At 38.8% G+C, this 144179-nt stretch overlaps 3 protein-coding genes across 3 annotated transcripts in view; 1 reads left to right on the top strand and 2 right to left on the bottom strand.

Annotated features, from left to right (window-relative positions):
- Window positions 1–8744, bottom strand: part of LOC140241648 (charged multivesicular body protein 3-like) — an 11554-nt gene extending 2810 nt beyond the window's left edge. Inside the window, exons 1-4 of the mRNA XM_072321389.1 lie at window positions 8622–8744; window positions 3177–3237; window positions 2234–2413; window positions 670–791 (exon numbers count right to left, since the gene is read on the bottom strand). Coding sequence (XP_072177490.1) covers window positions 670–791; window positions 2234–2413; window positions 3177–3237; window positions 8622–8666 — 408 coding nt within the window. The 5' untranslated portion in view covers window positions 8667–8744. The remainder of the gene's footprint in view (window positions 1–669; window positions 792–2233; window positions 2414–3176; window positions 3238–8621) is intronic.
- Window positions 8745–12956: 4212 nt separating this feature from the next.
- Window positions 12957–118626, bottom strand: LOC140241720 (uncharacterized). Its single transcript, XM_072321468.1, has 19 exons — window positions 118494–118626; window positions 92214–92305; window positions 82907–82978; window positions 81029–81074; window positions 79134–79250; window positions 78433–78464; window positions 76409–76651; window positions 41455–41726; window positions 40132–40285; window positions 39182–39227; window positions 37304–37394; window positions 31533–31583; window positions 30496–30586; window positions 28933–29037; window positions 26040–26218; window positions 23251–23340; window positions 22596–22698; window positions 20134–20318; window positions 12957–17658 (listed from the first exon to the last, which is right to left on the bottom strand). The coding sequence occupies exons 1-19, from the start codon at window positions 118540–118542 to the stop codon at window positions 17535–17537; spliced, it is 2142 nt and encodes a 713-aa protein (XP_072177569.1). The 5' UTR covers window positions 118543–118626; the 3' UTR covers window positions 12957–17534.
- A 10413-nt stretch (window positions 118627–129039) lies between these two features.
- LOC140241410 (regulator of G-protein signaling 12-like) overlaps window positions 129040–144179 on the top strand; it is a 24014-nt gene continuing 8874 nt past the window's right edge. The window contains exon 1 of the mRNA XM_072321140.1: window positions 129040–132289. Within this exon, the coding sequence (XP_072177241.1) occupies window positions 130031–132289 (2259 nt within the window). The 5' untranslated portion in view covers window positions 129040–130030. The remainder of the gene's footprint in view (window positions 132290–144179) is intronic.

Below are 144179 nucleotides of genomic sequence, written 5' to 3' on the forward strand. Positions count from 1 at the left end.
TTTATGAGCACTATCAAATAATCCAGTGTAAGAGGAATTTTTCACTTTATATTCCTTTTATTTGCATGTCATGCATGATGATAACTTTACAATTTCTCATAAGGATGTACATATATTCTTTATGACTCGTACTTAAAGGCATAATTTACCATTTGCAGATGAAAGCATTAGTGCTATAAAATAGTTCTAAAATGTGAGTTAGGGATAGAAACAACCACTGTCAAAATTTGAATCCGTATAATCGATGTTAGTGTTGTTAAATACACAAAATGTGAACAATAGTTATAATAAAAAATTTTCCAGACTAAACCGTATACAGTTACGGTTTATTGAGAAAAACCCTGATATCTCCTTATATTTTAGGTTTTATTGCAAATATTTCATATGGTAGGATGTTTTATGATACAACAGACCTACACATATGCATCAAATATGATATCTTGAAAATTTTTGAAATCACTGCTCCCAAAGGTAAACTGGACCTTTAAAACATAGACGGGACACCATATCATACATAACCTTAAACACAATGTTGGGTTCTTTGGTCAAATTTTCTGTCCAATACATCCATGTATTATGTATTTGCAATTAGCCAAATATAATGATTTAATATAATTCTGTGACAGATTTGGTTTCAATTAACAATGTGAGTTACTGTCCACATCTCACCTTTGTCATTTCTTTCGATAACTCCATCATTGTGGACTGAATCTCTGGAACCTTGACTAGTGCCTGCATTGCCTTCATTACCACCGTACTCCGCTCAAGCGCCCCACTCACTCTCAATAAGGCTGAAACAAGAAACCACCACAAAATTCACCACTTTCAAGAAGAAAATCAAGACACAACCATTTGAAGAACAGTTTATATTTGTTTTTCTTGTTGATCTTTAATGTTCATCGGTTTTTAATTCATCAATACATCTTGACCTGCTAAGTGCATCAAAACAGTACTGTCCTGGATAAGCACTATATTTATTTTTCATATTATTATTATTATCATCAAAATTTCACCAACTTTTTCTTCCTGTGTAGGGCCTGCCCACGAACCCATGAACACATATCATCTGCTATGCATTCTTGAAAGAAAGAATTGAATTTGAGAGTTTGATTTATGTACTTCAACAGTGGTACATTGTAGGCAGAAATTATACATCTGTCCATGTTCCTTGATTTAAAGTTGAATAAAAGCGACACTGGAACCAGAGCAATCATCACAGTTTAGCAAATCCTATTGCCGACACAATGCACTGATACACAAGAGGCGAAGTCACGCTACGCAAAACCACACACAGTTTCACTACTCTGTATTGTGCTTCAAAGAGTTTGGGCAGTGTGACTGCAAATTTCTGGAGAAGTTACCAGTGAAACTCCATGCCAATCTGCCTGCATGCACTTGCAAAGTTTCTCACTTCTTGTAATACTATGCATAGTTTTGCGCCTTGTGACCACGTGCAGCTGAAACTTCAAGTTTATGACATCGCAATGGCTTCATTCATGTTGTTTATGCACGTTGTGCATTCTTTGGTACACTGTTGCACATTTGCATTTTTTTTCCCTGCATCAGACCGAAAGTACAGGAAGTTTTCTATCACTGAAACTGCACATAGTTTTGTCTTCAAACTTTTGAAGTTATCTGGAAGCAAACTATGCTCAGTTTCATACAGTGTGACTAAGGCTAATGTGATTGCGGAATGATCAGTATATCAAATATCATATGACACATTTTGATAGTGAGTAATTGAGAGTGAGCATATTTCCAGGCAGAGCATGGGTACAATTTTGTGTCAAAATCTACTCAATCAAAAAAAGAAGAAAAATTACCACACAAAGTGACATACAAATAGAAAAAAAATTAACAAAAGAAATCAGAAAACTGATTTGATTGTCTGGAACATAACAGAATACTGTCACACGAGACTTGGATTGCTCGTTTGGGAGACAATATTTATCAACTTTCAATCAACTTTAGTTGGAAATTAGTTGGAAGCTAAATGCAGTTTGATACTCAGAGCACTGCTAGTCAGCATTTGTGCAATGTTTCATGTACATAGACATTGCAACAGCTGTGGGAGCGGCCACAAACATCTCCTTAGATAGTCCACCTCTGCAGCCAGTGACAGTTCAAACCCTGACACACTGCTGTAGCTGTTTAAAGTATGGCCTTTGAGGTGGAAGGTGGTTGATAAAAAATATGTTCTCATTAGCTTTCTACAACTGTATGAATGACTTACACAACTGGTTCTTCATCTGCATGCCGACTGAGTTCAGGTGAGCTTTGGAGCTGTAAATACGGTTCTTGGCCTTCTTGGACTGAATGAGCTCCTTTGCCAGGATTTTGCAAACATCCATTTGATTCTTTTTAGCTGCATCTTTGATCGACCTCTTGACTTTCATTTCAGCCGTCTCAATAGCTGCAGGACGAAAAGCACAATATTTGTCACACACAGCAGGAGAGAAACATGTCTTTTACAACTGTTAACATGCATTTTCTGACCATAGACTGACAGGCCACGAATATCGAAGGAGACAATGAACAACGCATTACGCACACATTTTGGTAGATTCACACTATCAGGGGCGGATCCAGGAATTCCATAAAGGGGGGCGCAAAACAAGCAAGGGAGTGACTTCCGGGTTTCATCAGCTGACAAGCAAAAAAAAAAAGGGGGGCCTTAATAGGAATTTTCTTGTCCTACTTCCAGGATTAATCAGCTGACAAAAAAATAAAAAATAAATAAATAATGGGCTTAAGTGCAAATTTTTCACATTCTCTCATGCCACTTCTGGGTTTCATCACCTGACAAGCAAAAAAAGGAAAAAAACAAAAAAACAAACACATTAAGCACAATGTCCCCTGTTGTCATGCAAATTTCATGCTTTTATGAAAAAAAGCAAAAAACAAAATTAACTGGGTGCATGCCTGGTGCGGTTTATTTTTACATTTTTTTTTCTCTTTTACACACACACACACACACACACACACACCACACACACACACAAAAAAACCCCCCAAAAAACCATCAATGCTTATGATAACTGACTAAAAAGTATATCATATGCCTGTACTCTTTCATATTTGGCATGTGGTATTTTCTTTAATGAATACATGTAATGGTACATATTTGCAAATGCAATATTTGCATATTGATGATTATTTGTAGTTTCCATACTTACAACGAATTTGCCTGTCTAATTGTCGACCCTCTTTCCGAAGAGCTGTGGTCCATTCTCTTACCTGGATGAATTAAACAGGAAGCACTTTATGTACATGATCACTCTAGACCCATTTCCTTGAGAAGCAAATTTTCTCTACACTCACGTTTTTTTTTTTTTTTTGTGTTTTTTTTTTTTTTGATAATGAATGGCAGATTCATGTAATATCTTGTACCTGTAATGTGTAAATAAAAAACTACCAATACTCCTACAACAGTATAACTGGCATGTTAATAATATGTAATACTACAGGCCAGCTGATGCAAACACTACAACTATAAAATGTACAGTGGGTAATTTCCAGTTTGAAGCTAGTGCTAGTGCTATCTCAGCACTAGCACTGGCATAAAACCGAACATCAGTTGGTGTTGGGAGGTTGACCTCAAAATTATGACATATTTCTGGTTGCCAGTGCGAGGCTCGGTGTTGAATGTCATCTGCTGAACCAAGCTCCGTCGTTTGTGTTAGCGATTTACATGCTTTTTTCCCCATTGGCTAACACTAACCCCTAGGCAAGGCTGCACACTAACCCATTTTTTTTTTACTGGTCTGACCCATCTGTCGGACTAGTAGGTACCCAGTTGTTCCATGTTTTACTGGTCCATTCTCGAAAAAGTCCAACAGTGATTTTTACTGGTCAAGGAGCGTCGGACCAGTGCAGCGTTGCCCTAGGGATTATCATCTTCAGCATCCTCAGCACTGCTGTGCAAGACCCACATTCACTTCCATAATAAATGCACATTTTACGCAGGTTTTACATGCAAAAAATAGATGCTAATGCAATAGTTGCCCACGTAATATACACAAACACTCTCTACATGGCTACAATTATTTGAGCCTAGCAGCAAAAGTAGGATTGTTGTATATTGGACAAGAGATGAAATTTGTGGCATTTTAATCCATCTTCCTTAATTATGTTACTAAGACTAAGCAATCATGACTACATCTTTTGATATTTGACTCTATTACAGCTGTACGCGCCATCACCTTTCTTTTGCTGTGCAATTCCCCCAGACTAGGTGGTGGTTTGATGACAACACCTAGTGTTGGGATCAATAATTGTGATCGGGATCTCTTTGTTAATCTGACTATTGGTGTTGGAGCTCGATTCAACCCTAATCAGAGTCTACTTTTTTTTGTTCATATATCTTTTTTAACATACTCAATAATAATTCATTGTAAAGTAATTCTAATTCTTATGCATTTTATTGTTTTTGGAATTTCTTATGTATTTCCTCGCTTTTTGACTTTTGTTTTTTCTTTGTTTTTTATTGTAGATTGTCACTGACTACTTTTCTACCATGATAATTACCACAAAATTAATCAATCAAAGTGATTAATATTAAAAACAATCAGGGTTCTAAGAGTTTCATGACAGAACACTGTTTTCCATTAGAAATGTACACAAAATCACAGAATTATGGTGATATGCAATTATGTAATAGGTATAGCTTCGTAAAGGTATGCACAGACAATGCAAATTTGATCTCGAAAGTTGTGCAAGACTTGAAGAAAGAAAGTCAAGAAGCCTTGTGATGAAGTCTTCTTGAGTTACAGAATTAAAGCGCGAAACGTCAAGGGGGGGGGTCCCCCCCCCCCCTTTCAGGGATAAGGCAATGGCTTCACTCAACTACATATACCTAGTCTACTTCATTCATCAATCACAACATCAGGGCTGCCAACTCTCACTCACTGAGAGTGAGACTCGCTCATTTTGGTCCTTTCTCACTCTAAAACTTTATTTCATTTGCATGCACTTCTATTGATCTCACTCATTTTGACTCCTAAATTATAGCATTGGCCTATGGGAGTCTCACTCTCAACTAGTTTCCAATGTTGGCAGCCCTGCAACATCCAGATGCAAAACTGTATTGTCATCATCATCATCATCATCGTCATGATCACCATCATGATCTACGTTGTACTGGCCTGACTCTTCGTGTTCCCAATACCCGCCTAAAAATGTATGGGGATAGAGCCTTCTCTTCTGTTGCACCACGTTTGTGGAACTCTCTACCAGTCCATCTTCGGAATTGCAACAGCCTCAATACCTTGAAGTCTGAACTGAAGACTTATCTTTTCCAGCAACTTTGTGGATGATGTGTGACACTTTGTGGGAGCTGGGCGCCTTTGAATGTTTCAACAGATAAATGGCGCTATATAAATGCTGTTTCATCATCATCATCATCTTGATATCTGTAGATCAGACTGTGTATGGGAGGAAATATTGATACATGTAGTCCCGTGTTATGCAGGTACAGTAGATTTTCTAAGCCTCTTTTTGAGGTCTAGTCTAAATCTACTGCTATCAGTGTTTAGAACACCCTTTCTTACATTAGGTGGAGAGAAAAATTAATCAAAGTATTGCAAAAGCATATACTGTAGTGTAAAATGAGGAATGTTCACATGCATTTTAATTTCGCAAATTTCGTGAGCCAAAATTCATGAAAATAAAATGCATGTCAAAGTTCTTGTCTACACTATATGCATTGGATGTTAAGAGGCAACTCACAAAAATTTAATGCCGCAAAAAAAGGTCGTCGGCTCTAATTCACAAAAATGTCATGCCGCGAAAATATTGTGTTTTACAGTAAAAACGATTGTTTTACATTTTTTTAAGTGCTGGTCTGGTGCTTGTAAATGTTCTTTTGTATCCATGTCAATATCTCGCATATTCTGCGAACCCAAACTCCATCAAAATTACAAGAAATAAATTCACTCAAATCCAAATAAATTCAATTCTAGCTTATTCATTTCCAACCACTCACGAAAATTTCAATCAAATTGGATGACGGGAAGTGTTGATATCCACGTAGCCCGACCAGTAACTATACACAGCCCAGTCGCCGCTGTACATACGTAGCGCGACAGGGCTGTACCAGCGAAGCCCCAAACACGAAGAGGGTCCAACGATCGCATGCGATCGGATTGAATTTTGATACTTTAGATTATTTTTTTGTCACTTCAAACTCATCTGACGAACAAAATGATGAGACTTCATTTCTATGCTATGAATATTGAAATTTAGATTTAATAACTTACCTAAAATGATGGCTATATGCAGCATGTGTGAACGGTTCACGAACGGTACATTGTCTTTCACGCCAGGCCATTTCCACATGATCTGAATGCCCTTTCAAAAGGTCGCGCTGTCGACCGTGCTGCTACACCAACACTCAAGCAGCGCATCGCACGCACGCAAAAGATTTCCGCAGAGATCAAGGCGCCATTTTGAATTCTGCAACGATAAACCCCGACGGTGTTAGGGAATCCGCCAGAAAGTATCATTTTTTTGGTTCCACGGACTTATCACGAGGGCTCTCAATGGACTTACGAACCTTCTGTAATACAAGCATGCACTTAAGGTGAGTAACGTTTGGTAACGTGTACATTGTTTATAAAGAACGTATAAATTTTCATAAGTTTTGTAGTTGTGTTGTGGTTCCCCACTTTGAAGGTGCCCGCTCGCTGGTCAGACGCTGTATTCGCGTAGCGTATTAACAGCGTCTGGTCGGGCTACCCGACCAGATGCTGTTATTACGCTGTGCGAATACAGCGTCTGACAGGCGAGGCATGCAGCTTCAAAGTGGGGAACCTCAACACAACTACAAAACTTATGAAAATGTATACTTTTCTTCTAAAAACAGAATACGTTACTCATGTTAAATGCATGTTTGTATTACAGAAGCATTGTTCTCCACACTGATTCCATAGAGAGCCCTTGCAATAAGTCCGTGGAACAAAAAAATGACAATTTCAGGCGCAATTCTTGACCGTCTGGGTTCATCGTTGCAGAATTCAAAATGGCGCCTTCAGCGAGCACGGCGTGGGCTTTGAGAACGTATTACAGAATCTATATCGTATGGCGTAGTGCCCAACGTCGTCTGCTGCGGAGAGATCTTCTGCATGCATGCGCTGCTTGAGTGTAGCAGCACGGTTGACACGCGACCTTTTGAAAGGGCATTCAGCACACTGATTCACATCACGTGACCTCCCGATATAAAAATTGGCCTGGCGTGAAAGATGATGTACCGTTTGGACTAACTGCGACCAGCCCCAACGTGCAGCGTTGGGGCTGCGCCGTTTTCGCATTCAGATCTTAATGTTGTACAAAACGGGTGCCGTTGCGGCGCTATATTTCCTTAATTTTTCAACAAAAACTACTAGGAATACTTACATGGGTCGATTAAACCTAAATGATTCAAATCGGCGACTTTTTGATGCATTTCGTTGCTTATGATGCAGAAAATGTTGTCTTATAAGGCGAATTGTCTTCAGCTCGCCGATGCTCACTAACGTTGCATGCTAGCCTTTGGCAAGGCCCTCTCGCTGTATTACGGACGAGCGAACGGACGAGCGAAGCGAGTCGCGCTACCTTACTCGGCTGGGCTCTCTACACTACGCAGCGAGAGGGCCTTGACAAAAGGCTACGTATTACTCGCTACATGCGCAGATGCTTACTAATGGATATACACGTTCAAAATGGTAGCACGGCTCTCCCACTAGGGCAGGCCGCTTACTCCTAAAAAATGTGGAAAATTTTGCAGTTTCCAGATAAATTGGTGAAAAGAACCAAGGCAATGGGGTAATGTGTATTTCATTTTTTATTGTCACTGTGTTTATGATAGAAATTTACCCATGATTTACTCGTGAAGTCGCCGTATGTGGCAATAGGGAGTTGTTCGTGGTTCTCACTTTAGCGAAACTGCGAGGTAGCCGCCAGGACCCCGCCGCATAGCGGCGCGGTCTCCGGGGCTACGTTTGGACATGCTGGATATAATCATCAATTTTGGTAAGTTTCATATATTAAACGTAAATTTCAATACTGATAGTATAGATATAGAGTCTCATTATTGAATGAAGGGATGAGTTTGAGGTGACAAAAATGATCTAAGTATCAAAATTCAAAGCGATCGGAATCCGATCGCTGAGCTCTCTTCGTGGTTGGTGGTCCCGCCTGTACAGCCCTGTCGCTACGTATCTACGTACAGCGACTGGGCTGTGTATAGTTAATATCCACGTTGATTAGTTTAGCTGTGTCGCCCCTCGACCCTCACTCATCTCACCACTTGGCACAGCACAGCTCACTCTTTCGCGGATGTAATTTACTTTAGAATCTATCTACATGATCTGGAGTTTCTAGATTGTCTAGACTAGAAATCTAGATTCTAGAACCCTACATGCGTGTAGTAAAATCTATGACGTGTTGCTGATGCTGAGCCTGGAATTTAGAATAGATTCTAACGTCAGTAGATCTATTTTAAATTAATTAGGCAAGTGTGCGTCAGTGTAACCAGTTACATCATATTCAGCACATGGGACTACAGTATAATTAGTATTTCGTCGCGCCCTACAATGCACACAATATCATCTTTCACTATGGAAAAAATGGCGTATAAACATTACCTGTTCTTTTGGGTCTTTTTTCGGTTCTTTACCAAATAACCCCATGATCTGTTCCTACAACAGGAGTCTCGGATACGAGCGATGAGCGAAGCTTGTTATTGATAGCTGGTTGCTCTTCTTTGGAATATTGAACTTAGCCAACAAGTAATCATTCGCACTCCCGCTCGCGTCATGTCAAACCATTTGAAACTTCACTCCACAACAACGAACGCTAACTTCAGCATCCTGATTCATTAGATGGTGCAGATTACGTTTATCAGTAATATACATGAAAAGGGATGATGTCATTGGTGGACTGACTACACATGCAAGGGTGCGGCACTGCTATGGTACACGGCATTTTCACGAAACTCCTTTCTTGTTCAAAATTCAGTGTCACAACCATCTATCCTGAGCGTCTAATTGTTTTTTTTTTTAACTAATGGCTTCATAATTATGTGAAGCAAAGGTCAAGACCAAGTTTCAGGCAAGTTTATTCATCTTTCTTCCTCCGTTACAATATAATATACATTGAATGTGTCAATTAACAAGAGAATGACAAGCATATACATGTAATAGAATACACTGGTTAAAGCAGAAAAAAAGAAGAAAGACGAGGAGACCCTATAGAAAAGCAGAGCTTGAGAAATTAGGGATCCTCATTATTAAAAAGAGTATTAAACAACTAATTAGATACAGCAGTTTCTAAAAAACAAAACAAAACTATATAACTATAACAAGCAAGGGGGTATTGATAGAGAGAAAAACTATTTACAAAAGGGACATAACATAAAGCAAACACAAAGATAGAGAAAAAAGAAAGAAGGAACAAAAGGAAGTAAATGAATGATGTAATTCACAAAACAACAAGGGGGGGGGGGGAATAAATAAGTTGGCTACAACTGAGAAGACAAAAGTCTGCAGTTCTATAAACAAAGGTTATGCAGCAACAAAATAATGAACTGTTTAGAATACCATAATTAAAAAAGGCAACACAGCAATTTAGAGTGTAAGTTTACGAGTCAACCGAGTAATTACTTAATAAGTATAACTTTAGTTTACACTTTAAGACAGATTCACTGACAGCACAGGTAATGCTCGAATCTAAAGAATTCCAGAATCTGGGTCCAGTACAAACTAAAGTATTGGAAGTAAATGTTGTCCTTGCATGAGGTAAGTGGTATGCAGATCGAAGCCGGTCTCGTGGCATAATTATGAATTTGATTATATCTCGTAAATAATTTGGCCAAAGCCATAGGCAGAACACCTGAATTAAGAGTATACATTAATAAACCTAATTGCACATAATAGACGTCTTCTAATTTTAAGATTTGATTATCATAAAAAAGAGGATTGTTATGAGCGCGAAAATTTGTATTATATATTCTCCTTATGACTCTTTTTTGAACCACAAACAATTTGCCTAATTGAGTTTTATGAGATTTGCCCCATGCCGCAAGCACTCCATAATTGATATAAGGCAAAATTAAAGTTGAGTATAACATAAATAATATGCTTTGGGGTAAAACCGATTTTAACTTACGGATAACACCAGTATTCTTTGATAACAATTTACATATATGATTAATATCAATTTTCCAATTCAATTGCTCAATCATCAATATAAACACCAAGAAATTTAGTTGATGTGACCCTTTCTATTAACACACCATTAAAAGAAATGTCACCAGGCAATGTCGTAATTGTATCACTTAATATCATAATTTTTTTTTTTTTTTTTAAAGTTTAAAGATAATTTGTTAGTGCAAATCCACGAAGTAATATTACACAATTCTAAATTGACTGTCTGCAAAAGAACTTCTGGATTTTTGTGAGAAAAAAATACAGTAGAGTCATCTGCAAACAAAATAAAGGAAAGTACATCAGAAAAATATTGAAAATCATTTATATATAAAATAAATAAAAAGAGGACCTAAAAGGGATCCTTGTGGGACTCCACATGTGACATTTTGCAGTTCTGAAACAAAACCATCCAAAAATACAAATTGCCTCCTGTCCGCTAGATAGCTCCTGAACCAATTGAGGGCTGTACCACGGACTCCGTAATGGAATAATTCATGCAACAAAATTTCATGATCTACCGTATCAAAAGCCTTGGAATAGTCCAAGAATGTTCCAACTGTGTGCATACGATTATCCAGGGCACTAGCAATTTTATCAACAAGTGCAATACAGCGTGAGTGGTAGTATGCCTTTCCCGAAATCCAAATTTGAAATTTGAAAAGACTTTACTATAATTAAGGAACTTTACTGGCCTAATATAAATGAGTTTTTCAAGGATTTTGGAGAACAATGTTAGTAATGAAATAGGACGATACTTTTTTAGATCTACCAAAGGTACTGAAAATGTGCTTGACATTCAAAATACTACTACTACTATTACTACCACTTGGTACTATTACTACTACTACTACTACTACTACTACTACTACTACTACTACTACTACTACTACTACTACTACTACTACTACTACTACTACTACTACTACTACTACCTACTACTAATAGAATATTAGTGATAAGTATAATCACATGGTCATATATCATTACCATATCATTATCATCATTTGAATCATTCATTACTATCATGACAATGATGTACAAGGTAGTAATAATAATTGATGACATACGTGCAGTGATAATAAAAAAGTGGGTTTAAACATTTCCCTTTGTACCATACGAGGCTTTTTGTTTTTATTTGTTGTTATTGCTTAATTGTTTACCCTGGATATTTGCAACTTGTGTTCACATTGATTGTGTGAAATGTGAATAAAAAAAAACCATATCACATTGACTTGTCATAGCTCAACTTAAAACTCTACAACTAAGACATCGGTCTGCCTTTTCAGTTGAAGAAAATGTTCTTAATTGCCTTTATGAATTATAACTTATTTCCTCTTTTCTCATATAATTAATTTACTTACAACCATTGCAGAGTGATGTTAATCAGGTATGGTGTTTATTTTGGACAATGTTCATCTTTTTTTCTTCTTTAGACTTGAAAGAGAATTTGATTTTTGGGTTATATTATATGGACTGTGTTCAAAACCATCCCAGTACTTTGCTATAATTATCAAAAAAACAACATAAAAAACACAAAACCCCCTGAATTTCAGCAATACTAAAGAAACATGAATTTTTGTATGTATTAAACTTCATCCCCACTTCATAAAATCATGCAAACGGTGCTATCACTCAGTGGCACACAAGTATAGTGCCTTTGGAAATGTTCATTGCAAGTTTTATGTTTGTGTCTCCTTTTCATTGCTCCACATTTCAATTCCATATCTTCATACAATTACTGTACTACAAAGTGTACAATATGTACATGTATGTCGTTATCTCTACTTTGGCCCCTACCTTTTCTTGCCGGCATTCTGTTTTAAGAAGCGCAATCCCAGAGTATTGCATTTGTCAGACATCCACTGATCAGACAGTGTATGGCGAACCCTGCATGCTCGGACACCATCAGATCATAACCCTTGATTGCCAGCGATGCTAAATAAATCCCTACAGTTGATTCAGAGCCGCACATCACTTTTGCTGGTGTAAAAAATTTGCCAAAGTACTGTAATCACTGGATATAGGCCTACCCTACCCATCCTATGACTGGAGTACTGTGTGGGGCTTTTGATATATAGCAGTGTATCGGGCTCAAGGTGCAACAACATATTGTTGAATAGATGCCATCTGCCACCTGAGGGCTGGAGAAAAGCCTCTGAAAAGCACCCTCTGATCTAGCCCTCCTCTGTATTCTTTGTACGAAGTGACAAGACACTATTCATGCAGTACCAAAATTTGATTTCAATATTTTCATCTCCATCTTTTTTTTCACAATATATGAGAATTAAGAGCAGAACTTAATACAAATTAGGTGAATTATGTCTCAAAATGCCCTAAACAAGACATCTTACATAAACTATGTCCACCTGCCTAAACTCGATCAAACCAAACATCAAAATCAATCATGATCAAGATCAAAAGCTAAGCAAACACATACACACATTCACTAACAACATGCACACACACTCACAATATGCACACACACAAACACGCAGACACAACAGAAACTGCCATTTTGTATTCACAATATAGTACCAGCCTTTTCACTGGTTGCGACAAAAAACAACAACAAACCTTTTTCTACAAACCCTTTGTTCACCTTAATAGATGTTGATAAAAAGGTTTTTCCTGTTTCCATTAAAACAGGTACCCTATACCAACTACATTAGATCAAAATACAAATGCATGTGTGTAATATTTAAATTCAATATAACTAAATACGCATGTATTTCGATCAGCAATGAAACAAATGAACGCCACAGTAAGACAATGTCCGGTTCCAGAGTCCAATGAGTCTCCTTGCTTCTTTTATTTCTGTCACTTGCATTTTAGACAAGTTTTACATGTGGCCCCTGGAGCATGCTTTGCTTTACAGGCACATACATGTAGTCTGAACATGAGACATTTTTCACATGAGAAGAGTTCTGACCCATCTTTGTCATACCATAGATGCAGGAAGATTTTATCATAAATGCAAGAAAGACTGGTCCTTTAGTGATCCCTCTTTCCTAAGCATCTCGAGCAATGCAAGATGCAAATGCAAACGGGATTTAGTTGTGTGCCAATGCATGGCTCATATTTGACCGTCATGTAGAAACAGTATCACATACATGTACAAAGAAACATGACAGGCAACTGCTCTGCCCAAGTTTTGTCAAGGGATACATAACTTACAATGCCATTAACATATAACTGTGGTCAACCAAGTTTTCAGTAACTGATAACCACTTATAGTCAGCCCTTTGTGACAGCCCTTTCAGCATGGATGAGTACAAGACAGAAAATTGGAATTCATTGGGGATCACTTAATCTCACTATTTCCAAAGTTTGCAGATTATTTCTTGCGATATTTTGAGCTAAAAAAAAAAAAAGAGAAAAAAAAGAAGGAACTTCTGCTTACATGAATTTACCCTGATACAATGTTATGTCGTGCTAGAGAGCAGTGTTACAGGAATAAGAGCTGAATAGATATTGTATTCAATCATCGAGAATCGTACAAAAAAGAAACAGAGTAGAGTGGTCTATGGAATCATACAAAATTCCCAATGCTCTCCACTGTGGCGTATTTCCTTATCCTTGCAAACACGACCACTCTTTCCAGTGTACACTGTACCATCAAAAATTTGAACCATGATAAGTATTCATTGTTGTAATGTGTTTTGATCTTTCATTCTTTTTTTTTTTTTTTGAAAGTCATAGAGAAGCCTTGTCTGCTTAGTTTTGAGTAGGTCGCATTTGCCATCTTTATTCTGTCAATTATTGTTGTGTTTTTATTCCTCATACCACTCTGTCTACATGGAATAAATTTCAACTAGAAACATGCAGGTACAAACAAGCATGTACCTCCATGCTAGAAACAACTACTAATGATATATCAAGGCTGTAGCAAACATTTCACTTTCAGAATCACAGGCCAAGAGAAACATATAATGATGGAATACAACACTACAGAATAACATTTTTTATACTTATGGCAATGCCAGCCCATTTATTCACTTCTGACAGGGGAGAAAAATGCTTTGTGGCCCATGCATCAAACATTGATTTGTAGATCGGGACTGTGACATACAATGTGGTTAACATCATCAAGAACATCTTTGCGACACACAGAACTTTATATAACATCTTTTGAGATGCTGATTGAAGCTAATGGCTTCGGGTTGCACAAACAGCTACAGTGCGAGAAGAGCAGGGCAGGTGCACAAAATTTATTGCCACATTACAGAAGGCTTGTTCCTCCATTGTGTACTGTACCTGGAGAATGTCACTTGGAAGAACATGAAGCCTAACTCCACTCCTCAACCCAATGTTTTAAACAGGTTGTTTTCCACGTTAGTTTTGTGTCAAAGGTTTTTTTTTTGGGGGGGGGGGAGGGGGGGGGGGGAGTGGGCATCTTTCTGAGAAAATGGTTCACCAGAACATGCACACAAAAAAAAAGCTTACTGATGACCTACATGTGATTCCTTATGTCCATGGGAACAAAACAACCTTCTGTCATCTTTTAAATCAGCCACAACTGTTCAACATGACAACATACAGTCAACCTTGCCCACATTGAATCTATTTGGACTGAAGAAACAGCTTTGACTTCAGAGAAAATTTGATTTATGAGGGGTTAAAAGCAATAGAATATGAAGAGAAAAGGACTTGAAAAGACCTTTGGCTTTGGCGATTATTTGACTTACATGAGGTCGATTTAAGCAAGGTTGACTGTATGACGTTAGTGGTCACACATCTCTGTGTACATGTTGTAATTCGCCAAAGCATTCTAAACAGCACTTTATTACTGTTGAGGCTTGCTACTAGTTTGATTGAAATTCCCACAACCTTAGCCTCAGAATTTTTGGCTAATGATGCCGAATTACATCAAATCGTTTTCAGTCCACACAAGGGGGCATCAAACTTTATCCAGATTCACAAAGACAAGTTTACATACTATATACTGGTAACAAGGCATTAAACTGACGAGTAAATCTGAAGAGAAGATTGAGCACAAACTTTTTGCATTTGTTAGCATGCTGTCATGGAATCATTAACACCCAAACATATCATTTATTTTTTAAGGATTCAGAATGGGAGAAAAACCTTACATAAAAATTGAAACAACATTTATCAGTCAACCATCTGGTCATGATGATGACGTAAATAAGACGGATCACAACAGGTTGCTACTATTGTTCTTGCGTTAGCTGTAAGGTCTGTACCTAACCACAGGAATTGGGCAAGTGTTACGTTTCTTTAAAAAAAAAACAAAAAAAAAAAAAACCAAACATAGCCTTGTTCAGGGTGCACACAATTTCACCAAAATTTATCCATTATTATCTAGAGGGAAATTTGTGCATTTTTTCTTTTATTTTGAGCAAAGAGGAAAGTTTTTCAAGTTGGATCAACCAAGTAAGTCTTTTGACCCAAATATTCATGGGGTTCCACAAGCGATCCTCACTACATGTATCAATAGAATATAATCAAAGTAATGACTGTTTAACACACACACTTACACAACTTTATGGCACTTATTTATATGGAGTTCACAATCCTCAATAACTGAAGATGGTAAAAAAGATGTATAAAAATATCCAAAGATTGCGCTTTTAAAGAAAAAAAGAAAGAAAAAAGTTTCGTAACTATGCCATCATTTATCATAAGAAAACATGATATCACAGAATGCATTTAGCTCGCAGGTACGATTTGCAAAAGACGATTCCCCTGGAAGTACCTTGGACTCATTCCCTCTCCACCATTTAACAAATTCTACACCTTCATTTCCTGAATTACTAACCTATCACTCAGTGTATGACTGCAACACTGGACTGTGTCACATCAGCAATGAAATAACATATCTACACATTGAATAATCGTGAGACAGAAGCGCAAATCTTTGTCTTTAGTCAGTTCTTTAAACAACTGAACTTGTCATATCAAATCATAACAATTTTGCAAAAGCATTTTCTGTGTGTGTGCATGTGTGTGCAAATACTACTGGGTGTAATTCTGAGTGAAATTCTGGAATAAACTTAATAAATACGACTGTACCTGTGAATTAAAAAAAAAATCATCAGATAATAACTTAAAACTGAACAACACAGACATACTTCAGTAACATCACACTGTAACTGGCATCAGAAAATGGAGCATCTATCTCCTGTCTTTGTCAGAGAAGTGAGCATCATATCGTTGCCTCATTCAGTTAGATATCTTGTCATCTGATCTGCACTGGATGCATTCATCATGGTTTCTCATTACAGGTTGACAATATATTGTTGTCCCATTGTACTACCCTGGTTTGGAGACACAGAATCACTCTTGAGAGGGTCAGGCTTGTTTAAAGAAGCATGAACACTCTACATGCCAATGGCCCATGGGAAGTCAGACCGATTGTGACAGCCTTCTTACATCACGGCTACCCTCTTAAATAACAGCAACCCTCTCACATTACTGCACATTAATCACAAGACAGAAGAGACACATCTTTGGTGCAAGGCTATGTGGAATGCATACCAATGATATCTTACGTAATCAAACAAATTTTGTCCAAAGAAAGAAGTCTCGATTAACGTTCATCTACAGACACTTCAAGGCCCTGCACAACTTTAGAGGAAAGATGCGTAGAACATTCAGGCATGTGAACCATGGACTAGGAAACACAGACGGACAGAACTTCGATTAGCCTCTTCTTTCTGATTTTCTTTCTCCTCGAACGACAGAATGGCAATAATTTGGCACCAGACTTTACTTCTTGAAAAGAGAGTAATAGAGCATTTAAACATAGACTAATTCCTGTGGCACTGAACTCTCTCCATGCCGAGTATTTTACCCTGGACTGCTTGATATTTACCATCTACAAAGTCCCTATCTCCAGACAAAACATACATAAAAATTAGGGGAAAAAAAGAAATAAAGAGGAGAGGGTGAGGGTGCTGCTTTCATTTAAAATGAAAATCCCTTACACCCAACATTTTACCATGGGCAATAACTTACAAGGTTTTCTTAAGCACATCTGCAAAAAGTTTCTCTTGTCAGAACAGCAACTTTATAAATGGTCTTAAAAATGCAGAAGGAAACGGAGGCATTTAGGAAAAAATAAATAAATAAAAGAACACAGGTAAAACTTTGGTTTACCATGTACTCGGATAGGAGATAAATATTTTGTTTTCTCACTCCTCAGATGTCTTTCCTATTAACTGTGGTTTTGCTTGTTGCCACAGCAACAACACTGCCAGCTCCAGATTGGCCAGGAAAGACTTGACTATGCGACAGAGTCACAGCACATTTGTTTGTATGCGGTGTGTTTGTGTGTATGTGTTTGTTTGTTCTTCTTGCATATGTGTGTTCCCACTCTGCAGCTGGTAACTATTTCTTGTCAACGCCCGCAGACTGGGGTAGGTGCTCATAGCGGCAACTGCTCCCATACCAGCATCCAGTGGTCCTCCAGAAATAACACTCATTCCCATTGACTGGTCCAGACTTCTTAGTCCTGGGGAAAGTAAAAGGAAAAGAAATCACATCATGCAAGATTATCAGTGGCCAACAGATTCCCTGACCAATATCTTCGAAAATATGGATATATGTGACATGCCACAACAAAGGGATCTGAAAGTCGCTGACGGCTGAGCTGAGAAAACGGAGTTTGAAGTCAGATCATCAAAATCGGTCAAAACCATCGAATTTCTGTTGTTGGCATAATGTTGCACAGTCTAATGTTTCATCTATCATCTGCCGGAATTCCAAAGCTAAATGACCAAAGGAAAGGCAAGAAATTAGCGTTTTTCTGGGCCATGATTTTCCAACTTTCAACGGAACAGAAACGCGTCCGAAGATTTGGATTTAGCGCCGCAGATAGACTCCGCCCCAAGGGAGTGATCTTATTGGTCAGTGCATGGCATCCTGGTTACTGATTGGTCGTGCGTAGACCGCTGGCGCTAAGCTTGAATGAACATCTAAGAGGTTGCTATGAGTGGATCTTCTACGGTGAAATCTGCCTTACCTCCCCTTGTGATCATGATTGCGTCAGCAAGAAAACTTTGAAGGCGGTTTTCTAAAATGCTTATTGCCTAGACCACTCAACATGGTCCCATCCATAACATCATCAATATCTCCGCAACTGAGTACTTTTATGAGTCGTGTTAAATATATGAAATAAAGCGGAAGAGTAAGGGGAGAATGTCATGTAATTTTCATAAAATCTACCTCCCTCGACTTTCAGAACCTTTTGTTGTAGCGGGTCACATATTCTCCAACGAACGTGTAGGGAGGTCTTCAGTTTGCATGCATCAATTATCTTTATGTTGGGCAAAAATATGGCATGCTTTCTGGGTGCAAGAAACAACCTCTTACCTACTTTAACTTAATGTTTGTAAATTGGTCTACTTCGTTAAATATAATCAGTGGGGCAATCCTATGGGTGTAACACTGCCTTCTGCTCATCATCTTGTGCCAGCTTTGCTTTAGCCCTTTGTACCTACTGGAAAAAATAAATTATATCCATAACGTCGCTGGGGCGACAAGACCTCGTATCTGAAATTTTGGTGCAAATGACTCTTTTGGATAAATGGTCAGATAATCAGTAAAGTGATGTCCTGTCCAAACCCTAGCAGTCTTACCCCAAAAAAGAAGCCACCTCAGCATGTCAAAGGAAAGGCTTTCCCATTGGATACATTGCTTTGGCTGCCATGTTTTTTGGCTCTCCTGAACATTTGACATCTTGTACATACGAGGTCTTGTTGCCCCAGCGACAATAAACTTTAGATCGGTGGTGCGATCACTATGAAATTTTGCATGCGTGAGATCCACGTCATAATCTACAAGATTGTGTCATAAGATTTTTGAAACAATCAATTTCTAATTCTAATCAATTGATTATGCAAATTAAGCTCAAGATCATATTTTAGCCTAATTAAAAGCATTGAGAGTCTAATTTTTGATCTGTAAATCTGTTTTAGTGTATTCAACAATTGTACATCACAAAAACTTCCAAAAGTCATTTCAATTCTTAAGTATTTTATTGTTTTCAGAATTTCTTATGTATTTCTCTGTTTTTCAACTTTTGTTTTTTCTTTGTTTTTTTAATTGGAAATTGTCACTGACCACTTTTCTACCATAATTAGCATAAAATTAATCAATGAAAGTGATTAATTGTAAAAATAATCAGGTTTTTATGCTTTTATGACAGAGCACTGTTTTCCACAGGAAATGTACACAAAATCACAAAATCGTGCCCGTTTTGGGGCGACAATCCATTACAAAAATGGGCGTGGCTTCGCTAAAGTATGCGCGGACGTTGCAAATTTGGTCTCAAAAGTTGCGGGAGACTTGAACAAACAAAGTCAAGAAGCCTTGCGACGAGGCCTTCTCGCATTACAGAATTATAGCGCGAAACGTCGAGGGGGGGGGGGGCGGATCCCCCCCCCCCCCCCCCCCGTCCTTTTAGGGTTAATCCTCCTCCCTTTACTTGTTTGGCTCCTTGCCTATGACCTCCAACCCTCCCCTTTTGCTTTCTTTCTTTTTTTCCTGTGTCCCTAGCCCTCCCCAGACTGTTCTTGTTATGTGTAGTCCCTGCCTGTTTGTCATTTTGCCTCTGACGAAGATTCTGCTATAGGTTCTAAAGCGCAGGCCCCTTTTGACTCCACTAATTAAAAGGACTGCCTAAAAGTTTTATTGCGGCTTATTATGTGCTGTCATGTTTTGATGTGTTCATCCCGTTTTACTCTGCTGTAGTAGGTTTCTCATCAGCATTGTGACTGCAATGGCAAATTCTTTAACAGTTCAAAAATCTGATATGGGCCTGTTACATTTGCCCATCCCATCCCCCAGTGTTGTCTCACGTCTGTCCCTTCTTGTGCACAGTGGCTCGAAACGTGACTGCCGTGGCCGCCGAGAACATAGTATAAATGTAGCATAAACAAGACAACTGCCCTCTTTCACAGATACCGTTCTGATTTATATCACTTACTTCTGATCCTGGGGAGTGAAGGTCGGCTTCACTTTGGGCTTGCCTGCAGTTGGCTGGTTCTTTCGCAAGATCACAGGTTTGAAGCGTGCATCTACGACCTCCTGGGTAGTGCCTAAGGCGGGGTGATGGTCAATGGGGTTGTCGGGGAACTTGATTAGGAGAAATTTGCCATGAAACTCTTTCCCCTGCATGAGACGGTGTGAAAGAACACATGTAACCAACTATTACTATCTTATCACAAGACTATTTGCTGTAACATATGTAAAGTGAGGTTTACTCTTTGATCTTGAAGGATTTCCTTATCAAACAAGGAAAAGTAGAAATTACGCGGTGCGTAATATATGTCCCCGCCGGAAGTAGCATTTAGTAGCACAATGCACAATATAGGTAAAAAGATCAAGGTCAAAGGTCAAAGAAGTCAAAGGTCAAAATTTTGAAGCCCTCACCTAGTGCCATCACATAAGGCAAACGGAATCGAAATCGGGTTAGAAATGGGGAAGGAGTAGCATTTTGTAGCCAATGTACAATGTAGGTAAAAACTCAAGGTCAAAGGTCAAAGAAGTCAAAGGTCATAATTCTGTGTAGAAGTTTTGAAGCCCTCACCTAGTGCCATCACATAAAGCAAATGGAATCAAAATCGGGTTAGAAATGGCGAAGGAGTAGCATTTGGTAGTAATATGTACAATACAGGTCAAAAATCAAGGTCAGAGGTCAAAGAAGTCAAAGGTCAAAATTCTGTGTAGAAGTTTTGAAGCCCTCACCTAGTGCCATCACTTAAAGCAAACGGAATTGAAATCGGGTTACAAATGGCGAAGGAGTAGCATTTTGTAGCAAAATGTACAATATAGGTCAAAAATCAAGGTCAAAGGTCAAAGAAGTCAAAGGTCAAAATTCTGTGTAGAAGTTTTGAAGCCCTCACCTAGTGCCATCACATAAAGCAAACGGAATCGAAATCGGGTTAGAAATGGCGAAGGAGTAGCATTTTGTAGGCAATGTACAATATAGGTCAAAAATCAAGGTCAAAGGTCAAAGAAGTCAAAGGTCAAAATTCTGTGTAGAAGTTTTGAAGCCCTCACCTAGTGCCATCATATAAAGCAAACGGAATCAAAATCGGGTTAGAAATGGCGAAGGAGTAGCATTTTGAAGCAAAATGTACAATATAGGTCAAAGGTCAAGGTCAAAGGTCACAACTGAAATTCTGTATAGAAGTTTCAAAGCTCTCATGTAGTGCTATCATATAAAGCAAACAGAATCAAAATCGGGTTAGAAATGGCGAAGGAGTAGCATTTTGAACATTTTGATCACACACGGACGCACGGACGGACGCACGGACGGACGCACGGACGGACACACGGACACACAGACACACACACGTACGGAGCCCGTTTCATAGTCCCCTGCTCGAACTCGTTCGGCGGGGACAATAAGTGCCTTTACACCTCAAACAGCATACCTAGGCAAAGTATCAACTGAATCAACTGACATCCCTTATCTTTGCTCACATCTGAAATTACACCAACATTAAAGGTAGGGAATCCCATTTGTATGCCTTAAATGAAGAGTTGTACAAATACAGTGGTATGTTGAAGAGAGTATCATTTTAGAAACTCCCATAAAGTATTGAAAGTGGAAGGTAACATTTAGTACATTTTTATTGACCATTAGATTTTGAATTGAATTTTTTTCGGGGCTCACCGTAAATTCCAGTACATTACTAGGCTACCTTTGCAGACCCATGCACTGCATGTTTGTCCATCATGTATATTTTGTGAAGAAGTTCATCAAAACTTACAAAATTTCTATATACATTCTTGCCACACACTCTACTTGTTATTACATCAGCTCTTATACTTTTAGATTTGTGTTTATAGATAAAAGATACAGAAGACTGCAACAAAAATGCTTAAGTGTGGCTGACACACAGAACTACTGAGTAGTTGAGTTTTGTGCATTATTCAAATTGTAGATAACTGTTGACTTCCAAATTTCTCAGCAGTGGCCTAAACAAGTCCCCTGAGGTTCATATTAAACAAATAAACAAGCGATGTTTATACTGAGGATACTGTGATTTATTTCGGATCCAAAGTCTGTCAGTCATAAGGTTCACGAGTCGTATAGTGTGCGGCGGGCTTTAAAGATACGTGTCAGTTTTAAAATTTAAAGACGCGGTTCCCTAGGGATGCCATGGATGGGGAAGGCTGGCCCAGCTAGGATATAGTCAAGAATCCCCGTAACGAACTGTGTACAGCTTTATCACTGATCTCTTAGAAAGTACACACACAGCAGAAGAATCTTGATTGAAGTCAACTGCTGCCGATGAGCATGTGCTTCAATGCACATATTTGCTGACCTGTGGTATACATGGTATTCGAATGTACCCTGGAGGGCAGCAAACGTCTTGGACCACCCGTGAATCCCCACGCTACTACGTCTTTTAATACATTCAACACAGTCTCACTTACCTGGAGTTTTTCCATAGCCCGGCTGGCCATTCGGGGCTCCTTGTAGTTTACAAAGGCACAAAACTTTTCAAGCATGCGCCTCATGCTGACAACTTCTCCATAGCTGAAAATATGACAACAAAGAGGGGAAAGGTATTACTGCAACCCATCAAGACTAGAGAGAGGTAGAAGAATGTATATGGCTGTCAATGATACAACCAATACAAAATTTGACAATACTTGTCGCATCATCTGTGACATCACCATAAAATATTCCATTCCACTTCCAGTACCACAGATGATAACAATACAATTAATCAAATTAACACACAATATTATTGATGTAAACAATGAAAATATTGGCACCCAAAATCAAGACTAATTGTACTGCTTCAATAAACAACACAAGCAATAAAATTGATTACCATTATAATACCAATGACAAGTCACTTTTCTCACTACAGAAACTAATTATGAGGTCATCAGTAAACCCACTCTGATATGTAGAAAAACGGAGTGCATCATAGCAATGCTACACCTAAGAGATGTCATGAATCATGGAATTTAAAAAAAAAGAAAAAAAGAAAGAAAAAAAAAAACTAAACTAAAAACACCTGAACTTCAACAGTTATGTCAAACTGTCACTAGCCAAAGAAGAGAAATGATGGTAACTTACGGCTTAAACAGCTCTTTCAGCTCTTTGTCTGTTACAGTTTGTTGCAGGTTACCTATCCACAGGGATCGCAGATTTTCGGGATTTCTTGCACTGAGGACAGAAAGATACAGAAACTTTCCATTGTTATATCTGGTAATCACCACAATCATTCATGAGATCAAGGGAAGGTATGTAGTGCTGGGAAGGCAAAAAGAATGAGTAGTAACCTTAAAAGTTATACCACACTCAGAGCTGAACCTGCCCTGCATCCCAACGGCAACACAGAATCTAAATGTATCACGCTGGAATCCTGTAATCCATTTGAGTAATCTCATCTATGCAAGGGCTTCTGTGCACAGGTACGACTGATTGATATATGCTTAACGACACTATCAACACGTTTAGTGTTATCTAAGTGTCAAACAGTTTATCCTAATCATGATTAAATTCATACAGTTTTAACACGCACAGTAAAAATAACGGGCATCTCAATCATAATATTCATATAACGTATCAACTAAAAACTACGAACTATTTCACCGGGATAACTCCCTACTCTTTTCGAAAAGTGAATAGGTTCTTACACGTGCAAATGGTGTGACTCTGCTTTACATGGGACCGACATTAAAGTCTCCTCCGAAAGACTAGGCAATTAGCATAAGATACCTTGCCCAAGGGTATACCTGTTGTGATTAGGATTCAAAAAGTTGCCTACGTGTATTTAGAACTGAATGCCCTCCTGCATGCCTAAATCACTGCCAGAATACAGGCATCATTATGTCTGATACGACACATTCCCTCATGAGGTTGGCTCCATTATCTTGGCTGACAATGTTATCGAGTCTAGAAAAGACTGCATAATCCTCCTTTAGGTCTTCATGCAATCATACTTGTGGTTAGAGCATTTGTGACTTATACACCACACAGTGCTCCCTTTGCACATTGGAAGACATAATTCAGTTGCAGAGTCAAGGGCTAATCATTTGATTTCACTTTCCATGTTACAAACAAAACCAGAAATGTTGCTATGGCAATTGGTATGCCTACACTATATTGCTATATCGCATCATTCTCCCAATGGGTTTATAGTACATCTTGACAAAGTGAGGCGGTTTCAAAAGATTGGAAAGAAACTGAAAATGTCGAGTTTGAAAGTTTGATGACACAACCCTAAAATGTGTTGAGTGGGTATATACATGTACATTCCCTGTCCAACAAAAGACCCAGGGGTCTCGCGCTCACCTGAGAATCGCAAGTTCACCTTTCACGCAGTCACTAATCTAAATTACACACAGCTCTACTGAAATTTGACCAGGCATTCTCAAGTAGAAGATGAAAATGTATAATTAGGGTCCAAATTTGGACACCCCCCCCCCCCTCCCAGACACACACACACAAACACTCTCATAGTATCAATTTTAGCTCAATCACTTCTAGTTCTAGAGAAAAAGATTTTCAAAGATTCCTTAATGTTGGGGGGTTGGGGCCCCCCTGGGTGGGGCATGATGCCCATTTTAACAAACTGAGATCCTAACCCCCTAGGGATGGTACCTGCCAAGTTTGGTGAAAATTCATCATGAGGTTTTCAAGAAGAAGATGAAAATGTACAATTTAGGCCCCAATTTGGACCTCCCAAACCCTCCCCCTTCCCCCAAGGGGGCACCGCTGGATCTGCTATGAACAAACTTGAAACTACAGTCATTAATGTACTAACTCACAGTATTAACTTAGCTCTATCACTTCTGATTCTAGAGAAGATATTTAAAGATTCCTTAATTTTGGGAGATTTGGGCCCCTTGGGGGCCCTCCAGGTGGGACATGGTGCCCATTTGAACAAACTGAGATCCTATCCCCCTAGGGATGCTACCTGCCAAGTTTGGTGAAAATCAGGTATGAGGTTCTCAAGAAGAAAATGAAAATGTACAATTTAGGCCCCATTAGGACCCCTCCCCACCCCCCTCCCCTGGGTCCCAAAGTGGGCACCCCTGATTCCACCATGAACAAACTTGAAACTACAGTCATCAATGTACTAGCTCCAAGTATTAACTTAGCTCTATCACTTCTGGTTCTAGAGAAGAAGATTTTTAAAGATTCCTTAATTTTGGGGGGTTTGGGCCCCATGGGGGCGCCTGGGTGGGGAATGGTGCACATTTTAACAAATTGAGATCCTAACCCCCTAGGCCCCTAGGGGGTGGGGAGGGGTCCTAATGGGGCCTAAAAATTTACGCATGAGGCACGCCGGACGACGCACAACAGATGCCGGACAAAGAACGATCGCTCAGGTGAACTTATAAAACTTCATTTGACCTTTGACCTCATGCCCCAAACTTTCTCCAAATAATTCATACCTAATAATACTTGTACACCAAATATCATGACAAGACTGAACCATTTTCAAATGTGGAAAAGAGGAATTTTAGCATTTTGCTTAACCTGTTCCATACTGAATTCTGAAATGCCCATAGACGTTATACACTGGCCACCAGGTTCCACTACGCAACAGGTTAACCTTTGACCCCATGGCTCAGATCTTCCCTTGAGAAAACGTTGTGAGGTTAAGCATGTATATACTTAAACAATAACCCAAGAAACAACAGCAGAGAATGATTTTCCTGGAATCTCATCGCAATTTACTATGCATTTTTACACCACTATCTTTTGTGTAGAGTTTTCTTCCATAGAAGTGTACAGGATACCATCTGAAATATAGTTCATCAGCTGAAGTTACTAATCACATTTGAGCTGGAAATTTATTCCATGAACAGAACACTTGCAACGACCAAAATGCGAATAGAAAGAAATAAACTAACTCAAGTTTGCTCTCTTGGATGGTTTGTGTAATATAATCCTCGTCATCAGATTGATAAACCTCTTCCATTTCGCTGTTTTCCCGACGGTCCCCCCTCGCCAGCAGGTGTTCTAGGGCCGCCTGGAAAGAGCCGAATTCAATGATGGCCTCCTCACTCTGCTGCTCGCTGAAACCCATCTCCTGTGAAACACGGAGAGATGAAAAGGGGAGAGAATGAGATGGAAAGAGTCAAACAGGAGTGAGAGAGGAGAGGGAGAGATTGGACAGAGGAGCCAGAGAGCTCATATACAAGAGTCAGAGCAAAAGCAAATAAACAAGCAAATAAACAAACAGATTGAGTCAAAGAAAGCGAGACAGGGAAGAGAAAGAGAAGAAAACAAGAGATAAGAGCAAGACACAGACAGAATTAACCCTAAAAAGACTGGGCTATTTTGGTAGCTTGAAAGACTTAAGATCTCGGCCGTGGATTGCGTGATCGCCGCGGAAATTTGCACAATGGTAGTGTGCGATGTAATCTACAAGATCGTATATCTAAATTTTCCAAAATAGTCTTCTTTTATTTTATTTTGATTAATTATGCTAATTTATGCGAGAAATCAGACTCTTTGATCTAAATCAGTAAATAAAGCTCCAAAAGTGCTCATTTTTGGTCTAATTATTCTTTGTGGCATTCTTAGCAAATGTACTTGAAAAAAAATTCGGTATCAAAAATTAATTTTTTATTTATTTTATTGTCTTATGAATTTCTTATGTATTTTTTATTTTTTCGACCTTTTGTTTTTGTTTTTTTTTTTAACAAAATTTGTGGCAGACACTTTTTGAAGCATAATACTCCTAAAACAAATTAATTTTAGCCATTGAGAGTAAAAATAAGCATATTTATATGAACCATGTGAAAAACCTCAATTTGCATTGACTTTGTACACAAAATCACATTTTTGAGCCATTTTTGGCCTCACTGCATGTACAAAAAATTATGTAACTTCAGAACCGTACCCCCGGGCGTCACAAATTTTGTGTCAAAATGTGCGGGAAACTCGAAAGAAAAAAGTCATAGAGCATCGCGGCGAGAGCATTGCGGGTTGCAAAGTAATCGCGCGAAATGTCGAGGGGGGGCCTTTTAGGCCCCCCCCCCAGTCTTTTTAGGGTTAATGGAAGAGAAAGAGAGAGAAAGATGGAAATCGTGACAGATGATTCAGCTTTCCTTCATCAAGAACGTCTAACAAAGTTTACTAGCAACATACATTTTAACTCTTTGGCCCGAATTCACGAAGGTGGTACAAACAAAACCATGGTTTAAACCATGGACAAAAACCATGGGGCGCCAACTGTCGCACGGAATATTTCGTTACGAAATTGGTCATTTCGTCGATAAAATGACAGGTTTCGTTAACGAAATTATCATTCTGTGGACGAAATGTTCATTTAGTTACAAAATGTTGTCATTTTGTTACAAAATAATAATTTCATTGACGAAATGACTGATTTCGTGACGAAATATTCCATGCTACACTTGGCGCTCCATGGTTTTTGTCCATGGTTTAAACCATGGTTTCATTTGTACCACCTTCGTGAATTCGGGCCTTTATGTGCCATGGTGTAAACTCCCTGTGTGCCACATTTTTCTGAGACAGCAATGTAGTCATGCTGTGGGCAAAACATTGTTTGTTTGTTTTTATCTATGCAACTGCTATAGATTTTTGTTACCGTGGACATGTAATGAGCATAGTTGTCACCAAATGCCTAGCTTTGCTTTGACGTTGTTCTCTTTCAAATATTGCCAGCAGCTACATTATTGTAGATGCATGACTTTTGCGCATAAAACAGTGACCTAAACTTGGAATTTATTCTCCAATTCAGTAGGGAACACCCCTTGATAGTAAATCAGCACATAAAATGCAAGCAACATGAGACAGGATTGGAATTGAAAGAAACCCTTCCACTGTACTGTGGCATTTGGCGATTAATTGATTGGTTTGGGCAGGTTTGTGCGTTTGAGCAGAATATGCGAAGTTGGCACGCCGTCGACTGAGTCAGGCGTGCGAACGTGGAACATAAAGAGTGAATAGTCGTGGCAGTGTTTGTTGCATATGGCAAGATCTCAAGGTGTCTTTTGGATATTCTGCACGTTCGTAAGCCCAAATTCCTGAGCACCATACAAGTATATATCACCAGTATCATTTGTATATACAATATATGTGACTGTGCATCACAAAACCAACCAAAAGTTGCATGCCCCGACTTTACATGAGGACTCAAAATAGGTGAAATTGGTCAACCTAGTCAGTCTTGACTTTGTCATATTTTGTGAAAGAGCAATTCTTCTACCACATACTGTAAAGTTAGCGATCATAAAGCAAATGGGAAAAGGCATTTTAAAAAGTTTTCCTAGAACACTTATTTTGTTGAATATTGTGATTAGGTTTGCCTTTTCCTTTTTAATAAAATCCTATACACACTCTTCACTTTCAACTCAGAAACTTTGGAAAGAACGATGACGCTATTTTGGAAGTTGGTATTAGCAACAGATAGAATGTGTTAACAGATCATGCTCAATTTTAGCTGAGTCTGATAATCCCTTCATTGTTGTTGCAATGGTGTTTTACATCTTTGTTTTACATTTGGGGTCCCATTCATTGCACATCTTGTATGACTTGGTATAATTCAATGCTTGAATAGACACTATCCTTTGAAGCAGCTTTGCTATTAAAGTACAAGCTTATCCAGTGTGTGCTTTTTCCAAATATTTAGATTAGGATTGTCCATTTCAATGAAGTTATACGCCATTTTACTGCTCATTCAGAATCTGCCCTCAACTAAAATTCCATATCTGGCAACTTTTTGTTGGTTTCCTGATGCAGGGCCACATGATATGGTCATGGTACATGTCTTACCCTTAGTCTGATGACCCTCACTGTTCTCAGTTCATGCACAGCCTCTGCACAGTCTTTATCTAGTTTTAAAACATGCTCAAATGCAACTTCTGCACTTGAGAAAAGCTGCATGAGGAGAAAAATAAACAAAGAATAGAGCCATAATAATACATGTAATAATAATACAATACAATTATTACATGCTTAATACAGATGTTTCTAAGCCATCACGTCAATATGTGAGAACACATCACAATCTTTCAAATGCTGTTGTGTTGGTGTTAGAATGCCGTTGGCTGGTAACATCTTCCGCTCCTTGCATCCTCTGAAAGCATGAGGCCATCAGTATCACTTTCTATCATCACCATTATCACTGGTCTCACATTAGCATAGAATATAACACGTATCAAGTTTCAAGCAACTGGAAAGATTTAAATAAGTACTCACATGAGTGAATATATATCACAACTCTCCTTCGAATGTGAAAATTGAGTACAAATAGCAATCTGAGTTAGGTATCAATGCTGTCAATAACATCCCTACAATATTACATGTGCCATGAAATTGTTGAAATGATGAAATACTATCATCTAACTTGAGCAACCAGACAATTGCACATGAGCAAGTGGGATGCCTAAGCTGCTTATGCAATTAGCATAACTGGATTAAGGACATGGCCCTTATATACATATTGGCGAAGCTCACTGATATTGACCATTGACTGAAGAATGATTTTTGCCCCTCTCTCTCCCCCAAGTCCATAATTTCACATTCATTTTTACTTATTACACAAAATAACATTAGTTACGTTCGGACAGTGATCCCTAACTTCGAGGATAGCTATCTTCGAGGATAGGCTCGTAGTTGATGGCTACCTTGAAGTTAACTCGAAGATAGCTATCCACGAGTTACCTCAGGGTTAGCACTCTTATCAATGAGCTGCGGGGGTTCCTACTCGTAGTTAAGCATCACGTGGACAGAACTTGTTGATAGGAACTTGCAGATAAGCGTGGTTACAGGGGCAGTGAGCTTATCCTCGAGGGTAACTACCTTCGAGGATAAGCTTCGTCGCGTGAACATGAGTTATGGTTAGGGGGCCAGAGCATATCCTGGAAGATAGCTATTCCCGAGGTTAGGGATCACCATCTGAACATACTAAATGTCATTGGACTTATGGTAGATTACAAAGACATGGTGAGAATGAATAATTGTATGAATATCATCTTAAAACACATTAGCATTATACAAATACCAAGACACCGTTGCCGAGGATATAGATGCATCTGTGACATCTTTGAAGGTTGAGGCATTGAAAATTTCTGCCTCCTACGCTGAAGAGAAAACAAAAGATAGGTATCATCATGTGCATGACATTTTCTTCCCTAGTACTGATTAATCCAGAAAGTAAACTGCAAAGAATACCATATTGTGTTCATTCACTCACTGGTCAATATCACATCTGAATTGGGACTACAAATATATCTGGTTGCCATGGAGATACAGTTTTGATACCCTGGAGAGGGAAACTGGGAACCAATCTGTTCTTTTATTTGTTATGTACTGTTGCCATATTTGAAAACTCACTTTTAAGCCACTCAAGGCACGACCTTTGCGATAGAAACCTTTTGCCCATGTTCTATCAAGGTTGATAGCTTCTTCTGCATCTTTCAGCGCCCTGGAAGGAGTGAACAAAGGGTAATGATACTCAAACAATGCAAACACTCTCTTGTCCTTACCATAAATTCATCATCACCACCACCACCTACATTATTACCATCGTCCAAGTATGCCAACCTTGTAAGCAGCATTGCAGCATTCTTAGGTTGAAAAGGCATTATTTTTGGCTGAAAATCACTATTTTTACTTTTCTTGCAAAACACATGCATAGTAATAATAACAATAAAAAAAACATTGGCATCTCTGCATCATCACATCATCATCATCATCATCGTCATCATCATCATCATCATCATCGTCATCATCATCATCATCATCGTCATCATCATCATCATCGTCATCATCATCATCATCATCACCATCATCATTGCCATCACCACCATAACCATCACTAGCATTGTCATCATCACTACCACTGCCACCAACCACTATCACCATAATCATCATCATCATCATCATCACCATTATCACATTCAAAGTGATTTAACACACTAGAGCACCCTGAAGCCTATTATATGTGCCGGTCCTGAATGTGCAATAAAATGGATGTCTCTTGAATAAATACAGAGATCAAAGGAATCAAAATCTGTATTTGTATTTACTTAATGTACACGTTATTCAATGACGTGCACATGACACCATAATGCCGGCAACCACACTACACTGATGCATGAAGCAAAATGGCACTGAAAATTTTGGTAGTCCAAGAAATTTGACTACTACCACATCAAGACAAAATGAAATTGATGATTTGCTTTCAAAGGCTCTACATTGTATTTCAAGAAAAAAAAAATAACTGAGAGTGTAATCCACAATACTAATATTCTTTATCAGGTGTTTCTCATGCTACTATCACATATCATATCAAATAAATTTACCTACAGTGTAAACACAGCTATTGCAAGCTAGCTTTTCATATTTTAGAGGAAACTGCCTTTACTTACTCTTCATACATTTGTAAATGGTCAAAACAAAATGACCGATTCCCGAAGAACCTGCAGAAAATGAAAAGAAATCGAAAAAAAAAACCAAAACAAGATAAACAATCATTAACAAAGAATTCAAAGTATCATGTCATAGAAAAAAATGCCCTCATGAGTGAGTTGTTCTGAATGAATACAGTTGATCAAGAGCAACAAACACAAGAAAGTTGAAACAAAAAAAAATTCAAACAAAACTACAGTGACTCCAAAAGTGTCCCTTAGTGTCCCAATACAGACATCTTGTCCCCACCTTTACCCCTATTCTAACTGGGCTATTTGAGACCCAAGTTTTTATTGGGGGTGGGGGTCAAATTGACCCCCCCTTCAGATCTCAACTGCCAATGGCGCGATCGCTGCAAAATTTTGCCTGAATTTTGTCGGATGTCAACTACAAGATTAGATGGTCATACAATAGACAAATAGTGATTTTCTATCTTAAGTAAATTAATTATGCAATTTCTCATGTATTTTGTCTTTTTCAACCTTTTGTTTCCTATTGTTTTGTTTTGTTTTTTGGCCGAAATTTGTTGCAGGAACTTTTCAAGCTTAACTACATTAGAATTGATTAATTCCAATGGTTAAAAGTTGAAATAATCTAATTTATATCAATTCAACAAAAAACAAACAGACAAACAAACACAATTTGCACTGGATCTGCACACAGTATCACAAATTTGAGCTGTTTTGGGGTTGACATGCATGTATGCAAAACATTCTGTAACTTCAAAATGGTGTACCTGGAGGTCGCAAATTTGGTCTCAAAATATGCTGGAGACTTCATGGAAAAAAGTCATGAAATGGCATGGCAAAAATCTTTGCGCGTTGCGGACTTAGTGGCACAAAATGTCGAAGGGGGGGGGGGGTTTCAATTTGACCACCCCCCCCCCCCCCAAGTTAAGATAGGGTTAAAACCCAGTAGCGAGGGGATTCATGGGTAGCCCGATTAATCCGCTGCCCACTGGGGTACAATGTGCACTAAAACTATCACAAAAAGCACCAGTCAGTGAATATGTGAATCGAAGTGTACACTCATGTGCAACAGTAGACTCCAGTATATAGGGCAAGTCCAAGCTATTTTGCACCAGTAACGCGTGGGACATCACAAGAAGATTTAGCCCTATATTGCACTGTTAAGATTGAAACTTCATATGTTGGGTTGCTTTTGATAGCTAGTAGGTATCTTCATTCAAAACAATAGAAATAATGAGAATCACGCGTTCAGTATTTAATTTATGCAAATTTATTCTCCAGTAACGCGTGGGACCATAAAAATTGTCCTTTTTTTCTTCTTTTACTTTTATCTCAATTATTGTGAAAATACTTGGTATACTATAAAATCATTACAAACGTCTTTTCCTACAACAATTACTGTACCTGAAACAAAACATTTCAGAAAAAATCATGAAACTGTTTTCTCTCAAGGTCAATTATAGAAAGATAGGTATAGTAACGCGTGGGACAAGTAACGCGTGGGACATTTTTGTCACTATGAATATTGTGATGTGAATTGCACATATGCTCAGAGAAACTTTAATATGGGGTACTAATTATCTAAATAGATGTATTTCTAATAAATTCTTGCAAATTCAAATGATTTAGACCCACCAAAACAATAGATATAATGAAAAATATGAAATGCCTGTGTTATCCTTTATTTTTTGACATTTGACTTTGAATGTGACCTTGAAAATAGCATGTAATGATCTTTTGTGAATTATTTATCCAAAGCGGAGTTTTTCACCAAATTTCAAGTCAGAATTCAGAAAATTACAAAAAATCCCTCAATAATATACACATTTCCCATAGAAGACTAAGATTTAGTACACTTCCATTGACTTGTACACAAATCGTCCCACGCGTTACTAAAATGTCCCACGCGTTACTAAATCTAATTGCAAATTGCAAGTATGAGATTTATCAGACTAACTTTTCATCTCTTGGATATGATTAGGTCCATTGTGAATTTGGTCTTTTGAAAGTTTCAGGTCAATTAAATCATTAACTTTTATGCAAATGAGAAATAATGACCTAAAAAAGTAACGCGTGGGACATGCTAATTTTGGCCCATCCCTCATTTGCATATTTAATCAGTTGAGAAACTGAAAATCACAGTCATGATAACTTGTTAGTCAGACTTAAGGTCACCATACTAATTTTCATAAAAACTTGTAAAAATCAAAAGATATATTTTAAAATGCAGAATTTTTGAATGTCCCACGCGTTACTCTAAATTTTAATTTATGCAGATTGATTAATTTATTGCTAGTTATGCGGAAGGATTTTTACTTTTTCTTTTTGAAATTCATGTATTTTAACTTCTTAGCTTTAAAATGATACCAAGTTTATGTAGATTGACCCATTTTGAATTTTCAGTCTTGTGTGATCAAATAGCTTGGACTTGCCCTATAATAGATTCTTCCACTGTGTGCATAACACTACACAAAGATCAGTGACAAAGCTGTACAAAATTTGTTATGGGGATTCCTGAAGATATCAGAGCCATGTCAACCTTCCCACCCCATTGAATCCCCACACTACTGAGTCTTTTGATAGTTGAAATACATTCAGGGAGCAAGGAACTACACTTTAGACCAGAAGCTGTGTACATAAAGAATCATTCTCCAATATATCATGAGCAAGGTCCAGTAAGACAGGCTTCTGTGGAAAATACATTTGAATACACCTGTTTCCCTTCTCAAGAAGGCGGATAACATTGAATAAACAGCAATTTGACGGAGACTGGCGAGTATGAATATTTGATGCAGTTGATGATTATCCTCACATTGAAAAAAAAAATAATACAAGTAATAATGTTGGAACTAATGCTTCTGTTAATGTCACCTCAATCCTGACACATGGCATAGTCATTATAACCCTCTTTCCATTATTACTGTGAAGCATTTTTATTCTGCTGTAACTGTAAATCTTTCTTTGCAAGGGTCCTCTTGCATGCAATCATGTGACTCATGGGTGAGAAAATTGATAACCAAAGTCATGTAAAAGAAAACTAGAAATGTCGCTTTGGCGACTGGTATGCCTCCGCCATAATGCATGATTTTCCCAATAGGTCTAGATAGTACATGTGGACAATGTGCGATTACATTTTCACAAAATTGGCAAAATATTGGAATGACAAGTTTGTCACAAATGTGTTGAATGTTCACCTTCCCTGACCTAGGTTTAATTGGATGAATAGGAGAGCATGTATCTAGGGATTTAAGGACTTTAACTTGACTTTGACCCATTCATACATTTAGGCATTGAGTAATTTTCAAGGTACAGGTGTGGAGAAAAAGTGCAATTTCTGAATTGAATAGTAAATTGTTACCATTTTCATCTGGCCCTTGACCCTAAAATTCATAAGATAATTACTTTCAGGTAGAACATGCATAATATGTACTAAGTTTCAAGGTAACTTCAGCCACTTCCGAGATATGGAGGAAAAAGTTAGTTCAACACTTTCACTTGATCTTTGACCTTTTGACCTTAGAGGCAAAAAGAGAAAAAAAAAAACTTTCTAGAGAATTTCTATTAGGTTACACACGCATACACCAAGTGTAAAAAAATACATGTAACCCTGCTGGCATTGCATAAATATGAGGGTAATAGTAAAATTTTGAAGTCTTGCACTTGACCTTTGACCCCTGACCTTTGACCCCATGAACCCTACATTCTCTAGATAATCACTTCCAGTCAGCATGTGTATATACTATGTTCCATGAAGATACCTTGAACAATTTTCCAAGGTACGGAGAAAAAAAAAGAAGTTTTAAACATTTTTACTTGACCTTTTGACCTTTGACCTTTGACCTCATGACCCAAACTTTCACCAGAGAATCTTAATTGGGTAATACATATATACACTAAGTTTCAAGAAAATATCTTCAGGCATTCAATAGATATGGTGGAAATAGTGAAATTTTATATATTTGACCCTGACCTTTTGACCTTTGACCTCATGACCCAAACTTTCACCAGAGAATCTTAATTGGGTAATACATGTATACACTAAGTTTCAAGAAAATCTCTTCAGGCATTCAATAGATATGGTGGAAATAGTGAAATTTTATGTATTTGACCCTGACCTTTTGACCTTTGACCTTTGACCTCATGACCCAAACTTTCACCAGAGAATTTTAATTGGGTAATACATGTATACACTAAGTTTCAAGAAAATATCTTCAGGCATTCAATAGATATGGTGGAAATAGTGAAATTTTATGTATTTGACCCTGACCTTTTGACCTTTGACCTTTGACCTCACGACCCAAACTTTCACCAGAGAATTTTAATTGGGTAATACATGTATACACTAAGTTTCAAGAAAATATCTTCAGGCATTCAATAGATATGGTGGAAATAGTGAAATTTTATGTATTTGACCTTGACCTTTTGACCTTTGACCTTGAGCATGTGCACCCAAAAGTTGATAGGCACAACTTCACCCCCTAATACACATACATGCCAAGTTTCATTAGGATACCTCAACAGGTTTCGATAGTTACCTTGTCCACAAAATTCATTACGGACGGACGGAAGGACGGACGGACGGACAACCCGAAAACATAATGCCTCCGGCACCACTTCGTGGCGGAGGCATAAAAAAAAAACCAAACACAATGCTCTACAAAAAAATACAAGTAGAAAATACAAGTCCTACTTGTATTCAAATACACACATACAGATACATACTGTACATAAACACGTTGATGTATGCTGCAACCAGCACACATACACAAGGTTCAGGGAATATCAAGGCCCCCTATCAATAATTTGCTAACAAACATTGAAATGCAGTTAAAACCACATAATCATACTTTCCCCACGGACCACATGAGCTAAAGCTAGTTCCGGGATTGGTCTCCTTTTCTTGCTCTCATGAAAGAAAAGAAAAAAAAAAAAAAAAGAGAGAGAGAGAGAAAAAAAAAAAGTTGGTTCCAAAGTCCACGACCGTGTGACTGGAAATTCCCCATTTGCACATTTCGTATCCTGGACTCACTAGCACAATTGCAGGGAATTCATGTGGCATGTTTAGTCAATACATCGCCACGATCACTCACTGTTGTATTACTTCAACCTATTTTATTACTATTAACAGTGTGACAAACACATTACAAGGGCAAGTCAATATAATCACTGCACAGATGTGAATCCACAACATAGCCATACACATGTAACTTTCACAGTACTATGAACATGTTCAGTCATGTCTCCTCATAGAACTCATGCAAATTTGGAAAACCTCTCTCATTTCAACCCTCCAAACATTTAAAGGTCCTGTTTACCTTTGGGAGCAGTGATTTAAAAAATGTTCAAGATATCACTTTTGATGCATATGTGTCAGTCAGGTGTATCACAAAACATCCAACCAAATAATTTTTTTTTTTTGCAATAAAGCCTAAAATATAAGGAGATATCACTATTTTTCTCATTAAACCATAATTGTAGATGTTTAGTCTGAAAACATCTTTATTATAACTTTTGTCCACATTTTGTATATTCAATAATACTTAATCAATTATACTGGTTCAAATTTCTACATTGGTTGTTTCTATCCCGAACTCACATTTTAGCACTATTTTGAAGGAATAATGCTGGGTTTTTGTTTCTTCTGCAAATGGTAAATTATGCCTTTAAGAATGATTCAACAGATTTCACACTCTTTAGAACAAGAACACAAATGTTCTGTGACTGAAAAGTCAATAGAAATTGGGGAAAAGAAATGTGCTTACCTGAAGTCCTTTGGGTTTAATTCTATTGCTTTTGAAAAAAATTTCACAGCAGCTTGGTAGTTTCCCTTGTTGGCCATTTCATTGCCTCTAACTGCAAGGCAGTGGAAAAGATAAGATCATGGTCAGGGTGGTCATATTTGACTGGACATTCATCTGCCAGGAGGTCAGCTAGTGCCATCCCCTTAACAAATCCATCATCAAATTATCTCCATAAGTGTAACACCAACTATTCAATAAAAACTGCATGCACAAATGCTAAAAATAATGCACTCTATTTCTTTTTGTTTTTTGTTTGTTTGTTTGAAAAGATTTTATTTTCTGCATTTCATATTTTCTTTCAGAATAACAAAAATAACAAAGGCAGGTTCAATTACACAGATACAATTCTGAAAATTATTGACATATTACATAGTAAGTCATATTTTGTATGTAAAGACAAATGAAACGTTAAATAACATACAAAATGTTTATATGGCCAATAATGACTTAATTCACAGTACAATATATAATATATACATATGATGCAGAGGGCCGCCGTTATAAGCCGTGCTTGAACAGACGGACAGCCAGAGTTAAATTACCATTTTTTATTGTAGTACTTGAACACTAATACAGATGGGCCATGTTAAAGTGCGTGTAAATCCAGTTTTATACAATTACTTGGTAAACAGGAGTGGTGCCTGTGAGTGCGTGTGCAGGTGATGAAGCGCGAAAGTGTTGATGGTCAGCACTTCTAAGAAAATGATTGGATATAATATTGTTATGATATGGGCGAAGGGTCAAGCAGCAAAGTAAAAGAAAAGGAAAAGGGGGTGGACCAAATATTGCCTTGTTGTTGAGTATAAGAGGTACATGTTTAATGATTACTGTACCGTATGATATTGTGCCAAGAAATATTTCTTTGTATTTGCCTTAAAGGAATAGAGAGATGTGCACTGTTTTATGTGGAGAGGGAGTGAATTCCAAATATCAGGCCCGTTATGCCGAATTGATTTTTGAGCTAATAGGAGTTTAGGGTTATTCGAATGGAAATCATTACGATGGCGCGTGGGGTAAGCATGGACGTCCCTGTTAAGGGAAAATGCGTTGTGGAAGAGTGGGAGTAGATTTTGCGTGTATTTGAACATAAATATTGCTGTTTGAAATTTGTGTATATCGTCAACTTTAAGAACTTTTAGTCTAAGGAATAATGGATCAGTATGTTCTAGATAAAAGGAAATAGACTGAAAAAGATAATCATCATGGTAACTGCACACACCCCTCTGATGATGTGCTTGGATAAAGGTGACCCTTTGACTGCACACGCACACACACATAAAAAAAAACTGTGTGTTATTTCCAACTGTATTCACAAACTCCACGTGTGGTTACAATGCGGAATTATGTGGATAATAGCATCACAGAAAGTGTGCAGATTCCTCAGGTCCTGCTCTACTTTTATTTCCTAATTATGGGAATATTATTCCCATAACTGAGTTTATGGAAGGGGTATGAAAATTGAGTTAAGTGATGTGACTTAACGGTGCACACACTACTTTGCACGGTGCACACAGAGAAAATCCACAGCACACCCTTCAAGTCTTATTTGAAGCAAACTGTTCCTGTGTTAGACTGCCTCACTTTTGTTTGTCATGAAATTTCTACCATGAGCTTGATCGACTAGTAGCTCCTGAATGTTGTAGCCATTGCTAAAACTGTTCTGAAATGTTTCCAAATTATATTGTTTTTAACTAATGAATAGATCATAAACCTTGCCACTGTTTTGTAAGCCATGAGCAACATTCTATTTTGAGGTAGGCCTTGACGGAAAAATGTAATGTTGCTCATTCTATTAAACCGTTTGGCTCATGTCACCATTTCTTCACCAAGTGTACTCACCTGCTAATTTTCTACTTTCAAGAATCTGAGGATCCATGTCTTCGATCTGATAAACAACAGAGGAGATTTCATCAAAAACAAACAAACAGAGCTTAAGCACTCAGTTCACTTTTCAGTTATTAATATTGAAGAGAAAATGGAATAATTGATTAATACGAAGCTACCACGCATGTACATTCAAAACTGTGATGACAATTAAAATTCTTGAAATCACACAACAAAAACTAGTTGAAGATGAAATGCAGTTCAAGAAATGCAAAGGACATGATTATGAAGGACCAGCATGACTGATATGTGTTCTTTTCTTTTTCACAATAGAATAGATGCTACTGATTAGATTTCAACATCGGCAATAGAGGACAGGGTGCTACATAACTTTATTTTACCACTTGCCCGGTTGGGCAAGCAGATTTTCAAATTTGCTGCAAAACACTTGCCCGAATATCAATTTCACTTGCCCGAAAAGAAAGTCTAAAATATAAGGGAATTACATAGAAAATTATGTGTAAGTCAACGGCTTAATAAAACACAATCATTTGAATAAACAGCACACATTGATTCGCATGCTTAAACACAATGGAGTAAGAAAATGGGTCTGATCAAGTGTTGCCGTTGCATTGCATTGCGGCTTCTTCATGTAAGTGTCAGAAAGTTGCTGAAATGAGATATAAAGTGGGTTACATCATGATCTAAACAGCCATTATCTTTGGGCTTCTGTATGGGTGACTTTGTGGGTTTGTTGGGAGGGGGAATAAGTGAAAAACATGTGGCTTCAAAACTTTTTGCTTGCCCAATTCGGGCAAGCATTTCTTCTCATTGTTCAAAAACACTTGCCCGAATTTGATTTTTCACTTGCCCCGGGCAATCGGGCAAGTGCTTATGTAGCACCCTGGAGGACAGTTTGACAGCTTCAGAAGTTTTGTTCTCTTCATGTTGTATTAAAGTCTTACCGATTCAGACTCGTCTTTTCTCCCCTTTTTCTTCTTTTCTTTCTTGGGCGGTGGAGTTGTCTGTTTTTTTACTTTACCACTGGCAGCACGGGCAAAAAAGGCACTGTTCATGTCTAGACCTTCTACCTCTTCATTGCTCTCCGATTCAGACATGCTGGAAGATGAAATGGGGGGGGGGGAGACGGTAAAACCAGTGAACATTCCATATTACTATTGGTTCAAGCTGCTCAAGTTTTCTCACACAATGTGTGGTACATCTCTGCAAATCGTGACTTTGCATGTGTTTGTTTACAACTGCTTATATTTTTGTAGTTCATTTTTGGTGTACGTATCATATACCCCAACTGGAGTCGCATCAAGTTGCAGCCTACTAATATTTTTTGTAACTGCAGTTCTTGCAGAGACCCTTGCTTCTCAGTAACACACAGCATGACATTAGTTCACACTTTGGCACCTAGGACAAGAATCCACTTGGTATGTCTTACTACCTGAAAGAATTAAGACTGATTACAGACCCGATCAGAGATACTCAAGACTATCAATACATCTTGGGAGTGTGATGCTCCTTTAAAAGTCATGGAGAATATAACTTCTTCAGTTCACGACAAATTAAAATCTGCCACAAGGTTTTGAATGGAATCACTGAAAACATGAAAGTAAGATACTACTCATTTCCATTAAATATGACATGCTGTTGTCTGTTCTTATATTTTGAATTATTTGCACACTTGTTTCTAGCAAATCAGACTGAAACAATATACATAGATATGTTTTCATATCATATCTTTGTAATACAATGCATTTTGACTTGGCAGAGACAAACACATGCAAATACTGTTGAAGTGGAAATTTTTGTGCATTTCTTGTAACATGAAACTAACATGAAAATAAAAGTCATCAAATATTTTGCCTGTTATAAGTAACACTATTCTATATCTTTGATTTAAAGGCAGGCAAATCATATGGGTAAAACTGAGATGTTATTTGCAGTTTCTTCACGTCAACTAGTCCCCTGGCGTGCATGATGAATTTAAATTCCTAATTTGGCCAGTCACCCTAATAAGCAATGATACTGCCAAAGCTCTAAACTGCCATAGTAGCAGTGAGCACTTTGAAGTGTTGGCTCATTCGTTTTGATTGTCAACAAAATTCAAAAGACAAAAGAAATACGTCATAGCTGGCTGAGTGTGAAATACCACTTGTGCAGAAAATGTCCACTTTTACAGTAATTTATTCACAGTTCCTCTTCTATAATCCTACCTCCACCATTCTTCCTAAAACATCTCGACTGAGGCATGCATGCCTTGTCCATCGTGTACTCACGCTTGATTCTGTATACTCGTGGCTTTCTTGTTTTTACTTGACTTCTTGGCATTTTCAGTGGCTTTCCCCCCTCCTGCTCCAATGTTTTCTCCGTTCCCTCCTTGATGGCTGTCATGGATCTCTTTCCGATGACTTGAATTTGTGTCCTCGTGAAGGATTGAATTTGAGTCTGCTATTGTCTGTTTGTCTGTGGATGTGGCATTATTGGTATTATGCCTGGAAGACGTATCGTTGTGTGAGTTCAGTTTGGAACTTCCTGAAGAACCGTTCGTCTGAAAAGGGATAGAACAGATTAAAAAGCTGTTCAGTCACAACACTGCTTTCAAATACAGCAATCATCACTAGATATCAAGAGCTTGCTATCACTGCCTCATGCACATAAAGATCCTGCTTCGGTAAAGTGGCCAACAACTACCTACACAAAAACAGCACATGCTCCATGCTTCATCCATGCATGAGGACTGCACTTTAAAGGAAGAAGAAAAATATAATCAAGTCATGGAGTTTCTGTTTGTTTGTTTGTTTGTTTGTGACTGTACTTTGTTTTGCTTGCAGTTACTTTTGTTTTTACTTCTATTTTAGCATGGCACAAAATACCTGTCAAGATGTCAGCTCAATATATAATGTATCACTTCTATCAAATGTACACAACTGCAGGTTTTTTAACAAGGAACCAAACCAAGCATTGCAGTCAACAATCTGTGCTCTGTTTCACACTCTGAAACATATCACAGCCTATTACTTACTGTGGCTACCATGGGAACACCAAACACACTTTGCTGGCGATTGTTTAGGGACGTTTTGTGCAAAATTCATAGGGAGGTAGTCATAGTGATGGGTGATCACTGATAGATATACACATGTAGGCAATTTAAAAGACAAGTTCACCCCATGAGTGGATTAAGTAAATGCAGCAATTAGTAGAACACATGATCAGAGAAGTTTGAGGAAAATTTGATATTTCCTTCAAAAGTTAGACTTCTTCAAAATTTCAGTGCCGTCATTGCTGGATAAGAAGACTACACTTTGCACACTAGTTTGTTATATCACTGCATGACATCGATACACTGTACTATGAAAATATACAGAGAATTCCACAAATTCCATCTTTGATAAAAGTAGGGCCTGCACATTCCCTGAACTTGTCCTGTCATGTTTTAGGGGTAATATTGTTCTCCCTGCTTTCCAAAGGAGATAAATCAAGTGCTCTCTCATTTTGCTAGAAGTAGGAAAATATGTTGAATTCTGTTCACATTTTCTTCATATCATTGCCTTGCAGTGATGTCACAAACTGGTACTCTTCTTTTCCAAGCCAAGTCATGGCAGCAATGAAAGTTTTTAAAAAAATCATAATTTGTGAATGGATTTTTCTCAAATTTTCACTGTTGAGTTCTACTAATATTGCTGCATGCAATCAACTCAAGCATATATTTGGGTGAACTTATCCTTTCATCGGTGTGATTACTATACCTTATGCAGCTTTCGTCATTGATAATTATGTTGATGCCATTTCCACAAAATAATATGCAGGTACATTGGTACACGTCCACTGTATCCGACTCAGCAGTCTCAAATTTAAGAGCTAGTTTGACACCTTTCAACTTCTTTAAAGGACTCAACTACTTATCCCTAACCCCCCCCCCCCTTCACTTCAAATGCAAAGATCAAGTTCTTATACCCCTTTCAGGTAATCGTGGATGCGGATAATAGGAGCACAAGTCGTAAAATTTCGATTACATGAACGGGAGAGGAGTAGAAAAGTGCGCATTATTTTTATGCTGCTATTATGCGCATAATTGCAGCATGAGGAGTAGATCGAGAATACATGAACGCGTTTTACGACTTATCCGCACTAACATTCCACAGTTCGGTCAAAGGTCACTCGATTTCCCGCACAACCGCTGATTGCTGAGCTTGAGCGCGCGAGAGGTGTGCATACACGTGAGGATATTCACCGGAAACATTACGTCATTATAGAGGCGTGCGCCGTAACCATGACAAATAACTCCGTCCTATGATCCTTCGCACCATTATATGAACGGGCGCTCGTAAAAGTAGTGCGCACTTCATGGGATATATGAACGCGATTTTGACTACTTCATCCGCATTATTTGGATGCGGATAATTGAACCGCGATTACCTGAAAGGGGTATTAAATTCTGTCGTGAGATATGAGCAAAAGGCATAAACTAAATGCATGAATGCACTTCTTCACTACTGAAAACTTGATTTCTAAATTTATAAAACATGTTTCCTTTTCACTTTATGATTCATATTAACAATATTCAAAACTCATAACTGTTTTTTGGAACATTTTGAAGGCATATCTCACAAAATATTTGAAAATTTGTTCAAAATATCTTTATTTCATACCATGGAGTGTCCATTTTAAGATAAAGTGTAAGCAAAAAAACAAAAAACAAAACCTGGTTCTTACCAAGGGAACTAAATGGAACATTGCAGAATACAAACATGGGAAGGGTAAAACTCGAAAGAAAATATTCCCACTGAATGAAGAAATTGTGCTCATAATGTAGCTATAGGGCAGACATGGTCATGCTGCGCTGAACATTCCATACACACACACACACACAAGAAAAAAAAAAAAACACCAAAAAACCTTTCCTTGTATAAAACATCCCAATTTGTCCATAGCGTACCCTGATACACAGAGTAGAGATAGAGTGAGTGAAACTGTCATATATGTGCAGCAGTGCCAGTGTTGTATATCATATGACACACTGCAACCAAGTCCAAAGTACCCACCTTTTTTGATATCTTCACATTCCCAGATATGTGCTTGTAAATGAGCATTACAGTCAAGGCAACAAGCATGACTGTTAGCAAAGGCACAGGAAATGCTCGCAATGACGAGAAGTTGTCCAAAGTTACAGAGTCCATGATTTTCAGCACAGCAAGAACCATGTGTCTGTCTGTGCTGAGCAATGCAGGCCGGGAGCCCACTCTTTCCTTGAGAGTTTCTACACGCTGTTGACATGTGTCATTCTATCCCACCGCACTTGGCTCGCTCGACTACTGCACTCTTTCAAAACTTGCAGACACTAGCATATTCCACACACGGGCACAGGGCAGTTTCCAAACATTTGACAAACATAACTTAGACTGCATCTCCCAAAGAACTAGAAGCACAAGTGGATCTTGTCCTCTGTAAGTTGACCCTGTCGTTCTTTACAAGCCTGAAGAGTGTTTCTGATGCAGTTGAGCGGTACGTTTTGCCAGTGCAGTGGTCAAGGGACGGCACAGTATTTTGCTGAAGAGTCTCATGGAACTTAGTGCTGCGGTGGTGTGTATCACAACAGGCACTGTTCTCACACTTTCGGGTCCATAGGTGCAGTAGGTCAAACAGAGCCCACAGTTACAGGGTACACTTGCCTGCATGCATGCAAGGTGCATGCACTAATACACAGACACACACACAGACACACACATGGAGCTGAGGTAAACGGTATTGTGGCATTGTAGTATGAGGGCAATAAACGCATCAGTGCTTTGCTGCCTTGCTAGAAATGAAGGACTCCATTATATTTATATAGGAAGTACTAAACACTGTCTCTGCTAGAAACTGTCCTTCACTGCATTCAGTACATCCACAGCTTCATGCTCTGATGCACAAATATACAATAGAAAAGTTGCCTGAACTCTGCTATCCATCCAATGACTTGGTTTCAATCTCATTCACGGAGAAAAGAAATTGTAATGGACTAGAGTACTGGTATAATTATATTCTAAAACATTCCAAAACAAAAGACAAAAACAAAACATTCCATAACATTTGAGAGGACGCTGCTCCACGGCGACTGTACGGTCTCCTTTTTCGTCTCACTTTCTGTTTTTATTTCTTCACCTTTGAGTCGACTTCTTCAATATTGTTTTGCGATTTTCGTCCATATGTGAACTTTGGAACTTATGGTTTGTGATGGCTCGTCTTTCGTCGGGTGTGTACGCGTACTTGATGTACTTCGTTTAGTGTTATGTTACTTGCCTTTCAGTTATGTATACATATATATTTATTTTCCTTTATATGTGGAATTTTGAAATGGAGACTGTTGAGAAGATTTTTATGTCTTAGTGCATGATAATAAATGACTTGAATCTTGAATTGAATCTTGAAAAAGAAATGAGACAAAACCAAGCTGATAAGAGGGAGATGAATGGGAAGTCGTTCTGTACTCAAGTGCCATACAGGGAAGAAACTTTCAAACTATGATTATTTGTTACTTTTTGATTTAAGGTTCAATTTCATCGAACTTTACTTATTAAATCCAAATTTTGTGGATGAGAGCATGCATCTAGGTATGAAATTCAATATCTCAAAATATAATGGCAGGTTTTCCATACAACAAAAGATATCCCATTCATGATTAATGCTGCTCATTATTGTGGTTACAAGAAGGCATGCTTTGCTCCTTTCTCATTACATTCTTTCTACAACAAAAATACTTCCCCTCTGGCTTTCCACAACAAATCCTCCCAGTGCGTGTGTTCTGTTTTCTATTTATAGGTCTATTTATTCTGCACTGCTTTGATTTGTTATACTACCCATTTACCATGAATTGGTAACAAGCTGAAAAATCTAGAGAGTGCATATGTCTGCACTGTATTTGAGTCATCTGGCATTTATTAATCTAGCTTTTTCTTGGGGTTGGCACATATTATTGTAATTAACACACACTCAAACAGATTCTGACCTTCTTACATGACACCAGCCCCCTACCCCCTCCTTTGGCACGACTCACAGTTACATGTTGATTCATTACAACAAAGAAAGAATGACCAATTATTTATTCAGAAATATTCTTACATAAGGGAGAAAGATTTGCGGTGACACCATGTGTATGTAGTCCTTAACCATATCGTTGTTTGGCAGAAGAGCCTAGAAAGAGGAGAAACAAAGAGGGAAGCGACATATGGGGGTTGTGAGGAGGGCAAAAAGTGAAGAGCGGGAGACAGTAGTGGGCTAGAAGTTGAAGTTGCACTAGTGGAGATGGTAGAGAAAGAAACAGAGAGTGTGGTAAGGAAGAATAGAGTGAGAATCAAGTAAGATGTTCGGACATCGTTAGAAGGGGAAAGATTTCTCCTCTTTCTAGGCTCTTCTGCCAAACAACGATCCGGTTAAGGACTACATACACATGGTGTCACCGCAAATCTTTCTCCCTCATTTACTTCACCATGCAAGCCTTCAAACAACACATATTCTTACATAGTGCCTATATCCTCATTTGCAATTCTGATTGCAGAGATAAGCTTAACATAAAGATATTCCCTTTCTTCCAGCATCCTCATTCACAAAAGCATTTCTCGCGAAATTTCACTTTCAAATGATGTTCTGCCACACATGCAGTGACAGTTTTTGTATGAACACTGTCATTTATTTAGAACATGCAGGCTGTCTATATAATTCTTGCTTTAATATGACGCATGAAATTAACTTATTTCCCACCAAATGCGTCAATAGAGATTTTGTATGGTGTGATGGACACCCATACTAATCTTTGGCACAAAACCATTCCTTAGATCTACCTGAAATGCTTTGGCCACGTTCCATTCAAACATCATACAATAATTCTACCCTTTGACCTTTCCAGCATCTTCATTTTGGACAGCTTATCAGTGAAGCTATAAACAGTCAGTGCCTTGCCAAGCCCTCCCCCTCCCCCTCCCTCATTCACATATAATACATACACACACCCACACATGATCCTAGTACAAGGCTTCATTGTTGCCATCACTGCACTAGTCCTTGTTTAAATTTTCGTATCAACTGCTTCTATTGGTTTTTTACTGAATTTAAACAAACATAAACCTACAAAAAATGTGAATGGCACTAACCACACAGCTGAAATATCACTTTCAAATTCACTCTAAAATTCTCTGAATTCTAAGGCAAACTTACTCCATTCTAAAAAAAGCAATAAGCTATGTTCAGTCGAGGGCACTAAAATTCTAAGGCAAACTTACTCCATTCTAAAAAAAGCAATAAGCTATGTTCAGTCGAGGGCACTTTTGGTCGGAGTAACTTCGGAGGAAGGGTCGGAGTAACTTCAGAGGAAAGGTCGGAGTAGTGCCCGTCTGAACAAGGTCGTGGTAACTTCCTCCGGTCCGAGGAACTTACCACGACCTCTTCCTCCGACCAAGATACTCCTGAGTTTTCTCAGGAGTATCTTGCTATCACGACTAGCCGGTCGGAGTAAATTGCCCGTGCGGACAAGCCCTCGGAGTATCTCTGAACTTACATACCTTCCGACCTAGGTAAAACTTCCGGGGTTAAATCACAATGTTGACATTTTGCAAGTACACAAGCGCATATAGTGCAATCTATTTGATAGCGATGAAGAAGCTAGCGCTCAGAAATTTCCATCAACAAGAATGGAGAAGACAAATGCCGCTGGTAAAAAACAATTGTATGGTCGACGTGCGTGGCGCTATTGTACCGCTTCCGGAAGTTACACCGACCCTCCACGGCGATTCCCACAAAAGCCGTGGTAAATTGGTCGGAGTTTCTTCCTATGACCGTCATGTGGACACAGGGTCGTGGTAAGGTAAGTACACATTTGAATTCTAATTGCTGTGCCATAAAATTTTACTCCGACTAGAAATACGTCTGAACATGGCTTAACATACAAATTGTATAGACCTACATTGTAGGGGTCTCGCGCTCACCCAAGTATCCCAAGTTCACCTTCCACACATTCTTGCAGATTCTTACCTTAGAACATTGCAAACTTGGGGGTGGAGTGCAGCTTTCAGCACTGGGGACATGGTCTCCATTTGCATATTATATTCCATCACACTTAAAGAACTACCTGCCAAGTACACTCAAGGAGGTTTAAGAGATGGAGTTCCAACTGGCTGTAATCATTCAAACAGTTGTCAGTTTTCTATTGATGTACAAAAGAATTCCACAGGTGCATTTGTGTCTTTGATGATCAATGTTCAATGCTGCCGTCTTGATTAGCAATCTGATGATTCATTTTGAGCATTGACATAATGTTGACTATATTTTGCTTGTTAATTCATTAAATGAAATGAAATATCACTTAATGATAAAGCATATAAAACATAAGTCAATCCCGTCCAGAAATATGTGCAAAAGTGTAAATCACAGCTGTATCATGTGAAAATGTTTAAAACTGTACCCTCCTAGAAAGCCGATTTTATCACTTTTCCACTTAATTCCAACAAACAAAACTGAAATGGAATAATCTTATCAGTATAATTCTTTATCAATAAATGTATCAGGTTAGCGGCCGGGCATGGCCAGTCGAGTAATTTTCATATTTCCGAACATCATTTTTTGTGCATTCCTGTGTCCTACCATTATAATATATCACCCATCTTTTGTAAGTAGGGATGGCGAAAAGTAATTACCATCACAAAGACATATCTTCCTCAGGAGAAAGTGGCTGGTGATTATGCAATTGGGGGGAATTGTCAATTGTATTCCTATGTGCACGGCAGATCAAGTTTGGCACATGCTTCACATATGTTCCAGTGGTGGCATCAAACATGGGTTCAAAGGAAATAAGACAGTTGTGACTCCATTCTCTTGAACTTCCGTGGAACACTATTCTTAGAAGTTTGACTAGATGCAGTTTAGGGGGGAAAGAAGATTTATTTTTTTTTTTTTAAAGATTCCTTAATTGGGGGGGGGGGGGGGACCCCCAGGGGTACCAAGGGAGGGGCATGGTGCCCATTTGAATAAATTGAGATCCTAACCCCCAGGGGTGCTACCTGCCAAGTTTGGTGTCAATCGGTGACAGGGATTTCAAGAAGATGAAAATGTAACTAGAAATGTCGCTATGGCGACTGATGCCTCCGCCATAATGCATGATTCTCCCAATAGGTGTATAGTAGAATGTCTTCACAATGTGTGATGACAGTTTCACATAACTGGCAAAATATTGAAATGACAGGTTTGTCAGAAATATCTTGAATTTTCACTTTCCTTGAACTGGGTTTATTATAATTGTCTAAGAGTGCAGGTACACGTATATCGGGGAATTGAGGATTTTTACTTGACTTCTGACGAACCCTTTTATAAGTTTATGCATTGAGTTATTTTCAAGGTATGAAGGAAGAGTGTAATTACAGTACAAAATAATTATTTTTTTTTTGCATTTAAACCTGGCCTTTGACCCTTAACCTTTGACCTTCTGGCTGGAAATTTCCCAGAGAATCTCCATCTGGTAATACATGTATACAGTCAACTCCGGATACCTCGACGTCGGATAAGCCAAGTATCACTTACCTCGGGGGCAAAATGAAAGTCCCGATTGTTCCTATGGAGTTTCCGTGTATTAAAATTCGCGTAGCTCGAAAAAAAATAACTTGAAGTTTGGTTACCTCGAAGGGAAATCTAATGTCCCGATCTTAATTAACTTATTGTTTTTCCCAGCATGTTGCTTGAATCGAAATTGCAAATATCACTCAGCATCTCCGATTAAGCGCGCGTGGACAGCGAAGACATGTCACAAATCTTTTCACACTCAATTGTAAATATTCTGAGACCAGAACAATCAGGCGCCCAAAGAAATACCTGGTACACGGCTGACAAGAAAAATCTCCAACACCTATCTACACACGTACACGGTATGCATATAGCACCCGTGCCAATGGAGTGCTTACGATAGCACTACGCTCTACTCCATCATCTTCTTTTCTTTAACCACTGTGTTCTGTTTTTTGATCATGATAGTCATACCGTGCGCGTAGATTTCTTAAAGGGAAGGTAAACCCAAAAAGCAATGCGGATTGAGTGAAAGCAGCAACATTAGTAGAACACATCAGTGAAAGTTTGAGGAAAATCGGACAATCAATGCAAAAGTTATGAATTTTTAAAATTTTGGTGTTGAAACCGCTGGATGAGGAGACTACTAGAGGATATGACGTATGAGTGGACAACAATACAAAGAAAATATAAAGGAAATTCAACAAAAATTCACTTTTCTAGAATTATGAAAGAGCAATGGACCAACCTCTTTCAGAAAGCAGGGGGAATAATTGCTACCCCTAACATATGTCAATATCAAGTTGATGGAATTTGTAATTTTCATGAAAAATGGATTTTTGTAGAATTTTCTTTATATTTTCTTGGTATTGTTGTCCACTCATACGTCATAACCTCTAGTAGTCTCCTCGTCCAGCGGTTCCAACACCAAAACTTTAAAAATTCATAACTTTTGCATCGATTGTCCGATTTTCTTCAAACTTTCACTGATGTGTTCTACTAATGTTGCTGCTTTCACTCAATCCACATTGTTCTTGGGGTTTATCTTCCCTTTAACCGTCGTGGCGCACCTGCTTAGGTGTTGACAGTAATATCTTTGGCATCAATCACGCTCCACTGTCCAAACATCAATCTCCTGCGTAGTGCCTTTTTTTTTACTTTTTTTTTTTTGCCTTTCATGAAGTTTGTTTCATTTATTCTTCCCCGAGAACGCAAGCACTGAAAACTTTTTTTTTTTTTCCAGCAATGCGATTAACAATGGTGTGGTATATGATCTGGAAGTACAGGCCGAGCATAATAAAGAATAGAATAGACAGGGCTCCACACTAACTTTTATCGGGCCACCAATATCATTGATTTTTATAGTTTGGTGGTCAAAAGTAAAATCTGGTGACACACAAAAAAAAAATCAAGAAAAACATTAGAAAAACTAAATCATCCAACATTTATTAGTACATATGTATGTTAGCACCTTACGGAGCCGAATATTACCATTAACAATTTTTAAATGTAAAAGCAAACAACCGACGTTCATTTTAGAATGTTACGGAGCTGAATGCTATCCTTATCCATTTACAAACGTGAAAGCACACATCCGCTATTTGTTTTAGTATCTAACTGAGCGGATTAATACCGTTAATCATTTCCAAATGTAAAAGCAACAATCTGTTATCTATTTCTGCATCGTACGGAGCAGAATATTACTGTATTCATTTCAAACATTCGACATTTATTTTATTATCGTACAGAGCCGAATGTTACTGCTGTCCACTTCCGAAAGTGAAATGAATCATTTAACAATTATTTTATCATCGTACGGAGCCGAATGTTGCTGTTTTTCATTTTTGAACGTCAAGGCAGGCATCAGACATTCATTTTACCATCAAACGTAGCTGAATGTTACTGTTATTCATTTCGAAATGTAATAGCAAATATCCAATATTTTTTAGCATCGTATGGGGCAGAATGTTACTGCTATTCACTTCCAAACATACCAAACGTAAAAGCAATCATTCAACATGTATTTTAGCATCTTCCGGAGCTGAATGTTATTGCCATTTATTTTCGAACGTAAAAGCAAACATCCGGCATTTATTTTACCATCGTACAGAGTTGAATATTATTGTTATTCATTTCAGAACATCAAAGCAAACATTCCACATTTATTTTAGCATCTTCCGGAGCTAAATGTTATTGCAATTTACTTTCGAACGTAAAAGCAAACATCCAGCATTCATTTTATCATCGTAAGGAGTTGAATATTATTGTTACTCATGTCCGAACGTAAAAGCAAACATCAAACATTAATTTTACCATTGAACGCAGCTGAACGTTACTGTTATTCATTTCGAAATTTAAAAGCAAACATCAGACAGTTATTCTAGCATCGTATGGAGCAGAATATTAATGCTATTCACTTCCGAACATAAAAGCGATCATCTGATATCTATCTTAGCATCTTCCGGAGCTGAATGTTATTGCTATTTCCTTTTGAAAGTATAAGGAAACATCCGACATTTATTTAACCATCGTGCGGAGTTGAATACTATTGTTTTTCATTTCCGAATGTCCAAGCAAATATTCGACATTTATTTCAGCGTCTTCCGGAGATGAATGTTATCCTTCTTTCCGAACGCAAAATCAAATATCGGACATTAGTTTTAGCACCATACGGAGCTGAGTCTTATCGTTATTCATTTTCAAAAGTATGAGCAAACATCCGACACGTATTTTAGTATCATACCAAGTCGAATATTAATTACCTTTATTCATTTCCACAATTAAAAAAAAACATCTGACATTTATTTTAGCATCTTACGGAACCGATTGTTACCGCTGTTCATTTTCAAAAGTAAAGGCAAACATCCGACTTTTTTTTTTTGGTGGCGCGATCGGGCCACCAAAATCTTTATAATGCACTTCTGAAATTTTGATTTCAATTTTCATTCAATTCATTCATATAAAAGTCGATTCAATTGCAACTGAGAAGCATGCAAACAATCAGTAGGCACTATAACAGATACCATGTTGAACATCGATAAACGTCGGATAAGTCGAAGAAAATTCGACGTACGCGTACGTCGAACCATTTTCTTCAGTCCCGACGAATTCGAGGTATCCGAAGTTGACTGTATATTAAGTTTTAAAACTAATAATGCAAGCATTGCATATACTAGTATATGTGGGAAATAGTAAAATTCTGAGTTGACCTTGACCTTTGACCCCCTGACTATTGACCCATGACCCCTAAATTCCCTAGATAATCCCTGCCAGTCAGTACATGCATATGTACCAAGTTCCATGAAGATATATTGAACCATTAGCGAGAAAAGTGATTATAACATTTTCACCTAACCTTTGACCTTTTGACCTTTGAACTTATGGCATGAAACTCTCTGGAGAATCTTTACGCAGGAGTACATGTTTACTCTAAGTTTCAAGAAAATAAATTGGGGCATTGCATAGATATAGGGGTAATAACATTTTTAGCATTTGACCTTGACCTTTTGACCTTTGACCTCATACCAATGTCACTAAAATCTACTCAACTAATTGCCCCATCATACATCATCCTTGGACCAAGTTTGGTGAAAGCTGCTTCATCCAGTTTTGAGTTATCACGTAAACAGATAAATTTTAGGATTTGACCTTGATCTTTGACCTTTGACCTCTGTCCGATTTCACTAAAAAACTAATCAAGTAATTGTCCCATCATACATCATCCTCGGACAAAGTTTGGTGAAATGTGCTCGTTCCAGTCTTGAGTTATCGCATAAATGGATACAATTTCATGATTTCACCTCGACCTTTGGCCGATTTCACCCCAAATCTAATCAAGTAATTGCCCCATCATACTTTATACATGGACCAAGTTTGGTAAAATTCCAGTCAATATTACTCAAGTCATCGCATAAATGAATGCGGACGGACGTACGGACAACCTGAAAACATAATGCCTCCGGCACCACTTCGTGGCGGAGGCATAAAAAGTTTACGCACGACGGACAACACACAAAGCAAGACGCACAACAGATGAAGAGATCGCAATGTAGCTCACTTGAGCCTAAAAGGACGTACCTTCAGTAATGAATAAAATTAAGTCAATGTAACATCACAACATAGACAAGCTGCTCTGTGTTCTCATCCATTATAACATTGCTACCTAGGGCAACTTGACAACAGTAGAGTCAACTGAGATCCATTAGCTTTCTGGAAAAAAAACACAAATTATTTTACTTGAAGCAAATTAGCCTTTAGGCCTATGCACATCTTTATGAAGTTCATTGATCATTACCACTGAACTTAAGTTAACCCTAACCCTCTTCGTACAGAGGACATAATTCTAGAATCATCCCACTAATCATACCACAAAACAATACCAATTGATTTTTTCAGTCATAGTTCAGGTTGAAAATGGCATTTTTAATATAACTTTGGTAACCTTTGACTTTTTTTTCTTCCATTTGTAATCTCTGCCATTTCATGTTATGTATATTATATATCCCTTACCAAAAGAAACCAATTATTACCATCGAACATTTAGCTGAAGTACTGTAATGGCTGGATAATGACATTGCTAGTTAAAGTACAATAACCTTCAATCTTGACCACTGACCCTAAATCACTGTCATTCTCGTTAATAACTGGCTATGTATCCATCCTTCCTACCTGTCACTATTATTTACCAGACAATCATAGTTGAAGTTGTGGCTGGAAAGTGACATTTCTTGCCAAGTTTAGAAACTTTGACATTTGCACAATTCTTCGATTTTGCCCACAACCTAGTCAGGGCATCCATACCTGATGTAAAATGTAGCATGACCTGGGCCATGAACAAACATTCAATTTCACCATGACATTCTAATGAAGCCCTTCGTGGATTCGTGCAATGGAAAGGCAGATGTATCTTACAATCTTAGTAGTGAATTGTGTATAGACCGATTCTGTGACGCGCTATGTGTATTTTTGGCATGGGCAGCACCATTACTGCGGTGTCTCAGCCGACCCCCCCTCCTCTCTCCCCACCCCTCTCACGCGCACGGAATGAAAAACTGATGCATGGTTGTTTTAGCCAATGGGCGTCTCGTACTGAGTGCGCGAATGCTTGCTTAGTGCGCGAACCTTTGTTACAAGTGCGTGATAAACATGTTGCCCGTGGGGTGGGGGAGAGGAGGGGGGGTCGGCTGGGACACCGCAAAATGAGCTTATTGCTGCGCCCAGTGCCACAAATTGTCTGCTGCCCTCAACGAACCTGAATCGGTCTATAGCTTTATCACACACAGCTGAAAAATCTTGACTGGAGTTGAACATTACCGCTGAAAGTAATACAGTACTTTGAAGTCAAAAGGCCCTGAGCTTTCGATCCTAGCAGAATCTTTGTCAGAGGCAAAATGACAAGCAGTCAGGGAAAGCAATCACATATAAGGACTACACACAAGAAGAACAGTCATGGGAGGGCTTGGGACACAGAACAAAGAAAACAAAAGAGGAAGGGTTAGAAGTCATGGGCAAAGGGGCCCAACAGGTAAGGGAAGGGTATTAAAGCAGGAGAGTGGACAGACAAAAGGCAGCGGAGAGTCAGTGATGATACCGAGGACCATGGGGGCAACCTGTGAAGAATAAGGATGAATAGGGAGGCAACATCAATCAAGATAAGGAACAACAGAGGGATAAAAAAAAAAGAAAAAGAGTGAAATAGCAACAGCATGAGTTGGGGGGGGGGGAGGGGGGAGGTGCAAGCATCGAGTGAGCCCTAACCAGGGGGGCATTATAAAGTATAGTATACTTTAGAAAGTATACTTTAATGCAAATATTTGCTGACGGGCAAACAGTTTTTTCGAAAGTACTCCGGTGGGCAGCGAATGAAATTCGCTTGAACCAGGGCACCCTTCTCTCCATACACTACTGGGTCTTTTGATTGCATTCAAGAGAGGTGGAGCACATGGAATAGATGAAAATACCGAAAACCTCACACTTCTACTCCAATGCACCCTTCAGGATGGACGCAAAAACCTGGCACAGACATTACCTCTACTACAGTCATGGAAGGCAGGAACCCCTTGCATACATCTTAACACGTTGAAGACGAGTCCCAAGTACACTCGGGCAAGTGTCTATGGGAAATGCATGTTGTAGTAAAATCAGCCCATCCTCAATGGGTTGATGAAAGATCAAGCGTTACTCCTTGTTGATTACCAACCTTTACACAATTTGTTTGTCCACCATTGGGAGGAGGAAAAACAAGAGACCTGCGGGTCTAGCGCTCATCTGAGTATCGCAAGTTCACCTTTCACGCAGTCACAAATCTAAATCACACACAGCTCTACCAAAATTTGAATAGGCATTCTCAAGTAGAAGATGAAAATGTACAATTAGGGTCCAGCTTTGGACCCCCCACTTATAGTATCAATTTTAGCTCTATTACTTCTGGTTCTAGAGAAGAACACTTTTTTTTAAGATTCCTTAGTTGGGGGGGGGGGGGATGGGGGGCCCTGGGGCCCCTCTGGGTGGAGCATGGTGCCCATTTTAACAAATGGAGATCCTAACCCCCTAGGGATGCTACCTGTCAAGTGTTGTGAACATCCATCATGCGGATTTCAAGAAGAAGATGAAAATGTACAATTTAGGCCCCAATTTGGACCTCCCCACCCCTCCCCGTGCCCGCAAGGGGGGCATCCCTGGATCTGCTATGAACAAACTTGGGGCACCCCTGGATCTGCCATGAACAAACTTGGAACTACAGTCATTAATGTACTAACTCATAGTATTAACTTAGTTCTATCACTTCGGATTCTAGAGAAGATTTTTAAAGATTCCTTAATTTTGGAAGGTTTAGGTCCCCTGGGTGCCCCCTGGGTAGGGCATGGTGCCCATATTAAAAATTGAGATCCTAACCCTCTAGGGATGCTACCTGCCAAGTTTGGTGAAAATGGGTCGTGGGGTTCTCAAGAAGAAGATGAAAATGTTCATTTTAGGCCTCATTAGAGGACCCCTCCCCACCCCCCCCCCCCCGAGTCCCAAGGGGGGTGGGGGGTTTACAAGTTTATTTTTATCAGGGACCAGTATACTTAGGATAAATGATATTTCGAATGATGAACTAATGAATGCTGCATGATTTTTAAGATAAAGAAAAATATTGATGAAAATATGATTCATTTGTATCTGAATTACATTTGTATAAGAAAAGTTGACAGCACAACATTTCTTGGTGTAATCATAGACAGTACAGTCAGACCATTATGTTATGTTACTCCCGCACGCACTGCGCACGGGGTCGCTTCGTGCGGCTGCGTGCAGGTTCGTGCGATCTCGCACGGGAGCGTATGGCTCCGTGCGCCCCTGTACGCACCCGTGCGTAGTCGTGCACCTCCGTGCGGATCTGCACGCCCCCGTGCAGATCCGCACGCCTGCGTGCGGATCCATACTCCCTCGCACGCTGTCGCACGGACCCGTGCGGGTCTGGCGCACGGTCCCGTGCGGGTCGGGCGCACGGACCCGTGCGGCTTTTGGGTGCGATTTCGCACGGCCCCGTGCCGCCAGTGCTTGGTTCCCGCATGATCCCATCTCACCTCCCTGGTTCCCGCAGTGCTTACACGGTACGTGTGTATCAGGTGTATACCGCGTGCGAGTCCATGCGCCATTCCCCGGCCGACAGTTTCAGCGCAAGCGTGAAATGAGACGATTCCCGACAATACGAAAGGCTTGTTACTTGCGCCAAGGAGCTTCAAACCCTTGCTTGCTTATTGCCAGTCAGTCGGCAAGACGAAAAACCCCGTCTAGAATATCCAAGTTCTCGCACGGGTGACCTCGAGTTGACCCCGCAGATCATGATCACTGAATTACGTTTTCACATGATTTTTTTTTTTTATTTGACAGGTTAAGGTTAAAACCTGAATGCAATATTGTTTAAATTTTCCAAGAGCGACATGAAAGGTCATCGACTTCGTGCATGGCTAATTCATTACCGATGTCCCGGAAATAATGGGTTCACATACTCGTCTAAAATTCCCCAAAGAGTCTTCTTTTTCATTGTAGGGCACTAACGAACGCATACCATGTAAAAGGAAAATTATTATCCAGCTATAAGATGATACCTAAGGTGTAACGTGATGATTTGATGGGTCAGCAGCGCGCGCCAGCAGAAATCATAAGGATATCATTCCTTTACTCGGCACGAAATCGCGAAAATATTGTACTGTCCCACATATAGAAATTGACGTGTTCCATGGAGGCCCTTTGTGTGTTATGAGCGACCCCAGCGTAACTGACATGGTCAATTATAAGCGTCTACTAGCTGTGATATACCTTGTTTGTGTCTGTCGGTGGGCATTATGAACAAGTAGCCTATTGCCTCTTGCTTGGCCTCTCTCTCTCTCTCTCTCTCTCTCTTCTCTCTCTCTCTCTCTCTCTCAACAAGTCATGAATTAACTTTACCCATCATGCCTAATCGAACTACGACATGATTGAGGTAACCGCGCCTTTTTATTCTCATAGTCAAAATCAAACTAATTCTTTACATAATTTAAAAAAAAAAATCTTCATATAATTTCTCAAAATACTCAAAAGATGGCCTCAGTCAAAACTTTCTACAAAGATTGCATACGCCAATCTTTACGGCCTAAACAAGTTTTTTAGAGAGCTATTAGTTCACCCTGTGACGATGACTTCGATTGCGTTTTGAACTTGTACCGAACTACTTTCAACACAACTATTACCTTTATAGTTCGATTGATGAACTAGTCTTTTGAATTGATAACCGACATTCGTAATCGTAAGCATACAGTAACAAAATACTGTCAATAACAGTTGGAAAATGCAAATGCTATAATAATAGCGCGAAATACACGAGTAACGATCATCTTCATACATTCTAATTCCCAAGTGATGTCGCTTCGAAAATGACACATGGTTTGACTACTGCTTCAAGCAAAGAAAAGTAAAAGGAATGGGATATACTTCTAATGATAATATCACGCCGTACAAGGCATTCCACTGTATTTGGTAATGTCGGTTACGTTTTTGTGCGCTTTACGTACGGAAAATAAAAGGCAGATTGATGCTATTAAATGCTAACACAACGCATTCAAATGATTTTTTGAAATAGACCGTGTACAATGTAATGTTTTAGTATTCGGTTTGAAACTTTAAATTTGCGAGTCCTTTATAAAGTCATATGGGTTATAACATTATCAATTCAAGCAAAAATTACAGTACTTTAAGGATTCGGATTTGCTCAGAAGATTAACAATGCTATCTTTGGCAATAGTTTGCAACAGAGACAATCCGCTTCAATAGATATACAATGTAATTCTGTTTTCATAAATAGAAAGGAAAACGTAAATAAGTCAATTTTATAACTTCAATGAGCTTTCTCACCAACTGAACTTGATTTGATCTGCCGTGCATGATATCGCTGTGTGTTCTATTAATTCTATGCTATTGTTTAATTTGATATCGTTTAATTGGCACACGTGTTTTTTTTTTATGCAGAATATTTCAGGTAAGTATAATTCATTGAAGCTAATAATGTTTGTACATATGACGTGTTCGTTGTTTTGTATTTTCATTTAATCACGTGTCCATTATCTGATTATGACTACGAAAATATGACAACTGTTTAAATGCGGAGTATGTACTGGAACACTCTTGTCTCCCACCAGTATAGACAAACTAATTTCTAGTCGTCTATCCCCGCTTGAAATGGAAATGAAATTATACACCAAAAAAAAAAAAAAAAAAAAAAAAAGAAGAAAGGAAACGAAGTTCAATTTTCAGTAGATTTCAACTGTTTTGTTTAGTGCCTGATACATATAATGGGCAAAATTCTTTAGCGCATAAGCAATCACACAACTTTTGGGAATAAATGTATGTCTTAATGATTGTATCTTATGGAAGAAAACTCGTCTCCTTGCCTGAATTTTAGCTTCTTCTTTTTCAAGCTTGCGGGAAAGAAATAGTTGAACATCAATCGCAATCATAAAGAGAAGCCACATCCTTAAAAACAAACACAGGAGTACTGAGACGCACTACGAAATGCTTCCTTTTGTTGGGGGGGGGGGGGGAGGGGGTTATTGATTATTCTGAAGGTTCATAGATCACACAATTCATATGGTTCGCTATTAGCTTAGGTTCGTTAAGAAAAAAAAATAAACAGATAAATGCGTTCCTTTTCCGGTGGTTCCTTTACCCGAAAGTAATCAAGCAATCACTTATTTCAGTATAAGATTTGTGAATACAAAACGATACGACGACGGCCTTTAAAGCATTAATTCCGAATATAATTGTAAATATGACTATCGGTCTATACTCAACTTCTCAAATGCAGAAAGATTGCAACTGTAAATGTGGTGTTCTGTAAAAAAAAAATAATAATAATAAACAAAAATAAAAATAGGTTTAAGCTACAAGTTAATGGTTCTTTATATGCTATGGTATCATAAAAGTGACCGAGAATAAGAAGCACTATAATTTCAAATTAATATGATACAATCATAATTATAAAAAAAAAACACAACATGAAGCTGTTAGGCCTATACATCAACATTTGCTTCTGATACGTATAGTATAAATTATGTGCAGCTTTGGCAAGCGCGATAAAAGCGATAGATAATGTGGACGCAACGCCTATAAGGGAAATGTGCCTAATATGGCGGGAATTCAGAATGTTACGGATGTATACAGCTGCAGCAGAGCAGGCACGAAAGCAGTCGTTGATGCTCTGCAACATTACACCATGTGCATTATTAGAGGGTTTTTAGTACACGCAAAGAACACGATCTGAAAAGACGACTATCGTTAATTAACTTCATTAACTACCTCTATTGATGCTGTCTTTTGTATCCCCGCCTACAATTGGTTCTCAGGTTCTATTCACTCTAGTAGTCCATGGGCCAGGCCAGATATTGGTACCATCTGAGGTGGCAATACCTTTTTGGTGTCATTTTGTTTGTCGGGCATAGATATGCCTATCAAGCTATGATAGCATTTCCAAATGAGTAGCTTAGTCATAGTAAATTAATTTTAAACCAATTTGGTCTCGTTGTTATATCCCTCTACTTCTGAATCGAGACCAACCGCTATACAAAGAAGAGTACTGTCTTCTGTATGTTCACAGGTGTTCTGTTGTAAACGCGGTGCGCTTAGTCTTTATTCAAGGCAGCGAAGGGAATATCCAAGGGTTATGATATCCACGGCGCTTAGTCTAATATTCAAGACGGCGAAGGGAATATCCAAAGCTTATAAAACAGTGTATATCCCTTTATCTAAAAACAACAACAACAAAGCAATTATTTATCATTTTCCGCTGAAAACGCTACGGTGAAAACGCTAATACCATGCCAATGTCGCTTTATTTCCATTCAAACAATGAAATATTATGCAAAAACAATGTACCGGTACACTACAATACATTATAATTGATAATGTTGTAAATGAACAGAGTGATTTTTGTTTATAATTGATGTATTTGTTTAGAGGGTGGTATAAAAACAGTATAGATAATCCCTTTTATTAGGAACTTTAGATATGATAACGGTACATTGTTCTAGATAAAGACTAAGCGCATTGCACCGCGTGACAGCTGTGGACATCATAACCCTTTGGATATTCCCTTCGCTGCCTTGAATAAAGACTAAGCGCATCGCGTTTACAACAGAACACCTGTGGACATACAGAAGGCAGTGCTCTTCTTTGTATAGCGGTTAGTTTCGATTCAGAAGTATAGGGATATAAAAACGAAACCAAATTGGTTAAAAATTCATTTATTATGACTAAGCTACTCATTTGGAAATGCTATCATAGCTTGATAAGCGTATCTATGTCCGACAAACAAAATGACACCAAAAAGGTTTTGCCACCTCGAGTGGTACCAACAACCCATTTTTCGGGTCTTGGCCCATGGACTATATAGGTACTTGCTAAACGCATGTCCTTTAGTTTCCACTGACAACAATATGGGAGGAGAATGGAAGCGATCAAGGCCCTCGCTAAAAGACGCTTGTTGTAATACGCATTGCGTGCCTTTCTTTCTTTCTTTCTTTCTACTGTTTCCTATTGTTTGTGAGTTACAAACTTGCGGCAACTAAGTCACCGCAGCCGACACACAACGCTTACCGACTCATTCATGCGGCGGCAGCGGCACGGACACAAACGCACTTCAGTTCACATTCGGGCTGCCGTATTGGTTAGAATAGTTAATGATAGACCTGTCCTGCGTTTGGGTCATTTGCCATCTTACACATCCAAGCTATGCCGTATACGGTAGTGCGTGCGATTGAGCGTAAACGCCGTCGCTAAGCAGGACTGTTGTATTGTTTCGTCTATAGTGAAAGAAACAGGTTGTTAGCTTGAACATAGCCCGAACTTTAAGAGCGATTTTCTCCGTTATTTAGAAAATGGACTGACATCATAAGCGTAGATAATATTCGTTTCTATGATCCATAGGGATGTCCAAATGAGTTGTATTACATATCAGTGTAAAGCTTAGTGTCTGTAGAATTCACATATAGGCATAACTACGATCTCATTTTTTGCGACTTTTGACTCATTCCGACGGAGCGTATCACGTGTGTGGCGCTCCGACAAAATGAGTCATAAGTCGCACGGCGAGTTTTCCCGTAATGAGCCGCAAATGAAGGGGAAGCAGTGCTCGGGTCGAAATTTTTTTATACGGATTTTGATTCCTTGATGTTTTATCTGTTTGTACAGAAAATTTCAGCGTGTAAAAATGAGTACAAGTGTCCCAAATCACAGTTTTTCTGAGACAATTTTTTCGGTTACATTTTTTTCGAACGCTCGCCTTTGCGTTGCGTTTCGCACCTATCAATTGTTCTTGCCCGATTGAGACTCCACCTCCGTTTCTAGGGTGTATGCTAATGAGGCATTGCTCTTGACCCCATTGAAGACAAAACAAAGCATGGTGCGCGCGGCGGTCAAGCGGTGAGGGCTTTAGAATTACGCAATAATAGTGAGCTGACCAAGGCTATCGATTGCATGACCAGCGAGTTTCGTTTGATACATGCCCTCCATTTCATGAAGTGGTGATTGATGTGACGCACAAATCGCGCTGAAAAAAATAATTCCAACGAACGATCACGCAGAATTTATAATACTTTATCTATGAGCTAATACCATGATCATAATAATCGAACTTGAAACCTCTGTATGCGAGTGTGTACTTTTACAACGGTTATTAATTGGCCTCATTAATGAATTCATTCAAATAATCATAACTTTCTTTCCCTGGTATGTGCCTTGCTGTTTAAATTTCATCTCTGGAGATATAGTAGGGCCTATAAGTTGTCAATTACATGTATTCTCGTTTTTATTAAGTCGACAATTCGTGTGATAATTCGCCAAATTTATGTAATGCATACTATTGTTTCCCTGGTTAATAAAGCTTATTGCCCTATTTCTTATGATGGTTTGGGCCGCGACGGCATGGAGAGAAATCGGAAGATAAACATTATTAATGCCCAAATACAATGTAGGTCGTGTTCCCTTTTGAGGATATTCTGACTCTTGTCATCTGTGTATTTTTTTAGAGGTAGGACCTATCTGAGAAAGGGACAGAAAGCTGTGTCGCTACTCAAAAGTGTGCTTCTTCATTTTGTTTTGTTTTTTAATCAGAATGTTTGTAATGATAGCTGTTTGTCGTGTATTGCGTGTAGCTGACATGTGAGAGGTCAAGTCTGCAAAGAATTTGGCTAACAGCTTTGCGAAGTAGCAGCGCTAATTGCCCATTGAATTGCGTATTCTGAGGAATTTCAAATGAAAGAACTCGGACGACACTGTTCATGCCTTGTATCCGAGTAAACCCCGCATCAACGAGGCCTTAAACAATGAAAGGTAAACTTCCTGCTATCAAGGGGTGGATAAAGACGCAACCAGTATTCTTTCTTCGCCATTGATAGCAGAATCAGTGACTGAATGGAGCAACAGTGTTGGAGGATCGGCATTATGTCTGCTAATTTGTAAAAGAATTTTTCAGTCCCCTTTTGTCTTCAGAACCACAGTCAGGGACGCTAAGTTACTCTATCTCCTACAAGCTGTCGTTACTATCTTAAAACGTGAATTTTATGAAAGGTTAAAAGTGATCGCGGAATCAGTTCTTCTGCGTGACACATGCAGGCTTTTATAATAGCATACCAAGCTTAAATCGTTTACCTGTATAGAAAGGGCGGGGATACACACTTATCGCAATTATCCGGATTTGAGAGTAATACACTCTGCTACTTTTCTTCATCTTTCCCTCAACAAAGACCATGGTAATTCAAAACAAACAAACAAACTAACTAACTAACAAACAAGCAGTTGCATTATATCAGAACGCACACAAATTTGTGTGTTTCATGTATGTATAGGTCATCTCTTGATGTATAGTACGCATTTGTTGTCGTTTTTACAGTGTTTCCTAATAAATGCCTATAGCGAAAACCCAACACAACTTTTATCAAGGAGGAAAGGGAACTTACATTTAAATATAACATAGACATGTAAATAAGGCAATCATATACATCCGCACGGCCGATTATAATCTCTTACTTTCATTATCAAACATGATCGCCGGCATTTACGTGCTTTTTTCTAATTTTTTGAACTTTGCCTCATTTTCTCTTTTTTTTTTAAACAACTTCTCGAAACATTTAAAAATCGTAACACAGTCTGCTAACCCACAACATGATATTCCATTTGATTCGTCACTTATTGTTGGTCGGGTGACGCCAAATGTTGGAATCTCGAGCGATGATACACGGCATTTTGTTTGTTGGTTTTCGTCTCATCGCTCAAAAGAATTTTGACTACGATTACAGAGGTATCATCTACAAGACATAACTGATAGTTTACAGTAGTGATCATCAATTCAGTAAGGATTAGTCAAGTCATGAATTCACTTTACCCATCATGTCTTTTCGAACTACGACATTGTTTGGGTAACCGCGCCTTTTTGTTCTCATAGTTCAAACTAATTCTTGACATAATCAAAACAAATAATTTTCTTTATATAATTTCTCAAAATACTCGAAAGATGGCCTAAGTCAAAACTTTCTACAAAGATTGCATACGGCAATCTTTACTAGCCTCAACAAGTTTTCTAGAGCTATCAGTTCCCCCTATGACGATGATTTCGATTTTGAATTTGCATCGAACTACTTTCAAAACAGCTATTACCTTTATATTTCGATTAATAAACCAGTCTTTTGAATTCATAACCAACATTCGTAATCGTAACCATACAGTAACATGATACTGCATGTCAATAAAAGTTGGAAAATGTAAATGCTATGTCAGTAGCGCAAAATAAATGAGTACCGATTATCTTCATACATTCTAATTCCTAAATGATGTCGCTACGAAAATGACGCATGGTTTGACGACTGCTTCTAGCAAATAAAAGTAAAAAGGAATGGGATATACTTCTAATGATAGTACCACGCCGTACAATGCATTTCACTGTATTTGGTAACGTTTGGTTACGTTTCTGTGCGCTTTACGTACGGAAAATAAAAGGCAGATTGATGCTATTAACATGCTTACACACAACGCATTCAAAATGTTTTTTGAAATACACCGTGTGGAATATAATATTTTAGTATACGTTTTGAAACTTTGAATTTGCGAGTCCTTTATATAGTTATAAGCAGGGTTATTACATTATCAAGCAGAAATTTAAGTATTTAGGGATTAGGATTTGCGCAGACGACTAACAGTGCTATATATAGCAATCGTTCGCAACAGAGACAATCCTCTTCATTAGATATACAATGTAATTCTGTCTTCATGAATTGAAAGAGAAACGAAAAGAAGTCAACTTTTTAACTTCATGTAGCTTTCTCACCAATTGAACTTGATTTGATCCGCCATGCATGATGTTGCTGTGTGTTCTATTAATTCTATTAAATTATCTAATCGGCGTGCTTGGTTTTTATGCAGAATATCACAAGTAAGTTTAATTCATTGAAGTTCATAATATTTGTACATATGGCGTGTTCGTAGTTTCGTATTTTCATTTTTATAATATATGTGACCGTGCACCTCAAAACGAACGTAAAGTCGCACACACTGATTTTGCGTGAGGACTGAAAATAAGTGAAATGGGTCAACCTAGCCGAACTTGACTTTTTCATATTTTCTGAAAGAGCGGGTCTTCTTTTACATTATGCTAAAATTTGGTATCATAAGACGGGCAGGAAAGTGTTGTTTTTTTCAGCAGTTTATCTTGAACATTTTTGGTAGAATAGTGTGATTAGGTGTGTCTTTAGAATTCCTTTTTCATTTCTGAAAAACCTTGTCCACACTCTTCACTTTCAACTCTAATAACTTTTGAAAGGATAATGCTACTGCTTTGAAAGTGGGCATGAATTATGGACAGAATGTGTTAATGAGGCATGCTCAATTTCACTTTAATTTGATAATCCCTTCATTGTTGTTACTCTGGTGGTTTACTTCCTGTTTTTTTGTCCCATTCATCGCACAGCCAGCACGGTTTGGTAAAGATTATGCGCTTGAATAGACACTGTACTCCAGAGCCTCTTTTCTCAGTTCACACTTTTCCTGACTTTGTGCTTTCTTTCCAATATTTAGATAGGTTAGGAGAGTCCATTTGATTTGAGTTATACATCATTTTAAAGCTTAAAGTCTGCTCTTTCAGAATATGGTCTTAACTAAAAATTCATGTCTGGCGACTTTTTGTTTGTTTTGAGGTGCAGTGTCACATATCATTTGTCCATTATCTGATTATGACCACGAAGATATGGTGACTGTTTAAATGCGGAGCATGTACTGGAAAAATGTAATGTCTCCTGTCAGTATAGACAAACAAATTTCTAGTCTATCCCCGCTTTAAATGGAAATGAAAAAAAAAAAACAAGTTCGACTTTCAGTAGATTTCAACCGTTTTGTATAGTGCCTGATTCATGTAATGGACACAATTCTTTAGCACATAAGCAATCACACAACTTTCGGGAATAGATGTATGTCGTAATGATTGTATCTCATGGAAGAAAACTCGTCTCCTTGCCTGAATTTTAGCTTCTTCCTGTTCAAGCTTGCGTGAAAGAAATAGTTGAACATCAATCGCAATCATTAAGAGAGGCACATCCTTAAAAATAAGCACAGGAGTACTGTTTTCTGTATGTTCCGTAGAGCTGTAAAATGCAGCTCTATGGTATGTTCACAGGTATTCTGTTGTAAAGGCGGTGCCCTTAGTCTTTATTCTAGACGGCGAAGGGAATATCCAAAGCTTATGATACAGTGTATATCCTTTTATCTTAAAACAACAACAACAACAACCAAAAAAAAAAAAGATTCCTCTTGAATTTTACCGTATTTTGCAATTATCTATCATTTTCCGGCAAAACCGCTAGTGTGAAAACGCTAACACCACGCCGATGTCGCTTTATTTTCATCCAACAAAAAAGGATAATGCAAAAACAATGGACCGGTACACTACAATACATTATAATGAATAATATTGTAAATAAACAGAGTGATTTTTGTTTAAAATTGATTTATTTGTTTAGAGGGTAGTATAAAAATAGTATAGATAATCCCTTATATGAGGAACTTTAGATATGATAACGGTACATTGGTCCAGATGAAGACTATATAAGCGCACCGCGTGACAGCTGTGGACATCATAACCCTTTGGATATTCCCTTCGCTGCCTTGAATAAAGACTAAGCGCATCGCGTTTACAACAGAACACCTGTGGACGTACGGATGACAGTGCTCTTCTTTTTATAGCGGTTAGTTTCGATTCAGAAGTATAGGGATATAAAAACGAGACCAAATTGGTTAAAAAAAAAAAAAAAATTATGACTAAGCTACTCATTTGGAAATGCTATCATAGCTTGATAAGCATATCTCTGCCCGACAAACAAACTGACACCAAAAAGGTTTTGCCACCTCAGGTGGTACCAACAACCCATTTTTCGGGTCTTGGCCCATGGACTATAAATTGAAGTGTGTTCATGCTACATTTGAAGGGATAGCATATAGCGAAGGGAAAACAAACCTGAATGGCCATCTTCAGGAAGCTATTTTTTGTTGGCGATTATGAATTACTTAACTATGAAATTGAAATAAAAACATACAGAAAAACGACTGCAAAATCTTTGCATAATGTGCCATTATTTATAATCAAGTTTCCATTACTTTTCTTTTATGATACATTTCCTTCGATTAGTGCTCCTTTATTCTTTCCCATTACATTTCATCACTTTCCTTTCCGGCTATCCACTTCATTCCCGCCTACAAACGTATACAGATATTTTGCCCGTATATACAATCTCAAAAGATATTGCCATAACATAGATAGGCAAACCTGACCGGATGTAACATTACATTTCGATTGCTAAAGTGTGATCGGATTACCATCCATCAAAAAGAATTTAGAAGACCATCATATTTCTCCCCCCCCCCACCCTCTTTGATCTCTCTCCCTCTCTTTCCAGTTATCCAATTCTTTGATTGAATAATATCATTAGTGAAGATCACTTCTCGATGATGCTTTGCCTGTATTATATATATATATATATATATTTATATATATATACATATATATATATATATATATATATATATATATATATATATACAACAATATCTAATATATGTACATTCATCAAACAACATTTAGAAGACCAGCCTATTTTTCTCCCTCTCTCTTTCTCTCCCTTTCAATCTTTCTTCTCATCGCTATAGATTCCAGTGTTTCGCCTGAAGACCGGAAGACCTCATAAATGTTCTATCAAATATACAAATTCCACAAAACAATAGTCTTTCCGGTTAGTGATGAGTTTTCATCATAATAATATTATAACAAATAACTTCTGTCTTATCACTATGTGAAATCTTATTTCATGTGATTCGTAATGAGCAATACTTCTTGGCAGTAGAGTTTTAAGTCAATTATAACATTGTACATACAATTGGCAGCATTTAACCCCTACTGTTGAATCACAAATGTGCTCGTTGATCTCTTTTATTAAATCCCATGGAAACCTTAAGTCATATCTGTAGGCAGACATAATGGATAATTCCAGAAAGCAAACTTCTTATACAAAAAAAAAAAGAGAAGAAACTTCTGTGTGGATGGCAGGTACCGCAATAGCATGGATTTTTTCAGATTTAGTTATCAAAAGTTGTCAAAGAAAGCAAGAAAGATGCAATGATTTATTTGAATATTGAAAATCCCATCAGGCTCTTGTCAACATTATGAAGGGGATAATTGCTGAAACAAAACCGAGAAACTAACTCAAATGAAAGATTGGTCTGCGAAACTCAACTTCGATGTTGCTTGAAGTTTTTTTTTTCTTTCTCTCATACCTATGAATGACAGTCTGATTATGTCATTTACAGGTCGTTCAAATAATCTACTTGGCCAACAAACCAAATAGAGGATATTCTGTATAACATTCAGCCGATGGTTATTGCCTTTATGGGGTCCTATATATTCATCATGGTGAAACACAGCCTAACATATGCGAATGTTTTACGCAAGAATACTTTGAATAGACCAGGTGGCCAGAGTATCAGGTTACATTGTACCTTATTGAATAGACAGGATGTTGATATAAAGACATTCCTGGACGCGCTCGTAGAAAAGTCGGGGATTATGAGCATAATAGAGAAGTTCAAAGGCCGATTACAGACGGTCTCCTTTTTTCTGCACCGGTCCATAGAATGCATTTGCCTTCGTAGAAAGCGCTCCAAATTTGTGCAGAGTGATTCAATTTTGTGAGAGATGGACCTGTGATAACCCATCGCTTCAATTGAACACTTTGTTTAGGAGCAAGGTATTTTGGGCAATAAAAGCATGAAATGTACTTGTCTTATCTCATGTGTATCGATGAAATCAAATGTTTTCATGCTGCTATTGAAGTGGTTTATTCACTTATCGTGCCAGCGTAACATATATATATATATATAAGGATATATATGCATTTAGGTAGGACTACATTTTTTCATTCCATTAGACTTCGCGCACTCATGCACACTGCAACATTTTCATATTCATAAACGATTGCAGCAAATGCTCATTTCCTTTATACATTATGCTTATTGAATGAGATTAGTTCTTCATTTCTTTCTTGTCTTTTATCGGGGGATGACTGGTACTGTATAAACAATTAAACAAATATTGATTTACACTCATGACATAAGAGAAGAACAATTCAGCAAAATTAGCCGTCTGTTATGAGAGATTGAAGAATGCCAGGAGAAATGTTGTTTATTTCAACAAAGATATTGCCATTTCCTTATTTTCTCAAGTGATGTAATAATTTTAGGCCTTCAAGCCTGTGTGGCTTGTGCTTGTCATACTTCTATGATCATGTCGGCTTCTTCTACAGCTGCTGGAGTATACGCGATGGCCAGCCTTTTTTTTTTGTTGTTGCTAAATTGAATTAACTTCTGCGTCGAATTCGGGAATGGTCACCTGCGACCCTGTTTGAAAAGACGCTCTCTCACATGGAGACGAATTTGAATTGTCTACGGGCATTCTAATTTGAATACGTTTTTTTGAAGTGATAGGATATAGTGAGAGGAAACTGAGATTGAATTATGAACATATTCATGGCGCTATCTTTTTTTTCTTTTATTTTGTCGACGAGTTTGAATTACATAACTGTAAAATTAGAAAACAAACGTACACACACACACGCACACACACACACACACACACAGAAAAAAAATGACTATGAAATCTTCGCATAATGTTAAACCATTTTGAACACTCGAATATGCCATTTTCTCTTCCTTTGTAATACATTTGCCTCGATTCGTGCTCCTTCATTTTTATCTCATTGCATCACATTACTTTCCTTTCCAGCTATCCACTATGTCTTCTTTATTCTCATCATCTTCAATTAGTCGTCTAGATTGAATATCCTCATCGATGGTGGCGATCACTTATCCAAGATACTTTGCCCGTATTATTATGTATAATCTAATAAGATATCACCATAACACAGATTATAGGCAAACCTAGCCGTGTATAATATTTCATTTCGTTTGCAAAAGTGTGTTAAGATTACCATTCATCGAACAAAATTTAGAAGACCAGCCTATTTTATTTTTCTCTCTCTATCTCTCAGTCTTTCTTCTTATCGCATAGACTCCGATGTTTCATAGGCAGACCGGAAGAGCTTATCAATGTTCCGTCAACTGACTTGAACATGTGTTTTATAAGATCATATAGTTGTAAGTGAATATATAATTATATAAATATATATATATATATATATATATATATATATATATATATATTCTCCACCCTTTCTCATGTCTCTCTCTCTCTCTCACACACACACACACGCACACACACACACACACACACATAGACAAAACAATAATCTATCCCGTTTGCTGATGACTTTTATCATATATATCATATCACAGTACACTGTGTAAGATTTAATCTCACTTGATGTGTAGTGAACAATATCTCATCCCGACATTACGGTGTATATAGGGTTGAAAGTGAATCGTGATTGCACATAAACTTTGCAACATTAAACCCGACAGGAAACCTACAAATGCGCTCGTTGATCTCCTTTATTGATCCCATGGAAACCTAAGACATATAATTATGGTCGAAATCTGGAGGCAGTCATGATAGATAAATTCAAAAAGAAAACGTCTCTATACAAAAAAAAAAAAATATATAAATAAATAAATAAATAAATCGTGGATTTCACAGGTTTAGTCATCATTAGTTGTCAAAGATTGCGAGAAAGGTGCAATGATTTAATTGAATATTGAACATCCCATCAGGCTTTTGTCAACATTATAAAAATTGTTGAAACAAAACCGAGAAACCAACTCAAATGGAAGATTAGTTCGCGAAACTCAACTTCGATGTTGCTTGAAGTTGTTGTTTGTTTTTCTGTCATACTTATGAATGACAGCCTGCTTATAAGATCGTTAAAAGAATCTATATACTTGACCAACGAACCAAATGGAGGATCTCTGTATAGCATTCATACAACGCAAGAGCCGATATTGCTACTACGGGGTCCTATATATTCATCATGGTGAAACACAGCCTAACATAATTACGCGCGTGTATTACGCAAGAATACTTTGAATAGACCAGGTGGCCAGAGTATCAGGTTACATTGTACCTCCATGAATAGTCAGAATGTTGATACAAAAACATCCCTGGACGCGCTCGTAGCCGCCATCTGAAAAGTCGGGGATTATGAGCATAATAGAGATGTTCAAAGGCCGATTACAGACAGCCAGTTTTTCTGCACCGGTCCATCGAATACACTATAATGAGGTGCTTCGTATGTATTATGTAACCTTTTTTACGGACCCCAATGATTTAATGGTTGTTGGGAATCGAATGTGCAAGTTCTCATGTGGTTGTTACCAACATTTATCATAGCATTTATACTTCGACAATGACATACGCTGCAATAAAGCGAGAAACAAGACATATGGCAGAAGTGTTTTGTTCTTTTCTATCTCTTTCTCTCATACGCTTAGCATTCACGGGAAATTGTATATAAAAATTACGATGTTTGATATTTTGATGCTTGCAGCATTTTCAAAGAAACCTTGGGATAACTAGACCGGTGGTGTAATGTAAAACATTTTCTTGAATAAAGAAACGATTCAATCAATATCTATATATATTTGTGTATATGTATATAATATATATATATATATATATATATATATATATATATATATATATGAAGAGTTTGTTTGCAAAAACCGATAAGTCCATATTTGCCAAATGGAGATATTTGCGTTTAAAGATCAAGAAAAATAAAGAGAATAATAAGAAAATTTTTGCTTCTTTTGACCATAACTTCAAAAATATACCTTTATATGTAGTGACCAATATATCATTTAAAAGGTATTATTTTGTACTTTATGACAGATATCGTATTTCAAAATCTTCAAAAATGGACTTATCGGTTTTTGCAAACAAACCCTTCATATGTATATTTATATTTCTTAATCTATGTATATGTATTTTGCCAAGATTACAAACCTATCGAGACGGAAACTGTTAATATACCGACCTATCCTGCAGCGACAATGTTTTTTTTTTATCTCCTGCTTACGACAATGTGTAAGCTCTACATATATTTCAAAGCTTTCGGGGAATATCAGAAAGGACAAAGAATGTGTGTGTGTTTTTTTTTTTTTAAGAGAGGCAAAAATAGTAAAAATACTAATACACCATACTGATAATGTAACAATATGGAACATCTACAATGTACATTTATTATTACCTTTTGAGTGATCATCAACATCATCATCATCATCATCAACAAATGGTTCCCTTGATGTAATTATACAATAGCTTTTCTCTGTTGTTGTTAATTGTCATTATTACCATGATTATTTCTACACTGTTCAAGTTATCGAGTGATAAAGACACACATACAACCACACAATTTTTCTAATTTCTTTGCAAGGAGAGATACATGTACACACGGTGATGGTACTCCATATTCTTAGAAAGATTGCAAGTGATCTCTGCAATGTAGAAAATCGTCCATTTTTGGACAGGCATGAGTGTTTACATGTAATACGCAGTTGCACAGACTTGTAAGGGCTTTCATTGAACATTGTACAGTGTGTACATCGTATCGTCTTCTCGCGATCGCTTGCAGGCACACAGGCATGGGCACGGATCCACAGACATGGACACGCAGGCGCACACATAGTCATGAGCACACACTTACAAAGGGGATATTATTATTTACAATGCATGCACGCACGGCCTCCAATGGATTCGCACGCAGGATGCTAGTCCACTGCCTAGACTGCCTTCGTATACCGCCAATGAGGGCGTATGAGAGAGTGAAAAAAAGATAAGAGTCCCGTGTCGGGACTAGCAGGATGCTAGATTCGCACGGACTCGCACGGTAGCGTGCCAGCACCACGCACGGTACCGTGCCAACACCTCGCACGGTAGCGTGCCAGATGGTCCGCACTCGACGGTGGCACGCAGCCGCACGGAGGCGCACTGACTGGCACGCAGCCGCACGGAGGCGCACGAGGTCGCACGGGGGCGCACGGGGGCGTACAGAAGCGCACGCACCCGCACGAGGCCGTATGAAATGGCACGGAGCCGCACGCACCCGTGCGAAACCGCACGCAGCCGCACGAAGCAGCCCCGTGCGCAGTGCGTGCGGGAGTAACATAACTTAATGGTCTGACTGTAGGTTTACATGGAAAGATCATATCAACCACCTTACTAGCACATTATCAAAAATTTTTGGTGTCTTATGGTAAAAGATATTCTCCCACTTTGTATACTGGTTACTTACCATGCATGATGATTTTGCCCATATGGAATTACAGCATGGGGTCACTATGCCCAGTACTTGCTTAGAAATTGATATTACAAAAGCATTCAATCTAAATAATTACTACACACAAATTATTTTGCATACAAGGCTTATGAATTTTGCATACATGTGCCTTTAATTTTTGAAACTTAAAATGATCTAATTTAATAATACTGTTATTGTGTACAATAGAAACTCAAAAACAGTGCCTAAAATATGAGGTCTCAAGAAAGTTTATTTTATCAAGGCCCAATCATCTCGAATAACACTCAAGGAAAATATAAAGATGTAGTTTCACAATTACTTTCTAATTTCATCCAATAAAGTATTTTTCCTACGGCGGCATTTTTTCATGTTACACACACACACACACACACACACACACACACACACTCACACAAACCAAGTTTTTGAAAGGTAAATCTTTGCCAACACTTTGTTCTCCTTCTCATCTGATTCTTGCTGCGTCAGTGCTTTCATCTTGCCATGTTTTTTAATTTTGTGCTGCTTATCTTTCTTCTTGTCTCTATTCATATTCATATACATGTCTTTTAAGTGAAGTTACAGAATTTTTATGATGTGAATTAGAAAGATGCAGTCCACTAGGGTTTGACTAGTGATAGGCCAAGGGACATTTGCTGCATTTTTTTTCATTGTCTTTACTATTTTCTATTTTACAGGAATAGTCCTTGATATTATTTGTTTCAAAATTGTTTGTGTATTTTTCTGTACCATGTTTTTACATATATGTACACCTATGTACATTTGTAAAAGATGTGAAATAAATTGAATCTAAGAATCAAATTCTGCATCTTGTTTGGAACAATTGATCACATAGTAATGATTACAGGTTCAATATACTTTAGCTATGCATATTTAAAGTGTGTGTTGGATGATTTTAGGTTGCAAGATGCAAACTTATTAACAAGTGCATGACTCAACAAGTTAAATGAAAATTTTCTAATCATTGTGAGCATTGCTACATCACTGTGAGTGGTACATGTTTGTATACATGTACATGTCGTAATTAGAACATCTTTGGTGCCGAATGATATTCTTTAATCCCATGTTATTTGCAATTATACCATTTTTTTTTTTCTGCACACATTGTACACTTGCATGAACTGCACATCTTTGTTTCACTTTGGACGTTTTTCTCACCCTTTCATCGTTCATATTGGTCACTTTAAATCACTAGCCACTTGGGGATATGATCTACAATAACACAAATTCACACTCATAACACCTCTACACATACACACACTCGCACACATTGTACACAATCACATGCACACCAATAGAATGTACTGAAACTGAGCACTGCACATCTAACCAGCACTGCATAAACCCTAAGTCCTTTTACATTTGCAATTTTTACTTCCTTTTTTAACATTACTGTGCTCATTTTTTCTTCTTTTTTTTTCTTTAAGTATAAGTGCACACTAAAGTGATTCAGTTTACTGGTAAGGATGGGAAAATTTACATATCATGTGAACATCACCTGACTTATTGCAAACAAATACCTACAAGATTTTAGTAATGATGATTCTACACAAGACAATCATTTAACTTGTGTTTCCTTCATAGTGCTTCCATAATATAATACATATAAAATAAATTTTTTCATTCATGTTTTTTGGTGTGTGTTTCTAAAAGACCAAGTTTTCCATACACACATTCGACATAAACATATTCATGCTGTACTCTAGTGGTAATGCCATATCAAACAGCAGTCTTGATATTCCCTCAAGAGCAAGTGCATGCCTACCTCAATATTGGGATTGCTGTGTCCTTTTTGATCACCGTTTTGTGTCTGGTGTCATGGGGCTATGTACTTGTTTCCATGGATATCAGTGGGTTTGATAACTGTGCATGGTTTAGTGTAATGTCCACATACTGGGCTTCATGTTAAGTGGTTAGCATTGGGCCAAACCAACTACGGCATAAGCAGGAGCCACAATTACACGGGAGAAAAACAGGAGGAAAACACAAATTAAGCAGTGACCACTGTATATGCACACATATTATCATGCATAGATATCAGAAATGCAAACACACACATAAATACCAGGGCTTGACACTAACTTCTCTCTTTTTTTTTTCTCTTTTTTTTTTTTTTTTTTACTTTTTTGTTGTTGTTGCTGGTTGCCAGTTCAGGCAGCTAGAATCTTTCAATATGAAATTTTGGTACCCCGAGAAAGTAATGTAGTGGCCCAAAATAAACAGAAACATAGCAATCCATTCTAAATCTTCAGTGCCTGAGCAGGCCACCAAAAGATAGCCTTTTGGGAAATTTGGTTGTCCAACATCAATTTTCAGTGGGCCCTGGGCCACTGCTAATGTTGAGCAAATGTCGATCCCTGCATATACACACACATTCAAGGAGACTTACTTCTATATTCTCCTTGTTTTCGGTGGAATCTTCTCCCTCCTCATCCTCGTCGTCTTCATCATCTGATGACTCGGGCACTACTGTTTTCTTTCCTTTTTTCTTCCCTTCCCGTCCGCCGTAGCGCACCTCCTTCTCCTGACGTTTTCTCGCTTTCCTCCGTTTCTTCCGCTCCTTTCGCTTCTCTTTCTGTTTCTTCAGCTTCTCTTCCTCCTTCAGTAACTCCTCCGCATGTTTCTGGGCCTCCTATAATCATACAACCAAAGAGATACACATCATCATTTTGTGAGGTTTTGCATACGCCATGTACATTTAGCAAGTCTACATGCATAATTCTTCGCACATCGGTACTTACCGACAATATCGCAAATGGTTAAATTTGTGAATGGGGGGTACAGTAATGAACAGAGAAATGTATGTGTGCAAGTCACATTTTTGTCAGGATCAGAGTCATTTTTTTTTTTTTTTTGAGTTGTTTAATTGGTGAACAGCACCGGACTTGCAAAATTTGCGAAATAGGAACCCGTGAAATATACGGTGTATACAGTTATAAAGTCATGAGTACATGTATTTCTGTCAAGTGATGTGAGCTGGAACCTGCTAGCATTCAAGTTGTATGCCTGTATTATTCATAGCACTAACTTCGCTTATCCCTTTTGGTAAAGGCCGTGTCACACCAGCCTTGCGTGCGACTTGCAAAGAACAATTTTGACTACCCGGAGGTCCCCGTAGATGATCCGCACATGAAAGTACCTAGCATGTATCTCAAAAGTAGTCGCCCGGAGGTGCGCACGCATATTTTTTTACCCGCAACCGTGTTTAGGCCCTGTCACACCTTTCTGGGCAAGCTACTCGGGCTTGTTACGTGTAGGGATTTTCTAGCATAGCGGACATTCCTGAGGGCGGAAAAGGATTTGTGCGAGTCAGCGCATGTGTCTTACTTGCTGGACGCGTTATACTTGCGAGTATACTGTGTGACCTTTGTACCAGTCGCGTGGGGGCTGACAACTCAGTGAAAGGAATTCCTCTATTGGAATGGCTGAAATCCCACAGAATTTCATTATCTTGGCGGCATACGGGACTGCGAAGTACCTGCGTGGGAAATGCCTGGGAAGTACTGCCGCTAAGGGTCTCCTACTGGCGTTCTGCGTGGACCTCTACGGGCATTCCCGCGACTCACCCGGAAAAAGTTTTGGTCATGCTCAAAACTTGGCTGCGGTTAAATCGGACTTGCGTGAGCACCTCCGGGCAACTACGCGCTAGATACTGTCAGGTGCGGACCAACTGCGGAGAGCTCGGGGGAGTAAATTTGTTTCCCCGCAAGTCAAGCCGCAGAAGTTCCCCCGTACGGTATGACAAGGCATGAATGAAAATTGCAAACATTCTTGTTCGCCCGCTGAAAATCTTCTACGTGCTGGAAACTGCCTCCTCGCCACAAGCCCGCGTAGCTTGCCCGGAACAGTGTGACACGGCCTTTACTAGAGAAGTAAGATCCGTAAAGATTCCTTTATTTGAGGGATTTGAAAAAAATATCAACCTCAACAATAGATCAATGTGCTAGAGTAGCAGTGCAAATAAGAAGCACAACAGAGGATAATAATGCATGCAGGCAGCAGAGCATAAAATTCACTTGTACAGAACATTCTTGTCAGAGTCACTAAACTTCAAACTAACATTCCACATGAATTCTTAAGGAAGACTGTACACAGTGATCACAATGAGTATAGTGCAAATAGTGGTAGCAGTTCACATGCACACTTTCTTTGACTAGATCCACATTGTCAAAGCACTGCCACACATTTATGTAAGTTTTCACAAAAGACAAGTTACTTACAACTGCAACTTCACAATTGTGATAATGAAACTAAGCATGTACTTCAAAAAAGTGCATTAGCATATTTCTAGAGTGTTCTACACTCACTACAAAGAGTCAAGACCAGACTAAATAGCAAATAATTTACAGACAGACAACCGAACTGCTACATGTATTTCATTAATTACTCAAGGGGTACAGATAATGGACTTACATTGAATGTTGGTCTAGATGACTGAGGGATTTCTGAAAAATAGAAGATGAGAACAGCAAAGAATAGACCTTGTTAAAACACACAGAAATACTGTGAAATAGATGGACACAGTACTTCACAAAAAAAACACACCAAAAAAAAAAAAAAAAAACCAACAGACTGGATGGTTCTCTGAAATTGAAGTTACGTTCTTCACATCTTAATAATCAATTTACAATGGACAAAATTTTACAAATGCTTATCATGCCACAGTCTGCTAAGGAAAGAAAAAAAAATACTTGTATACGAAATATCCTTCATTGCATGTTCACCAGTTAAAATACAAGCTATTCACAGTAACCAAGCTGTGTACTGAATACTTAGTGTTCTCTGCTTATAAATGTATACCTGTCAAGCTTGTTTTGATTTGACAAACATGCTTTTGGTCTAAGCTATCAACCTTGAAGGATCATAGATATTTTTCATCATCATTTAAAGGACTAGGACAACAAAAACCTCAGTGTCGTATCAAGTTTAAGCATCACTCCACGCAACAGTAATGTGTTACCCCATCTTGTCCCATTCTGGGCAGCTGGATGAGAAATGGGGCACTATGGACCAACAGCTGAAAAATGACTACTGGTGCTGTTACGTTGCTCTCAAAAACCTGGGTTTAATGGTGCCCATGGACTCTCGGATTGAAGAAAGACTTATTTGCCTACCATGTTCTCGACTCTTTTCCCATTTTTCATATCCCCCGGATCGGAATGCCTCTGGTCTGAACTGGAAGTCTTCGCTGCTGTCGCTGTCCTCATCAGTGTCAGAGAAGCCACCATATCCTTAAGGTGCAGTAGGAACAAACAGGATGAGAAAGTGAAGAGACCAAACTACAAAACATGCAATGCAACAAATGCCTTGGAAGCATAATATTGTATATCATGTGTCTGTATTGCTTTCATCACTGATATTTTTTCATGCATACTTCTGGGCAGAGGGCATTTCTGGGCATATTTCTGGGCAATTGTCTCTACAACTTTTTGTGTCAATTTCGTTTTGGAATTAGGATATGGATTCATTCAGATGTTACTACGATCAAACAATAAAATACCCAAATGATTCCCCATGCACATAATTCAGAGTGTACATCATCACTTTCACTTTCACTATCATTTTGTCAGTTCAATCACGTCCGGTAGAACAGCATAGATAAAATTTATCATTAAAATCATTATCATATCCTCCTTTCTTTTTTTTTTCTTTTAAAAACAAGCACAAAATTTTTCTGCATGAAATCTGTTTCACTAATTGATATATAGACTTGGTAAAATACCAAAACTCATCTTTTCCTGACTTGGTTTGCAAGTTTCAGTTATAAAAAGACTTCATGCATACATCTACTGGCTGTATTTCACAAAATATTGGTACTGTGGAGTGACATAAATTATGCTTATTACATTGTAGATCACTTCAAAAACAACAAAATGCACACAAATGGAAATGTATTATGCCAACATCACCTCAAAGTGTAACTGGTACTACATGCAAACACAGTACTTCATGGTAGTTGAGTTTACAAATGGTAGTTTTAATATTGAGAAGATGATTATACCATGAGATTCTCTCTTATCCGAAGGTATAATAAGCAAATAATCAATGTTGGTGAAAGTGATGGGACAATCTATCACTTCCGAGGCGATCTGTCTGAAGCGCAGCTGAGGAAAGATAGCGTACACATTCAGATCGCCAAGGTAGTGATAGTTTGTCTCATTGCCTAAAACCAAAAGTTGATTATTTGCTTTATATTCCACATCTATATTCCCGTTTAATTCCACATCTCAAATCATTTCAACTGTCGGGAACAAGACGGGGGGGTGGAGAACAACACAGCTAGATCTAGTTAGACTAGACTCCAAGTCCAAAAACACTAAAACTGCAGATCTGTAGGGCCTACGTTAGGTCTAGCGAGAGTTGGAGAGTCTAGACCTATTACTAGGTAGTCTAGGTATCCTTAGGCCAAGCCTTAGGGCTTAAGCTACGTTCACTTACCAATCATGTTTTTGCTTAAAACGCTGGACATTCTGAAACACGAGCAAGGCAACCTGTAGACTACGTGCACGCACGGTACGAGTCAACTTTAGATGTAGGCTGGCGATACATTACAACACGGCATCATCTCACTGTCGCTACGTAAAAGTGCATTGCACTGTGGTCTATCACTTGACCCAGGTCAATTCAAAGACCACAGTGCAACTCACTTTTATTTTGCACGTACTCAAAATTGTAGGTTATATCACACGTTAGGAATGTGTGGACTAAGAGATCAGCGAAACAAAATGACTATCATCATAGAGTGTAACAAACTTTTCTTCCCAGGTGATGTGATGGGCAAAACTACGCTTTATCACGTGATCAGCTCTTGACCAATCCTATAGCAAGATTCTTAGTATGTGGAATACATATATTCCACATACTAAGAATCTTGCTATAGGATTGGTCAAGAGCTGATCATATATTCCACATACTAAGAATACTAAGAATAGCTACATCCAGATTGCCTCGGAAGTGATAATTTGTCCAATCACCTTCACCAACGTTGATTATTTGCTTAATATCTTACCTCTGTGCCCACAAAATACATGTGCAAAGATGTCAAACATTTCCTCCTGAAAAGAAAGAGATAATGAAGAAAAAACACATGAATATTTGTATGCTATCTACATAGGACATGCATATAACCTAGACATTTTCCAGTACACAAAGCAATATATATCCCAAAAGACAACAGCAACATCAATCTATCTTATATCTGCACCAAGTGACATGATTACAATTATCGTTTTTTTTTACATTTAATGGAAATGTTTGACAAGAACTCCTCTGCAGATTGACTTTTATGTTTTGATCTAATATCGGAAGAAGATTGACATTCTTTCTAAGCACCTTTAATAGACCACAGAAATAGAGTTTTTGCTTTACATGTTGCATAAATTTAATAGAAATCAGAGAGAGTGCTTTATATCATGGTACCCTCCTCTACATAGAAGGCAAAAGATCTTTATCAATTCCACCTTCCCCATGGTCTATTTTTTTTTTTTCATTTTGAGAACACCATACAACATGACCTAACCACAATGTGGGGATTCCCTCCTGCAGGATTGTGAAACACCATTCACTGTATTCAATGACTGACTGAATGAATGAATGAATAAATTAATAGTGCGGTATTCATTTCCCAATGCTTGAGATATAGTTTCACTTTGTCAATAGACCTCAATTTGTGCTGCTATGCCTGCTATGTGATTTTCCAGAAAAATCAAACTGAACACATTATACCGATTTGATAAGGCCAGACTTTGAAATTCTTATTAATGCATTTTCTTTTTTGATACATGTAGGATGAATCAATTAGTTCCAAAGTGGACTACCTATAAAAAACAAACTCAATAACAGACTGAAAAATAAGCAGCTGGATATACAATGTATGAATGGCTACAGTGTTAAAGTACAGTTCGACCTCGATTATCCGGCCTCCTTTTATCCGGAAATCTCTATTATCCGGATGCGTTCACGCAGTGAAGGACTTTTTTCTTTCATCCAAAAACTGAGAAAAAACAGTGACTTTCATGGATCTATTTCACTAATTTCATAAGATGTGCATGGTAGGTTTCTCAATATCTAATGAGGTAAAACATGTATAATTTTCACATAAAGATATACTTTATTTTTGTGAAGAAGGGACTACAATTTTGCGCAGGCTAGCATAGATTATACCACCGTTGCGGGGTACGCTACCTGCCCAGCTGCCAGTGCACTGGGGCGGCAGCTTGGACGACAGCTATATGCATTAACATTGTGTCTCCCATATCCGGCCAATTCGCTTATCCGGATGAGTGCCGGTCCCGACATGGCCGGATAATCGAGGTCGAACTGTATAATGATACATTAATCTAAACATAATGCATGAATATCAAGAAATAGATATAAATAACATTTATTGTCAAATATCAAAGAAAGGCATCACAAACTCGCATGTCTGCCTGAATGGGAAAAGATAACGGCTATTTGTAGAGAAATTGGAATGTTTTAACAATTGCTGATCATATGTATTTGAAAATTGTCTAAATGCTTCCTGTGGCACAGATTTGCCACATGAAAGTTTCATTGCTACAAAAGAAATGCAGTTAACTGTTCAACTGATATGCAACCATGCCACTTGCATTCTAATATTAATCAATTCTTGAGTATTTCCTATGCTCTTTACTTTTCTGTATGGGTGTGTGTCTGTTTGTTGCTATTGTTGTTTGTGATGTAACTGTACAATATCCAGTGATGTTCATCTCACAAATAAAAACTCAATTCTAATGGGAAGATATTATCTATATGTTATGGGAATAAATCAGCCTTATATTACTCTGTCAAACACAGAATCTCTATATGGCATCAATGAATTTCCATTCTGTCGTATGTTGCAGGAGCAGAGAAACACATTTCTTACCATGGTGAGGTTGATCTCAACATATTCTGGCTTGGTGAGTCTTTCATAGGCTGAAGAGATCTCCTGAAATTTCTGCGATTCATTCAAAGGAAACAAATATCATGAAAATCAAACCTCAAATGGCACAAATACAGTGTTTGTGTGCAGAAGCCTATTTGAAGAATTCTAATTAACAAGGAATATAAAATCTAAGGGACATGTACATGTGTAGTTTCACTACCATTACCTAAAAGCATTGCCACGTAATGTAATACAGGGCCCTGTTTCATAAAGCTGTTCGCAAAGTTACGAACAACTTACGAGAGACTGGTGATCAGTTCTGATGTGCTATACTTATCAGAATTTCCATAATTCAGCACAAGAACTAATCACCAGTTGCTCGTAACTGTAAGTCTTTCATAACTTTACAAACAGCTTCATGAAACACCCCAGAAAAGTTTTGCAAGGAACTATTACACTCACAAAAGTAAAATGCACATGGAAGTTTTTGTCTACGTAATGCAATGAATGCCAGTGGCAATGCAAGAAAGTTTCATGCTTGGAAAAAGGCTGTCAGCTCCAATTTGCAAACGTTTCTGGATTTACAGTCCCATATCATTGTTATTTTGTTATTTTTTTTTTACACCCAGGTCTATGAGTGCCATCTTGAGTGAAGCATCTTGTTCAAGAGTGAATGTATCAACATGATTTGGACTGAGGATCTACTGTTTACAGATTCACAGCCTCATCCACTTCATTACAGTAATACTATTACAGTACTACTAAAATGCAAAGCAATTACAGATTTAGATTTGGTATTGATCTGCGTTTGCTACATACTGTAAATTGAGGAATGTTCATGTGCATTTTTGTTTCGCGAGAGTCAAGATTCGTGAAAATAAAATACACATGAAAGTTCTTGTCCGCACTTATGCGAAGGAAATTAGCCCGAAAATTTTTTGAGCTAATTCGACAGCTAAGCATGCACAAACAGTGTCGGGTATACCAGTAGAGCGCGCGCTTTCAAAAAAAATTACCCACATGATCACCATTTTTGTGTGCGGGTTGCCTCAACCGATTGATCGATTACACTACACACACACGTTTTGTTTATTAGTTGTTCTGATCTCGCTGATTTCCTGCTCTAGATTTGTTCAGTTTTGTGTTTTATTGTATTCATTCATCGGTCATGGAAGTTGACGAAACCCTGCTTAATATTATGATGCGAAAGAGAAGACGCCATGAGGAGAGGAAACATGAACGATTCTTCGAATTTGTGAAGAGAAGGAACCGTTCATTTCTTCTGCTCACTGCCATGGTGTTCACGTTGTTTCCAGCGGGAGAACTGCAATTACCCCGTCTCGTGTAGGTGGAAGCAAGGTCCCTCGACTGGTGGAACACCATTGTTATGCGAACACATGGCCTGCACTCACCACTCACAGTCACAGTAGAGCTACCACGGTACTCCAATATTTTTAGTACCGGATTTCAACCTTGATGTTTACAGGATCCACCTTTTATCTCGCTTTCTGACAATGATGGCAATATTTTGCGAGTTTCAACACGGAGATCAATCTGACTGCGACTTGACTGTACACGTGCAGTAGCGTTGTTGTGATTGTTGTTTGCCCCGATCGATCAATCACCTGGCCTGGGTCACTTATTACGCATTTATTTCCTGTCGGGTCACACATGCTAGGCATGATGGGATGCATCGCGCTAATTTCTTGAGGCGATTTCATATTATCAAATAGCGCGTTAGTTGGCAAATTATCCTGCTATTTCGGAAATTTCCCAAGTTGGACTCGAAAAATTTTCTCGATCAGAGCAATAAAATTAGCGTGCTAATTTGTATTCACGTTATCAAATATCAAAAAAATTATCAAAATTATCAATTTGATACAAAAATGAGTGGTTACCATGGCAAGACATTTTCCTTAAACTAACACATTGGTGTCTTGCAAAACTACACTTCTAGACCATGATACATACTAAATTTGACTTTAATTGCTTGAATGATGGAAAAGTTATTCAATCCACAAGGTTTTGGTAAAATTATGGTTACCATGGCAACACTTTGTCCGTCAAACACAAAAATTATGTGTTCCACAGCTATGCCTCAAGGCCATAATGCCTACCAAATTTGATTTCAATTGCTTCAAAACTGTGGAAGTTGTTCACTCCACAAGATTTCGAAGAAAACATGTGGCTATCATGGCTCAGAGTGTCTTGCATAACTACACCTATAGATCATCATAGATACCAATTTTGAGATTGATTGCTCAAATACTATGGAAGTTATTCAATCCACAAGGTTTTGGTAAAATTATGGTAACCATGGCAACGCATTGTCCGACAAACACAAAAAAACATGTCTTGCACACCTATACCTCAATATCATCATTTACCCTAAGTTTCATTTAAATTGCTTCAAAACTGTAGGAGTTAACGACGCAAGATTTTGCAACAGAACGACCGAGTGCCCAACTGACCGCCTGCCCGCCCGACCGCCCGCCCGCCCGACCAACATCACGGTGATTCCTATATACCCCCTTCACACTATGTGTGGCGGGGGTATAATTATTCAAAGGATTGTCAGATTTCTATTGATGTACAAAAGAATTCCACAGGTGCACTTGTGCATTTGATGATCGATGTTCGACGCCGCCATCTTGCTGAGCAATCTGGAGATTCATTTTGCACGTTATCATAATGTTGGCCATATTTTGCTTATTTATTAAATGAAATGAAATTTCACTCTATGATAAAGCATGTAAAACAAAAGTCAATCCCGTCCAGAAATTTGTGCAAAAGTGTAAATCAGAGCTGTATCATGTGAAAACATTAAAAAAGTACCATCCTGGAGAGCTGGTTTTATCACTTTTCTGCTTAATTTCCACAAATGAAGCTAATATGGAATAATCTTCAAGTATAATTCTTTATTGATATATCAGATTAGTGCCCGGGTATGCCCAGTCAAGTAATTTTCATCTTTATTTCAGCATTTTTTGCTCAATTTCTATTCGCGCATCCTCGTGTCTGTACCACCTACCTTTTATAAGAAGACATAGTGAAATGTAATTACCATCACAAAGACATATCTTCCTTTGAAAGTGGCTGGTGATTATGCAATGAGACACGAGTCAATTGTCTTCCTATCTGCGCGGCAGAGCCTGTTTGGCACATGCTTCATATATTTATGACGGCGGCTTTGAACATCTAGCAAAGGAAATACTATGCTATTCGCGAAATTAAAGACACGCGAAAATATCGACTCTATTCTCGATGTTATGTGACGTACGCGTGTACATAAATCTCCGTTCAGTTGTCACAAATGTACACACAAGTAGTTATGTACATGTATCAAGGCTGTATGCATGGTTGTTTAATGTGTATGTACACAGGGTGACCAGATTAATGGAGAACATTCTATATGATATAGATATAGTACATACAGGCTGACCAGATCAGTGGAGAATTTTCTACATGGTATAAAATGTAGCTACAGTACATGTATGCATGTGACAAGAAATACATTATAGCTCACTCAATCTAGAATGATTTCACCCATTCCAGAAAATTCTAGGAAGTGTTGGCTGAGTGAGGCACTGCCCTTGTAGCCCAATGTGATTGGTAGTTAATTTTGGCAATGATGTTATGCACATATTAGGCAGTGAGTCATCCAGGATTCCTGGAACTTGGACTTGCTAGTATGTTCAGGTATGTGGCCCCAGGTTGGAGAAAATTATAGAATGTACTAGAAAGGGGTGAGTGGATAGTATATAAGCTGGAGAAATTCTGCAGTAGGCAGAGTACCCAACACCTCTGCTCTGAGAGTTACGTCACTTCTGGCTCTGAAGCGACTTGTTATAGTCAGTCCTGTGTTACCTGCTGACCTGCTATACAAACTGTGTTTGTGGAGATAAGGCCTGGGAGACATTTTGTCTGCAGAGAATTAATTTGCCTACATTGGAGATAGACTCCATATTTTAGTGTCAACGGACATTATTACGGCAAAGCTGTGACGGGCTGGATTCCTTGCTGGATATTATAAAGTGAATCATCATTCAACGCATGAAGTGGACGTGGTCGTCATAACGTTTGGATTCTGCACGTTTTGCTGTGGACACATAACTTGGATTTTACCCCGGATCTATACCTTGGACTATCGTAACCTGCACCTCTGGATTTACGTCGAAGGTATCATTCATCGGTGCATCGTGGATCATTCCTTTGTGCATCGAGCATCGTATTTGGACATTGCATGTACTAAGTGTAAGTGATTTCATTACTGATTTGTAACTGTTTCTATTGATCATTATTGTACTGATGTGAAAACCGATTACGAGTCTGTACCCACAATATCACTGTTAATAAACCGCCTGAACATTAGTTAATTGTTTCTTTTGTGCGATCATTCTCAGAGTGATTTTGGTCGTAACAAAATTGGGGGCTTGTCCGGGAAGTGAATTTAAAGCCAAAACTTAGAATTTGGAACGTTCCGGAATCCAGAATATTGGTACAGACAAAATACCAGTTGAGTTGATTGTTCAATTGTACATTGTGTGTAATACATGTGACAATGTCAATCAGTACAATGGATGTTCAGGCATTTGTTCAGAGGACAGATTTGTCCCTCAAAGATTTGCAAAGGTTACGCAAATGTGATTTGACTGCCCTTGCACAGCATTTAAACGTAGATGTTCCACAAGGTGTAAGAAAGGCAGAGATTCTTGACTTAGTAGCTGGTCACATGGAGCTCAAAGAAGAAATTGACACTCCTGATCAAGCTCAAATTTCAGATCAAACACGGCTTGAGCTAGCTAGATTGGAAATGGAGAAAGAGAAGATGAGATTGGAAAGAGAGAGGGAGAAAGAACAAAAAGAACTGGAAATGAAGAAACTTGAAATGGAACAGAAGAAATTTGAAGTGGAGCAACAAGTGAAATTGCGTGAGATGGAATTGTCTCATGCACAGACTGTTGGAAATCGTGAAAGGGCTCCCTCTGAATTTGATTTGGCCAAGAACATTCGATTGGTGCCAAAGTTTGAAGAAAACAGAGTTGATGCATATTTTGTGTCATTTGAGAAGGTGGCTAACAGTTTGAACTGGCCACAAGAATTTTGGCCCTTGCTCCTTCAAAGTGTGTTTGTCGGCAAAGCAGCCGATGTGTACTCATCTCTCTCTGAAGAGCAATCACGTGACTATGCTACAGTCAAGAAAGCAGTGTTGAATGCATATGAGTTGGTGCCAGAGGCATACAGACACAAGTTCAGAAATTCGTACCGCAAACCAGGCCAGACACATGTTGAGTTTGCTCGTGAAAAAGAAATGATGTTCGATAGGTGGTATAGATCCCTGAAAGTGGATCAGGATTTTGATAACCTACGTGAGGTTGTTCTTTTGGAAGAATTCAAAAAGAGTGTTGCTTTCAGTGTGAGGTCGCATTTGGATGATCACAAAGTGACAAGTTTGCATAAAGCAGCCTTGATGGCTGATGAGTATGAGCTGACCCACAGAAACGACAACAGACCACCTTTCAGGAATTTCTCTGGAAATAAGAGAGACAAAAATCAATCGAGCAATCCAAAGAATGCTGGTCCTGGAAAAGACACGAGTTCTGAAACTTCATCGGCACCAAAGCCTCAATCTGACAAAGGGTCCAGTACAAGTGCAAATGTCATCAAATGTTTTCACTGTAACAAGACAGGGCATGTAAAGTCACAGTGTTGGAAGTTGCAAAACAAAACAAAGAAGGATATGGGATTTGTCATGTCAAAAAGTGTCCTACCCGAAAATAGTGTCCCTTTCAGTGAAACACAGGCCATTGAAAGTCGATCTCCCAAATTCAAAGATAGGCTGAAGCAGGTGGATGAGAGCTATCGTAGCTTTTTGTTTGATGGTGAGGTGACCCCATGTACTTCTGGTGAGGCAGGTAAGCCAGTAGTCATCCTGCGGGATACGGGGGCCTCTCAGTCGTTGATGGTGGATGGTGGTATGACTTTTCCACCAGATAGTGCAGTGAATGCAAAAGTCTTGATTCAGACTGTTGATGGCAGTTATATGTCAGTACCACTGTATAGAGTGGATTTGAAGTGTGACCTAGTTTCTGGTCCTGTCACTGTTGGAGTTGTTCCTGAGTTGCCCATGGCAGGCATTGACTTTTTGTTGGGGAATGACTTGGCTGGGGACAAGGTGGTTGCGTCTCCAGTTGTTTCGGATAAACCAGTGGTGGTTGCTGAAACTGAGCAGTTGCAGGAGGAGTTTCCTGGAATTTTTCCAGATTGTGTTGTGACTAGGTCTCAGGCTCGTAGAGTTGTTCAAGATGATGCGGATTCTGTTGATGTGGAGGAGAATTCCGGTGTTTGGTTGGCAGAAACCTTTTTCAAGGATTTGAATGATGGGGTTGCTGTATTAGGCTCCGAGGCTAACAGTGATGGGCTGTTTAGCAAGTCTTCCTTGGTTGAAGCACAGCAGGCAGACTCTGAGTTGAAAGGCTTGTCTCAGACGGCGTGTTCTGAGGCTGAGGCTGAAAAGGTCCCTGAGTGCTATTATGTCAAAGATGGCATTTTGATGAGGAAGTGGAGACCTCCCCATAGGCCAGCTGATGAGGATTGGACGGTGGTCCGTCAAGTTGTTGTCCCTCCTAGTTACCGCGGTGAGATCTTGAGGATTGCTCACGAGTTACCTGTTGGCGGCCATTTAGGCGTCAGAAAGACAAAGGATCGGATCATGAGGCATTTCTATTGGCCAGGGTTGAATGTGGATGTGGCTGAGTTTTGCAAGACTTGTCACACATGTCAAGTGGCTGGTAAACCACAGCATTCAGTGAAGCCGGCGCCATTGATTCCGATACCTGCGTTTGAAGAACCATTCAGTCGGGTTCTAGTTGACTGTGTTGGACCTTTGCCTAGGACTAGGTCGGGTCATAAGTACCTCTTGACAATCATGGATATGTCTACACGGTTTCCAGAGGCTATCCCATTGCGAAATATCACTGCCAAGACTGTGGTAGATGCTCTAGTGCAGTTTTTCACTAGGTATGGGTTGCCCAAGGAAGTGCAGTCTGACCAAGGGTCAAATTTCATGTCAGGCATATTTCAAGAGGTGATGTATCGTTTGGGTGTGAAGCAGCTGAAGTCGTCAGCTTATCATCCCCAATCCCAAGGTGCGTTGGAGCGCTACCACCAGACCCTAAAGACAATGATTAGGGCATTTTGTGAGGAGTATCCCGAGGATTGGGATAAGGGCATCCCTTTCCTCCTGTTTGCAACGAGGGACTCCCCAAATGAGTCGACGGGTTTCAGCCCATTTGAGTTGGTGTACGGTCATGAAGTTAGGGGCCCACTGAAGCTCATCAAAGAGAAATTCATGACTGAGGATGATGAGGTCCACCTACTTGACTATGTGTCAAAGTTTCGTGAAAGGCTTTCAAAGGCTTGTGAGGTAGCTAGGGAACACTTGAAAGTGTCACAAGACTCTATGAAGAGAAAGGCAGACAAAAATGCCAAAGCCCGAACCTTCAAACCCGGTGACAAAGTTCTTGTAGTGCTGCCCATACAAGGTGAACCACTGAAAGCCAAGTTCAGTGGCCCATACTGTGTCAAAAAGAAACTCAATGATGTGAACTATGTGATCAGCACACCAGACAGATGCAAAGAACAGAGAATGTGTCATGTCAACATGTTGAAAGAGTGCTATGACAGGAAGTCAGTTGGTGTGACATAGGTAGTGGATAGCACAGTGGAATTCAAGGGTGAAAAGTTTTCACTGCATATCACTTACAGTGTACATTGTATGTGTTTAGCATATCCATTAATGTATGCAAAACAGTTTGACATGATTGTATAAGCTCCGAGAATCCAAGCAATATCAATGTAACTGGTATCCATGAAAAGAGAACATGGAATCAATGCAGCTTTTCAAAAGGCATGTGATAGTATGTGATTATGGTTGTTTGAGTTGGATTTTACCTCACATTCGTTGTAAATAACAATAAGAAATTGTGAAGGTAAAAGAAACCCTTGCTACAGCAAGGCTTTCTTTTTCCCATGGGGGATGGTGTCACAAATGTACACACAAGTAGTTATGTACATGTATCAAGGCTGTATGCATGGTTGTTTAATGTGTATGTACACAGGGTGACCAGATTAATGGAGAACATTCTATATGATATAGATATAGTACATACAGGCTGACCAGATCAGTGGAGAATTTTCTACATGGTATAAAATGTAGCTACAGTACATGTATGCATGTGACAAGAAATACATTATAGCTCACTCAATCTAGAATGATTTCACCCATTCCAGAAAATTCTAGGAAGTGTTGGCTGAGTGAGGCACTGCCCTTGTAGCCCAATGTGATTGGTAGTTAATTTTGGCAATGATGTTATGCACATATTAGGCAGTGAGTCATCCAGGATTCCTGGAACTTGGACTTGCTAGTATGTTCAGGTATGTGGCCCCAGGTTGGAGAAAATTATAGAATGTACTAGAAAGGGGTGAGTGGATAGTATATAAGCTGGAGAAATTCTGCAGTAGGCAGAGTACCCAACACCTCTGCTCTGAGAGTTACGTCACTTCTGGCTCTGAAGCGACTTGTTATAGTCAGTCCTGTGTTACCTGCTGACCTGCTATACAAACTGTGTTTGTGGAGATAAGGCCTGGGAGACATTTTGTCTGCAGAGAATTAATTTGCCTACATTGGAGATAGACTCCATATTTTAGTGTCAACGGACATTATTACGGCAAAGCTGTGACGGGCTGGATTCCTTGCTGGATATTATAAAGTGAATCATCATTCAACGCATGAAGTGGATGTGGTCGTCATAACGTTTGGATTCTGCACGTTTTGCTGTGGACACATAACTTGGATTTTACCCCGGATCTATACCTTGGACTATCGTAACCTGCACCTCTGGATTTACGTCGAAGGTATCATTCATCGGTGCATCGTGGATCATTCCTTTGTGCATCGAGCATCGTATTTGGACATTGCATGTACTAAGTGTAAGTGATTTCATTACTGATTTGTAACTGTTTCTATTGATCATTATTGTACTGATGTGAAAACCGATTACGAGTCTGTACCCACAATATCACTGTTAATAAACCGCCTGAACATTAGTTAATTGTTTCTTTTGTGCGATCATTCTCAGAGTGATTTTGGTCGTAACACAGTACAGGACTCCACAATCACAAATTTTACCACTCGCGAAATCGTCCGGAATTCCCGATTCGCGAAAATTTAGACACGCGAAATATATGGCGTATACAGTAAGACGGTTGTGACTCCATTCTTTTGTACCTCCTTGGTGCTACTAACCTTTGTAGCTTCTGGAGAGTTTTGGTGTTTATCTGGATGCCATTTTAGGGCTTGTCGTTTATATGCTGCTCGAATTTCATCAGGGCTGGATCCTGCAAAAAAAGTAAAAGAAAAAGAAAAACAGCGGTAAAAATAACAAATTAACAACAGCATAAATTACAGTATCTCTCCTCTCCCATTCAAGTACAATATACTAAAGATTTTGCACATATCCACACTCTGAAAACACACATCCAACACGAGCATGGGTGTAGCTGCCTCTTTGTGCCCCTGAACTCACTGTACAGTATTTTCAAATGCAACAAACACATGGAGGGAGATTTCGTAATTACTTTTGCACAGTATGGATCATAATCTTCCAACGATGAATACCTGGTACCTGTCTGATCCCGTGGAGAGATTTACCAAAAAAAAAACAAGGAAAAGTAGAAATTACGCGGTGCGTAATATATGTCCCCGCCGGAAGTAGCATTCAGTAGCAAAATGTACAATATAGGTAAAAAGATGAAGGTCAAAGGTCAAAGAGGTCAAAGGTCAAAATTCTATGTAGAAGTTTTGAAGCCCTCACCTAGTGCCATCACATAAAGCAAACGGAATCGAAATCGGGTTAGAAATGGCGAAGGAGTAGCATTTTGTAGCCAATGTACAATATAGGTAAAAAAATCAAGGTCAAAGGTCAAAGAAGTCAAAGGTCAAAATTCTGTGTAGAAGTTTTGAAGCCCTCACCTAGTGCCATCACATAAAGCAAACGGAATCGAAATCGGGTTAGAAATGGCGAGGGAGTAGCATTTGGTAGGAAAATGTACAATACAGGTCAAAAATCAAGGTCAAAGGTCAAAGAAGTCAAAGGTCAAAATTCTGTGTAGAAGTTTTGAAGCCCTCACCTAGTGCCATCACATAAAGCAAACGGAATCAAAATCGGGTTACAAATGGCGAAGGAGTAGCATTTTGTAGGCAATGTACAATATAGGTCAAAAATCAAGGTCAAAGGTCAAAGAAGTCAAAGGTCAAAATTCTGTGTAGAAGTTTTGAAGCCCTCACCTAGTGCCATCATATAAGGCAAACGGAATCAAAATCGGGTTAGAAATGGCGAAGGAGTAGCATTTTGAAGCAAAATGTACAATATAGGTCAAAGGTCAAGGTCAAAGGTCACAACTGAAATTCTGTATAGAAGTTTCAAAGCTCCCATGTAGTGCTATCATATAAAGCAAACAGAATCAAAATCGGGTTAGAAATGGCGAAGGAGTAGCATTTTGAACATTTTGATCACACACGGACGCACACACGGACACACGGACACACGGACGGACGGACACACGGACACACACACGTACGGAGCCCGTTTCATAGTCCCCTGCTCGAACTCGTTCGGCGGGGACAAAAAAAATCATAATCCATTAGCCAGCCTAAAAAAAAGAAAGAAAGAAAAAAAAAAAGCAAGACAACTCCATGTGTTGATCCATGTTCAGCCATACAGAATATTCATGCATTGTAATCAGGGCAGTACAGCACACAGTTTGAGCAGTCTGTGAAGGATATCCTTTCAATATCAGTTAGTCACAAGTGTTAGCACTTTATCACATACATTTTCTGTATGGATACATTTGCTGTCTTCCTGAATGACAAACTAGTGTGCATAGGCAACCGTGTGTGAAACATCAAATTTTGTCAGTACCATGTTTAAAATTTTCTTGAATAAGCCTCACAGACTGCTTATCCTACAAATTTAAATTGACTTGTGTCAGTTATCACTGTAAGTATCTAAAGCAATCAGAAGCCCATATTTCTACTCCCCCCCCCCCCCCCTCCCCCCAATAAAAGAAAAGTGCTGATCTATCATTGAAATTGTTGTGCTGGGTGACACTATCAAGTAATCGACATGCCGGGTGTCTGCTAGATATGGCTTTCTGGGATTTAAAAAAAAAAGAAAATATCAGCCCATTTTTCTCTCCAGCAGGCACACGCTATCTTGTTAGGTGATACGCTATCAGCGTATCACCTATTGTGATTGTCAAAATCTCTCTTTATTTTTTTTTATTCTTCTTTCTTTCTGGACAATTTTGTGTCGTCAATATCTCAAGAATGACATTACGAAATAACATGACATTTTCAGTCAACATGTCTCATGACAAAATCTAGCCACAATAAGGTTTTCATGACAGTAACATATCTATGACGTCATCTAGGCGCCATTTTGTGATTTTCGGACCTTGTCACATGATCGATCATAACTTCATAACTAGATGTCATTTCTGTATCATTTTCGGTGGACATGAAGTTCGGGTCACGCTCTATCTTACTTTTTAACGCTATTTACACAGGTCATCATTACGCGCGCGTAAGAGCGCGTCAAAATTTTAAAAGGCTCAAAACGACTTCCCAATGGAAAATCTCGAAGTTTCAGACAATTTTAAGCGTTTCAAACATTTTCTCGCGTGCGCGTCCGTCCGCGCAATTTCGCGCGCAGAGCCCGTAAGCAACATGAAAATGCAATTTTCTTTACTGATTTGGATTCCTGATACTTTGAGTCACAATATCCATTGATTTCCGATCGATTTCGACCTATAACAAAGGAATGCACTGGCGTCAAAGTTGAAAGTCCGCGTGCGCGTCTTTCTGCAAATATAGTGAAAAAAAAAGTCTTTGTTTATTTCGCCATAGCTCTTTAAATCGTCCGTTGACCCTATATTTCTATTCCATATTACAAAAGTATATGAATTGTAAATAACATTCCAAGTATCAATATTGCCAGGAAAACGCGATGACGTCATCATATCGTCATGTTAAATAAAAAAAGTGGAATTGATTTTTTTGAGGTACTGTTTCTGACATTCATTTGCTCGTATCTCTGTTGTTTAAGCTCAATATTATCCCAAATTCAGATATGTTGTACTTTGAACATTTGCCTCTCAAGTCCATGTGATGGTTTTGAAATATGATGACGTCATCATACTAGAAATTGTGATTAAAGGTAAAGACTCAAAATCAGACAAGTTTACGTGTTATGTCTATGGGAGGTGATTTTTTTTTAAACCATGCATTGACTTGACAACGTTTAAGCACCTTTACCTCATCTGATTTTGCTCCATTTCCTCTGAAACATACGTATGTTGTAGCTGAGACAATAAACTTTAGTAATCATGCATTTTATGTTTTCAAATCTCCTCATCAGGTTGATAATTTTGTAGTTTAAAACTGAAAATGAGAATGCAATCTGTACAGAACGATTCCCAATTTTTCTTTGCAACTGTATATTGATCGAATCCACGCTGCCACTTGTGAGAAGTTGAATAGCGCCATCACAAGTCAACACATTCACGATAGTATTTAGATTCGAGTTTCGCACTCAATCTTCAGGGCAGCCGTGTGGCATAATCGCTTAGCGCGCTGGGTGTTCATAACGCCTTCCCGGAAGGTGAGAAGTTCGACTCCCGCAGGACTTTTTTTCCGTTCTTTCTTTTTCTCTTTTTTTCCCGGCAGTTCAGCTTTACTCCGATGTCATTTTTCGTATTATTTCATCAAGTGTACGTAACCCGTGAACACGGCTGCTCTATTTCCTTTGTTTTCTATTGGAGTTTGGAGTTTGGGTTTGCTTCATTAATTTTGTCACACTTAATGTTGTAAATTGCCCCTTGTTACAGTGTCCCGCTTGCCACATTTCGTTTGCTCTCGTCCTTTTCTCTTCATTGGTTATTATTATACTGTAACAGGATAGGTAGGAACATGTACGTTTAAATAACTTGCAGGAATGGGAGCTGAATTCATTAACTCTAGTCCAGGTGTATGGCGTCTCGCTCATCTCTTTGAAATTCCAGGTTGTTAATGTTTGAGCCAATAACGAAGTTGTAGACAGGTTTTATGTTGCTATAGAGGTATCTTGTGCCACATGAGTGGAAGGCATCACTGTTTAGTAGTAGTAATGAACTTGTTCATGTTGTAAATGGTATAAAGATATAAATTTCACATCCAATCTTCGGGACAGCCGTGTGACTTTATAGTCGCTTAGCGCGCTGCATGGTCATTATGCACTACCTTAGGACGAGATATTCGAGACCCGCAGGACGCTATTATTTTTTTTTCTCTCTCTTTCTTTGTGTTTCTTTTGGCAGTTCAGCTTCATTCCGATGTCATTACCCCACGACACACAGTCACTCAAGTTCCTTTTTTTTTTGTAGGAGGCTGGAGGTTGGATTTGCTTCATTTATCATACGTAATTGCCCTTGGTATACAGTGCCCCGCTTGCCACCTTTCGTTTTCTCTTTCCTTTTCTCTACGTTTGTTCCTGTTACACTGCACAAGACAGGTCGGAAAATAATTTACATAACTCAACTGGAGCAGGAATGGCAACTGAATAAATTAACTCTAGGCCAGGTGTATGACGTCTAGCTCATCTCTTTGAAATTCCAGATTGTTATTGTTTGACCCAATAGCGGAATTGTAGATAGGTTTTATGTTGCTATAGAGGTATCTTCTGCCACGTGATTAGAAGGCATCACTGTTTAGCAGTAGTAATGAACTTTTTCATGTCCCTCCATGTCAGTTATATTGTGTTTAAAGGGGTTGTGTGTCTATCTGCCAAAGAAAAGGAAAACCTTATTTTTGTCATGGCTGTTTCTCTATACGTAGCAGTAGGTGATGAGTGTTGTTGGTATCTGAGCAGTGAATACCACAACATCAGACTAAAATCCCCCTTAGTTATACGCGCTAAGCGTTCAATTGATATTCATTATCTTTATTTATGTAGTCAATCACTGCTAATGGAGTTACAGAATTATGTTATGACACCTTTCACTGAAAGTTTGTAAAGCAAAGTTTGTGGACAAGGCAAGCAATTGTACATGAATAATACCATTGATTTCAGAGGGAAATTATGGTATACCTAAATGTAAGGGTATCATTGCTTTGGAATTGCTGAGACAATTATTATCTTGGCACGAGGGCTTCCACTTCTAATAACTAACAGGAATGGGAACTGAATTAATTAACTCTAGTCCAGGTGCATGGCGTCTCGCTTATCTCTTTGGAATTCCAGGCTGTTATTGTTTGACCAAATAACGGAGTTAAAGACAAGCAGGGAAGGAAGTGACTTGATATTGCTTCATAATGAGGAATTTCGGGCAACACCTTTCCAAGTGTAGTGATTATGACGGGGTTCTCTGTCGTTTATTTTCGTCATGGCTGTTTCACTAGTTAGCCATAGGTGATCTATGTTGCTGGCATCTGGGAGAATAGAACAGATCAGTACCAAACTGGAATAGCCCTATAAGCAATGTGGTAAGCGTTCAATTTTTTGCATTATCTTTCTTCTTTAAAGTCAATCACTACTGATCGAAATACACAATATAATATGACACGTTCCACTGGTAGTTTAGGAAAAGGGAGTAAATGCACGATGCAATGATAAATGTGCTACCATTGATTTTAGAGACGTCATTGTGGTGTGGTACTGGTGATGGTAAGGGAACCATAGATTGCTTTTAAAGTAATGAGACAATCATTGGACCTTTGCATCAAGACCGTATTCCCATCTAGAATATAATGCATGTTCGTGCGGCGTTTTTTTTTTTTTTTAATCCTGATGTGGACATTTTCTTTTTCTTGTTTTTAATTTAAGAATGTTATATCTAAATTTGTTTCTTTCCCCTAACATTTTTTTTTTTGTTGAATATAAAATTGGACGTTCCGTGACAGAGTAGAAGAGCAGCGATTTAGTTACAGTTTCAATGCATCTTGTTTACCATCTTCTCTGACATTAAATTGATGGTTTTTATACTTGACATTGTCTGTCTATTTGCCTGTTTATGCTCATAAAACACTGCTATAACAACTAATACATTTGCTTCACTTGTCACACGCAATGATATGGATTGCAGTTGTGCATGCAGTTTTCCTTTTGCCACCTCTCGTTTTTCTCTCCCCTTTTCCCTCACTTTGGTTTTAGTCCATGGGCCAAGACCCGAAAAATGGGTTATTGGTACCACTTGAGGTGGCAAAACCTTTTTGGTGTCATTTTGTTTGTCGGGCATAGATATGCTTATCAAGCTATGATAGCATTTCCAAATGAGTAGCTTAGTCATAATAAAATGAATTGTTAACCAATTTGGTCTCGTTTTTATATCCCTATACTTCTGAATCGAAACTAACCGCTATACAAAGAAGAGCACCGTCTTCTGTATGTCCACAGGTGTTCTGTTGTAAACGCGGTGCTCTTGGTCTTTATTCAAGGCAGCGAAGGAAATATCCAAAGGGTTATGATGTCCATAGCTGTCACGCGGTGCACTCAGTCTTTACCTAGACCATTGTACCGTTATCATATCTAAAGTTCTTAATAAAAGGGATTATCTATACTGTTGTTATACTATCCTCTTAACAATTACATAAGTTTTAAACAAAAATCACTCTGTTAATTTGCAATATTATCTATCATAATGTATTGTAGTGTACCGGTACATTGTTTTTGCATTATCTCTCATTGTTGGATGGAAATAAAGCGACATTGGCGTGGTATTTGTGTTTTCACCGTAGCGTTTTCACCGGAAAATGATAGATAATTGAAAAAATACGGTAAAATTTACAAGGAATTGCTTTCATTTTTGGTTGTATTTAGATAAAGGGATATACACTGTATCATAAGCGTTGGATGTTCCCTTCGCCGTCTTGAATAAAGACTACGCGCTGTGGACATCATAACCTATTTATATTCCCTTCGCTGCCTTGAATAAAGACTAAACGCACCGCGTGTAAAACAGAACACCTGTGGACATACAGAAGACAGTGCTCTTCTTTGTATAGCGGTTAGTCTCGATTCAGAAGTATAGGGATAAAACAACGAGACCGAATCGGTTAAAAATTCATTTATTATGACTAAGCTACTCATTTGGAAATGCTATCATAGCTTGATAAGCATATCTATGCCCGACAAACAAAATGACACCAAAAAAGTTTTGCCACCTCAGGTGGTACCAATATCTGCCCCGGCCCATGGACTATTTTGTTATACTGCAGATGGGAATGATTACAATAACATAACCCAACTTGAAGTAGGAATGAGAACTGAATAAATTAACTCTAGGCCAGGTGTGTATAGCGTCTCGCTCATCTCTTTGAAATTTCAGGTTGTCATTGTTCGACCAACGGAGTTGAAGACAGGCTTTACGTTGCTATAGAGGTATCTCGCGCCACATGAATGGAATTCATACGCTGTTTAGTATTAATAATGAACTTTTTCATGTCCATCCCTGCCAATAAAAGTGTGTTTGACGGGGTTCTGTGTCATTCTGCCTACGGGAAAGCAAAGTTTTATTTTCGCCATGGCTGTTTCTCTATGCGTAGCCGTGGGTGATGGGTGTTGTTGGCATCTGGGCAGTAAAGAACCGAGTATTGTGCTATAATACCCCCCCCCCCCCCCCCCGTTATGTTCTAAGCGTTCAATACGGTGATATATCTTTCTTCTTTATTATATCAATCACTGCTGATGGAATTACAGAATTATGTTATGACACGTATCACTCAAAGCTTAAAAAACAAAGTTTATGCACGATACAAGTAATGGTGCATGAGTCCTATAGGCCATTGATTTTAGATGAGAAATTATGATATGCCTATAGTAATAGTGTCATTGATTAGGAATTAATGACACGATTAAGCACTCCTTCCACTTCTAACTGTCCCCTTTGAATGTGTGTCGATCACGTGAGATCGTCATAAATTATCATTCACGTATAAGCTTACGTTCAAAGTGTACTCTTAGTTGGAGGAGACCTATATAGTTACATGGTTAAAGGTGATGTCTCTTTCGCTAGAGCCGTACGTTTGGCCCGTTTTTCTTTTGCCCTTTTCTCTTTAATTGAGGTATCACTTTCGTCCAGGATAAATCACATTCTCATGTAAACAGACTCACTTGCTCTATATCCCTTGCTTTGTATCGGAGGCTCCATTGGTTTTACTGCTGGTAAATCTCACAGGCTTGTATACAGCTGTAAGAGCTCTCTGAACTGATCATTGTGATAGCAAGATTAGAGGGAATCATATTGGTTATGTAAATAATGGTCAAAGGTCATGTTTTAAAAGGCCACTGTTAAAGCCAGGATGGTTATAAACACTTAATTGTCATGTTTTATTTGTACGTGCCGAGGATCACTTGGACACCGTTTACAGTGCGAGGCTCGGCCGCGGCTCGGCCGCGCCGAGCCCACCTTCATTTCGGTGTAAACGCGCAAAAGGCCAAATGCGGGGCCAAAATTGGCTTCGCATTAGGCCACGCTCTGGAGGTGGTCTCGGCCGCGGCCGAGCCGCAGTCGCGCCCGGCCTTTTTCTCAGTGTAAACGCAAACTGGGCTAAATGCGCGGCCAATTTTAGTCTGGCTTCCAAACCCTCGCCTTTACTATTTCGCTATTCAGGATATTAACCACTTCAACGTCGAAAAATAGTATAGTTTAAGGTGGTTTTGTCCTGCAAAAGATTTTCTCCTTCGGCAAAGGCCTTTACCCGGACGGCGACTTCGTCGCCAAGGAATTCAGTTGGCAAAGGATCTGAAAACCAGACAATACCAAATTGCGTTTGTTTACAAGTAGAGCGCCACTACGACAAAATATTGAAAGGTTTGAATCAAAAGCGCGGCCGAGCCCGGCAGTGTAAACGGACTAAATTGCGGGGCTCGGCCTCGCAATTGAGGTTGGCCTTGGCCGCATCTCGGCCGCGGCTCGGCCCAGCCCCGCACCGTAAACGGGGTCTAAGTTTATGCACTGTACGTACTCAAAAAGTCCGTAAATCGACTTAGTCGCACACGCACAGAATTTCCACGTAGTTTGTGTGACAGAAAAACAAATGTGATCTGAATAATGTAGGCCCAAAAAAGTTCAACTAAGTATCTCATTATAACTTCAAGGTGCTATATTACATTCTTTTTTTTTTGTCGATCACGGATGACCGACATCTGATGACCCCAAGCGTATCACCTAACTCGTCTTCAGTGTGACGAGTTTCATATCTCGTTAGCTTTGTACATGGATATAAACAAGGCAAGTGCCAAATTGTGTCTCGCCCATTCACATAGAAGAAATTAATGTTTTTCTAACTCCTGGAAGTTCATTGACCCGCCTATGACCTTTGACCCTGTGGTGACCTTCAACTCCCCAAGGGACATTTACCATCCAAGGTTGGTCACAAAGGGACAAAGGGATCAAAAGTAATGAGCCATAATCGAAACGCGCCATAAAAACTTAACATTGGGCCCTAAAAGTTCATTGACCCCTGTCTGTGACTTTTGACCTTGAGGTGACCTTCATGTTAGGTAAAATGTGTAACTTTGCATAACCACTCTTCCCTCCAAGTTTGATTGAAATTGAAGTCCTCAGAAGAGTTATTCAAGTTTTTTTTTTTAGCGTCACGGACTGACGACGGACAGACGGCGGACGGACAGACGCCGCAGGCAATACCTCAGTCTCCCCACACCTCCAGTGGGCTTGATAAAAAACAAGCAGATAAATTGCAATAAAAAAAGATGAAAGTTGTGAAACTCAAATGAGAACAGGGGGGTGTTTCATCAATGTTTGTCAGCGCTGACAAGATGTCATTGCTGACAATCACCATAGTAACAGTCAGTGACCAGAGCATCTCAGCCAATCAAAACCAAGGATTTTGCTGAAGCGATAACGATTGCACTATCAATATCGAAATATTGTGGTATCGTGATCGCGATAGCGAATTATTTTTGTTTGAAATCTCTAGGGTCAGGGACATTTGTAGGGTCAGTCGCGCTACGCCTATACAACTTTGTTTTTTTCTTGGTTCTATGATGAAGGAACATTGAGTATCTCACTGTAATGGATGAGATCTGTCAATGAAAGTGGTCAAATAAACAGGCCAGCCTGCACAAGCACATGTTTGTGTTTAGGATTTCCTTTCAAGTACAAACAATTGCACCTTTTATGGTCCTACATATTGTAAATCTTCACACAATCCATTTTTCTCTGTTCACATTCAAGACATAGTATGTCGCTGCGAGCTACAGTGTATGTGTTGAATATGAATAGGGGCAATTCCGCGGTTAGTAACGTTACATTTGAACAAATTTAGATATTTGTTTTTACCACTAAATTACCATTTATTCATTTCAAGTCAAAATTATGTCAACAACATGTTCATCCTTCCCAGGTTTATGATACAGAAAAGAATGAACACAATCCAAGAAATATTAGAATTGCTATAGCAACTTAAAGGGCTGGTTAGTAACGTTACGAAAAAAGGACATGACAAAAAAATCAATGTCTTGTAACAAAAAGTGTGCAAAAATTCAAGTTACTTCAAACAAAGTGTTGCATTAATTTCAATAATTGCATCATGACAAATGTTCATGCAAATTTTTTTAGCAGTTCGACCGATAATTTTTTAGCCAGACCCCCAAAAGCATGTCCCCAGTCCCACATGTACACTTTAAATGATGGTTTTAGATCTCGCAAAATCAATAAATACGAAAAATAAAATCTACTGAATTTTAAAGACCCTAATGATTGGTGAATATCCATGGCATTAGTTGATACCTAGATCAAAGGGTAAGATAAAGAGGCACATTTCTTTTATCCATGTCATGTCCACCTAACTGCGGAATTGCCCATAGAGAAAAATGGAACTCTTACTGTGGAATGACTGAATCCAATCATCAGGAAATCATCCAGACTTCCTGACCTGCCCCGAAGAAGATGCAGATGGAAGTTGTGTTTGATACTTGCATACAACAGTTTTGGGGACTTGTGTTTGATTTTTTGAGTTTCTCGCTAACAATTACTGGGCTACGGAGCGTAGACGCCAGCTTTTGGTCACAGTGGATTTTTAAAGGTGCATGGTCCCGGTGTTTTAGTCAAATGCGTACGCGGGCGCATGGCGCAAGTTTCCTCTAGAGACCTACGCTATTGACTCCTCTTTAGCGCTTATGCTGTGGCCCACTTCCCCGAGTCCGAAGAAGTCCGATTCACTGTAGTCAGTGGTCCGATCACAGTTCGGCTCATGATTCGGCTGAGGGGGATGACAGCTTTAGCAAATTTCTTTTATGATGTCATAATAACAAGCACATACGCACGCACCCTGGCATTACTACAGACTGCGCGATGCGCAGAGAAAGCAATGAAGGCAACGTTACTTAGCAACACCTACGCACTTTACTCTTGATGACAGCTCAACTTCGGTAATCTTCGTATCAATGCTAACAGTGATCGGCAGTACCATCAACAGCGCCCTCTACACTACCGGGACTATGCACCTTTAAGAACAAGAGACCCGCGGGTCTAGCGCTCACCTGAGTATCGCAAGTTCACCTTTCACGCAGTCACTAATCTAAATTATTCACAGCTCTACCAAAATTTGACCAGGCATTCTCAAGTAGAAGATGAAAATGTACAATAAGGGCCCAAATTTTTTAAGATTCCTTGATTTGGGGGGATTGGGGCCCCCTGGGGCCCTCTGGGTGGGGCATGGTGCCCATTTTGATATATTGAGATCCAGACCCCCTAGGGATGCTAACTGCCAAGTTTGACGAAAATCCATTATGAGGTTTTCAGGAAGAAGATGAAAATGTACAATTCAGGCCCCCATTTGGACCTTCCCAACCACCCCCCCCCCCCCCCAACCCCTGCCCCCAACAGGGGCACCCCTGGATCTCCTATGAACAAACTTGAAACTATACAGTCATTAATGTACTCACTCATAGTATTATCTTAGCTCTATCACTTCTGATTCTAGAGAAGATTTTTAAAGATTCCTTCATTTTGGGGGTTTGGGCCCCCCTGGTGGCCCCCTTGGTGGGGCATGGTGCCCATTTTAACAAATTGAGGTGCTAACCCCTTAGGGATGCTACCTGCCAAGTTTGGTGAAAATGCGTAATGGGGTTCTCAAGAAGAAGATAAAAAAGTACAATTTAGGCCCCATTAGGACCCCTCCTCACCCCCTCCCCTGGGTCACAAGGGGGGCACCCCTGATTCTGCCATGAACAAACTTGAAACTACAGTCATTAATGTACTAACTCATTGTATTAACTTAGCTCTATCACTTCTGGTTCAAGAGAAGAAGATTTTTACAGATTCCTTAATTTTGGGGGGTTTGGGCCCCCCTGGGGGCCCCCTGGGTGGGGCATGGTGCCCATTTTAACAAATTGAGTTCCTAACCCCCTAGGGATGCTACCTGCCAAGTTTGGTGAAAATGGGTCATGGGGTTCTCAAGAAGAAGATGAAAATGTACAATTTAGGCCCCATTAGAACCCTTCCCCACCCCCACACCCTGGGTCCCAAGGGGGGCACCCCTGATTTTGCCATGAACAAACTTGAAACTACAGTCATCAATGTACTAACTCATAGTATTAACTTAGCTCTATCACTTCTGGTTCTAGAGAAGAAGATTTTTACAGATTCCTTATTTTGGGGGGGGGGGGTTTGGGCCCCCCTGGGGGCCCCCTGGGTGGGGCATGGTACCCATTTTAACAAATTGAGTTTCTAACCCCCTAGGGATGCTACCTGCCAAGTTTGATGAAAACCGGTCTTGGGGTTTTCAAGAAGAAGATGAAAATGTAAAAAGTTTACGCACGACGGACGACGGACGACGGACGCCGGACGAAGGGCGATCGCAATAGCTCACTTGAGCCTTTGGCTCAGGTGAGCTAAAAATAGAAACCTCCCACTAAAGCAAGAGCTACGAATGGTTGAAATTCAGATTTTTTTTTTTCTTCTCCAAATGCAGAATGGTTGGGAGTCTGCATGTGTCCAGCAGTATGTTCCCCATTTCGAAAAATAATGCCAATGCCCTGGCATTAAGTTTATCCATGCTAACGTTCAACAATAGACCCTCTGCACTCAGGCACGGCACTCTGCGAGTTAACCCCGGGGCGCTCCTTGTACACAGTTATACTGTGGGAGCGCCCTGAGTCAAAAGAGTGCTATCTCTGTAAGTTGGAAAAGCAACAAAAATTTTTTGCGCAACTACAAGTTTTTCCATAATGTACTATTTATTATTATGCATGTATTTGGTATATGAAGCAGCATGTGAATTGGGATAATAAAGTTGAAAAAAAAAAAAAAACATTGTTTGTTTGTTGTTGTTTTTTGTAAATACAAAAAACAAAAAACTACAAGTTTCGTAATTTACCAGCAAAAGGCTTACTTTTATAATGTACGTATGTTTTTTTACCTTATTCATACGATACGTTCACCTGTTAATTTCCACATTTATGCCATGTAGTCTTGAAAAGACTTTTTTTTTACGAGATCATCTCCATATATACACTTGTACATGTACCTTTCGTTCATTCTTTGGCTTTCAATGCAACCTTTGCGCAGCACTTTACGCACTGGCGATATGAATAACGCATGAGAGTCGTGATGATTTCAGCCTTTGAACCAGGCCCTTTTGCTGTGCGCTGTGTAGTGGCGAGTGAAAGGGTCCGAGTGAAACGCGTCCACACCAGCAGCAAGTGATAGGGCGCCACACGATGTCGCGCAGCAAGGGTGCCTGGTCAAAAAGGCTACAGTGCTACCGACTCACGCAAGCGCCGAGGTTTCAAATCCCGTCTTCCTGAACAGTTGTCGATCTCGGAGATCCCTGCTGACTGAATCATTTAAAGTCATCGATTTAGACAGAAATGGACTATTAATGGACTATTACGTTCCGCGTATCCTCTTGTCGTTACTAATTGGCATACATCGTTAAGTATTCAAATTGATGCATTTTTCAATATATAGTGTTCAAAGGTGAATTAAAACCGCGATACTACATGTACGCCTTTCCAGATCCAAAATCCTACAATGCGCTGCCCCAACACATAGCGTTGGGGCTGGTCGCAGTTATCTGCAAGTAAAACTGTCCAGCAGTACTATGGGGTTTATTATTAGCAGCACTAGCGCTAACTGCATGCAACCAGCCTGACCGCAAACTCCTATAGGCCTAACTAAGGAGCACCCCAGCGCCTAACCGCACCAGCGACCCCAACCGTACCGAGTCGGGGTCGCATGGCGTCGGGGTCGCATGGCAGCCCCATCAGGCTATCGAAGAAACGCCTGATATGGCTTAGCATTTTGGTGACCACAGACCAAAATACAGGGTTTTACACTGAAAATCATAGCTGTACTGTTAGAGAAGATACTTAAAATTAGAGCAGCTGAAATCAATTTACATTACGATCTGTTTTAAGAGCCCAGTGAAAGATTTTATCCGAGGTTTTAGTCCTTCCGCACTTTGTATCGTAGTACAACTTACACAGTGCATGCGCCAACAGCCTGGCTGTCGATCAGGTATGGATAAAATGTAGCACATATTTATTACAATACACAATGTACAATTGCATGCGTGTGGAAAAAAACCAGGATGGCTTGCTGAGAACTGAAATGAATATTCATTCGCGCATGCGCAGATCATTTTATTTACGTGATATATTCAAAATGGCGATTTGCATCTCGCAGAAGGTCTCAAAGATGATGACGATTTATCTTGTTTTTGGAGGTAATGGTGATACATAGTTCCCTATAATATTCAACAATATGGAACTATGCACTTGTCAATGTAATGACACACCCCACTACCCCCGGACATGGGTGCGTCATGGTCATTTTTTGACTGACCACACATGGTTTTTGACGGATACCACAGTCACTTTTTTGACGGACAACACATTGAAAATGACGCACACCACAGTAACTTTTTTGACGGACAACATGTTGAAAGTGATGCACACCTCGGTCACTTATTTGACGGACATCCCTGGTACATTTGACGCACATCTGTAAATACTGAGACGATTTTTGCATACGTTTTATTCAAGCAATTTCACTTTCTTTTGATTCGTAAACATAATTTGTAAAAGTTTCGGCAAGTTTCCCTTACCCTGTAAGTACCGTCATTCACTGTAAATCACTCCTCCACAATGATATTCCATACTATGTATTCTGAGCATGCAATCCATACATGACTTGTAATGTAAGCCAGCTGTGTGTGCACACATGATGCAAAAGGCGAATGCGCTGTGTGTGCGCGGCCATTGCTAGCCCGGCTGAACACAACACATGGACGATGTAGTTTACGTTTGATGAGGAATCATCGTGTCTTTTACAAGCGGAAATCAATCGACTGTTGATCATAAAATATTTATACTAAATTAGCAATCAGAGCAACTTCACCGTTTAGAGATCATTCAAGTTCTTTTGAATTTCGAGAAATAACGCAATTTTGTTGAGCGTGAACCCACAAGAACCTTTCTACTTTTAGATTGTCGTCAAGCTCTCGCCAACTCTGAGTTCGATTACTCTAACCGCCTGTTCCCACCTGTACTCCGACCCAAAATTTACATGCGCGCGCAAATTCCTTCACCCTGTGGTTTTGTCTGTCTCATGAATGTCAAGTTTCCCTCTGGCTACTATTCACATTGTTCTTCATGTCGTTGTTCAATTACAATGTCAACATTTTGCCTCGATAATCACCTCACAAGAGACAAGTGTAGTCATATTTGCTGCTAGTTGTTTGTTGTTTGTTTTGCTGTTTTCTATCACTTTTGTGATCAGGGCCATGGTGGGGAAAGGGGAAAGAGTAGGGTGAGCCGAGCACGAGTGAGAGTGGACAGGGAGAGGGAAATCGAAAGATGGAATCCTCTGCTCACTATTTGTCTCTTAAAATATAAATTGTCAACCTTTTTTTTCATAGTTATGATGGGTGTTTTGTTGGGTGTGTCAATGTGTTGATTTTTGTGCCATAAAAAGAAGGAATAAATATCGCAGAATGCCAACCAAAAAGGAAATGATTTTACCAACATTTCGTGTACATTCGATCATGTATTAAAAAGAAAATTACTCCCCCCCCCCAAAAAAAAAAGAAGGATTTGTTCTCCATTATTAAGTTGTTCAATATATTTTCTTTCTTCAGCAGTTGCGCGTTACATTACCTGTTTTGGTTCTTTTTTTATTGAATCAGAAAAGGAAAAATAAAAAAGAGAAGAGACATTCAAAGCAAGACAATAAGCTTAATTCTTAGTTTGACATCGTTCATTTCTTTATTGGGCAGCGAGAGATCATTCAGACGGTGATAAGTGAAATTTTCAAAGCGTGTAATTCAGACTAATTTGATCTTAATTTGCCTTGGATTGTTTGTTTCTTTGTTTGTTTGTTTGTTGTGTTTTTTTTTTTTTTTTGGGGGGGGGGGGGTCATGTTCTTTTTATCCCACCAAAGGTTCGTTAATACGAAAATAAAATGTTCCGGGATACGCGAATTACCTATCGTGTCGCACCTTATATAGACTGTAGATTTTCGTAAATAAATGTGAAAGTCATGATCCAAAAATGCAAGAATGTTTGCGATTCCATGGATGCGTTTATTTCATTCTTGGATTAGCAAACCTTCGGAGTATTGAGCCTTGTTTTATTCACGGATAAACAAACTTTTGGAATAACAAACTTTACATTCAAAGCAAGACAATATTTTAATTCTGATCGATAGTTTGACATAGTTTATTTCCTAGTTAGGAAGCAACAGATAATTCCGAAAAGAAACACAAACGGAACGTGAAATATTTAAAGCAACTAAATGAGATGAAATTTTAGTATGTTTTTTGTTGTTGTCGTTGTTGTTGTTGGTTTTTTTTTTTTGGGGGGGGGTCATTTTCGTAGTACCCACGTAAGGTTCGCTGATGTGAAAATGATATTCCGAAAAACGCAAATTTCCTACACATTATAGATGCTCGTACCTATAGTGTGAAAATGAATGATAATGATTCATAAGTCGAGACGTATGGCCGAAAGGTTAAAGGCGACGTCTCAGAGACGTGAGGTTGCACACGTGCGGGTTCAAACCCCGTAAGAGCATGAAACAGAATACTTCGTTCTTTTGCTTTTTTTTTTTCTTCAATGGTGTATTACACATTCGTCCATGTAGAAATCATTCGTATATAAACGCACCTATACATACACACACACACACACACACACACACACACACACAATATCCCTTTGTTTTGTGTTGGAGACCACATTGCTTCGACGGCTGCAAAATTTTGCAGGCTGAGTTTGTCAAACCGATCATAGTATGTAATGACGACGACGGATGTGTTGTACTTTGAACAATTGTCTTTCAAGTCCATGTCATTGTTTTGTACTTTGATGACGTCATCACACTGAAAATTATGATTAAAGGCAAGGTATCAAAACCAGCCGATTATAGGTGTTATGTCTATGGGATGTATTTTTCCTAAGTTGCCAGAAATGGCATAGCGACATCAGTCGTTACAAGGCCGCATTTCTGTCTAGTAATGCAATACATGTTCACGCGGCCACGTTTGTTGAGTGGGCATTGACTTTTCCCCGTTATATCTATGCATTGTTTTTTTTTTGTCTTACCATTTCCGTGGATGTCCCGTGGCCGAGTGGTTAGAGAAACGGTTTCGCATGCATGCTCAATATAACTTCAAGGTGCTATATCACATTCTTTTCTTTGTCGATCACAGATGACCGACATCTGATGACCCCATGCGTATCACCTAACCAAAATGTGACTTCCGTGATATCATATGTATCGAAAATAATATGGTAGATTTCTCTTATTGTAAAAAAAATGTTTTGAAGTAGTTTTATGCTCTGTAAATGCATATAGACCTAGGTCAAAGATGACTTGTGAACTCGCGACTTGTGCATGAATTTTGAAGGGGATGACAAAGCGCATTGCGCTACCGACACCCTACTATTGTATCACAGACTACTGCCAACTTTCTCACACTTTGCGCCATGATCATGGCAATTTTCTGTGATGCAACATACTGTAGATATGTAAAGCTCGATAATCCTGCAAAGGCACGCGAAATCGCGATCGCACAGTGTTTGATGTGTCAGCTAGCTCCGCAGAAGCGCAGTGAGTGAGGCAGGATTTTAGTGACCATATCACTTGTCAAATGGCGTTCCATGCAGCAAGAGAAGCTCGCCGGCTGCTCAGTGCGGAGTGGTTGATGGGATATCACCTTGGCACACAGCGAATGAGGTACCGATAATAAATTAATATAGGGCCGTAAAGTGCACAATTGCCAGTATCAGTATCACTAAAGTTAGAGCAGAGGATACAGCAGTATCACTCAGGTCAGGACTGTGTTCTCTTTGTCTTCGAGATCTAGAATTTTCTACATTAACTATTAAGGAAAGTTTGGATTGTTTTCTAAGACCCATTTTGTGGTATCATTAGGTGATCCGAGTATCCTCTCGGATCAACTTCTGTATCTGTACTGATTCTTTCTTTAGTCTTCTTTATTTCTTTCTCCTCAAACGTTGTGCAGAGGTTAGCTCAGAAAGTCCTCTTCCTATCAATTTTCAATATTATCCCATATATGTATCATGTCCCAAAGACGACAGATCTAGTGAAATCATTGTGATCAGTCGACCGTGACGTCACTATGACGTCATTATATGAAAACACATTTTCATTCTTATCTCATTAATGGAAAGGAATTTTTCTATGAAATTTACGTCACATATACTGTAGTTCAAGTCAAGCTGATTCTACACATATTCTCAAAATTCATCTATTACCTTAAAACGTGCGCGCGTTGAAATATTTACATGCTCCAATCGAGCTCAAAATATTTTTGCACACGTTTCAGACCATTTGGAGCATTTTTTGAAAAATTGAAAAAATTGGACGGACGCGTACGCACACGCGCATATACGCACGCACAGCTCATATGCAATAGAAATTTCCCCTAATTTCACTTTGATCGGATGTCTGAAATGTCAAGGAATATTTATACCAAGTTTCAAGTCAATACGACTCAATATGACGTCATACTGGCCCGTCATAGTTGAAATTCCACGCGCGCGCGTCTATGGCGATATACAGTGCAACTGTGCAAAAAAACCGCCAATTTTAAATCCGATTTTACTCGTCAGGATGGACAGTGACCCCCCATTTTCTTTACATATTCTGAAAGCTGATGAGTTGTACACGTCATTTCATGGGTTGGCAATGCTGAAAAAATGATTAAAAGATATCAAATTTCTTAATAAAATAAAAAAAGTAAATTTTCAAAATGACGGCATCAAATTTCAAGTTCACTTGAGTGTATCTCACTTATCCTTTGCCGATTTTCACCCAAATTTCAGTATGTTGCAGCTTATTAAATGCTCTTTCATAAGTATAATAACAAAATTTTGATTGGATGATGGCATCACCTCGTAAAAATGGATTGAAAGTAATCTTGTCAAATTTGACCAAATTTGACCAGTTTACGTGTTATCTCTATGGGAGTGCAGTTTTTCTGGAAATTTTCTGGAAAATTGACATGACTATCTTTTTTGAGCACTAGCTCACTTATCCTTCGGTGAATTTCTCCCAGATTTTAATATGTTGTAGCTGAGACTTTGCGCTATCGTAAGTGTGCCCTTCGTTTTTTCATACAATGTCGGCACCACGTCGAAAAACTTGGTTGAAATTAAAGCTTATCTTCAATGTATTGAGAATATAACATAATTTCTTTCTTCCTGCAACTTTCTCTGCAATAACTCAAGAAAAACAGCCCCTATCACCCCCATATTTTGCACATGTTTAGTTCATGTCAAGTACATTATTTCATAAGATAACAACTACTTGATCAGACACCATCTTGAATATGTAAATTAGGGTCAAAGGTCATAAATGTTTCGTCCTGTATCTTGGTGAATACATGTCCTATCTTTCCCATATTTTGCAAATGCAAAGACCATGTTACATGAATCATTTCACAAAATAACCACTTTTTGCTCAGATGCCATCTTGTCTGTGCAAAGTGGGGTCAAAGGTCATATGTACTTTTTTTCTGATCTTCGTTATGACGTGTTATCTCAATGGGAGGGAATTTTTCTAGATGTGAAAATTGACATGATTGTCTTTATCGAGCACTAGCTCATTTACCCTTCAGTGAATTTCTCCCACATTTTAATACATGTATGTTGTAACTGAGATTTTGCGCTATCGTATCAGTGTCCTCCGTTTTTTCATACGATGTCGGGATTACATTAAAAATTTTGGCTGAAATTAAAGCTTATCTTCGATGTATTGAGATATTTTTTTCTTTCTGCAACTTTCTTTGCAATAACTCAAGAAAAACAGGTCCTATCAGCCCAATATTTTGCACATGTTTAGTTCATGTCACGTACATTATTTCATAAAATAACAACTACTTGATCGGACACCATTTTGGGTATGTAAATTAGGGTCAAAGGTCATAAATGTTTCATCCTCTATCTTGGTGAATACTTAACCTGTCCTGTCTTTGCCATATTTTGCACACGTATAAACGATGTCGCAAAAATCATTTCACAAAATAACCACTTTTTCCTCAGATGCTCATTGTAGCAGATATGATCATGACAGGCGAAGTATAGCGCCTGAATATCAATATGAAATGGCATAAATTCTGTAATATGAAGACTTACAGGTGAAGTTATAATGTTGAAGACTGACTGCGTTCAACTTTTGGTCCTGCAAATATTCCATTTCTGCTCGAATTGATGAGTTAAATACGACTCGGTCGAAAGGAACTTGGGAGAACGACATCTTATACAGTCAATGGATTTGAAACTTGTGCGCATGCGCTGGCCGTCAATTCATCTGTACAGCTGTAGCTTTATGGCAAGGCCGTATCATACTGTCATGGCAAACCCTCTCGCTGTATATTGCGTTGCTTTCTGGATGGGTACGCGCGCGCAGGCCTTGTCAGAAGGCTAAAAGCATTGCGACTCCGCCCAGCACATGAATATTTACGTGCGCAGTGTACTGCATACTGATTTCGAAAATGGTGAATGGGATGGGGAGCTAGGAGATGGACCTGTAAAAAAAACATTTTTTTCAAGATCATAGGACCAGTGTGAACAAGAACAAGGTGAACGTATGGTAGGAATTAGATAAGAATCTTATGTATACTATAAAAGTAAGTTTTTTTCTAGTGAAATTCGAAACTTACGGAGGCGCGAAAATCTGTGACAGACTGTGTATGTTTTTCAAGCTTACCGATATAGCACTCTATTGACTCAGGACGCTCCCACAGTGTGTAACTGTGACACGGAGCGTCCCGGGGTTACTCAGATGCCATCTTGGGAGTGCAAAGGTGGGTCAAAGGTCAAATATACTTCATTCTTTATCTTCGTTATAGTGTATATATGGAATTTGGTACCAAAGATGGCAGATCTGACTCCCTTTTCTAAATGAGAATCCAAACATCACACGGCCAATGTTTCTAAACACAGATGAAACCTGTATGGTCATGCCTATTGCGATCAGGACTTGAATCATTGATAAATCCAAAAAGATCGGATCTCCTTAATTTGTCAGTGTTGACAAATTACAATCTCTAGTTTTGTTTTTTGTTTGCTTTTTTTCACAGCTCACATAGGACCTAAGTTTGAATCTCGATCTACGACGTACGTGGATTCTGATCAACCAGTAAGTATTCACAGGTGGTATGGTAGCCCTACTACATATTGACCACCCTTTTTGAAACCAACCGCATATACATTGGCGCACAGAACGCTAAGTACGCACTTCACTGCGCGCAGAGCACATAAAAATGGATTGGCTTTGACCGTTGATGAGGATGGTGTGGGAAAACGTGAAAATTCACTGTTCATTAATGGTTTTAATCAAGGACAAAATTTCGAATGAATATTTTCACCGAATCGTAATGTAGGGCCTAATGTCTATGGAAGTTTCTAAAAAGCTTTGTACAACACGATGTTCAATACAACTCGGTTTGCGTGCATTGTCAATGCAAAAACAGCGGTCCATCTCAATAAGGAGCTTTACCGCGGGGAGCTGAAACGAGGCCACGCAAGTTCGACGGCAATATTTTTGCACTGAAACTTCGAATCGAAAAGGGAACAACAGCATTTGATAGCGCTGAATTTTCTCAATCACGTAGGCCCTAGGTCAAGTTTTTTATGTGAATTTCAGTGTTAAATATTCTTATCAAGCAAATAAACATTAGGCGGTCGATGAGTAGATACTAACATAGACTAGGGCCTACATAGATTCTAGATCTAGTGGGTCCAACCATACATATTTAGAGTAAAATATCCCGTTTGCGGCAGTTTAAGCATTGTTAAGGGTTTTTCCAACTTGTAAACAAATCAGGCAAATTATTTTCAACCATTTCATATATCATAGACAAGATTATTAATTAACGCAATTGTTTTCATGAAAGAAATTTACCATTGACCAACGCAGTTTTCATGATTTACCAGGGCAAAACCCGGCACAATTTTCGCCGATAAGGGCGATATGCGACGTAGTATTTCTGCTTGCGGCACGATGTACAATCCCTATGCAATACGCGCGTGCTCCGCGATCTGTAGCTGAACGCCTTCACATGTCTCGCGAACATTGCGTAAGCGCCAATTCCCATTGCGAAAGCACGTGAAAATAGCGGGCGCACATGCATTGGCCGCAAACAAGATCGCAAATCTGGCGGTGTTGTTGATGTCTTTCTCGTGTTTTTCTCATTTTTTTTCGATGGTAACATCCACTTTCCGAAAAAAATGGCGGCCCACATCGGCTCGTGAAAGTTCTATTTTACGTGAGGATATGTTTTCAAAATCTATGAACATCGAGAAAACGACAAAAAAATCCAGTTTCTTGGACCATTGTTTCTTAACTGTAATGTTAAGAAGTACCGAAAATTTCATTTTGGATGCGATATATTGTCATTTAGGTGAGAAAATTTCACTTTCGTCAGAGATCGTGCCCATTTTATCGGTTGGTTTTTGTTGATTGCTAGTGTGTTAGTATATGTGTAGTGTGCATGTAACAGTGTAACTATACACAGCCCAGTCGCTGTACATGGTACGTCGCGACAGGGCTGTACGCGCGCGACCACCAACCACTAGGAGAGCGACGTAATCGTATCACGATAGCTTTGAATTTTGATACTTAACATAATTTTTGTCACCTCAAACTCATCGAGTATACTCTTCAATATTTACTCTACATCTGATGCTATCAGTATTCAAATGTACGAAATGAAACTTACCGAAATTGATCATCATATCCAGCATGTCCACACGGTACACAATCTTTCACGCCAGGCTAACCCCGGGACGCTCCGTGTACACAGTTATACACTGTGGGAGCGTCCTGAGTCAATAGAGTGCTATATCGGTAAGCTTGAAAAACATACACAGTCTGTCACAGATTTTCGCGCCTCCGTAAGTTCCGAATTTCACTAGAAAAAAACTTACTTTTATAATATACATAAGATTCTTATCTAATTCCTACCATACGTTCACCTTGTTCTTGTTCACACTGGTCCAATGATCTTGAAAAAACGTTTTTTTTTTACAGGTCCATCTCCTAGCTCCCCATCCCATTCACCATTTTCGAAATCAGTATGCAGTACACTGCGCACGTAAATATTCATGTGCTGGGCGGAGTCGCAATGCTTTTAGCCTTCTGACAAGGCCTGCGCGCGCGTACCCACCCAGAAAGCAGCGCAATATACAGCGAGAGGGTTTGCCACAACAGTATGATACGGCCTTGCCATAAAGCTACAGCTGTACAGATGAATTGACGGCCAGCGCATGCGCACAAGTTTCAAATCCATTGACTGTATAAGATGTCGTTTCTCAAGTTCCTTCCGACCGAGTCGTATTTGACTCATCAATTCGAGCAGAAATGGAATATTTGCAGGACCAAAAGTTGAACGCAATCAGTCTTCAACATTATAACTTCACCTGTAAGTCTTCATATTACAGAATTTTTGCGATTTAATACTGATATTTAGGCGCTATACTTCGCCTGTCATGATCATATCTGCTACAATGCGCAGCCCCAACACTGCGTGTTGGGGCTGGTCGCAGTTAACGCCAGGCCTAACTATACACTTGAACACAGCACAGTCGCTGTACATGGTACGTCGACGTACCATGGAATTGCGCCAGAAAGTGTCATTTTATTTGTTCCACGGACTTATCGCAAGTGGTCGGGTCTCCATGGACCCAGTGTGGCGAACTATTCTTCTGTAATAAAAACATGCATTTAACGTGATGAGTAAAGTATTCTGTTTAAAGGAGAAAAGTATACATTTTCCTAACTATACACAGCCCAGTCGCCGCTGTACATACGTAGCGCGACAGGGCTGTACCAACGAAGCTCCAAACACGAAGAGGGTCCAACGATCGCATGCGATCGGATTGAATTTTGATACTTTAGATCATTTTTTTGCCACTTCAAACTCATCTGACGAACAAAATGATAATGAGACTTCATATCTATGCTAGGAGTATTGAAATTTAGATTCAATAACTTACCTAAATTGATGGTTATATGCAGCATGTGTGAACGGTTCACGAACGGTACATCGTCTTTCACGCCAGGCCATTTCCAATATTCGGGAGGTCACATGATCTGAATGCCCTTTCAAAAGGTCGCGCTGTCGACCGTGCTGCTACACCAACACTCAAGCAGCGCATCGCACGCACGCAAAAGATTTCCGCAGAGATCAAGGCGCCATTTTGAATTCTGCAACGATGAACCGCGACGGTGTTAGGGAATCCGCCAGAAAGTATCATTTTTTGGTTCCACGGACTTATCACGAGGGCTCTCAATGGACTTACGAACCTTCTGTAATACAAGCATGCACTTAAGGTGAGTAACGTTTGGTAACGTGTACATTGTTTATAAAGAACGTATAAATTTTCATAAGTTTTGTAGTTGTGTTGTGGTTCCCCACTATGAAGGTGCCCGCTCGCTGGTCAGACGCTGTATTCGCGTAGCGTATTAACAGCGTCTGGTCGGGCTAACATTTTCCTAAGTTTTGTAGTTGTGTTGAGGTTCCTCACTTTGAGGCTGCATGCCGCGCTCGTCAGACGCTGTTTTCGCATAGCGTAACAGCGTCTGGTCGGGCTAGTAACAGTGCAGTGCTGTGTTTAGCGGTATATTACCGTGTATGCTGTACCTGCCGCGAACGGCTGCAAGGCCGCATACTGCCGTAGTTACTCTACTGTAATTTAGTATACACGTGATGTACAAGAGTAGGGCCTACCACATTTCCCGTGCCCATTTCCCTTCATGAAGAAGTCTTCTTCTTCTTCTTCTGGTTAAGTCTGCCTCCTTCAATAGCCTGAAGATTCTTGCAGACTGGTGCTACATGTATTTACATTATAATACAATTTATTTACAGATATTTACAAGCACATAGAAAATTTGACGAAAACAACTAGCCACTGTGATCAACCGTTAGACGGTTTCGAAATGATCCCACAGATGGCGCAGAAACAATGTCTGACGACAGGGAATTCCAGTTCCTTACAGTTCTTGGGAAGAACGAATGGCGATGCGATTCAGTTCTCGAATATGGTACCTGATAGGAGTGTGGTTGCGAGGCTCTCGTTAACTGAGTAGCCTGTTTGATAATATAGTCCTGTGCTGAAAGAGGAGTAAGATTATTGTGTATTTTGTACATCATAATTAGCCTGTCATTTTCTCTGCGCTGTTCCAGAGTGGTCCAATCAAGCTCTTGTAGCATTTTGGTGACACTTGAGGTGTTATGGTAGCGATTTAAAGTGAATCGCGCAGCTCTTCTCTGGACCATTTCCACTTGGTGGATTAGGTTCTTGGTGAATGGGTCCCAAACTGTAGAAGCATACTCAACAATTGGTCGAACCAACGTTTTGTAAGCTGTGGCTTTAACATCAGAAGATTTTATGCGAAGATTCCGTTTTAGAAATGCAAGCACGTTATTGGCTTTATTGACAGTATTATTGATGTGTTGGGTCCACTTCAAATCAGAAGTAATGGTTACACCTAAGTACTTCACGGATTCAACAGATTCAAGAGGGGCGTCATTTAGATGATACACGTGTTGCACCTTACTTCTTTTCCTGGATATTGTCAAAACCTTGCACTTATCTGTGTTCAAATCCATCATCCATTTTTTCGCCCAGTCACCAATTTTGTTTAGGTCCTCTTGAAGATTTTGCGTATGATGTTGATTGTCGATGGTCATGTTATAAATTTACATGTACAATGTGTAGGTCCTAACAATAAAGATTCTATATGTACTGCGTTTGTTATCAAGTGCAGTCGATTCAGTGCGCATGTGGCCTGTCTTCCCTGTTCTGTCGCTGACCCCATCATAGAAATCCTATGTAAGACCACTCCATGCATGCACAGCGCATGGATATCACTTAGCATAGCAGTCGAGTTGTGTGCCGACTCAGCTCAGCACAGTGGAGTGGCATCATCATTGCCCGGCGAAAGTATAATTTCGATTACAGTGCAATTATTTAGATTAGTATAGTTTCTCACCATCACTGATTTCAAGAATTCGGTATGCTTCCCTCCTGGAAATATCCATCGTTGGCAGAACTCCGAATATGGATGTTGATCTCGTTTTTCCCTGTTACTTGCCCGGCTCGCCCCGTAAGCCGCACAACATGCCTGTAAAAAAAACAAAATATCACACATGCGCGGTGTGAATGCGATACATGTGCGTGCATGCCACTTGCACTGATGAGATAGGTGCATGCATGTCACGTATGCGATCGCAGATGTTTGGCTTCTGCACAGCAGCGCAAGCATCACTAGTACACGTACATAAATACTTGCAGAGTGCTGGCGGAGCGAGCGAGCACGATCAACACAACGCCATGGACGGAAAAGAAAAGACGCAGAGTGACATTTCCGTGGCAATGGCAAGCAGCGATCATAAAGTGCATTGTCGAAAAGAGAATATTGGTGTTGCTTATGGTTTCTAAGTTTTATTTAAGTTTCCGGTTTGTAATTTCAACGCTATTTTTTTTTTTTGAATGACAGATTGACTTTAAAGCTGTTTGTTTTAAATCATCAAAATACTCAGTTTATGTTACTTCGGGTTATTTTTTTATTAATTTCATGGCTCAGCATGATACGCTGAGCTGAGAAGGTTTCTCAGCAGACAGTGGCCTGAACATTCCCGATCGCGGAATGAACCGAAACGGTCCTGAAAATTAATGTTCGAGTCGTCCGACGGCCAAATGAGAGTTGCAAGTATTTCTGTTGATTCAATGTAAATACCATTTTATGTGACAAACAAGCAAACAACTGTGACTTAATTCATGCAATGTAATGGCCGTGCGATAACAATTAGGTTTTGATAAGATAGGGGAGGAGGTAAAGAAAATCGATCCTTATTTTTTTAAAAATCTTTTTATTGTTGTTGTTTTAAAGAGAGAAGAGGAAAAGAGAAAAATTGGTGCCCTATGCAACAAATAATTCGCCCCAAACAATACTAATGTAAAACAAATATAATAAATCTTAGAAATATTAAACAAGAATATTTGTAATTAGCACTTAATTGGCACTTGTTTGCGAACAGCCTTTCTGTTCACAAACAAGTGGCAATTGTACACATTGTAGTATGTGCTTCATTAAAAATCAGCTAGAAATAGGAAAGAAGAATTTTTGAAGTTTCTAATCTGAATTTGCCCGTTCTCTCAACGAACTCTGCATGCCTTCTGATGTTCTCTGTGTTTCTGTCGAGATACATGTTTGTTTGTCTTTTGTTACCCCATTGCATATTTATCATGTGTATTTACATAAAAATTTATTTGTATTTTTTTTCAATTCTTTCTATCTTTGAGGCACTAATATGAATAAAGAGAAAACGTTTCTATTGAATCTCAGTTTGGGAGGCGGACGAATGGCGTGCCGGTTTATCTGTTCCACAAGTCGTGAACATTAGTTTACCTATATATTCAGAACACATTCATATATTTCCTTTATAAAGTTTTGTGTTTGTTCGATGTATCTTCCCATCTTCCTTTTCAGTGTATCTTTATATTTTCTTTTATTTATGACTTTATTGATTTTAAAAACATACAAACAACATAACGATTTACATGTAGGCTCTAATATCAAAATGAATATAAAAAACAATATTGATGAAGGACTTATCTCTCTCTATCTCGCAAAAAAAGTGAAAATGTTCTTCAGTTCAGTTCAGTTCAGTTTTATTCACCATCAATTTAGGAGTATACAATAAAAAACATACACAAAGATACATAACTATATACAAAGCAAACAAAAACAAAACAGAAAACAATTAAACTTGATGGTGGGAACCCCAGGAGAAGCAGTGCTTATAAATAGGGGCCCCAGTAATGCTTGAATATTAATATACATGTAAAACAAACAAGCAAAAGAATTAATATACATTTCAAGGTTGTACATTTGGTATGGTGGGAATGGGAAAGGAAAAAAAACAGCATGCATATATAAATACATATATATGCACAGATACCATGGAAAACAACAGCGAAAATCCAGGAGAGATGAAAGGAGAGTAGAAAACAAGGTGAGTATGATTTGAAAGGTGGGAGTATATAAGCGATAGATGGATTATAGACAATAGACGTAGTGCTCGCAAGCAATGGTTTTCATTCATGTGCGTACAAGTGTGACTAGGATGACAGTAGATTTTTTTTTTCAGTTTTCCCTCGGAAGGAGCAAATTAAAGGACAATCTCTTAAATCGTGATAAAGTAGAACTATGCTTTATATCTTCTGGAAGAGCATTCCATAGTTTTGGGAATTTTACTTGGAATGAGTTCAGGGCTAATGTTGTGCGTACCTTTGGTTGTCGCAGTGAGTTTCTCTGACGGGTATCATACAAATGAACAGAACTATTTAATACGAATAAATCATTAAACACATTTGGTAATAATCCAGCGTGAAGCTTATACATAAAGACTAAAGAATTAAATGATATCGAATCAGTAATAGGTAATACACGAAGCTGAGAAAACAGGTTGCTCGTGTGGGCATAAATACAAGAATTAGTTATAACTCTGACTGTCTTTTTTTTTGGAGTATTTCTATTTTTCGAAGTTCACTTTTGTATGTATGACCCCAGATAATATTACAATAATTCAAATGTGGCATTATGATACTATTATACAATATTTTTAATACAGTTTGGGGTAAAATGTGCTTCAATCTTCTAAGAACACCAAGGCTTTTTGCTATCTTGAGTGAAATGGCACTGATGTGAGGCCTCCAGGAAAGATATTCGTTTAATACAACACCAAGAAATCTTATATTATCCACCATTGACACAGCGTGACCTCCTATACATACATTTGGTTGGTTACATGGTATTTTTCTGTTTCTTGTTCTAAACAAAACATATTTGGTCTTATCAAGATTCAAAAATAATTTGTTACAATAATTAAACCACTCATATAAATTAACCAGTTCTGCGTTAACTATTGTTATAAGATCATTCAGATTTTTGTGGGATACGAGAATTGTTGTGTCATCGGCAAATAATAAAAACTTGACTATATTAGAAGAAGATACAATGTCATTAATATAAACAAGAAACAAAAGGGGTCCCAGAACTGATCCCTGTGGGACACCACAACAAAGATTACCAAAATACCACGTACACCATAACATTCCAGTTTACGTAACAGTATGTGGTGGTCGAGGGTGTCGAACGCTTTTGAAAGATCCATAAAGACCCCAACACAATAGTTACCAGCATCTATTTCGCGAGATACTGAGTTCACCAAGTTCAGTACACCGAGTTCGGTTGAGTAGTTTTTCCTACAGCCGAATTGTTATGGTATCAACACGTCATTGCGAACAATTAAGGTGACCGTGTAGTCTGGCGTAGAGTATACTTTTTCAAGGAGCTTGGAAAAAATGGGTAAAATGGCAATAGGTCTGTAGTTTTCTATACTGTTTTTGTCTCCTTTCTTGAAAATGGGAACTACTTTGGCTGTTTTCAAACTATCTGGGATCGTACCTTGAGTCATGGATTGATTAAAAATAAAACAAAGAGGATCAGCAATATAATGGATACACTTCTTAATAACTTGACTGCTGATTCCGTCAGGTCCAGACGATGCTGATGATTTCATACAGCGAGCAATATCTATTATTTCGGAGACTGTTGTGGGTTTCAAAAAAAGAGAAGAGCAGGATTGTTTTGGGAGAAATTTATCAAAATTCTTACTTGTCATTGGGATATGCTGACGGATACGTTTTCCAGTATTCAAAAAGTATTTGTTAAACGCTTCGGAAATAGACTTTTTGGTGTTCAGTTTATCTTGATGATGATACATAGTTGTAGGAAGATTATTACTCTTTTTGCCAAGCAGATTGTTTATGTGTCTCCACGTCTTATTCATGTCACCTTTTACAGAGATAAACTTATTGTGAAAATACTCTTTTTTGATATTCTAATAATATTCGTCAAACTGTTTTTATACATGACATAAACCTTGCGTGTTTTATCAGTTGGCTTTCTGATATAAGTTCTATACAATCTCTGCTTCCGTTTTATTGATTTCAAAATTCCCGGAGTTATCCAAGGCTTTGACATATTCTTTATGGCAACTCGAACTAACGGAAAACACATTTCATATAAGTGACAGAATTTTTGAATAAACATATTATACGACTTGTTAACATTGTCAGTGTCATAGATATCAGACAAATCAACCGACTGGAGCCGCTGGATAAAATGATCTATCTTATTCACGGTTATTAATCTTGTCTTTGTCCATTTTTTGTTGGACATTTGGGGTTTGTTTCGGTTACTGACATAAAATATAGGAAAATGATCTGAAATATCAGAATAAATAAGACCACTTTTGTAACTTATATCAATACAATTACAAAATATATTATCAATAATTATCGGTTGGATGACCAGCTGAACTCCCTTCAGGACCGGTGGGAGTGGAATCTACCCCAGAGTTGCCGGGGCCAGTTGTGGTCCGATGTCGTGCTTCCTTGCCTTGTCGTGTCACAGGCATCGTCACCACTTCAAAGTTGTCACAAAATTCAGTTATTTGAACGGAGTTGGTGGTAACAGAGCTTATCCAATGTTTCTTGAGCTCGACATCGTCGACGTCAGGCTGAAAATTATTTCTCAGATGTCATTTCAGCCACGTTGTCAGAGAGAAAAAGTAATTTTAGTGGAGCAACAGGCAGTGCATGACCCTGACCTTCGTGATGTCACTATTTTTTAAAGGGACCTCAGGGATCACTAAAAAATCTTCGAGTGATCCCTGAGGTCACTCCAAAATTAATGAAAATAAACATTTTCATACAAAATTCATTCCAATTTCACTATAAACTCACTCTTTTCTGGAATTCACTCGTCAAGAGTGATCATTGTCACTCGGTTTGTTTGTTTTTTTTTTTTTGGAGAGAGATAGGGAGAGTATAAGGAAAAAAAAGAAGGGACAGAAGGGGCAGATTAACCCTATAAAGCCCAAGAAAACGTATTTTGACCCCTTCCAGGCCCAAGGGGGGGGGGGGGCACATTGTGCCCCCCTATATAACTTCTTTATTATATGATGTATGACCGTCATATTTCGCACATGGGTAGAGCAACTCGTACTCTACAAGTCTCACGCAACTTTCGAGACCAAATTTGCAACTTCCCCGCATACTTGTGCGAAGTCACGCCCATTTTTGTAACGGAATGTCGTCCCAAAACAGGCACAATTTTGTGCTTTTGTGTACATTTCCTATGGAAAACAGGTGCTCTGTCATGGAAGTCATGAAAACCTGATTATTTTTTACAATTAATCACTTTCATTGATTAGTTTTGTGCTAATTATGGTAGAAAAGTGGTCAGTGACAATTTCCAATAGAAAAACAAAGAAAAAACAAAAGCTGAAAAAGTTGAAAAACAAAGAAATATATAAGAAATTATGAAAAACAATAGAATACATTAAATTTCACCTAGAACAGCCACTTTTCGTTCCTGTTAACATCTTGATTATGTTTTGGTATGTCATGAGGATCCTGAAAATGTAAGTTTCGAGGAGTCCTGGGGGGGGGGGGGTGCACGGTGACCCCCTCCCCCCCCCCTTAGGTACCCAACTAATAATCCTCATATCAAACTAAACCTAATAATTTTGCCACTTTTTTTCTTTTTTTGTTGTTGTGATGTATCTTTATTGTTTGTGTTGATTAATGTATATTTTCTTCACCTGTGTTTGTATCTCTGTATGCATTTCTCTGTTCGATGAAAAATGCGTCTATTTTATTGTTTATAAGGGAATCGGCCTCGATAGGCTTCATTATGGCCTTATTGATCCCTCACGTCCTATGTATGAATACATTTCTCTTCTTTTTGTATTGTGAACGTGATGAACGTGATGTTTCTTTTTGCATGTGAAATAAATTTTAATTTTAATTTGAAAAATAAAGTATATAGCCAGCTTGTACAATATGCTCTGCCCATGTACACAAATATCTTTTGGCTTGAGAGTTTCCGGTAAAAACTAGAAGTGACCTTCAAATAAACAATACACGATTCACTGAGGGGAGCAGCCCCGAACTATTGATTGTACACAATTGCATGTATTCTATAGTGGGGACACCGATGCCCATATCAGCCTTAACCAGATTCTAATTTAGGCAGAGTGTATTTGTCTTAAACGCAAGCAGAAGGAAACTAACCAGAAATGAATATTATTTTTTAGTGAAAAATTGAGCGAAAATACTATGGGATTTCATCGGGATTCGAACCCGAGACCTCCGGATGTAGCCGGTGGTCTACCGACTGAGCTTTATAACAGTGTTCGTCCCAGAAAAATGCTCGAATGGTCAGAAGCTGTAGCATTGCAAGGTGTAATATTACTATTTATGTGACACACACGCACACACTTAACCTGACATAAACCCGAAGGATAATTAATAATAATAAATAATAATAGTAACACTCTTATAAAGCGCACATTTCTACCTAAAAAAAGATACTCAAGGCGCTATAGAACAGAGTACATATTGTGTCACGTTACAACAGTATCACAGAAACTAAGACAATAAACCAACAAACAATAGGCCTATATACGTACACATACTATACATACTGTACAGGTATACAATATTGTTAATTTAAATTGAAAATGTATGTCTTGAGATTCTTTTTGAAACCATCAATGGAAGATGCTTCTCTAAGAGATTTTGGGAGGCCATTTCATAGTTTTGGGCCCATATATTATATGAAAAAGCCCGATCCCCCCAATTATGCTTGATTCGAGGTACCTGTAATTTTAGCGAGTTTGATGAACGGAGATTAAGGGGTGGTTGGTGAAGATGCAGAGTATTTTGAAAGTAGACAGGGGCAAATTCAACTTCAAATTCAAATTCACAAAATTCAACTTCGCATGCGGGGGATCACGGAAGTGATGCAGCTTTTTGCTTAAATACGTAACGCAAATAGAACTAAAACTGACCAGAAATGAAATGAATATAATTTATTAGTGGAAAAATGAGCAGAGAAAAGGGATTTCGTACCATCGTTTGCGATAATGATGAGACAGAAGGTTATACCGGGGATACCGTGGACGAGATGCCCGGTATCGTTGTAGTAAAGTCATGTACAGTGTACGAGCTGAAATTTTCGCGGTGGTTTTATTTTCGCGAATTTCGCGAATCGCCTTTGAACCGCGAAAGTAACAATGCGCGAATAACTAAGTTCAGTTAGACCCTCGCAACCGCGAAATTAACAACACGCGAAAATGTCCTCCAAATAGCAATTCGCGAAAATATCTGTACGCGAAAATTTCAGCTCGTTTATAAAAACAGACATCTGGCGTTTGTGTATGATCATGACGTCTTATCTGTCCACGTCAACTTCTGTCACCTGCTTTGAACACGCTAACCCTCTGAATACTTGTACGAGTGCTATGTAATAGAATTCTTAAGTTGTGCAAATAATATTATGGAATATGATTAGAATCCTATAATGAAGTAAAAGTAGAAGAAGGTCCCTTGCACCCGCTTTCAATTTCCTTATCGGCACCCGCGTGTTTTTACAGAAGTTGACATAATACTTCTTGTGCGAGCTATAAGTTGCTGATTTGTGCTATGCTTAGTTATATATTGGAAAAGTGAGGAGCCGATGCATCAGCGTGTGCAGGAATGAATCTGTAGCTATGACTTTGACATTGAACACGATTACTTCCATAGGTCTCCCACAATACTGGAACTCCTCTTACTTCAATTGAGATAATGAATGTATGCATGCATTGAATATCTTCCTTATAGGTTGCTGATGAGTGCATAAGTATATGTTAAACAGCTGCGCACGTTTGAGAAGAAGATAATTTGTAAATTATGTCAGTACACACGAAGGTCTACTGGTTCGTTAAAATTTGTCTTTGAAAAGATGCATTACAAATCTTCTCTTTGCTAGCGGACGCCACACATTGGAATTTTGTACTTCATATTATCTGCATAATTCAAGAATTAGTGCATGATATCAAAACATGTAACTTTTTAAAATGTTTTATTGAATCAGATAAAGATCACAATATTTACAAACAATTGGAATGATTAACAAGAGTGGGGTAATAATAAAAAAAGAAAGAGAGAGAGAGAGAGAGAGAGAGAGAGGGAGAGATGGAGAGAGAGAGAGAGAGAGAGAGAGAGAGGGGGGGGGGGGAGAAGGAGCATGTAACCCGTGTAGTAACAACGCTACAGGCAGCCATGTTCAAAATTATACATCAAATTTCCATTTACGAATTCAAAATAAGTGTAAGTTTATTTATTTATTTATTTTTTTGCGATACGATATTCAAGATTTTTTACTTCTTTCACAAGCCTTGATATCACTAAATGGAATTGTGATATCATAGATTCCATTTTGTGATATGAGAAACTCGATTTTTTTTTTGTCATCACAAATTGGAATTCTTCGTATAACATTAAATGGAATGGTATAACAACAGGGCTCGCCACACGGCCGCGTCAGGCTTCGTGCCACCGGTTGCCGTTTCAGGCCCAGGCGTAACGTGCATTATGTTTGGTACGATCACTGAACTCTACTGGAGTTCAGTGGGTACGATCTGTGATACAGTACTAGGTTTTGTGATGAAGCAGAGCCTTCTATAAGGAATGGCGCCACCTTTTGTCGAGACGTCAAATACTCTTTTTACCAGCTTGTTGCCTGCGATACTGTAACTGATCTTGAAGTTTCTGTGCTTATTAAAAGCATGACAAGACTCAATCTCCCTATTACAGCACCATTTCGAATTCCAGGTACTACTTCAAATGCGCTCATGTATCAATTTCGCATATTCAGGAATGCAGCTAATATATAATAAAATTGTCTCAGAAAATGTAAACACTCTTTATTATTTCATTTGCTCTCAAAATTAATGTGAACGGTAAATCAACAGACAATAATTGTGAATTATGTGGAATAGTTAAAGTGGAAATCCGGATAGGCTAAAGGTTCATCTGAAAAAGAAATAGTAAAATTCAACACTAAAAACAGTTGAAGGGACCGACCTCTACACTACGGAGCTACGGAACAGGGAGAGGGAGAGACTAGGAGAGAGAGAGAGAGAGAGAGGGGGGGGGGGGAAGGGGTGCAAATCAAAGCTGTTATCTATAGATCCTTAATTTTGTTTTGAATAAGTCTTGAAAATAGTGAGGGTTAAGAAAAGCCACCACATAGTTACTAACGAATGATATACTGTATCTCTCCGTCTCTGTCCCCATTCAAGTCTTTCAGTGTGCAGTTTTGTTTGTTTATTTGTTTGTTTATGTTTTAATACAGGAGGGAGTGAACCATGTTCGCCACCGCCCTGTATACATTTCAGTTCAATTAAGTTCAGTTTTTATTTTTCTCCATCGCAACGTAATCAGTAACATGTAGGCCCCTATGTATACAGTGTACATGAAAGTCAAGACTTGCAACATAAGCAAGTAGTCACCAGGCATATATCAGGCATTCATATGCCTACAAATACTATACCAGGCATATAAATTACTTATATAGTTAACTAGGGACTGAAGAATAGAATGTGTCCCTTCAATCTTTAATAGAAGATTTCAACTTTTTTCTTCACCATAATTCATGACGTATACGTGCCCCATTAGGAGAAAGAAACTAATGATTAGCAGAAAGTCATTATCAGGGACAAAACTTACATGCAAAAAAAAAAATGTCTCGCAGATAAGGTACAATTATTTTAGTGAAAATGGGTAGGCCTAAATACAAACGAACAAGGGCACGGATAAATAGATAAATTGGGCATATTCTTTATTTGCAATATTCTGTTACCCTTGGGTGCATATTAGAATATCATTATCAAGTTTTTCGAGAGCGGAATCACCAACGCGATGATAATGTTATTCTAAACAAGAACTTATTATAGCTATTTTGTGTACCTGCAATGTACTCATTCTGAAGTTCTTGGAGAACATATGAAATTACATGGAGTTCTATCTAATCATGGCTTATCGAATGCGTCCGAAGTACTGTACATTTACATTTTTGTATTGTTGTACACCTGCACTAATAATGCATCCGTTATGTCTCGGCTGACTCCCGCAGTGGTCTTCCATAGATTATTCTTTCTTTGAGTGCCTTTGTAAGTACGAAATACTGTAATCACCTTTTCCCGAGTTTCTGAGTTAAGTATCACATCAAAAAGCTTAAAATACTGAGTGTATGAGAAAATTCCTTTGCATATGATTTACTCGGAATGTGATTACGCACGATACGCTCGGGGAAAAGAATGGTAGTTTTCGAATTTCGTTCACCTGCTATAGAATCGCATCGTCCACAGATTATTGCAACAGTCCAATCATATAGTGTCGTGTAGATCACATGCTCAACCGTTAGGGTGAATCCACGTGCAAATAGTGTGGTTCTGGAGGGATGTGCCGAGCAGGGACTGCTGCACGTAGTATTCGTACAACCAAAGTACACAACCACACAACGAGCAACGATCATGTCTCCTGGGCCATATCCCTATTACACTATGCACTTATCATAGAGGTACACGGTACGCACCCCGTTCGTTATCTCACCAACTCCTACCGCCGATCCGATTCTCGCGCTGTGAATATATGCGTAGTGTTACCAGGGAGAGTGGACTACGAACGACTAACCGGAAATAACTCAAAATATTGCGAACTACAAGCAATTGGCTGAGGAACAAGTTTTAAAGCTTGGTCTTAGCAGTTGTATGAACTTCATTGTCTCTCTGTACGGAATGAGGGATAAGTCTGGTGCTGTGAAGTAACCTGTGTTGCATGCAACCTGTGTCGCCGAATCATCAAGCCGTTATAACAGGTGCATAGGTGCGGTAGTTCCATCTTCTCGCCGCCGAAGCTTCGGCCGATCGCGATTGTGCAGTCTTGTGAATGCATCAACCTATCCAACCGATACAATGTACAGTGGTAGTGGTCAGTTAGTGGGACAAAGATACACGCCGATGGAATAAGGTCAATTTTATGTTTTGTGTGAACGATCTTATTCTTAACATTGTTAGACTGTGGGATTTTGCGCTAAATTCCTCTATGTAGGCTACTGTTTGATCCTGCAAAAACAATTAAAAAAGAATTCAAAACTGCTAACGTGTCGTTAGCTCTAAAAAAAAAAAAAAAAAAAAAAAAACTACGGATGGTTTTCTGTCATGATATGTCAAGGAACTGAGCTAGCTGAGGAGGAACTCGCCGATTTGCCCCAGGCCTGGCCCAACCACCTCAGCACCTGACTGACTCTGCTCTGCACAGGGGGCATTAAATCTGCTAGATCATCCCAGCTGCTGGAGACTATTGTCATCAGTTCATTTTGATTGCCTATCTCAATGGCAATGCTACTCTATGCAGTTTTTCATGTTTATGAAATTCAAACTCTTGACTTTTGTATACTCTGTAACATAGATTGTCATAAGTGTTAATCACTGTATACAATGACTTGAAGTATGACTAGTGTCCAGACCATGTTGTCGCCGTAGAATCTACTGCTGGTGTGGTGATTGTTTGCTCAACTTAGTGACAAAGTCTCTCAAATATCGATGTGTGCTAAACCACCTAACAATGATGTATCCAGGCAGACGGAAGACAAAATTACCAAGAACTAATTTCATGAATCTCAAAACTGTAGAGGTTCCACGAGGTCGTAATGGATATGGCTTCACTGTATCAGGACAATCGCCATGTGTGCTAAGCTGCATTTTGCATGGCAGCCCAGCAGAGATTGCTGGGCTGAAGGCTGGAGACAGTGTGATTGCTGTAAATGGTGAGAATGTGACCCGGCTAAGCCATGAGCAGATTATTAAGCTTATTGGGGCCACAACTGGAGTGCTACGTTTGACAGTGGCTGAGGTGGACTATTCGGAGTCGTCTGACGAGGAATATGTTTACATGCCGAGGACAAGATACCCTCACACCAAGCGATCACAGAGTGCCACTCCTCTGTCAATGATGAATAAACCTCGTGCGGAGATGGTTGTAGAAGAAATTCAGAGTGGCTTGCTTCTTGACTCATTTTCTGCAATGCCAGAGGACATTCCACAAGCCATGCTGCGAGGAGCAGAAGTCCAGCGCATTCAGGCAGACATGCATATCAATTCATCCAAGTTTGCTCCAGGCCACTTGAGCCCATATAACAAGTCGGGGAAACCGGAAATCATTCTCAGAAAGTCACCACACAATTATGACTACACTTACTGGAATGGCAAAGCGTTTGAAAAAGTCAGCATCCCACCAAAGATTCGCAAGCCGAAGAGGCACAATGACCAAAGGAATCGTCTTTTTTCTACCCCGACACCTTCTAGCTATTATGTTCAAGAGAATCCTTATGATGATGCTGATCCAGATGATCTAAGACCCCTTTCACCTGTTGAACTGAGCAACTTAATGTATCCTGATGCGAGCCATACTGCTCCACGGAACTTACATAAATCCATGTCCTACCCAGGTAATACAACGCCCATCGTGCACCAGGGACAAATAATAGGTGCTTCTGTTCTGGACAATGAAGAGAACATACACATGAGAGCCATGGTTGGGTACCTAGGCTCCATTGACATTCCTGCTTCTGCCAACTTACCAACTGCCAGTTTGCATGCTATCAGGGGCTGTGTCCGCAGACTCCATAAAGAGCACAGGGTTCACTCCTTCATGATGATGGAGATCGGAACAGATGGAGTCCGTCTTGTCAACAGCAATCAGCGTGTGGCAGTGGTCTACCCGAGAGAACGATTAGCATTCAGTGGTGTGTGTCCTGATGACAAGCGCTTCTTTGGCATCGTCACCTCCCATAACCCTGAAGAAACAATCGATGCCATTGACAGTGATGATGAGCCTATTGGAAGTTCATGCCATGTGTTCATGGTGGATCCTAATTTCATGAGGCATGATGTGCATGCTCGTGTCACTGCCCAGTTTGCTATCATATGCAACACTGATCCTGAAAGCAACACATGTGACATCTTCCCTTCCTCAGCCAAGCCCATTCTGCAGAGGGTGTCTCAGTTATATCAGGATAGGAGTGACTTGAACTTCTTTGGAGAGCTCTATGGTCAATCACCATTTGTAAGTGGACCTAGAAGAAGTAACAGTACAAACAGCAGCAATAGTGACAGTGGCTTTGGAAATGGAAACAGCAAAGATCAGAATGACTTTAGCGCACATATGGACCATATGCCGATTCTTGATGTTGCAGCTATGATGCGCAACCAGCGAAATGGTCACGTGACATCAACGCCTTATGGTGCCAGCACACACGTTGTCAAAGCAGAAATCAACACATCAATGTCATCAGATGTGCCTTACTCACAGTCCTCCACTTCACCTCAGTCTGACACATCTCCAAGGAATGTGCTCTACCGGAGTAGCAAAGACGTTTCAGGGCGCCTGACTCCGAGAGTTCGTCCAGATCCTGTTGGTTTCCGCAGTCCATCAGTAGTTCCAAACCAACAAAAAGCGTATCCCAACCACCAACAGCCGGTGAGGCCTTCTAGTGTGCAAGTGCCTCTCCAGACTCAGCTAAGAGCTTCGGTTGGGACGCCCAGCCAGCTGAAGCCCCCTCAGCAGAAAAGTGAAAGTGACTTTCGGTCACAGAAGCCAAACACGGAAAGTTCAGGTTCCTCTACACTGGAAGATAACTCCCAGAAGAGTAAGGAGATCATGGGCCCACCAACAGGGTTGCCCCCAAGTGGAAGACACTCTATGTACAGCAAGCAATCTGCAGTGTACCCGGATGTGGCCATTGACAGGTCTACAGCCAGGAAGGTGCAGGAAGAGCTTGCCAGGAGGCTGTCGGAGAATCAAGCCTTTCAGCAAACACAACAGGTAAGTTTTGACCTGTGCACATGGTAACCCATAATATGTTTTGAATTCTTAACCATTTTTTTTCAATCATTATGAATTTTATTTGATGGGGTTCATGTTCTATAGTAAAGGAAAGCAGAAGTGTTTATGTTGTGTGCACATCTGAATTCACAGGGCATCCTCAGCAGAACAAATTTGGAAAATTATAAAATATTTTTTTTATTGTTATATTGATACAAAATTTGGATTTTTATTTCATAGTAGTAATGTATTAAACTTTCACCATCTAAATGGGAAAATATTTATAAAGTTACGTAAAGCAAAGATGGGACAGGAGAAAAATCATATAATTTTGCCTGACTTCTTGTCTGAATCTAAAATCCCTGCAGACAGGGTACATGTACTTCACAAAAAATCAGAAACTAGTATTTCTTTCTAAAGCCAGCAGTGTTGGTATGTATAATTGATATGCTGCTCATGTTGTTTACAAATTATCAATTATGTATTATATTGATTTAGATTTTTTTTTTTTATGTGCAGTACTATGCAATACAGTGTAGCACATCTACTTTGTGGTTTTTTTTTTTGGTGGAAATGCTGTAGAGTGCCCTTGAAAGTAATTATTAAAATGATGGGTTTGAGCATCAAGATGGAGACTGTCTTTGAATTTAATCTGATGGCAGCCTTAGTTTGCTGTTTTTTGTTTTTGTTTTTGCTTTCAACTTAATGCCCAAGGAATGGAATACCGGTACTAAATATACCATGTACATGTATTGTGAGCAGTAGCTGTTTTATTTGAGAAAAAAAAAATAAAGGTCATCAAAAGCACTCTCATGCTCCTACAGAACATGCATTGTCTCCATACAGTAGCCTGACTGCTAGCATACCCAATTTCTTGGGTTTAAAACACACAGTGCAGTTGAAGAAAAAAGTGAGAAACAAGTGCAGTATAATTTGTATTACCGTATCTTGTAATGCAGGGAAGTTAACTGTACTGTAGTACTTGGTAACTTGGCAATATAGCATTTGGTTACTGGCACCTGTTAGCATTTTTTACACAATTTTATCCACATTTGGGCAGTAAGCATTCCTTCTCAGCTATATTGTAGAAGGGCTTCATGAGTTGGGCGTCAAAAATGTAATTTATAGATAATCTACAGTACACTTATTCTTGAAGTGCTATCTCCTTTCGAAACTTTTGAATTATTGGTGAATTTTCATGCTGGAAATATGAATGGGTTGCTGAAGGATAACCCTTTATCAATCCTCTCTGCTAATCAGAAAAGCTATTCTTGCAACTCCACATTGATGTCAACCTCTGCAATACTATGAAAGCGGTAATATTCTTTTTTATGAAAGATGTTTGAAAGACTTTAAATGATTTTTATTGGACTGTCCAAGGATTTCTGGCTAGCCAAGAACCGCTGCTTGCACAAAGGAATGTTAATCATATTGATTGTTCACAGTCCAACGAATAAGCCCATGCCCCCTTGTGTGCTGCTGAAAAGAATTTGTTTTACGGTGACTTGGCTACAGGGAACACGCCTTCAGGCTCATCTTCATCTCACCCAAGCATTGTGTATAAAGATGCTAATCTTAGAGATGTAGGCATTATCCAGTTAGGAAAGATGATATGCTCTAGGATCTGTTCAGAGTGAATGCTATACCACAATAATCTACATGTACAAATGTACGTACAGTGTAAAGGGCTTGACACAATACTTTTTCCCCCCCTTGCCTGCATATGGGCATTTGTGCCAGAGGCAAGCCGCTCATTCATGTTACACTGACTGTTAATAACTTGTCTGAGGCAAGTGGAGCAAGTGGCCCTGTAGCACCCTTATATTTTGCCTTTCAGAAGAATTAAAACTCCCATTTCTTTTTAACTTTGTTCATTCTAACTTAGTGATCTATACATACAGCCAAGGAGTTTTGCTGTAACTCCTTGATACAGCAAACCTCTCTTGAGTGGACTATATGATACAGCATAACATCAGACTAGAGAAAATCCATCTACAGTACATACAACTGTATGTTAGACCCACATATTGTACATGCACAACTACATGCTGAAGTTGATTCACAGGAATTCAACAAAATGTTACATTTCTACATGTGTTGTAACATTTAAAGCTGGTGTCATCAGCCACTTCAAATATTGTATTGTTGTTGGATGATATGACCATTGGAATAAAGAACTATGTGTATAAATAAGGCAAGTTCAGCCAAGAGTCTTGTGAGTTAATCGAATGGACTGAAACCTATCATCAACTCCGTTGACATCCTCATTTGCTATGTCGGTCTTTGGTCATTTCAATGTAAAAACTGGAGAAACAACAAGATATCGGTTTGAGAATTAATAATTTGAATTGGATCTAAAGTGATGTCCCTGTTAGTGTAAGCATGTTTCCCATCTGTTCAGGGCAAATAGATCAGCAATGCAAAGGACCAAGAAAATTTTGCACATTTTTTATGTTCAGAATTTTCCATTTCCTGCTGAGTTTCCACTCTGTTTTTGTTTGTTTATTTTGTTTTCACATCGAACCAGTATCGAAATAACAGTGAAATTAAAAAAGGCCTACCCCAGGGCTGCACACTAACCCATTTTTTCTGCCGGTCCGACATGTCTCTGTCGGACCGGTAGATGCCCCATTTTACCATTTTTTACCGGTCCGAACAGAAAACTTACCGGTCAACAACGGCAACCTAAAAAAACATTAAATTACTTGCAAACTTATTTTCTTGTTTGTGTGGACGTACCCCCCCCCATGTACATTTTACTGATTAATGTCTTTTTAAACTTGAATTATTTATTGCACAAGAAATTAAAAAAATGAGAAAAAAATAGAATGTTTGTTCGTGAATTACAGTGTAAAAAGATAATGAAACAAAAAAATCAGATTGTATCATGCGTTTGTGACTTTTTCTAAACATCGGCGCACGAACTTGCTGCATAACCGTGATTTAATGAATTATTTTAGCAGCGATATTTTCTGATGCACGAGCTACAAGGGGTTCTTTATTTTTCTTTCGACACTCTCTTCGCATTTGTGCATGCGTTCTGAAAGGTACACGACATGCAGGGCCGAATTCGCAATCCTCTTTGCGCCCATTTCTACCTCAAATATCAGCGGGATTGTGACGATTTCATGAATTACTTCGGCTGTAACATTTTATGATGCACGCGCCAAAAGGGGTGAAAATGTGTCCTTTATTTTTTTTGCCGATATAAACTCTTCGAATTTCGTAAGTGCGTTCTTAAAAGATGTACCACACGGCCGAATTCATGATACTTTTTGCGCCTATTTTTACCTCAAATATCAGCGGGATTGTGACGATTTCATGAATTACTTCGGCTGTAATCTTTTATGATTCATGCGCCAAAAGGGGTTGAAAATGTGTCCTTTATTTTTTCCCGATAAACTCTTCGAATTTCGTAAGTGCGTTCTTAAAAGATGTTCCACACCGCCGAATTCATGATACTTTTTGCGCCTATATTTCTACCTCAAATATCAGCGGGATTGTGACGATTTCATGAATTACTTCGGCTGTAATCTTTTATGATTCACGCGCCAAAAGGGGTTGAAAATGTGTCCTTTTATTTTTTCCCGATAAACTCTTCGAATTTCGTAAGTGCGTTCTTAAAAGATGTTCCACACCGCCGAATTCATGATACTTTTTGCGCCTATATTTCTACCTCAAATATCAGCGGGATTGTGACGATTTCATGAATTACTTCGGCTGTAATCTTTTATGATTCACGCGCCAAAAGGGGTTGAAAATGTGTCCTTTTATTTTTTCCCGATAAACTCTTCGAATTTCGTAAGTGCGTTCTTAAAAGATGTTCCACACCGCCGAATTCATGATACTTTTTGCGTCTATTTCTACCTCAAACAAATTATCAGCGGAATTGTGGCAATTTCATGAATTACTTCGGGTGTAACTTTTTGTGCTCTCATGCACGCACCAGCTAAAATGGTTGAAAATGCGTTCTTTATTTTTCTCCCCACAATCTCTTCGCATTCCGTACATAAAGATATACGACACGGCCGAATTCACGATCCTTTTTGCGCCTATTTCTACCTCAAATATCAGCGGGATTGCGATGATTTCATGAATAACTTCGGCTGTATTCTTTCATGATGAACGCGCCAAAAGGGGTTGAAAATGTGTCCTTTATTTTTTCCCGATAAACTCTTCGAATTTCGTAAGTGCGTTCTTAAAAGATGTATGTGTACCACACAGCCGAATTCATGATACTTTTTGCGCCTATTTCTACCTCAAATATCAGCGGGATTGTGACGATTTCATGAATTATTTCGGCTGTAATCTTTTATGATTCACGCGCCAAAAGGGGTTGAAAATGTGTCCTTTTATCTTCTCCCGATAAACTCTTCGAATTCGTAAGTGCGTTCTTAAACTTCCACACCGCCGAATTCATGATACTTTTTGCTCCTATTTCTACCTCAAATATCAGCGGAATTGTGACGATTTCATGAATTACTTCGGGTGTAATCTTTTGTGATCCACGCACCAGCTAGAATGGTTGAAAATGCGTTCTTTATTTTTCTCCCCATAATCTCTTCGCGTTTCGTATACATAAAGGTATACGACACGGCCGAATTCACGATCCTTTTTGCGTCTATTTCTACCTCAGATATCAGCGGGATTGCGATGATTTCATGAATTACTTCGGCTGTAATCTTTTATGATGAACGCGCCAATATGGGTTGAAAATGTGTCCTTTATTTTTTTCTCTTCGCATTTCGTAAATGCGTTCTTAAAAGATATACGCCACGACCAAAAATCATAATTCTTTTTGCGCCTATTGTCTCCTCAAACTTCAACGGGATTGCGATGATTTTATGAATCATTATTCGGCTATAATCTTTATGATGCACGCGCCAAAACGGGTTGAAAATGTGTCCTGTATTTTTCTCCCAATAATCTCTTCACATATCGTATACATGCGTTCTTAAAAGGAAGGCCTATACGACACGGCCGAATTCACGGTCCTTTTAGCGCCTATTTCTGCATCAAATATCAGCGGGATTGCGATATTTTATTAATTATTTCGGCTGTAATCTTTTGTGATACACGCGACAGAAGGGTTGAAAATAAGTTCTTTATTTTTCTCCCGATAATCTCTTCACATTTGTGAATGCGTTTTCAAAATTATACACTGCACGCAGGGCCGAATTCGAGACTCTTTTGCGCCTATTATTGTTTACTCAAATTTCAACGGGATTGCGATAATTTCATGAATTACTCTTTGGCTGTAATCTATATGATGCAAGTGCCAAAAGGGGTTGAAAATGTGTACATTATTTTTATCCCGCTAATCTCCTACCATTTAGTACATGCATTGTTAAAAGGTATACGACACGGCCGAATTCACGATCCTTTTTGCGTCTATTTCTACCTCAAATATCAGCGGGATTGTGGCGAATTCATGAATTACTTCGGATGAAATCTTTTGTAATGCACGCACCAGAAGGGTAAAAATGTGTCCTTTATTTTTCTCCCGATAATCTCGTTGCATTTGTGCATGCGTTTTTGATAACCGACACGGCATGCAGGACTGGAGTCAAGATCTTTTTTGCGCCTATTTATTTCCTCAAATTTCAACGGGTTTGCGTTGATTTCATGAATTGTTATTCGGCTGTAATCTTTTATGATGCACGCACCAAATTAATATGTCCTTATATTTTTTTCTCCTCTATAATCTCTTCGCATTTCGTACTTGTATGAGCTTTTGAAAGGTGTACGACGCGGCCGAATTCATGATCCTTTTTGGGACGATTTCTACCTGAAATATGTAAGCGGGACTGCGATGATTTCATGATTTTTTTTTCTCCCTTGTATTATCTCTTTACATTTTTTAAGGGCCGATTTCGTGATCCTTTTCGCGCCTATCTTCATTATGAGACCACTCTGAACGAATGAAAATATTCATTTACTGTATCGCTGAATACAGTATAGAATATGTTTTTACCTTTTCTAAAAATCGGCACAAGTAAAATAGTTCTAACATGTCAACTGCCACGCAGCTGCGAAGCCGGGATCGGATCGATCTTGCGTTAAAAAAAAAAAAAAATCATGAGTAAAATGACCCAGAAATGCGTGCGCTTCTATCAATGCTTCTTGTCTGGCATGACCGCCGATCGCAAGCAAACGAACAAACAAAACGGGATCGGGGAAACAATCCATGCATTTCAACAGTTACATTGTACCGTACATCCTTTGCATGTATTGCATAGCATGGCAGTGCGTGAGCAGCGCCAATGCGCAAGCGAGCGCGAATAACTGGTCGACTGCTAGTGCTCAAAACTAATATACAATTGTATGTTTACTTTACAAATTGCACCGGTAGACATATTCGAAAACTTGCGTAAAACGTGTTGAACAATGCGATATCTTGCATTCTGTTTCTCCCTGATCGGGGCTGATCTTTTTCTTTCTACTGACCCCGCCAATGCTTTTTTTTTACTGGTCATGTCGGACCGGTAACTTGTGGATTTCCTGAAAAGTTACCGGTCCGACAGTGACTTTTGCCGGTCTTGACCGTCGGACCGGCGCCAGTGTGCAGCCCTGCCTACCCCAAGGAAACTGATTTTGGCAGCAGATCTGTTGAGGTGGCATTGATGTAATGTTGGATGCAGTATCCTCTCAAAAGACACATTTTGTAAATATTTTTATTCAATTATCACTTGTACCAGCTCATACAGTACAGCCACACAATGCACACAAATTGCAGTGTAAAATTTAGTCCAGTACAAATGCATGCACATTGCTGGATCTCTAGTTATTGAGTTTGAATTCAAGTGAAATGCCACTCCATATTCAAGTTATCTTTAATAGGTGCAATTAACCCAAACAAAAGTTGTAAGAACTTCATCAAAGTCAGACATGAGATAAGAAAGCAGTGTAATGTCAAAGTTTAGCATACCAGTCCTATTCAGAAAATGGTGATTTGACTGCAAATGACATTTCATGTCGAGATAATATCGCAATCAATTTAGAAGTGCCACCTGCATAACAGTCTCCTCCTGGTAAATATCTGCATTTGATATGAAATCTTATGTTCAGTTTCAAGTTCAATCAAAAATTTGTATCCTTTGTCTTGACAGATTGTGAAACTTGGCATAGTAGCAACATAACGACTTGAATTACAATATGTACAATGTGGAAGATACATGTACAATCTGTACAAGGGGTTGCAGTTGTTACAATTTGTAACTTATCAATGAAAATTTTGATATTTTAGTGTGAAGTACCAATGGGGGTTTGTGAGATGCCAACAATATCATGACCTCATTAAATACCATGCATCCACAAGCTTTTGGCCAATATCACAGTTCAGTGAAAAACTTGTGAAACTTTATTCGAGGAAACTTTTGTCTTTCTGTTTGTTTGATTTGACTGTTTTCTTTGAATCAGTTGCACATTCAGTGGCATTGTACTTTGTATTGTTAGTGTGTTTGTATTGTAGGGTAGTATTCTTTCAAGGCGACCCATTATATATTTTTAGTATGGCATCGATATTTACATCATGTGAGATATTTTGGTTCAGAATAACCGGATTTGTAGCATTACTGTAGTTGTGTTCTTTGAATTTCTTTCTGTGTGTGTGTGTGTGTGTGTGTGTGTTGTAATATTCTTGTGCTGTGCAGTAATCTTAGGGTATGAAGCAGGGGTATTACAATGTAGAATGTTTCACCTGTAAATGCAAAGCAATCCTTTGCTAGTTTACCAAGGAGATTGAGTTTATCAATCTCTGTTTTTGCCCAAAGTACTTACATAAGTACAGTATGTGCTTTGGGCCTGTCTAAAGATCTGCATTGCTACAAAGAGGTACACATAGTTTGATGACACTCGTTGGCCTATTCCTTGTTGCATTCCTTGTTGACAAGTTGGATGAACTAAATTACCAATTAATGGCTTTGTCAATTTGCCGATACCCTATCAAGTTGGAAGAGCATAAAAAAGGGCTGTTAAATATTTGATGAGTTTGTCATTGGTCATTGACAGCAAACTATAAACATTCTGTACACTTATCATGTAGGCCTACACTTTTATGCAGTCCATGTATTACATTGTAGGTTTTCAAAGGTTTTGCTTGCTATTGAGTATGTAGCTACCATATATGTCAAAATGATGTGACCCATAAAACATGCCGGAGTGCGGAGCTTTTACCTTTTATTCATTTCTACAGTTGTATGACAAACTGCACTCCTTGAATGTTTTGTGCATACACTCTGTACATGTGTACACAGCAGTAAAGTTCTGTAATACAGAACTTTGTACTTTCTGTTCTTGGAAAGGTGTTCAATAATATAGCATTCAAGATATGTTTGACTGCCTGACAATAAACTTAATATACATTGTACAGTGTACTTGTATGCCAGTAGTCATATAAGTATTTCTGTATTTGTTATAAATGAAACTTTAAATTTTCTGGTATACATTTTGTTCATATTATGCAAGTGATTTTGGCACTCTAGCAGGATAGCAAATCATTACATCAAATTGGTACTAACTAGTCAAACTGTTGTATGCAACAGCCCTTCCATTGGCAGCACCCTGTCCTTGGTCTACCACAGTGTGCATATTGTCTTGCATCTATTCGTCAATGTGTGAGTTCCTCTGCATTTCAATCTATAGATAGCTTTTGAAGCTATACTAGTAGGTTTAATTAGCAACTCGGTAGATGTATACCCTGACATTACTCATCTCTCAAATGCTGTGCATTGTTGCTCCTTCTCTAGAAAAGGCTTTCTCTGTACATTATTGCAAACTGAAAAATATACCCTCACTTCTAATTAAGAGGAGAAAAGGCGTGTTGACCCAACTTCTTTCTGGTGATGCACTTGAGGGTGAAAACAGGCTCTGGAAGAAAGTTCTCCTTTCCAAAATGTGTGAAAAGTGTAAAAACAGTTCTGTCTTAGCAAATATGGGCTTCCTTTCACCAAACATTGCCTGTGGGGTAGGGCAGGGTGTGTATGAGAGTGGCTGGTTAATCTTTGTGGTTTAAATTGCACTGCAGGTGGAGATGCTCTGTATGACAAGGGTGGTGGGAGTTCCTGGTATAACCAGGTTTTACAGAAAAAGAAAAGAAATAAGAGGTAAAATCTTTAAAAGTTGCTGGTCTCTGTGTCATGAGTGATATTTGCTCAGGCTGACTTGTATGCAGGCTTTATTTTGAAAGCTGTATGGTGCACAAGGCTAAGAAACTGAAATTGATTATTATGGATAGAAAAATAGATAATGCAGGAATAGTATTGTATATGACATAATACAGTGTAAAATATCCACATGAGACTAGAAATCTGACTGGCTGTGAAATAGCAAAGAATTACATGTAGACCAGCTGTAACCAATCTTTAATTTTCTTTCTTAAAGGACAAGTTCACCTTCATAGACATGTGGATTGAGTAAGTGCAGCAATATTGATAGAACATATCAGCAAGAGTTTGAGGAAAATTGGTCAATCCGTTTAAAAGTTATGAATTTTTGAAGTTTCTGCTTAGTCACTGCTGAATGAGAAGACTACTACAGCTTGTGATGTCATGTGTGTACAACTATGTAAAGAAAGTATTTATAAGGAAAATTCAAGATATTTTCACTTTTCTCGCATAATAAAAGAACACTTGACTTCCCTCTTTCAGAAGGCAAGGGGAATAATATTACTCTTAACATATGTCAGTGACGAGTCGAGGAAATGTGCACTTTTTTCAAAAGCTAACATTTTGTGAAATTTTCTTTATATTTTCCTTATAACGTTGTACGCATGTGACATTATACACTCTAGTAGTCTTCTCATCCAGCAGTGACTGTGTACATGTAGATACTTTAAAAATTCATAACTTTTGAATGGATTGTCCGATTTCCAGCAAACTTTCACTGATGTGTTCTACAAATATTGCTGCATTCACTCAATCCACATGTATATGAAGGTGGACTTCTCCTTTAATTAAAGGAGGAAAACCAAACATCATACAGTCTTTTACTCCCAGTTTTGGTAGTTACCTCTATTTTCCTGAATCTCCGCACAGTCATGAATAAATCTGTAAGCCTACTTGATGGGAATGAAATTTCCCAGTCAGTGATAACATTTAAATGTGAAATGTGCTAATATACCGAAAGTCTCTTTTAAATTTTTTTCAAAGGCCATTGCAACTGAGCAGATTACAGTAGAATGAAAGGACACATAGTAATGGATGGTACATATGTATATCAGTGTTTCATGTGAAGTTTCTAGTTTACAAAGACTGTCAGTCAAAGAAAGTATGTTGTGTATGTATACTACATTTACTTTATATAATGCAAAAATGCAGTTGAAATCACTCTCCCTCCAAAACCTGTTTAGAATTGATATCAACCTGCATGACATGTGTTGATGATGAGAGCATTTGAGCTGTGCACAGGTGGTTTGGGGAGTGTTGTCGTGGCGTCGTCTCTGAACAATGCGCAATTCTTATTGGCCTACACCCATAGTTTTCAGCTTGTACAATGGGCACCCTGTCACTCAGGCCCATGCATAGCAGTGCATGGGTATAGTGTTAGTCTTATATGTGCAGACGTTACTATTTGAATAAATGCTTTGTGTTTGCTGCATGAAATTTTCATTCATTTTTGCTAGGAGCCATGCAAAGACTTGCGAAAGTAAAAAATAGCATTATAAGGTTTTAGTCCACACAGTGCATTGAGTGCCAGTGGTAATTCAGGAAAGTGTAATGCCTTGAATGTGTCAGGTTTTGTGCTATACTTTTAATTTAATTTAATTTTCTAATGGATCATTCCAATATAAGAATCAATTTGTCATATATTGAGAATAAGGTGCAGGAGGTGTACATGTGTTTGTCATTTATAATCTTATCCTGAGGGTTTTTCATTAGAAGCATCAAATGGGTTCCCAAAGTTGTTCAAAAAGTAGTTGTAGGCCAGAGGCCGAATGTTGAATCATAATGTGCATGATACTGCAATCAAGTTTTTATTTAAAATTTGGAAGTTTTCATGACTTTATAAACACCTCATTAATGATTTAGTGAAAGGCTGAATGCATGAAAACATGGAATTTTTTTGTCTTCTTCGAGGATATGTCACATGAGCCTCCTTCTTGCCTGCTTCACATTGGTACAAACTATAGGCTGATTGACAAAAAAATGCTAACATTACACAGTGTAAATTTTTAGTAGCTGTATTTTTTTTTGTAACTGTATGCCTTCATGATTGGCTTTTCCATAGACACTTACCCAAGTATACTCAGAACTCATCCTCAATGGGTCAAAGCTACACATGCAGATCTTGATGGTTTTTTTTTTTTTTTTTTTCCAGTGCAGTGTTTAATAGCTGACGTTCTCAGGCAGTTCAAACAGTGTAATTAACAGATAGGCATTGCGCTACTGATCAAAGCTTGGAGCATATTGCATTTACAATTGTACATGAACATATGTACAAAATGTGTGTGTTGGCTTATGAGCAGTTTATTTAGAAGTATGCTGCATGTATTTTGATATCAAGTATTAGCATGAAGAATGGACTATTCAGCAGTTTTTAGTACATTGTATGAAGAATACAATAATACATGGTGTACAGTAAGTGATATATTGCTAATACTAGAGAAACTGTTCAGTAGATCAACTAGTGTATTCTCACGGCTATCAGCAAATCGAATCCAAAGTTTGGGCAAATATATTTTCAAACCCTTCAACTTTTTGCAGTGTGCAATGCATGCTCCTTACATTTTATGTGGTACTGGCGTACAATTGTAGCTATGAGTGTGTTTATACAGAGAAGCAAAATACGCGCTCATGCTGGCTCATGCCGGCTCATGCGAGAGGACCTCTTGAATTTTGCTCTGTATAAATACGGCGTATGCCGGCATACGCCGCCAAATGCAGGCTCATGC

The sequence above is a fragment of the Diadema setosum genome, chromosome 18 (assembly GCF_964275005.1).
Source record: "Diadema setosum chromosome 18, eeDiaSeto1, whole genome shotgun sequence".
Classification (NCBI taxonomy): domain Eukaryota; kingdom Metazoa; phylum Echinodermata; class Echinoidea; order Diadematoida; family Diadematidae; genus Diadema; species Diadema setosum.

Bases quoted from the DNA above. Each gene is read 5' to 3' on its own strand.
- LOC140241720 (XM_072321468.1), bottom strand. From the start codon at position 118,542: ATGGATATTTCCAGGAGGGAAGCATACCGAATTCTTGAAATCAGTGAT. The intron at 92,306-118,493 runs GTGAGAAACTAT...CTTTTTTTGCAG, and splicing joins AATTCTTGAAATCAGTGATG to GATCCAGCCCTGATGAAATT. The intron at 39,228-40,131 runs GTAAGACTTTAA...GTTGTTTATCAG, and splicing joins GAAAAGACGAGTCTGAATCG to ATCGAAGACATGGATCCTCA.